Source organism: Nilaparvata lugens, chromosome 3, assembly GCF_014356525.2.
Source record: "Nilaparvata lugens isolate BPH chromosome 3, ASM1435652v1, whole genome shotgun sequence".
Classification (NCBI taxonomy): domain Eukaryota; kingdom Metazoa; phylum Arthropoda; class Insecta; order Hemiptera; family Delphacidae; genus Nilaparvata; species Nilaparvata lugens.
The window spans coordinates 2568361-2712539 of record NC_052506.1 but is presented as its reverse complement, the minus strand read 5'-3'; the positions used below and the strand labels follow the sequence as shown (position 1 = coordinate 2712539).

At 33.3% G+C, this 144179-nt stretch overlaps 3 protein-coding genes across 5 annotated transcripts in view; 2 read left to right on the top strand and 1 right to left on the bottom strand.

Annotated features, from left to right (window-relative positions):
• The window catches only part of LOC111057797 (transcriptional regulator ovo), a 107784-nt gene extending 75885 nt beyond the window's left edge, over positions 1 to 31899 (top strand). The window contains exons 2-12 of one of the 2 annotated variants that reach the window (XM_039422605.1): positions 807 to 1001; positions 4055 to 4275; positions 10212 to 10695; positions 12243 to 12628; positions 13142 to 13336; positions 14878 to 15267; positions 17496 to 17675; positions 20062 to 20431; positions 21952 to 22076; positions 25211 to 25369; positions 28407 to 31899. In XM_039422605.1, the coding sequence (XP_039278539.1) occupies positions 807 to 1001; positions 4055 to 4275; positions 10212 to 10695; positions 12243 to 12628; positions 13142 to 13336; positions 14878 to 15267; positions 17496 to 17675; positions 20062 to 20431; positions 21952 to 22076; positions 25211 to 25369; positions 28407 to 28439 (2738 nt within the window). In that variant the 3' untranslated portion in view covers positions 28440 to 31899. Of the gene's footprint in view, positions 1 to 806; positions 1002 to 4054; positions 4276 to 10211; positions 10696 to 12242; positions 12629 to 13141; positions 13337 to 14877; positions 15268 to 17495; positions 17676 to 20061; positions 20432 to 21951; positions 22077 to 25210; positions 25370 to 27305 lie in introns of both variants that reach the window. The other variant, XM_039422606.1, reaches the window with a different exon arrangement.
• A 9040-nt stretch (positions 31900 to 40939) lies between these two features.
• On the top strand, positions 40940 to 104329 carry LOC111057799 (SET domain-containing protein SmydA-8). Its single transcript, XM_039425291.1, has 11 exons — positions 40940 to 41092; positions 44104 to 44290; positions 82294 to 82322; positions 82382 to 82486; positions 84687 to 84794; positions 86872 to 87188; positions 87267 to 87786; positions 88890 to 89202; positions 100705 to 100800; positions 102802 to 102866; positions 104117 to 104329. Exons 2-11 carry the CDS (start codon positions 44122 to 44124, stop codon positions 104255 to 104257), a joined length of 1863 nt encoding a protein of 620 aa, XP_039281225.1. The 5' UTR covers positions 40940 to 41092; positions 44104 to 44121; the 3' UTR covers positions 104258 to 104329.
• Positions 104330 to 111301: 6972 nt separating this feature from the next.
• Positions 111302 to 121596, bottom strand: LOC111060438 (zinc finger protein 600-like). Of its 2 annotated transcripts, XM_039422604.1 has the most exons (5): positions 121436 to 121573; positions 116272 to 116416; positions 112517 to 112641; positions 112346 to 112414; positions 111302 to 112192 (listed from the first exon to the last, which is right to left on the bottom strand). In XM_039422604.1, the coding sequence occupies exons 1-5, from the start codon at positions 121475 to 121477 to the stop codon at positions 111317 to 111319; spliced, it is 1257 nt and encodes a 418-aa protein (XP_039278538.1). In that variant the 5' UTR covers positions 121478 to 121573; the 3' UTR covers positions 111302 to 111316. The 2 variants fall into 2 exon arrangements, with proteins under 2 accessions (XP_039278538.1, XP_039278537.1); XM_039422603.1 differs by having other exon boundaries at positions 112346 to 112641; positions 121436 to 121596.
• Positions 121597 to 144179: the final 22583 nt, after the last annotated feature.

The window sequence follows — 144179 nt, the reverse complement described above, 5'->3', positions numbered from 1 at the left end:
GAGGATGAGTGTGTGAGGGAGTACGAGTGAGTGAGATGAAAGAGGTGCTAGTTCAGTTCTGGGAACGGACGCACAAAAACTAATTCTCCGTGAAAAACATTAATTTCCGCCAAAATTAAATTGGAGATACTGTAATTGAATTAAATTAGATAATATATGAGATTCATTTCTTAAACTGCCAACATTGTTCGAATGGATAGCACTGGAGACAAATGATAATGATCATATTGACAAATGATAATGATCATATTGACAAATGATAATGATCATAATGACAAATGATCATATTAAATATCTCCAATGTATGGTAGCACCCAATGTACCTAGAATACATGTTTGTATTCTAGGTACCTTGGTAGCACATAGCATTGATATTATATGTAAGAAATTCTCACAATCCTGTTCACATTTCTTACAAGTACAGTACGTCGACGCGCAATTTAAAAAGGAACATACCTGTCAAATTTCATGAAAATCTATTACCGCGTTTCGCCGTAAATGCGCAACATATAAACATTTAAACATTAAGAGAAATGCCAAACCGTCGACTTGAGTCTTAGACCTCACTTCACTCGGTCAAATATGATTATAGTAGGCCTATTTTATACAATAAATGAAATAAATGAAAAGATGTTATCTGCTTGTTGATGTAGCATCTTTTTCATCAATCAAATATGAGTGAAGATCTCATTGAAACTGTCTTCTTGTCTCTAGAAACAATGAATTATATCAGTGAATAAATATTTTTATACAATTTTCCATTCTGTTCTATCATATTAATTAATTTCTTTCTGTTTTATTTGCAGACGACGACGCTAGAGGAAGTGGGGGAGCAAGGGGGGACAGATGCCCTCAGGCGCCACGACGCTTCATTTCGTCGATTTTGGGGGGTGATGTCCCCTATGCGGGGCACAGCCATCACATTCTCACTTCGGCCGAGAAGAAGGAGTACGTCCTTCCGAAACCACCCTCTTCACCCTCGCCCCCACCACCCGTTCCAGGTAATTTCAATTATTAAAAAAACAGGTAATTTCTATAGTGAGATCAACTTATAGTGGACTACTTTATTTGTGATTTGATGGCAGATAAATGATTGAATTTGACTTACATACAACTTCATTCCCTTTCTTCAAATTCATCCATTCAATTCAATTTCCCACCATCGATTGAATGAATAAATGAAATTCAATTGTTAATCATTGCCATTAGAAAAATCTGGTGTGGCGCACTCACACAACTTTCCTTGCCGTTATGAAAATTGATCACCTGACGCTAGTGTTCCTGCGCATCTCAAGTCTACTATTCCAAGATCTAAGTCAGCTGGTGACAGGACTATAACACTGGAGACACACGAGATCTGCTATCTCTTCATAGTGAATCATTTAATAGAATCAACAGTTGCCAACAGTTTGCATTATTGAATAAACACATTTTCTCGAATTTCGAACTCATTTCCAATTTTAGGTGAAAATGTCACTGAACATTAATTGTAGAGATTTTTATGCTCAATCTTTTCCACTCGAAATGTTTCGTTCAAATTGTATCTGAAGCCTGATAATGCGGAATCTAAAATCAAACTTTGCATAGATGAGTCAAAGCTCCTGAAATTTTTACAGATATGGGACTTGTGGCAGTTGATAGAGCTTATCAATGGCTATTCTAGGTATAAATTTGATCGAAATCTTTGGAGCCGTTTTCGAGAAAATCGCGAAAAACCCTGGTTTTTAATAATATTTTCTCCATTTTAGCCGCCATCTTGAATTTCATGTGATCGAAATTGTTCGTGTCGGATCCTTATATTGTAAGGACCTTAAGTTCCAAATTTCAATCCATTCCCTTAATTGGGAGATGAGATATCGTGTACACAGACGCACATACACTCATACACACACACATACAGACCAATACCCAAAAACCACTTTTTTGGACTCAGGGGACCTTGAAACGTATAGGAATATAGAAATTGGGGTACCTTAATTTTTTTCGGAAAGCAATACTTTCCTTACCTATGGTAATAGGGCAAGGAAAGTAAAAACCATTTTTTTGGACTCAGGGGACCTTGAAACGTATAGGAATATAGAAATTGGGGTACCTTAATTTTTTTCGGAAAGCAATATTTTCCTTACCTATGGTAATAGGGCAAGGAAAGTAAAAAGTCAGACCTAACACTAGATTTTCAGTTAAGATTAGATGCATAGAACAATATCACAAGTGTATAACAGTCCCACTATCTGGGAACTCTTGTATGCAATACATTAGTGTTTACACTAAACAGTTAAAAAGTTTCATTTTAAATTGATCTGCAGTCTCAGTTATTAAATTTTGAGGTAACTTATTGTACAGTTTCTGTCCGATAATATTGTAGCTATTCATCGACTTGGACAGCCTTTGGAATTGTATAATTGTGTGCATTATAAGATGCAATTATTGTTGTCAATATTGTTCTAAAATTTCAAACATTATCATATTCTAATTACACACACATCGATTTCTGGACGTACGAAATCATATTTATATTTATATTATTATATATATTATATTTATATATTTATATATTTATAATCATATTTTATTATTTATATTTATAAAATATTTACCGTCGATTAATCCAAAGACCTTGAAGAGATATAGACCCACAATGCCTATGCCTTCCCAATGATAGCTCTTAATTGAAATAAAACACTTATTGGCATGGGCTACTTTTAAATTGATAAAACAAAATAAATCTTATAGCACCCTTTAATCTTTAAAAAACCTTTAAGCCTTTAAGCATTGGTAATGAAAGTAATGAATTGAATGTGAAAGAAAAATTTTATAGCTATAAAACTGCAAAATTGAATAGGAATAATTTGATAAATATAATCCAATTTGTCTTAAATAATCCTATTTTTGATAAAATTGAAAGTGAATGAATAAAATTTAAAATTTTAAAATATAAATTTAAATTTAATAACTTTTACCAGAAATAATTAGTCATATTTAGTTTTATTATTCATTCTTAGTTTTAGTTGTTTTTGAGTGAAAAAGAACTAAATTTCAGAAAAGTGGAATCATAACCTCATTTCGGACTTTTAAATTATTATCTAAATTTGGGAGAGAAATAGTACAAGGAGTATCCTTAGTTTTTCTCTCCCATTCAGTGCTTCTTGTAAAAATTATAATAATAAATATTAATTTAAACTTATGTTCGTTTTATATCAATTAGTAAACAGTTATTGAATTTTATTTCATTTTAGAACCTGAAGATTATGTAAACCGAAACTAGTTGATCAACTATTTTAAATTTTTTTAAGATTAAAGGGTGCTATAAGATTTATTTTTTTTATCGCTTAATTGAAATATTGAAAGCCGCAATTGGGGTATTTTAGCACGAAATATTATATCTATATATTTGTAATATTATAGATTACAAAGGCATTGGTATGTAATAATCTTATAGGTTGCCCCCTCAATGGCCGATTTCAATTCCAAGTACGACACTAGCGCTGCATGTGAGTCTATGCATCTGTAAGGTCTTTGGATCAATCATAACTTGGCAAACAGATTTTCAGATTTTCAGATGTTCATGTGTTTGTCAAGTTCCGATAGTAGATTTCATTATATGGACGGCAAAAAATTGAACGTCCAAAAATTGATGTGTGTGTAACTGGCTTTAGTGTAATATTATTTAATTGTAGGATTTATCTCTTTTCTGTATGGGGCTACTTTTTATAGAAATAGAAAAAAAAAATAAAAATCTCAGGACCCTTTATGAATTATTTAATCAAATAGTGATTAAATAATTCATAAAGGGTACTGTACTGAGATTTTCATTTTTCTTTCTATTTCTATTAATTGTAAGATGTATGATGTGTTATTGATAGTATACATCAATAATACTATTTTATTTTATTTATCCAGTCATGTACAACTGTTACACTCATGTAAGAAGGCATAACAGGCTTATGTCCAAAACTGTCTCTTCTCAAATTTATACTACTGTACATATCAAAACGTAGGTTAATAAATAATATTATAATTGATAATTTTTAACTAAATAATTATATTTTTTTAGTGGTGCCAGTACCCGACAAACAGCTATCGCCATCCTGCGAGGGAGAGAGGGAGAACAAGAGAGAGGCGCCGCGATGCCAGCCAGTCTCTGTGATCCAGAGGACGCCCGCCCCCGGCCCCCCTGCGCCTGCACCTGCACCCCTTCTGCCTCCGCCTGCTGCCCCACCGGTCACAAAACCGCCCCCGTCTCCGAGTTCGCCACCTTCTCATTTGTTGGTGCAGGTAGGTTATGAATTAATAAATGAAATAAAATATATACTAATATTTTTATATAATAATACTAATTGGTAAATAATACCAATATTATTGAAATAATACCAAAACTATATTGGAATTCAGGTCATGAAGTTAGTGTAAATTATAGGACTACAAAATATAATTTTCAAATTAAAGTTGAATCTTCTAAGATGAAATAATTTCCATTACTCATTTGTCTATGGTGTAGCCTTGACACAGCCTTCTGTATCGGATAGCTGATACAGGTTTATCTAATGAAATATATCAACTACTGGACATTCTGGACATTTTACTCGTGAAGAAAATACATACATTTTTCATGATTAATTAATAAACTCCTATAATTAAGAACGAACATTTTGCTAATTAATTATATTCTTACATTGTTCACAAACGATCTGGCAATATTGTGGTGCTACAAAAAGCTCTGCTATCTGTTTAGTCGAATGATAAAGTTCGAGATAATGTAAAGATGACAGAGAAATTAAATGAAAGATAACATTTGAAATAAGCTTCACTATTTTCTATAGAACAATATTAGAGAAAACCTTTATTGAGATAAAAAGAGAAATGCAGAGGATAACACCAATGTTAATCAAATACTCCAATTATAACATGAATCTCATTACAGATAAAAAATATCATGAAAATTGAGAAATATGCAAAAAGGATATTGAGCAAATGTTATATTTGATTAATAATATTTTTAAACATTTTAAAGTGGATTTCACAGTCATTGACTCTATAATGTATAAACATAACATTACAAAAAAAATCTCAAAGAATTTTCCACTTATCAATTTTTTGTTTCACTGAAGAATGCTATATAAATAATTATTGGGCAACACAAATTCTATTTCAATTCACTATAATTGACACAGGTACACACTACTTATATCAACAATACTCCTCATGAATTGTGTAAAGACAATGCTGGTTATCGCTAATTATTACAAAATCATCATCAAGCTCTTCTTGAAAGCTTGGCTGTTGTCTCTGAACCAAATTATTATTTGACCCACTTGTAAAAGATTTTTCAATTTTTTTCTTCTGAATATTTTTGAATTTCCTAGCCTTATTTGACCTGCTAGAATTACATTCTAAAATTTCTTCATCGTGAATATTTTTAAATTTTTTGAAATTGTTGGACCTACTGGAATTGCATTTCCCGTTCTCTTTTCCTTGAATATTTTCCAATTTTCTGACATTATCTGGCCCACATTTTTCAATTTCTTCCTCGTGAATATTTTCCAATTTCCTGACTTTATATGAACTACATTTCCTGGTTTCTTCCTCCTGAATATTTTCAAATGTCCTGATATTTTTTGACCAACTTGTGTCACATTCTTCAATTCCTTCCTTCAACTGAGTATTTTCCAACTTGTTGACATTATTCAACCCATATTTTCCAATTTTTTCCTCGTTAATATTCTCCAATTTTCTGGAATTGTTTGACCCACATTTCCCGGTTTCTTCCTCCCGAATATTTTCAAATTTCCTGATATTTTTTGACCAACTTGTGTCACACTCTTCAATTTCTTCCTTCAACTGAGTATTTTCCAACTTATTGACATTATTCAACCCATATTTTCCAATTTTTTCCTCGTGAATATTTTCCAATTTCCTGAAATTGTTTAATCCACATTTCCCGGTTTCTTCCTCCTGAATATTTTTAAATTCCCGGATATTATTTGGCCAACTTGTGTCACACTCTTCAATTTTTTCCTTCACCTGAATATTTTTCAACATTTTGACATTATTCAACCCACATTTTTCAATTTCTTCCTCGTGAATATTTTCCAATTTCCTGAAATTGTTTGATCCACATTTTCCGGTTTCTTCCTCCTGAATATTTTCAAATTTCCTGATATTATTTGGCCAACTTGTATCGCACTCTTCAATTTCTTCCTTCAACTGAGTATTCTCCCACTTCTTGACATTATTCAACCCATATTTTCCTTTTTCATGGAAACTTTTCAGTTTCTTGTCTAGTTCTTCCTCACTCCGACCACTTTCTGAAATTAAATTTTCTTCTTCTAATTCATTGATATCCTCCAGAGATTCCAATGTTGATAGATCTGAGGTGCCACACTCACTCATACGCTTAGGATCCTCTGTCATTCTTGGATCAGACAGTATCAGCTCCTCAAGAACTCTACGTTCTTCAAGCAGAAACTTATAAAATTTTCTCATGAAATTCTGTTCCCTCACATACAGTTCCCTCATGGCATCCACATTTTTCTCCAGCTGAGTCTGTTCTGATAGCATTTTGTGGCAGAATTTTTCGATGCAGTAGAACAACAAAAATGTTGACACAAAAAATAGAGAGAAAAGTAGAAAAATGCAGATTTCCTCCTCTGAAAAGCCGAGAAACATGATGACGGTCCGGTGAATTTTGAAAACCTGTGAATTTACTGAATTTGGATAGTGTTGGCCAAAATTAAGGCATTTTTATGCAGAATATTTTTAGGTTAGAAAAATATTATTCTGAATTTAAAGTTTAATGCTTTTTTCTCGTTTGTTTGGTTGTAACCAAGCAATTTTGTAAATAACCCCGATTGAGTCATGGTTTGATAATATAAACCTGCGTTTACACCTTATAGATTCTATTAGATTGAACGGAACTTGTCAAACACATATGTTCATCATATCAGTTATGCTCAATCTAATAGAATCTATAAGGATTAACATTCTATTAATAGCTTTTGTGTAAACGTTGTTATTCCCTTGAAGATTATTTTGAAAAAGTAGAAAATTTTGTATGAATTGTTTGCATTTATTTTGATATTTTTCATAAACAGTGTATATCTTCCTCTTGTTTCTTGTATTTCAATAATATTATATCATCATTCTTATTTAAAGAGTTTGTCAAATTTACGACAGAAGTTGAGTTTGTGGCCTAGGCCCGACTTAACATTAAACACTGGTGTGCCTTTTGAATGCTTCCTACCATCGGACTCCCGATATTATATTCTTTTGATCATTTGTTTGTTTTGAGGTTGCCTACCTACTCATTATGTTTATACCAACTTTTTTCAAAATACGAGTATGTTATCTCAAACATGGTTATGTATGAAGAATAAATTTTTCTCAATATTATAGTTAAAGTTTTATCTATGTTGGTACAGACTGCAAGAGAACCTGAGGGCTACAAAAATGCAATGGGAAAACAATATAAGGTAGAACAATCACAATGAATATTAAAAGATAAAAATAAGACAAAATTGCTAGAATGATGTGTGCTGGAGAATAGAGGGAAAATACCAATGTACCTAGAATACATTGGTACATGAATTCTAGGTAGAATATGTATTCTAGGTACCTTGTAAAATACTTTGCCAACTATGATTATCCATGTAATAAGATGAGGTCGACGCTATTATGGTTGTATTAAATAGCATTGGTGTTTCTATCCTTGTCTATCATTCGATAAAGCCTTTAAGCCATTCTAAAAAGCATTTTCCACTTACCTACATTTTTATAGAAACTACAAATAAAAGTAAATTTGTGATCAAAATACTTATTTTATAGACATTCCAGTGTCACATTCCACAGGTTTATCTTTTTCAGAGTAGTTATGAAAGGTGACACTTGTATTTCCATTCAAACCTACTCTAGAACATGGTACGCCATAGTGGAGTAGGTCAATTTCCACGCAGAAAACACTAAACATGTAGAGAACACATTATAAGAAATTTTTAATGTATTTAATTATTGTATGTAATTGTTATTTATCTAATATTTTCAGTAATTGATGTAGTTGTTTTAGTTTTTTTTTTGGGGGGGGGGAAATAAACATTTATTTATTTATTTAATTTTTATCAGAGATTGACAATGGTGTAATAACCGAAACCGGTCTTTCTAAGTATCCATAAATCTGTGATTTTTGACAATTTCTTAGTCTTTTTCATTTAATTTATTTATTCATTTTATTAATTAATACAGGCTTAAGATAAACATACCTTCCAACAACATTATGGTACCTACTTGTAACAATAAAACAAACATTTATTTCTGATAATGATTGTTATAATGCTAAGCTGTTGATTATTGAAGGGTTCACATTAATCTATGTATTGAACATACAGGTTCATAGTTTATTGAATAGTTATGAAGGTGACACTAGTATTTCTGTTCAATACAGGCATAGAGTAAAGATACCTTTTATAAATGTGTAATTCGATCAATCAATCTTAATTTTATTCATATCAACACAATACAATATACATAAAAGAAATCAAAACACAAAAAAATCACAATCAAAAATAAATTTCTAATAAAGTACAAAACATGCTTCATGGCGGGGTGTGCTGAAAAGAAAGACATCAAATGAAAATTATTGCCTTGAAAAAAATGTTCACAAATAAATACAGATTAAAAAATGTAATATTTTAGAATAAGAAGTATAATTTTTAACATAATAATATACGAACATAAGAACCTAACCTAACCTAACCTAACCTAACCTTAACCTAACCTAACCTAACTTAAATTCGGTGAAACCATCAACACCCCAGTTTGAGTGCCGGTGAGAAAGGAGGAAAAATACCCAGCCAACTATGGTTTCCCATGTAATGGGCTGGTAGAGGGTATAAAAGTAAGGAATGAAGGGTGAAGAGGAGAAGAAAAGGGAAGTATTGGAGAGAAAAAAGTAGGAAGAAGAGAAAAAATGTTCAAAAATTGTACGCGAGTCCACTTTCAACTAATGTATATAAAAGAATTGGCTTTGCAAACAGTAGTTTGAGCAGAGATCCCGAGATTTTTACATCCCGAGAATTCAATCAATCGATCAATCTTAATTTTATTTAATTTAACACAAACTGCACAAAAGAAAATGGAATACAAGATATTTATATATTTTTTATATTTATTTATTTATAATTTTCACAAAGTAGCACTGATTGGGAGAGAAAAACTAAGGATACTCCTTGTACTATTTCTCTCCTAAATTTAGATAACATTTTAAAAGTTCAAAATAGGGTTATGATTTCACTTTCCTACAATTTAGTCCATTTTCACTAAAAAACAACGACAAACTAAGAATTTTGAAGGTTAAAAACAGAATAAATAACAAAAATATCACACTCAAATCACCATTAATTGGAACATTTTTGCGTAATTTGACAAAATTCAGAGCCAGAAAAAACACAACTCAGATAAATACAATCAAAATACAAATTTCTATTAATAATACATTTGTCTTTGATACAGTTTTTTTCAATTATAGAGAAGTTCCACAATTTCAATTCTAATTCAACAAATTTTATTTGATACAGGTTTTCATGAAATAGACTAACACTGCTTCCATTTTGTGTATTATTCATTTCTATGATTATGTAGGTACTGTCATAGAGAAACAATAGCATAAGTAGATATCCCATGGTATAGGGCGTTTATGTCGCAACTTTTACTGTTATCTCAAGCTGATAGTCCACGTAGTTCTTTCCTGTGAAGCTTTATGACGCTGGTAGTCTCTCATATTGAGCCATCCATACACTCTTGCCCGGTCAAAACAGTAAAAATTGACAATAATCAACAGTAATCGGATTGTGATAACAGTAAAAGTTGCGACATAAACGCACTATACCATGGGATATCTACTTACGCTATTGTTTCTCTATGGTACTGTGTATTTCAATGATTATTGTATATTAATTGGAAATAAATAAATGTTTATTTCCCAAAAAAACTAAAACTACAACATCAATTACAAAAATATTAGATAAATTACAATATTACATGCAATAGTTAGTTACAAAAGATTCTTATAATGTGTTCTCTACATGTTTTCTGTGTGGAAATTGACCTACTCCACTATGGCGTACCATGTTCTAGAGTAGGTTTTGAAAATGTTTCTAGTGATTTTGTATTTTGTATTTTGGCGAAATGAAGATTTCGATTTGATTTGATTTCTGTTTCAGGAGCCGGAACAGGAGGCACCCATCGACTACCACGTCCCGAAGAAGGAGGCGGCAGTCGCCGTTCCCGCAAGCGGTAGCGGCACCGCAGGCGGCGGCGGGAAAGCGGAAGCGGACGAACTTTTACGACAGAGACACCGCCTAGCGCTGGCGATTAGACGCCAGCATCACCTGATTTTGGCGGCGGGCAGACGACGGGAACTGACCGGTGCTTTGACCGGAACACCGGGGGTAAATCTGGAGTTGAACGGTAGACGGCGGGAGCTAACCAATGCGTTAGTTCCGGGTGTGAACCGGGGTCCATCGCGGGAGTTGCCTGGTGCGGTGCGGACAATGTCTGGTGCTCCGCATATTCTGATGGCGGCCGCGGGACACAGTCGCACCGGAGCGGGAGGCGGCGGAAGTGGCGGGAGCGGACAGGGTGGATCTTCGCAGGGCGGTTCGCGCGGGTCTGCGGGACATTCGTACGGCGGTGGTGGTGGTGGAGGTAAGCAAAAATAGTCCTATTTCATGTTGATATCAAGTAAATGAAGTAAGAGGAAATAGTCCTGTTTCATTCTAATATTTAGTGAAAAATCTGAATTCAAATCAAATCAAATTCATTTATTGACAAAAAGAAAACAAACAATAATTTAGAATTTGTATTGGTTTTTGTTGGTAGGGAGTACTTTGCGGGAAGGTCCCACCTTGCCTCAATATCATTTATACTCATTCGGCGACACCAGCAAAACCAAAGTTTGAGTGCTGGTGACGAGTATGAAAACAGAAAACGATAATAGAATATTGTCAATTTTATTTATTTTATTTATTTATTTACCAATTCACTAGAAATTTACAAAATAACACTTATCAACTAATATACATTGGTGTGGCTGGAAAAAGAAGCCTTGAGCTCCAGCCACGAGATCGAAAATATTCTTTAAATTATTGGTACATTTGCCGTGATAATATTCTAAAATACAAACCAAAAGATAGTAAACCAAAAACCAAAAATATGTATAAATAAACACACTAAATCAATTCTTGAATCAAAAATCAACAAGCCCAATAATAGCCATTCATAGGGGAACCTATTATAGTCATTCATATGTAATTCAGTCATTACATAGGGGAAACGTCTACAACTTACTATTAAGTCCCCTAATATGATACTATTAGATAGCATGATCATAACTTGCTTGTTTAAAAAAATAAAATACACATTATAAGAAATAAAAATTATAAATCTGAGTACCTTCCCTTTTAAAATATTGTTCAATAACTCAGATCTCCAATTTTTATTTCGTATAATGTGTATGTTATATTTTAAACAAGCAAGTTATGATCATGTTATCTAATAGTACTAGTAGTTCTGTGAACAGTAGACCTCACGCAGTATTCTCATCCACAAGTACCAGATTGAAACTATAGACCTTATGGAAATACAGCAATAGACTGGCTTCTCCACACATCTGTGTAATCACTTGTCAGCTGATTTATGATGAATAATTCTATAGTCTGATTTTTACTCTAATATTGGCGTATGAAGGAGGCTTCTTTTTCCTTTTATATTATCCTTGAAATGCAAAATTTCCAAAAACCTTGTACATACGTCGACGCGCAATTAAAAAAGGAACAGACCTGTCAAATTTTATGAAAACCTATTACCGCGTTACGCCGTAAATGCGCCACATATAAACATTCAAACATTAAGAGAAATGCCAAACCGTCTACTTGAATCTTAGACCTCACTTCGCTCGGTCAATTATATTAGGGGACCTAATAGTAAGTTGTAGACGGTTCCCCTATGTAATGAATGAATTTGCTTGCTTTTAAATTTTTGTTCAATCACTCAGATTTTTAATTTTTATTTATATTCCAGAGTAGCCCAAAAGAAAAAATACATTATACTAAGATTGTTCTGTATATTGTATTTCAATAGCCTAATTTATAATGTGACCTTCGTCTATGCCATCTTCTCTCTATGATTTTATTCTCTATAGTTAGCTTCATGACTATTTTTGAATTATTCTTTATTCATTTTTTTTGTTTCAGGTCTAAGCTCAGGCAGCGCCTCGGGCTCGATGGGCGGCGCTTCAGGGGGCGGCGGCGGCGGCCTGAACCCCGGAGGCGGTGGTAACGGAGGTGGCGGCAAGTCCAACTACGGCCCCAGCAGCCCGCCAACCGGCTCACTGCCCCCGTTCTACGAGAGCCTCAAGGGGGGCGGTGCCCTGCCCGCGGGCTATCCCCTGCCGCCTCCACAGGGGGGCTATCAGTACCAGTCACTGTTGTCGGCCCCCCTGCCAATGGACTGCGACACGGGGCAGACGGCCGTCGATCTGCACACCAATGGCTACAACCCGACTGCAGGCGTCGATGTGCCCCCCAAACAGTACTCGCTGCTGCAGAACGTGTGCGCTACCTATGGAATCATGATGAAGGTATCCTTATCTCTTTCTTTTTCTTCTCCTTCTTCTTCTTCTTCTTCTTCTTCTTCTTCTTCTTCTTGAAGCTGGTAAGCTTGATTACTGAACATGATTGAAATATGATTACTCAACAAAATATTCATTATCAGTCATGTCAATTTATAATATTTAATCATTGAAAAATCCATATTCTCTTGACAAATAAAATTTGATTTATTATTTTAAACAAGGATGAACAGTTGATATTGCATCAGATATACCGGTATCATCTATGCTCAATAGAAGACAAGGCAGAGGAACGGCAACACTGTTCTCCTATCTTTCTCGACAAAAATCGGAGGAATGGCATTATCCACACTCTTGCGCTTGCGCTCGTTGTCGTTTGTTCGCATTGGGCGCGATAGTGTGGTTGAGGCATTAAAAATAGATGCAAGAATCCTTTTGAAACAAATTTATTTATTTGGATTGTGAACTATGTAACTGAATTTTGTTCTCATATTGTTTATTAATTTGGAATTCGATTCGTAGGAGGAGGAAGAGGAGGAACTGAACAACTATGTGAAGGATAACGGTGGGTTCTTGCCCTATGATGACGTCATGGTGGATGCCGTGACTGGAGCAGTCGTGGACCCCCTTCAGTTCACGGCAACCCTTACGTTTTCCGGTGCCGCAGATCACAATGCCTTACTGGAGAGTTTGTCTGATGAACTGTTCCTAAGGGAGGTAAGTGACTCAACAATTATTTCTATAATATTTGTAGTTGAATAACTGGAATTTAGAGATACAATAAATTATTGATAGAATAAAAAGAAGTACTCTTACATACAGGTGTCCCACAATTGGTTTATAAGCCGATGACCATGGATTCTGCATGAAATTTGCAGCAAACAATCACCTGTAAAATTTGCTTACGTCATAGTTAAATAACTCAAAAAGTCTACCCTTGGGTCTCCCCACCATTCAAAGCCATACGCTAATAATAATAATAACTTAAAAAGTTGTTCATTCTCAGTAAATTGAATAACTTTCTCAATAATTGATATTTTCAAAACATTTTTGTTTTATTAAATCAACAATACCATGAAGAATTCATCCAAAAAATCTCATGGACTTATTTCTTACCGAATTTGAAATGTTCTGTCCCAAAAATTTGAACTTTAGGCGCTCATATCTCAAAAAGTAATGATCGAAAAAAATGTTTTTTCTGAGAAAACGTTTTTATTTTGATAGCTTGATGATATACAAATCGAAAAACTATGAAAAATATCATCAGTAGAAAATTTATTTTTAGCCTTTGCACAGCCTTAACCCTTCTACTACCAACGTTTTTCACATACACGAAATACCAAGTGGGGTAACTGGGTTACCCCAACAATATTTCTGTTTTATATAATCATTTTATATTTCTTCTTGTTAATTCATTGATCAAATGCATTACAAAAGCTATTAATATAATTAAAAATGAATTTCTTATGTTGAAAAATATGTTTTTAATAAAAAACTGACAGGACAACAAAAGTGAGCAATCTATCATATTGTTGTGGGGGAAATTTGTCAAATAATTAAATTATGGTCATAGAGAAGCAATTTTTCAAATTTGGACAATATTTCTGTTTTATATAATCATTTTATATTTCTTCTTGTTAATTCATTGATCAAATGCATTACAAAAGCTATTAATATAATTAAAAATAAATTTCTTATGTTGAAAAATATGTTTTAATCAAAAACTGACAGGACAACAAATGTGAGCATTCTATCATATTTTTGTAGGGGAAATGTTGTCAAATAATTAAATATTATGGTCATAGACAAGCAATTTTTTTAATTTGGATTCTAAGTGATCATTATGAATCAGGTTTGGCAAAAAAAAGAATTGAACATTAAATTGATATCTGATGTATTTCGATGATGCATGAAATATACCGAAAATTTTCATGACATGGAATACCAAGTGGAGTAATAGAGTTACCCCCAGGATAAATCCACTTATAATTTCAAAAATAAGAGGTATAAAATGATTTTATGATAAAAAAATAACTAAAGTGATATGTTTTAAACAAGTATTAAACGTTTCAATGAAATACGTCAACATTATCTACAAAAAATAGACAAAATGTGGGTTGGGGTAGTCCAATTACCTCGTTTGGTAGTCGAAGGGTTAAGAATAGTAGATGATTGCCAATGTTTTATCTAGATTATTGTATACTTTTGTGTTAATTTTCACTGATTTTCATAAGTTTTTCCTTGTTTTTCCTTTCCAGCAACCAGGTGAAACCATCCCACCGCCCATAGAACCCTCGGTCAACCCTTTCCCCGAACACCGCGCGGTCTGCTATGACACACCCTCATCCTCAACCACCCCCACCTCCTCCTCCTCCTCGACTATGACCTCATCAAGGGGAGGCCTCCCCTCCTCCTCGGCCTCCTCCTCCACCTCCACCTCCTCCTACCGCAGCCTGCCTCCTCCCCCCGGCTACAACGAGCTGGCCAAGGAGCGAGCTGAGTTGGCGCTGCATCTTAGCGCCGCTGCTTCGGCTGCAGCTGATGAGCCCTCGCATCAGATGCAGCAGCTGCAGATACAGGTGCAGTTGCAGCAACAACATCAGCAGCATCACAGCATGCATCAGGCGCAGCATCAGAATGATGTCAAGGTAACTGAAATAAATCTAACGATTTCCTGCAGCATCAGACTGATGTTTTCTAGGTCACAGTTAATACGGCTTCTCAATGCGATCACACCTATAATAAGCAGTCTTTAGGTAATGTCAGAGCCTCTGAAATTGATCAGTTGCGACCTGAAAACTCTGACACCAGACCTGAGCCAGCCAGGTCACTCGACATTATTGACCGAACGAAGTGAGGTCTTAGATTCAAGTCTACGGTTTGGCATTTCTCTTGATGTTTAAATGTTCATATGTTGCGCATTTACGGCGAAACGCGGTAATAGATTTTCATGAAATTTGACAGGTACGTTCCTTCATAAATTGCGCGTCGACGTATATACAAGGTTTTTGGAAATTTTGCATTTCAAGGATAATATAAAAGGAAAAAGGAGCCTCCTTCATTCGCCAATATTAGAGTAAAAATCAGACTATATAACTATTCATCATAAATCAGCTGACAAGTGATTACACAGATGTGTGGAGAAGCCAGTCTATTACTGTATTTGTATAAGGTCTATAGTTTCAATCGAAGACCTTGAAGAGGTATGCATCTTTAAGCTGGGTTTACACCAAAGTTATTAACAAAATGTTTATAACTTAATCCTTATAGATTCTATTAGATTGAACGCAAGTTGACAAACACACATGTTCATCATGTGTATGATAAGTTATGTTTAATCTAATATAATCTAAAAGGATTGAGAATTGCATTTAACTATTAAGGATTGAGCTATTAACATTTTTTTTAATAAATTTGGTCTAATCGCAGCTTTAAGGTCTTTGGTTTCAATATTTTGTTTTGCAGTCATGGTATTATTATGCGTGCCCATCAGTATCAATATTCTCACATTCGAAAAAAACTAATTTAATTGGTGAATAAAAATAAACTAAAAAATAATGCTGGAGAAATTATAATAGCCTATTTTTGATTCTAAAATCAATTCTCATCAGACAGAAAGATCAATACTGGAATGGATGAATTATATCATATGAAATACCAATTCAAACGTGAACTGAGTTTGTTAACATTTAAAACAGTTGACATCTGGTACTTGTGGATGAGAATACTGCGTGAGGTCTACTGTTCACAGAACTACTAGTTCAAAAAAGCTGATACTTTACACTATTCTCTCTTTATTTTATTTTGTGTTCAATCTTCTAGTTTTCCCAAATTTAATTCAAACGTGGAGTACGACTACGCCCCGTTTCGGAAAACCAATTTTCTGACTCCAGCTATACTCAACAATATTATTAAATATTTGAGTGATTAGAGAATTGGAAAGATTTTGAATAAATTATTACTAACAACAAAAGTTGAATTTTTTTTTTTTGAAAACTAGGCATCTTGTAAAGATATAGTTCTGAAAGTCTAGAACTTGGCTGAATCCCGAGCTCGGAGACCGGCACTTAGTATTGCACTAGCTGCCACGGGAACGCGGAATTGAAAAAATGTCCGGCACTCAGATATGTATATAACAATCTCAATTCCGCGTTCCCATGGTAGTTATAGTGGAAGATTCTATTGTCCCTGTTTGCTGTGTGATTGGAATTCTTTATAGGTGCGTTCAGATATAGGTACGCGCCGCGAACATGAGCAATTCACTTATGATCAGCTGATGCCAAGCTTTTCATATCTGTATCTTACCGTTTCTGTAAAAATACAGATATAGTCAGCTGATTAAAAGTGAATTGCTCATGTTCGCGGCGCGTATATCTGTACGCACCTTTATAGGTGATATTATTAAGCTGCGTACACATATACGTGCTTCCAACCCGCACCGAGCACGCTCCGTCCTCGTACCGCCCTCGTTCCTCCATCGTACCGCAGTCGCTCCGCCAACGCTCTGCAGTCGCACCCATCATGAACGTTACGGAAGATGTTAGATCTTCTCGCGTTCCCCGGTCGAACCACTCTTGCTCGCCGGTCGATCATCAATCGCTCTGCTGGAGTGACGTTCGTTTGCGGAGCAAAGCGAAAGTCTGTACGCACCTTTATATGACTATATCTGTATTTTTAGAGAAACAGTAAGATACAGATATAAAAAGCTTGGAATCAGCTGATTAAAAGTGAGCTCATGTTCGCGGCACCTATATCTGTACGCACCTTATTGTGAATAACTTGATTAGAACTCGATATTTTTAATTTTATTATTGTTCTCATAAAACTTCATTCGAATACCATGTCTAATATTTTTTCTTTCCTTTTCTTTCTCCAGGGAGGCTCTCTTCTCTCTCCAGGCCTATCTTCACTGGAGTTGGACTCGAGCACAAGCATGTCCCTCCCCTCCCCTGCTTCCTGCAGTCTGGACGGAACCGGCTCTCTCTCTCCCCCTCCCGGTGGAGATATTGCCTCCATTCCATCCCTCCAGGTCAGGGTTGGAGTGCTACAGCAAAGGGTGAGTTCATCAAAAATATATAATATTATACAGAATTTGCTACGAAAGGTGTAACATGTAAAGACCATAGATTCTTCAAGAAATTTGCAACAAAAACAAGGTGTCTCAACCCTGAATCACCCTGTACAGAATGAAAAATTACAATAATTTCATGAAAAGTTGAAAATATTCATGAAATTACAAAAATTCATGAAATTTGCAACAGACAGGATGTCTCAACCCTGTCTCACTCTGTACAGAATTAAAAATTACAATAATTTCATGATAAGTTGAAAATATCCATGAAATCACAGAAATTCATGAAATTTGCAACAAAAACAGGGTGTCTCAACCCTGTCTCACCCTGTACAGAATGAAAAATTACAATAATTTCATGAAAAGTTGAAAATATTCATGAAATTACAAAAAATCATGAAATTTGCTACAAAAAAGGGTGTCTCAACCCTGAATCACTCTGTACAGAATGAGAAACTACAATAAATTATTTATAATAATAATTCTTGGACAATCATAATCGTTATCATCGATTAATTTTCTCGGGTTAGTGACAAAATGAACCAATGGCAGTGCACAGCTCATATGATGAGGTCCACGCTATAATTGCAGTGAGAAAGATAGGAGAACAGTGTTGTCATTCTCTGCCTTTCCACTGCCTTCTGTAGAGGATAGCTCATACCAGTATTTCTGATGTGATATAAAATGTTTATTCTTGTTTGAAAGTGTGCGATTTGATAATTTTAAAGGCGTATTCCATACAAATGTCATACGTTGAAATGGTCAAGAAAAAAAATTTAATAACCTTCTTCAATTAATTGCAATAAAAATTCTCTTGTTGTTTCCATGCTGACAGACCTAATGGAAACTATAGGTAAGACAAGATTATAAAATTTTAGCTTTTCATTTATTTATTTAAATGATTGATGAATCACACAATTCATATGAATTATTAGGGAGTCCAAAACTGTTCCTTTTCCAATTTTTTTTTAAAATAGGTCTTAAGGCCCGCCGCAAAGTAGACTCACGCTAATCCACGGAAAGCAACCCACGCCGCGGGATGTTTTGTAAACCATTGCTACGCTTCTCCAGACATCTGTGTAATACATGCAATGAATGATCCACTTGTCAGCTGATTGATTATGAATAATTCTATAGCAATGGTTCACAATACATCCCACGGCGTGGGTTGCTTTTCGTGGATTAGCGTGGGTCTACTTTGCTGCGGGCCTAAAGCTCCCATCCACGGTCGAACAAGTTTGTGGTTGTGCAAACTATAGTTCCATAGAGAAAACATAACATAATTATGCTATCTTTTTCTGATGCTAGTAACTATCCTACGGTACCTATTTGGAAGATCATTTTATCATTTTCACCCTATTTATGAGGTATTGTTTCGTAGGATGAACTTCTGTGTCATTTTCTCACAATTTTTGGGGGTATAATTTGAGGCAGGATTGGAAGATGAACTACTCTCATCTTCACCCTATTTTTGAGGAGAGGTTTGGGTTATGATTCAAGGATGAACTGATATTTTCTCACGATTTTTGGGGGTGTGATTTGAGGTATGATTGGAAGATGAATACTCTCATCTTCACCCTATTTTTGAGGAGAGGTTTGGGGTATGATTCAAGGATGAACTGACATTTTCTCACGATTTTTGGGGGTGTGATTTGAGGTATGATTGGAAGATGAACTCTCATTTTCGCCCTATTTACGAGGAGAGGTTTGGGGTATGATTCAAGGATGAACTGTCATTTTCTCATGATTTTTGGGGGTATGATTTGAGGCAGGATTGGGAGATGAACTCTCACCTTCACCCTATTTTTGAGGAGAGGTTTGGGGTATGATTCAAGGATGAACTGTCATTTTCTCACAATTTTTAGGGGTATGATTGGAAGATGAACTACTCTCAAGTTCACCCTATTTTTAAGGAGAGGTTTGGGGTATGATTAAAGGACGAACTGTCATTATCTCACAATTTTTAAGGGTATGATTTGAGGAGAAATTTGTGTTACTTTTTTGTTACGTTTACTTTTTTACTGTTAGACTACTTTTTTTGTAATTATACTTGTAAAATTTGCTGTTTTTCTGCACTAGATAACCTCACAGAAAACTAAAATATAGTTATAATTTATTGTATATCCTTGTTTTTCATTATTTATTCATTCATACAATAAGTATATTATCAATATGATAGGGAGAGGAAACATAAGGTAACCTTGTGCTATTCCTCTCCCAAATTTAGAAAACACATAGTCCGAAATAGGTTAAGTCTTGAAGTTCTTCAATTCACAAAATTTTCAGTCCTCAAGTATTTATTTTATTTAACTAGCCTAACATGTTTTTTGTTTAAATAGATAAATGAATATGTTTGTCCTCTGTTTCACAGCTGGGTCTCCCAGGCGACGTAGCGCTGGAATTCGTGAACGGCGGTCACGGCATCAAAAACCCGCTAGCCAATCACGACCCGGTTGTGCCCGCGGGGAGCGGAGCCACGCCCTCCTCCCTGCTAGCCCCGCCTCCCGCCTCCTCGGCTGGCCCCGCCCCCGAGAAGATGGAGGCCGCCGATGTGAAGCCGCCTCGCTGTGAATCGAGCGGTCGCTTTCAGTGTCACCTGTGCAGCAAGACATTCAGCCTGCAGCGGCTGCTAAATCGGCACATGAAGTGTCACAGTGATGTCAAACGCTATCTGTGCACCTTCTGTGGAAAGGGCTTCAACGACACCTTCGACCTCAAGAGGCACACTCGCACGCATACCGGTCAGTTTTGTTTGTCTGTCTGTTTGTTTGTGAAATTTCTTATGTCTATAGTGAGGTCCACGTTATAATGGCAGTGTACGATTTAAAAAAAAATAAATAAATTTATTAACCAACCAATCATATCAAACACAATAATAATATACAATACTGCAAAATCTTGTACTAATAAACTTATAGCCTACAAATCAATGAAAAAATGATTGATTATAGTGTTGCTATCCTTGTCTTTCATGCAACAAAGCAGATAACTCTATCTCGCAACTCTAGCTTTGCAATGTTGTCAGTTTGCCAGAAATATTTCAGATGGAATTAAATAGAGAATGCATTTATTCAAATGCTAATTAATATATAATTATTATTTAACGAAAATCCTAAATAAATGCTGCAAATCACCCTGAAGACCTCTGCTACTGCAGACATTGACAACAGGGCTAACAGCTAGATGGAAATTCGATGAGAACTACTATCCAAAAATTAGTTGCCAGCCCGGGAATCGAACCCGGTACCTCCCAATTGCCAGTCAGGAATGCTTACCCTTACACCAAACTGACAATCTCTGGATAGCAGTGCTCATGTTATACAAAGCCTAAATAAATGCTGCAAATCACCCCGAAGACCTCTGCTACTGCAGACATTATATAGGATTTTCGTTAAATAATAATTATATATTAATTAACATTTGAATAAATGCATTCTCTATTTAATTCCATCTGTATCTGGTTGGCCGCTATGGCTTTGTATAACATGAGCACTGCTATCCAGAGATTGTCAGTTTGGTGTAAGGGTGAGCATTCCTGACTGGCAATTGGGAGGTACCGGGTTCGATTCCCGGGCTGGCAACTAATTTTTGGATAGTAGTTCTCATCGAATTTCCATCTAGCTGTTGGCCCTGTTGTCAATGTCTGCAGTAGCAGAGGTCTTCGGGGTGATTTGCAGCATTTATTTAGGATTTTCGTTAAATAATAATTATAGAAAAATTTCATTTTTACTTTTGACAGTGACTGTACAGATCTAAACAAACAATTCTCAGCCGCCATCTTTTTTCTTCATTCTACCAAAATCTAAAATACCCTAAAATAGAATACCCATATTTTCTGTTACAAATTTCTGTGCAAAACTCAGATGGATTTGGTGTGAGATACATTCTAATTTTTTTTAAATAGGGTATGTTATTTCCTCCTTTCAGTTACCGTAAGTGATCATTGGGTTGTAGTGAAATTTTAAACCTTGGTAAATAAATTGTCAAGTAATTGTTCTTTCACATAAGTAATGAATTATGCAGATGTAGTGAAGTTATAACTATGAACATTCTAAATTTTTTTTAAATATGTTATTTCCTCCTTTCAGTTACCGTAAGTGATCATTGGGTTGTAGTGAAATTTTAAACCTTGGTAAATTAATTGTCAAGTATGACTGTTCTTTCAAATAAGTAATGAATTATGCAGATGTAGTAAAGTTATAACTATGATAAATACGTTGTTTTTTAATCCTCTAAATAATTGAAATATTTTTGTTGACAGGCGTGAGACCCTACAAATGCAACCTTTGCGAAAAGTCATTCACTCAGAGGTGCTCTCTCGAGTCTCATTGCCTCAAGGTGCACGGCGTCCAGCACCAGTATGCCTACAAGGAACGGAGAACAAAGGTGAATTATTAGTTACATTATTTCTCTCTTAATTTGTTACTTTTTCAAGAACTTTTGTTCAATTCACGGGTAGTTATTCTACATTTTCTCCAAGTCTCAACTCAACAGATTTATAAAATAGAATATTGTAGTATTGAAATAAAAAATAATAGAATAATAATACAAATTATAACTAATAAATTAATAAAACAATATTGAAACTTGAAGTACCCTTTATTATTTAAAATATTATGACTAGTTTCGACCATAACTTCATGCGCTTTTTTAAAATCATAACTATTGATTATTATTATAATTATTTAATAATGTTGATTGATTATTATAATTATTATTGGTCATTTTTCAAATTATAACTACTAGTTTCGGTGGTTACACCATCGTCAAGTTCTATTTTATAGATGATAGAAAGTAGCCCTGCATTCATACATTTTATACAGATTTATTTGATTTCCAACGGTTACAATTAATTACACCGATTTTTACTCAAAAGTTACAATAATGTAAGAGAATACAAAATAACAAGACAATAATAAATAATAAGAGTCTAAAATTCATATAAAAGTCTATAAAGATTCAAGAGGTATTCTTGAACTATCTCCATTCTACAGTAGATTGAGTATACAAAATAGAGTAGCAGAGAATACAAAATAACAAAACAATCAAATATAAGAGTCTAAAATTAATATAAAACTCTATAAAGACTCAAGAGGTATTCTTGAACTATCTCCATTCTACAGTAGATTGAGTATACAAAATAGAGTAGCAGAGAATACAAAATAACAAAACAATCAAATATAAGAGTCTAAAATTAATATAAAACTCTATAAAGACTCAAGAGGTATTCTTGAACTATCTCCATTCTACAGTAGATTGAGTATACAAAATAGAGTAGCAGAGAATACAAAATAACAAAACAATCATAAATATAAGAGTCTAAAATTAATATAAAACTCTATAAAGACTCAAGAGGCATTCTTGAACTATCTCCATTCTACAGTAGATTGAGTATACAAAATAGAGTATAGAAAATACAAAATAACAAGATAATAATAAATATAAGAGTCTAAAATTAATATTGAAGTCCATTAAGACTTTAAGAGGCAATTCTTGAACTGTTCCCATTCTACAGTAGCTTGAGTTGAAAATCATGACACTAGACCTTATTTTATGACTGAATATTTTTTTTTTTTAGATTACGTCCTAAAGACTCCAGTCATGGAGTATAAGACAAGTCATTACATAATAATTCTAACACTAAGTAGTTCAACCTAGTAAGGTTTGAAAGGAATTCTTGTACACTATAAAAAGCTCTATCAACTAAATATTTTTTCATTTGTTTTTTGAAAATCTGCAAATCATCATTACTTTTCAAGATTTGAGGTAGCTTGTTAAAAAATTTCCTACCAATATGATCTGGTTTTTGTTCAAATAACCTACTATTGTGACCCATTATATGATAATCTGCTCTGTTTCGCGTATTATACTCATGAACATCTGAATTCTGGATCACACCACTCGTTTTCACATGCATTACAACTTCATATACATACAAAGATGGCACAGTTAATAGACCAAGCTTTTTAAATAAAGGCCTACAAGAGTCTAACCTATTCACTTTCTCTATACATCTGAGTGCCTTCTTTTGAATCTTAAACACTCTGTCCATATTTTGTTGAGATGAATTACCCCATACTAAAATAGCATACCTAATATGAGATAGTATAAGTCCATAGTAAGCAGTTAACAGTAGTTTTTTATCATTCAGCCTAGCAAGCTGCCGCAGGACAAATACCCCAGATGATATCTTATTACATATCCTCTCAATGTAAGGATGCCATGTTAATTTCCTGTCCAATAAAATTCCCAAGAATGCTACTTTCTCTTCTTGGTCTAATTCATTTTCCTCTACAAACTCATTTATTTCTCTATCCTCTACTGAATTATATTTACTTTTGAATTGTAGGAATTGACATTTCTTACTATTTATTGTTAATTGCCTTTGCTTCAAGAATTGGACAATTGACTGTACTCCAGTAAAAGCATTTATTTCTAGACTATCTAATAAATAATTGTTGAAGATAAGCGATGTGTCATCAGCAAACAACAGAGCTCTGTGATCTTTTAACTCTTTTGGTAATTGGTTCACGTACAACAGAAACAGTAATTTTAGTAATATAGTAATAACAGTAATATACCGGTATACGTAAAAGCAGAAAACTAAGTAACCGTTTAAAATTGTTCAATCATGACATGTTTCAGGAATATGTCATTATCAAGACTTGAAAGACTTGATCAAGACTTGATAATGGTATCATATAGCTGAAGCATCTTGTGAATAGACAATTTTGAAAAGGGTACTTGGTTTTCTGTTTTTATTTATATTCAGTCATTATGGTCTAGTGTCATGAGTTTGAACCCAAAAATCTACTGTAGAATCTACTGAGCCTCTTGAGTCATATAGCCGAAGCCTGTTGTGGATCCACAATTTTGAAAAGGGTACTTTCTTGGATTTCCATTTTTATTTATATTCAAGAGGAGCCCTGACGGAAAAGAAGACAATATCATGACTGAATTGAATGAAAGTAAGGCCCACTGACGGCTTGAATGATATATTCAGACGAGGTGGAACCTCCGTCAGGGTCCTCCCACCAATAAAAGCCATACAAATATTATAATTTACAATATTTCACATAATTTTTTTTGCAATTTTGGCTAATTTTGTGTGTGATTTTTGTAGTACTATATTTCACATCAATTTTATTGCAATTTAGGCTAATTTTATTTCTTTATTTATTCGTGGACAGAATCACAAATCATATAAATATGATTAAGAAGGAACAACAGGCTTTGCCCAAATCTATTCCATTCCCAAATTTTGATAAATTAATAAAATGTCCAAAAAATAGGTTATGTTTCTACTGTTAAATGTTAAGTTCAATTTTCGTCCAAAAATAATATATAAGCTAAACATTTTGAATTTAGAAAAATTAAAACACCAAACTATATTTAAATATAACACTTAATTATCACTTCATATTGAATTAATCAAAATTTTGAACCCAAAAATACACACAACTTCTCCCACTAAGCACAGCTGTTGAACTGTGATATCATTTTGTGTTTGATTTTTGTAGATGTACGTGTGTGAAGAATGTGGCCACACAACCAACGAGCCTGAGGTGCACTACATTCATCTGAAGGACAACCATCCCTACAGTCCTGCCCTTCTCAAATTCTACGATAAGCGCCACTTCAAGTTCACGAATTCAAACTTCGCCAACATGCTTCTCCAGGTATAATAAATACTTTGCAAACTAGTTAACAAAGTAGGTACAGTACTTATGATGAGGTCTACGTTATAATTGCAGCATTTGATTGACATTGGTGTTGCTATCCTTGTCTATCAATCGACAAAACAGATAGCGCTATCCTTTTCTACCTCCGCAACCTTTATAATACTTTGCAAGCTACTTGACAGAGTTCTTAGCACATGGTGAGGACCACGTTATAATGGCCGTATTTGATTAACATTGATGTTGCTATCCTTGTCTATCATTCGACGAAACAGACAGCGCTATCCTTTCCTAGCTCTGCAACGTTGCCAGATCTTTTTCATCAATGTAAAGTATAATTAATTAACAGATTATTCAATCTAATTTAATTGACTAATAACATGTAATTGATTATTTTAAACAAAACAGTTTATATTATACAAATATCAGCTATTCTTTATATAAGGCAGTGGCAAGGCAGAGAATCGGCAACGATGTTCTCCTTTCTTTCTCCATTGCCGTTATAACGTGGACCTCACGATTTCTTCCAAGATTCATGAACTGAAAAATAAAAATTGATTCTGATATCAGTTGGAATCTATTCAGGTATATCTGGGATAAGTCCAGAGTTTTTTTTATTAAATTAAATGATTTCTTCAATTTCCAACAATTACACCAATTTTCAACTCAAGTACAATGATGTGGGAGTTTACAAAATAAGGAGATAATTCGTTGAGGATGTAAGATACTCCGTGTTTTGTTCATAATACTTGCCAACTATTATTAATCCACCCATAATCAACGATTTCTGAAAATAAAGTTTGACTCTGATAATACAAACTACAAAGCCTTTGTTTACCTTTGTTATTATTGTTAATTGTAATTAATTCTTGGTGGAAGTATCTAACATTCGCCACTACAAATACCATCACTATCTACATAGTTACCATTTCTATCATAGCTATTATAACTATCATTCCTATTATGTAGCTGTTATTAATAACTTTCAAATTGATGCACTGTGAAAATAGTCAAAATACAATGGAAATTTGTCAAGTCAGACCTCTGGAATTACTAATAATGCTTGGTCCCATACTTTGTTTATAACACTGCAGACAACCACGCATTTCTCTCAAAATCAATGCACTAATAAATTGTAAACTAACTATATGAACTTTTAAACTCCTTGGTCTTGTTTTCTTGATAAAGTTTCCTCTTCACTATTTCCAGATTTAGTAAAGAGTTTAGAAATGTCAAAAGTAAACAGTATTTTTTTTGTCGATAAACATCGACAGAATTCCTCAGTAACAATCATGTTTGTCTAACACAATTCCTTGGTTTTTAAAACTATTTCTGTAAAACTCTAGGCCTACTAATAATTTATTTTTAAATTGTTTTAGAAACTGATTCCTTGGTTTTTAAAACTATTTCTGTAAAACTCTAGGCCTACTAATAATTTATTTTTAAATTGTTTTAGAAACTGATTCCTTGGTTTTTAAAACTATTTCTGTTAAACTCTAGCATAGGCCTACTGGTAATTTATTTTAAAAATGTTTTAGAAACTGATTGAATTAGTTGAAATCTTTTCCTTCACAATTTCATTTTTATCTACAGTACAGTATATATTAAACAATTATTCCAATGAATTTTAGAAATATTCCAGCATCGTTTCATCATATTCCATCATGAATCTTCTATCTCAATAATAAAAAACAATGATATTGTCAAATTTCACTAGAAATTAAGTGAGAGATTTCACAACATCATCATCAATTCTACTAATCTTCAATCTTATTTACAATTATTTTGTTTGAATTATTCTTCTCCACACACAGACGATTGGTCTTTGAGGAGACATTCCATTCAAGCGCTTGATTTCCCAAAAATGTGTAAAATTTGTCTTTCCTGCATTTGAAAGATTTGTCAATTCTAAGGTATTTCTTCTCTTTTGTTCAAGGTTTGAGTTAACGGATCTGCAAGAAAAATTCTGCTACGCCGAATTTAGCCTAAATATACCAAAATGATTTACTATCAACAGAGAATATTAATTTATGTATAGTTTTGATTAAACAGAAAAATTTATGTAAATATCGTTTATTATTGACACTGTTTAGGACAAACAGAGTGATGCATTGTGACTTTTGATTACATAGAAATTATTGACTCTTGAAATTATTTAGTTTATAAATTTCTAATGATATTATTATATATTATTGTGTAGCCTAAAAAGTAATTATACACATCACAGCTTGGAAACTACACTGATTAGCTACGTTTAAGTGCATGGTTCTTATTTATATAGAAGATGTAACAACATTTATTTAGAATATTATGGATTCTGTTGGAGGTGTTAGAGTGTTAATGTGTGAACATATTCAATTTGCTGGAGTGGAGAGCTTGCTTTGAAGGTGATGAATACAATCACAAATCATATAAATAAAATATGATTTGGAAATGACAACAGGCTTGGACCAAAACTATTTCATTCCCAAATTTTCAGAATGAATATGAATTATGATGAATCGTGTGTAATAGAATCGATGGGTGAATATGAATCCAAGCTAGAACTAGATTTATAAAAAATATTGATTGACAAATTGAATTGTGAATTCATTCATAAAAGTAAATTGTTTGGTAAATCGAATCCAATTGATCTATATTGGTTGACAAATTGAATTTTAGATTCATTCATGAAGTAAGTTGTCTGATTAATCGAATTCAAGCTGAAGATCCTCAGTATTTTACTATGAACTCTAAATTGAAACAAGAAGAAGAAGAAGAAGAAGAAGAAGAAGAAGAAGAAGAAGAAGAAGAAGAAAAAGAAGAAGAAGAAGAAGAAGAATGAAACTCGTCTGTTTGTAATAAACACTACTAGAATTTATTTTTCGTGATTTTCATAGCACATAGTTACTAACTAATAAGCTATAACCAAATCTCAGAAATAATGACAAAAATGAAATTTTGTGAGGATCTGTAAAAATTTGACCCTCATTTTCTCTCTTATTGCTTGTTTATCAGCATTATGTAACTTATTTTTTATTGTGACCTGTTCATGCAGTCTCATGGTCTCCAGTTGGGTAAAGTCCAGTAATGGTTCGGATCCCACCAGTCGACAACCTAGCAAGTAAAACGTTTTCCTATTGGCTCTTCAAGTCTCATCTCCGAAACGGCGGGAAACGTTTTTAAAGTGGTCGATAAGTAAACTCAGTTTATCTTGATGTCAAATGTGAATTTGCCAAAGAATAAATCAATGTTTTTAAAAACTTCAAAATTTTATCAAAGTTTATAACTTACCATGTTAATGTCTGACATAATTTTGCCGATTAGCATTCAATGTCAAACATGATTAGTAAAATAGGAAATCCATGTTTTTCGACATTGCAAAATGCTATAAAAGTTTATAACTTATCATGCTAATGTCGAACATAATAATTTTGCCAAATAGTATAGTCAATGTTTATTTTCTTTCAAAAATGGTATCCAAGTTATAACTGAACTCTACTAAATAAGGATCTAAATAAGAATTCAATGTTTTTCGACATTGCAAAATGCTATAAAAGTTTAAAACTTATCATGCTAATGTCGAACATAATAATTTTGCCAAATAGTAGTCAATGTGTATTTTCTTTCAAAAATGGTATCAAAGTTATAACTTAACTCTACTTTCACAAACTAGTTAAATTGATAGAAAAATGTATGATCTAGTTACTATAGTATAGGATCTAGATTGGGGAAATTATATTCTTGTAATCGTAGTACATTAATACTAAGAGACAAAACTATATTGAATTATTACAAATTTGATATCTTACTGACAAAATATGAGATATTTTTCGAAAAAATAATAATTATATAGAGACAAAATCAAGTGAAAAAACGATAAGATCTTGATTTATTACAAATTTAATCTAAACTGACAAAATATAATATATATTTTTTCATAAATGTAAACGATATACTGTAGTGAGTTCGAGAAAATTACTTTTATGTAGTGCTACTGAAATCTCAATATTAATAAACGGTTCTCAAGAACGTTCATAGCCGAGTGAGGCTCGGATGTCCAATCTGACCCAGGATCAGCTAGTTAATTATGGTTAGCGCAGCTCAGATCAATTTAATTACAATTAATTTTCCAAATAAATCCATCCGTCAAAGCAAGCTTTTCAAGCATAGTATGAAGACTGCATGTTTATTAGTGGATAAACGTTATATTTAATAAATTATGTAGTTTGTATTATTTTCGATCGGTAAGGAGGGAAAATGTAATAATATTAGTGTCAATGAAATAATGAAATGTTAAATAAAAAAATTATGACAAGATGAGAGATGGGAGTTCTTAATACAACATGTTAAATACTATAAAATATGACTTATAAAATACTATGACAGATATCAATGTATCAAAATGTTGTCAAATATAGCATCACTAGCAGGACACCTGTGCTTCGCTACGGGAATTAAAAGATAATATCATTTTTCGAAATAATTTAAACTCGGAAAGCAACAAGGATATCCATTATTTTTTCGTGCACTGATATCAAAGTTCTTCTCCAAAAATATTCATTTCTACAAGTCTCAACACATCCAAATGATTACAGCCTGATTCCCATTAATTTACTTTCATCTAGTGAAACAGATGAAATATCACATGAGAATATCACATAAAATATCACTTTCTTCATATCACATGAGAATGAATGAAGCAAAACCTTTTTTAATATAAATTGGAAAAATATTAATAGTACCAGTAGTTCATGTCGTTTAAAAACATTAAATAATGCAATAATTCTTCATTCATGATTTTTTCCTCCATGTTTCACAATATTTTTTCCAACAGATACTGTTGAGTGTGGCAAATAATTTAGTAAATTTTATTTCATTTGATATGATCATGAACTTGGTAATCATGAACTTTGCTGACAATATTTGTTTTCAAAAGATTTGACAGAGTGTGGCATAATTTTTGGAAACTTCATTTCATTTTAAAGTACCTATCATAAATTTTGTAAACATAAATTTTGCCCTCAAGATACCGTTCAATCATCCAGAGCTCTTCTTACCTAAATCCGTGGATTTTATCATGGTAACAAGACTAAATTTTCCCAACTAATAATTTTCAGTACTGGATTTGTTTTTGATAGTGTTAAATTTTGAATAAATTTTAAATAAAAAATTTGGGAGAAGACAGTTTTGGGCTATGCCTGTTGTCTTCTCCCAATCATATTATAATTATGATCTGTAATTGCCAATAGAATAAATAAATGAATAATGAATAATGTTACTAAATAGATCTGTTTTCGATTTTATCATGTAACGAGGCTAGATTTTTCCAACAACTGATAATGTTTAGTGCTGGATTATTGTATTTGAATGGTGGGCTATGAAGAAGGAAAAGTATAATATTACTAAATTATCAATATACTCATATAGAGGAGAACAAAACAAAGCTGTAAATATAATACTATTATGTAGATCGAATGTAAGGAATAAACTTAAGTTTACAATATTGTGCAATTTTAATTTAATATTTTGATATAAGGTTTCGGATTTGGGGTTTTCTGACTATAGACTGGGAAACCGAAGAATACATAACTGTAGTCAGTGGATAATCCAGTAATATGTATCACGACTGTAGGCGTTGAATACTGAAAATCACAGAGTTAATTCTTTCACTTGTATAAATTAGATAACGTTTTATAAGTATGATTGTTGTATGTTATTATATTATGTTTCTGTTTATATTGTTAAGTGTGTAGACGTAGAGTGTTGATATTTTCCGAATTACTTTCGTTCTTATTTATTTTTGTGCTTATAATATGCATTCAGAGATGTGAATTATTTTTGAACACTATTTGGTTTTGGATCTACTGCAGTATATCTATATACTGGGTTGGGAAAGACATTGAATCTCCTCATATTATAGATATAGATATATTTTTTCCCATAGTCCTTGTATCAGTGGTTTGGAAATTATATATTTATATTTATCCAGTGTGAATGACTTAAAAGGCAGTTGATATAGATTTATAGATATAACTTAATTTCTTCAAGTATCAGTTTTGTTTCTTCTTAGTTAATATCTATTTAAAAAAAACTGAGTTAACTCGAAAATTGTAGCTTGTTGTTGGTTGAAGGCTATTTCTTGAAACAATTATTTCAAATTCAACCCAAAATGATGAATTTTCTAATAAATGTTTCACATTGGAATGATCTCTGTTGTTTCATCCTTAAACGTTGTAGTGCTAATAGGATAAATAATTTCGTTTGGCTCTTTTTAATAATTTTTCACGCATAATCTAATTTTGTTTCTGTGATAGTCATTTATTTTTATTTCATAAGTATCCATTGATTTTGGTTTGGTTTTGAACAGAAAAACAATATTTTTATGTATACTGAGATGATCCTCTGTAACTTGTGTTGTAGAAAATTTGAATATTTTTTGTAAAGTGTGATTCATCGCCAACTGTCAGTGTTGAATGAATTAGATGCGGTACTGTTTTCTTATGAGAAATGCTGACAGAATTTTGTGAATCTCACCAGGAAGGAACGGGATTAATTATATTAATTAATTAATAATATTATACTACATCAGCTCTGTGACACTAGTCTTTGCTAATAAACGTATCGCATCACAAAATATTATTATTTTTTCTTCACAAGGAGAAGGCTTGAAAGTTGGGTTGTTTTCTTTTTTCTACAAGTTCTCTTGAACGTGAAAAAGTTGAGCATTTAATTTGGATTTCACAAAAAATTATTACAAACTTTGATATTGCTTGTCTAATCTATGAATTACGTACACATCTGGTTCTTGGATAAAAGCTGGAAGTAAAATTTGGGGGATGTTTGGGAGTGGTGAAATATACTGTTTCTTTTTCAAATTTTAAGATTTTCATTTTTTCAATTTATTATTAAAAACACACAAAACAAGACAAAACAAAAATACAAAGAATTACGAAACAAATAAAACACAATAAGATGTTACAAATATAAAAAACCATGGGCTTTGTGGTGAAATGAATTCACTTTTTATCTGCCTTGAGATCAATGCAAAATAAAACTGCGTTTACATCAAATTTATTAACAAAATGTTAATAACTTAATCCTTATAGATTCTATTATAGATTGAACATAACTTATCATACACATGATGAACGAACATATGTGTTTGTCAAGTTCCGTTCAATCTAATAGAATCTATAAGGATTAAGTTAACAAAATGTTAATAACTTAATCCTTATAGATTCTATTAGAATAAGCATAACTTTTCATACACATGATGAACATATGTGTTTGTCAAGTTCCGTTCAATCTAATAGAATTTGTAAGGTTCAAGTTATCAACTTTTTGTTAACAACTTTGGTGTAAACTCAGCTTAATAACGGTGTCAAGTTCTAAACAATATTTATTGTTTCAATTTAGGATTCAGTGTTGTTCTTAGGATTGATTTCATTATTTTGTCTCTTATTCAAGGTAATTATTTTAAAAATGATATATTAGAAGCATTTATCATTTTTATTTTTTATGTTGTATCAATCGAACATTGTTGAAACTTGTTGATTGAGTGAACTATATTTGAAAGTTATTATTTGAGATTTATTCAAATAATAAATTTCGATATTTTTTCATGTTATTCTTCCCAAGTCTAGTTCTTGAAAGAGCTTTCTAAGTTCAGTCACAGAGAAAAAAGATGGAGAGATCTATCTATTATGCTTACTTAAATGCAATTATTGACAATTCTCATTGAGAAGGTTATCTTGGACTTATTTATCCTGTGGCCAATTATAAAAATTAGCCCACAGAGTAAAAAACTGAGATTTTCTATCGCCTTTATCCAATTACTAGATGTATTAATAGAGAGCAAAATCTATCATTATATGCTACTGGTGTCTTGTACGTATAGTAAAGCCTTACCTCATAATATTTTACATTTCAGTATTTTTATGTCATTAATATTATATTTTGTATAATCGATTTAAGGCTACGTCATGTTATTATTTTGTACTCATCAAAGAGATCATCAATGATCGATGAAAGATATTTTCCTATTATTTGAAATTGTATTATTATTTTGACTGTAATATGCTATTCTGCAAAATGAACAGGAAAATAAATATTTTATTGCAAAAAGGGTTGCGTTTTTAATGATATCACCTCGTGAATTCTTGAAAGTAATTATCATGATTCCAAGTATACCTACTCGAAATAATCATGTTTTATTTCATTAACAATCACAAATCTTAATTATAGATATAATATTATTGAGAGAAGACAACAGGCATAGCCAAAAACTGTCTTCTCCCAAATTTTTACAAACAAAAGTTTCAAAAAATAATAAGGTTAAGATTTTTATAATTATTATCAAAAGAAAATTTAAATTAAACATTTACAACATTTAAAATTCATTAGCTTTAAATTAAACATTTACAACATTTAAAATTAATTAGCTTTTGAATAATTGCAATATTTCAGTAATTTCCATCTGTATCAAGTTTCATGTTTGAATATTGATTGATCAATATAATATTGATTGACGAATATAATATGATTATTAAACATTTTTTAACAAGAATAAACAATTAATATAGCTCCGCAACGTTGCAGATCGTTTTTAAACAATGTAGAAATATGATTTAATTGAATAAAAAGACTAAGAAATTGTCAAAAATCGCAGAATTTATAGATGGTTGGAAAGACCGGTTTCGGTTATTACACCATTGTCAATCTCTGATAAACTAAAACTAAAAGTTAGTTTTAATTAGTTAGTATTAACCGTAACCAATCTTTCTACTTATCAATAAATCCGTGGTTTTTGAAAATTTCTTAGTCTTTTTATTCAATATGAATAATTAATTACCACAATATCAAATTTTCAAATACCCAAAAAGTGAAATATGGTTAATTAACAAAATATTTTAATCTCCATTATCAAAATCCATTATTTGATCATTGAAAAATATTTTTCAACGATTAGAATATAATTGATTATTTCAAACAAGGATAAACAGTTAATATTCCATCATATATATATATATATCAGTATCAGCTATCATCTACAGAAGGCAGTGGCAAGGCAGAGTAACGGCTTCGCTGTTCTCCTATCTTTCCCCATGTCATTATAACGCAGATCTCACTGTATACTAGAAGAGTACCTACTTGAATAAACACATCCCCGCTAATTATAATTATGGAAGGATCAAATTTTTCGTGAAAGCTACTCTTATTTATCAAGAAATAGAAATCTGGTGTGGCGCACTCACACAACTTTCCTTGCCGTTATGAAAATTGATCACCTGGCGCTAGTGTTCACGCGCATCTCAAGTCTACTATTCAAAGATCCAAGCCAGCTGGTGACAGGACAATAACGCTGAAGACACACGAAGTCTGCTATCTCTTCATAGTGAATGATTCAATAGAATCAACAGTTGCCAACAGTTTGCATTAATTGAGATAAACACATTTTCTCGAATTTTGAGCTTATTTTGAATTTTAGGTGAAAATGTTACTGAACATCAATTGTAGAGATGTTCATGCTTAATCTCTACCACTTGAATTTTTTGTTTAAATTGTATCTGAAGCCTGATAATTGGGAATCTAAAATGAAACTTTGCATAGATGGGGTGGAGCTCTTGAAATTTTTACAGATTTGGGAGTTGTGGCAGTGATAGAGCTTATCAATGACTATTTTAGGTAATCGTTGAAGCCGTTTTCGAGAAAATCGCGAAAACCCCTGTTTTTGACAACATTTTCGCCAGTTTATCCGCCATCTTGAACTGCATTCGATCGAAATTGTTCGTGTCAGATCCTTATATTGTATTCAGAATACCATATTGATTTTCATCAAATTGTTATTGTCTCTGTAAGATACGAGGCAAAACATTCTCTATAGCCTACTTCTTTAATACTTTCAATCAATCTTCGCCGTTGTAGGATACAAGGCAATAGGCCTACATCATGTTAGGCTACATATCTCTTCAATACTTCCAATCCATTCGTTTGCTTTTGTAAGTTACGAAGCAACGTTGGCGAGAAAGAATCGTTGGCGAGTATCAGTGTGGGTTTCGACCAGGAAGGGGAACAACTGACCAAATTTTTGCTATACGCCAACTAATGGAAAAATGCATAGAATACAATGTTGATTTGCACATCCTTTTCGTCGATTTCAAACAGGCATTTGACTCTGTGAAGATTAAAAACCTACTAGAAGCCCTGGAACGTTTTGGTTTCCCTAGAAAACTAGTAAGACTGGCGTCCATGATCCTGTCAAATAATTATGCCAAGGTACTTGTTGGAAGAAAAACGAGCAGATCATTCCAAATAGAGCAAGGGGTTAGACAGGGTGATGCATTGTCAGCACTACTTTTCAACTTAGCTCTGCACAAAGTAGTCCAAGAACTAGAACTCACAGGAAACATCCTATTTAAATCCAAGCAAGGTTTAGCCTATGCTGATGACATTGCGTTGGTGGCTCGAAATTCAGCAGCTCTGAAGGAAGTTTTTTTGACTCTGGAAAAAGAAGGACACACTATAGGTCTTGAAGTTACAAGACCAAGTATATGAAGATGACCTCATCGCTGGCAAAACGAGCAGCACAAGATTTTGAAGTACTACCAACGGGACAATATGTCCCAGCAGAAATGACCAACCTCAGACTACAACTGGGACAATATGTCCCAATAGAAGTTCATCGAATCCCAGTGGGTGAATAGATCATCTTAACTACACAGCAATACATCCCAGCGGTAGTCTAGGGTCTATTCTGTAAAATACATCAGCTGTTTAGAACTATCTGATTGCCATAATTATTATTGTGAATTGAGGTTATATTGTGGTTATATGCTCTCATGCATGCATGTGTCAGATGCTGGTTTTGTGCTGAATGAAGCTGTTCTAATGTGATTTGCAGTGTCATTTTGAGTTGAAAGTAAGTAAATAACTTCATGTAATGTCAATAATAACATGTGAAATTGAAATTGCAAAGCTATTTACTAAATTCTATTCATTTTATCGTGTTTTTTGTATTGGGACATATTATCCCAATGGTAAAATTCGTTATTTGGTATTTGACGGGACAAGCTTCATAGACCCTATTTGGTAGTCTAAGGGTTTAATTTGAAAGTGTGGAGAGTTTTTCTTACCTTGAAACTGAACTGAATGTAAGCAATAACCTGAGTCAGGAAATTAAAAAGAGAATTGACCAGGGTAACAGAGCTTACTTTGCAAATAGAAGTTTAATGAAGTCTAGACTAATATCAAGATGCACGAAAGTGAAACTATATCAAACACTTATAAGACCTGTAGTGACATACGGCTGTGAAACTTGGGTTCTCAACTCCCAAAATATGAACGTATTGAGGATTTTCGAAAGAAAAGTAATGAGAAGAATTCATGGCCCCATATGCGAAGATGGAGAGTGGAGAATCAGAAGCAATGCGGAGATAAGTAACTTTCTGCGTGGAAATGACATAGTACGATTCATAAAGTATAGAAGAATCCGCTGGCTGGGACATGTCCAAAGATGAAGAATAATAGGTTGCAGAGGCAGATGCTTGTTGGAAGAATGGAGGAACGAGGAAAAGAGGTCGCCCGAGAACACGTTGGCTGCAGGTTGTGGAAAAAGATCTAGCGTGCCTAGGAGTGAGGAGCTGGAGGAGACTGGCTAATCAGAGAGATGAATGGAGGCGAATTGTTGAGGAGGCCAAGGTCCACGCAGGGCTGTAGCGCTTCGTAAGTAAGTAAGTAAGTAAGTAAGTAAGTTACGAAGCAATAAATTTTTTTCCTACAGTTACGTTGGAAAGTGGCCATTGCTGCACTGATTACAGAACGCAAAGAATCACTTTTCCGCTCTAGTGCGGGAAAAAGTTTTCTGCACTCCAGATTTGCAACATGGCAACGCAAAATACTTAGTAGGTTATATGGAGCAACAGTGCAGCAAAATCAAAATGAAGTTGGTAACAGTGACTGCTGTGGCTGCTATAGTGAGCAGAGGTGCAACCAAGCACAACGCGCTAATTATTATTCATTATATATTATAACCAAGGACAACGAGGACTTTAAGATTTTAGGATTAAGGTTTTTATCAGTAATAAAATTACACAGAAAAACATTTGATGCATTTCAGGCAATTTTACCCATAATTACCCACTTTTCATATTCAATGTTAACTGTAGGAAAAACTTAATGTGAAATACGTGCGCAAAGTTCCTCTGCTGCACTCAAGAAACCATTCCGCCCTCGCCTACGGCTCGGGCGTAAACGTTTCTTTCGGTGCAGCAAACTGACACTTGTTGCACAAATAACTAATATGCTTCTATAATATCTTCAAATTATTCTTGCCGTTGTAGGATACAAGGCAACAAGAATATGTGCATTCAACTATAATTTACTACTCACTTAACTCATCTAACTATAATCATTTACATAGATTGCAGAGGTTTATATCAACCTGTTTCGAGTAATCTCAGGAGTTATCAGAAATAACAACATCAATACTTGATACTATACTTTATACGATACAGAATAACTATATCAATACTACTATAACAAAACTTGATCAAATGAAATTTATCAAGATCTATCAAACAATATATGTTTTCAATTAATACATTTACTATTGTTAACCATATCTTTCATTAACTATTGTAATAAAATATTCATTTATTATCAATTTGCATTGGGCTATATTATTTAAGCAACCATATTATAATCTCTACAACGTCCTGGAGCGTCACTCCAGGTGGTCGTTTGAGCTAATCACTGTATTCTCGGACTTTGAGACCTTATTACGTTCCATGTCATTCCGATAATTGGGAGATGAGATATCGTGTATATAGACGCCACATACACTCATACACACACTCATACATACAGACCAATACAATACCCAAAAACCACTTTTTTGGACTCAGGAGACCTTGAAACCTATAGAAATTGGGGTACCTTTATTTTTTTCGGAAAGCAATACTTTCCTTACCTATGGTAATAGGGCAAGGAAAATAAAAAAAAATCATGTACCCATTTTAAAAACTCTTAATTCACAACATGTTTCAATATTATTACCATTTTCAAGTAGTAAAAATTTCCATAGCACTTGGAAATGAATGGAATGAAAATGGAATTAATGTTGAAACACGTTGTGAGTTAAAAGTTTTCAAAAAGGGTCCTTGGAAGTATTTATTAATATTACAAATAGAAAATTTTTGTTCAGTGTTTTGTTCTGAACAGAGTTTTTTGTTCAATGTGTGCAGTCTTCCAAGTATGTAAAATATTACTAACTAATGATCGCAGACTCGGGAGAGACTCACTTCTTCTAGATTCCAGTTCAACGTGCCTATAAAATTAGATGATGCTTGCACCGTAATTTATAGGATCAGAAAACGTTGATACACCTGCCTGCATCTAAAATTAACAACTAGAATTAACTCTTATTAGCTGTACTACACTCATAGAGAGAGAGTGTGTGAGTGAGAGAGAAAGTAGAGGTGTGTGTGTGTGTGAGAGAGAGAGAGAGTGATGAGCATCAAGAAAAAAGAGCAAACAAAATAAGATGAGTTATCAAGTTGTCACATTTCATACACGCCTAGTTAGCGCCAAGTAGCTGGGATGTGATTTTCTTTACATTATATATCATATAATGTACCTTCTATATTCATTTACTTTACTTCCTACAGTATATAGCCTATATTCTTACTCCCCTCCAACGTCTTCCGCCTCTATATAATACATATATTTGTATTTATTTATAAAATAGAATTATTTTCATTTCATTTCATTTTCATTTTTCATAATTTCTTTATTCATAAACTTGTACAGTGTATACAATGAATAGTGTCATAAATATATATCTTTGATTAGATACAATTAAAAATAAAATACATAACAAATGTATTATAGTACCTACACTTTTTTGAGATTAATAAAATAATAGATTAAAAATAGAAAAGGGTACTATAATTCTCAATTAAAGATAGATTTCTCTAAAAGTGCTTTTTACTCAAAGGAAGAGTAGCCTACATTCAACATTACTCCACATGAATGGTATAATGCTTTCTTTCCCTGTGTCTTGTGTATTTGATACTGTTGGCTGTGTCCTTTTTGTTCGACCATTTAGATTTTTTTGACAAGTTCCAGATACCCTGTTTGTCAAGTTTTTTCAATAATTAGACCCTCGCCAATCACGGGTTACCTGCTATAGTGAGGTCCACGTTATAATGGCAGTGGTGAGAGATTGGAAAAAACGTTGCCGATCCTCTGTCTTGTCAATGCCTTCTATAGACGGTAGCTGATACAGGTTTGTTGATGTAATATTAACAATTCATTCACGCTTAAAACAGTCAATTATATTTTATCAAGCAATAAATTATAATTATTTTTCAATAATTTCATAATACATTTTTATAACTAGTAGTTCTGTGAACAGTAGACCTGTTCAGTAAGTTACATTGACCTGTTGCTATGTTTTCTCAAAAATTAATAAATAATTTATCAATTTAAAATGTCTAGAAAAAATCCTAAATAAACATGGAGCTTTCTGTCCTATATCGTACCGTGACGTGTCGTCCCGGAATGTGAGTGTGAGCGCTGTTATCAGGTCTGGCTGCAACTGTCTACAACGTTGATGGAAAGATACTTTTTCAAGATGTTCCATGTTTTTGAACGGGTAGTATTATAGTCCACTAGGCAGCTGATTTATGATGAATAATTACATGGTCTGATTTTTACTCTTATATTGGCGTATAAAGGAGGCTACTTTTTCCTTTTATATTATCCTTGAAATGCAAAATTTCCAAAATCCTTGTATATACGTCGACGCGCAATTTAAAAAGGAACATACCTGTCAAATTTCATGAAAATCTATTACCGCGTTTCGCCGTCAATGCGCAACATAAAAGATTTAAACATTCAAACATTTTAACATTAAGAGAAATGCCGAACCGTCGACTTCAATCTTAGACCTCACTTCGCTCGGTCAATTAAGATGGAATATCCTGTTAATTGATTATTAATTCTACATTGTTAAAAGACGATCTGACAACAGAGCAAAGCGAGAAAGAAATAGCGCTATCCGCTTTGTTTAATGATAGACAAGGATAGCAATAGGTACCATTGTCAGTCATACAAATTTATTCAAGCATAACTAACTGATTGCAACTCTCATCAGCGGGCAAGGCTTAATTATTTTTGCTGGTGATGCCAAATTACACATGAAAAGTATCTAATTATGATTTTGGTATTATTTATGCTTACTTTTTATTTTATTATTTTATACTTTTGATTATAAAATTATGTATTTCCTTTTATTTGTTTTGAATACGGTATGTATTTATTGTATGGCAAATAAATTATTTGATTTGATTTGAAAACACTGCCATTATAACGTGGACCTCAAAGATCTTCTATAAAGCACAACAAATAAAATTCAATAAAAACTGAATATCAAGTTTTTTGGTTGCAACTAGAAACTACATTACTTGATAATTCGTCAAAAGTGCTCTCAGGACACGCCGTTTTTTGAGAGCGAAAATATATGCGCGCGCATCCCAAAAGTGTGATGTTTTGGCGGGTGGGGGGCCTGTTTTACCCCCAAGTAATTCTTAAACTGACGCTCCGATTAGCGGTTAGCGGTTAGTGTGTTTTTAAACACTGCGGATGAAGAATCGTTGTAACGACGCGCGTGTTTGTATCTTGAAAAAACGCTCGTAAGAGACTAGTTTTCGTCTCTGTTATACTAACGTCTGCTATAAGAAAGTAAGTGCATAAAACTAGCTAAAGATAATATAGGATGATAGTTCATATTGCATTATAAATCAAATCAAATCATCGTTTATTGTCATAAAACATACAATATGTTGAGACAATCGAAATTATTATTTAAAAAAATTACAAGTTGAAGAACTTAACTATCACAGTCAAACTCTACACCCACTACACACTACAATTTACACATAATTAAAATAACAATGGATTATGAGCAATTAATATGGTACAGTGCCGTATAGTACTCTTATATTTTATAAATCAAATTTTTTTTGAGGGAACTAACATAAATTATTGATATTCAATATAAATTTATTCTAAAGCTGCGTTTACACAGGAGTTAATAACACGAGTTAGTTATTAACTTGACTGAATCGTCAAAAATTTCTCTTGACAAAAGTTAATAACTCATGTTTCTAACAGAAAATTCCTTGTTATTAACAAGATCTTGTTATCAATATAATTGACTTATAGGAGACTATTCATCATGATATAACAGCTGGAATAAACAGCAAAAAATTGTCTTCAAATTTGAATGGAAGATGTGTGTGATAATTAAAATAATGATTTTCATCTGATCTAATGTAAATAAATTTTAATGCGTTTTCAACATAAGTTAATAACATTTTATTTTCGCTGCTAGTTTTGTTATCAACAAAAGTTAATAACTTTGTCACGTGTTTTGTCTGCAGCTGTAGTTATTAGGGAACAGCTGTAGTGGTAGGATAGGGATGCTGGGCGAGGGGGTTGCGGGGAAGATAGTAACCTTTTATTAACAAAAGTTACCGACTCTCGATGGATAACATAAATCTTGTTAATAACAAGGAATTCTCTGTTGAAAACACGCGTTATCAACTTTTTTAAAGAGAATTTTTTGTCGATTCAGTCAAGTTGACAACTTTTTATTAATAACTCATGTTATCAGCTCCGGTGTAAACGCAACTCAACATGATGTTATTAACTTTTGTTATTAACATCAGTTGATAACAAAAATGTTTAAAACTAAAACTAAAATGTGTAAACGCAGCTTAATTAAAACTAGTCGTGATGTGAACAGCAGACCCCACACAGATTTCTCATCCACAAGTATCTGATGTCACCTGTTCTAGTTGATTCAGTTGGGTCACAAATTCACAGTTGAATCATAATTTACTCTTAAAAACTGTTATATTTGTTTTCTCCAAGATCAAAAACTCACTTATGTTAATAAACTCAGTTCACGTTTGAATTTGTATCCCATATGATAATTCATCCAGTTCCGTGATAATCTTTCCATCTGATAAAAATATTTCTCAACTATTTTAAAATCAATTTTTCTCAATCAAGAATATTATAATTTCTTCAGCATTATTTAGTTTATTTATTCATTTTTTATTTTGTTTTCAATCATCTATTAAATTTGTTTTTCATATGTGAGAATAGTCTATTGATACTAATGGGCACGCATCATGAAAAATATTGAAACCCTACCTTATAGAAATAGACACGGCCAGACATCTGTGTAATGCATGCAATGAATAATCCACTTGTCAGCTGATTGATTATGAATAATTCTATAGTCTGATTAATACTACCGTATCTTCAGAGTAGATTATATATATATATATATATATAATATATATATATATATATATATATATATATATATCAGAGTATGGAGGAATTCCTTTTCTTTTCATTATTATCCTTAAAATGCAAAATTTCAAAAAACCTTGTGTATACATCGACGCGCAGTTGAAAAAGGAATATTCCTTTCAAATCTCATCGAATTCTATCAACGCGTTTGGCCGTAATCGCGTTACATACAGACAGACAAAAGAAAATCCGAGTTAAAACATAGACCTCACTACGTTTGGTCAACAATGGATTAACTGAAAGCAGTTAATATAGTACAGTACCGTATAGTACACTTATATTTATATATTTAATATTTTTTCGAGGGAACTAAAATAAATTATTGATATTCAATATAAATTTATTCTAAAAATTGAACTTTTTCAATTTTTCCTTCATATCATTCTTTACAGAACGGAACCTAGTTAGAAACTCATAAGATGTTCTACTTTATTTATTTTTTTTCAAAGAAAATTTTATGAAATTTTAATCACAACACTTCCAATGACAGAAATTTTAATAGAATAACAATACAAAATTGACATTTTGTTCTCAAACCTTCTCAAATTGCTCTCTTCCTACTTCTTCTCAGCTTCTTCCTTCTCCTCTTCAGCCTCCTTCATCTTCCTATAGATGCCAGCCAATTCCTTCATTTACAAAGGCAACTCTTATAATTATATTTATATAACTTTATATTTAAAGGCAACACAAGTATTATAAGCCCAGGTGATGATTAGGGTATGAATGATAATAGCGTACAAACGTTTCTATAATTTTATTTTTTCTATCTTTGGTTTGATCATTTTCTATTGTGATTAAACATACGAAGAAGTGCTCCACACAGAATTACCTTTGGGGCTTCATTTAGACTATAATGATAAACATGTATTGTGCATGCGTGGGTGTTTGCTACACAAATTATGTTATTTTATTTCAATTTATTTGTATTTTTTTTGGTCGAATAAATTATTCATTATTTATTTGCGATAATTTCATGAATGGATCATTAGAGAGATGATGAATGGCTGAAATGAAACTTGAGAATGAGTAACTGATATAAAATGAGAGAGAAATGAAAGCTAAATTTTTTCTTTTTTTTGTGTAGTTGAGAAGTTGATATTGTGGTAATTATTCATATTTAATGAAAGAGACTACAGGAATGTTTGCGTAGAAAAGGAACATACCTGCAAGATGTCATCTTCAAAAAATAAATGTCACGGTATTATTTATTCTAAAATGGCATTATTTTTACTATTGAATGATATGAAAAACTTTATTTGAAGATTTTTTTTCTTGAAATAATTGTTCAACTACTTTCAAAATTCCACGTTTCTCTGAAACACTCTGTATATTTTGAGATGTTAAGAAAGTATTTGATTTGATTTTAGAGCGGTGGAGGATCAGCCATGGATGTAGCCGACTTGATCCAGGATTGGCTGGCATGCCAGTTGCCTCCAACTGGCGCAAGTAAGGCTTGGCAAGTGGGCAGGTCAAAGTTTGGAGGTCGCGGACTTTTTGCCACAAGAGACATTCAGCCCAACGAAGTCATATTTGTCGACGTACCTATCATTCTTGGTGAGTTGAGACGATGATTTTTTTTTAAACTCATAACCTTTAGATGAAAATGATGAAAAACTCTAATCGATAAATAATGCCGTGCTACCAATTTTTCCTTAAACGGTTGGAATAGCATATAACACCTGTCACACTAAGGAAAGTTGTCGGCTCCAATAAAATAGATACTTGATAAACTGTGAATGGATCTATTGCCTATGAATGAGAAATCCAGTTTTCAGAGCAAATTAACTTATAATCTTCAGATGAAAATTTTGGCAAAAACACAGAATTATAAAACGAACAATAACTTATAAGCTTAATGATTTCAAGTAACTACGAACTAAAATACTTATCTAGTTTACAGTTGAAACACAGTGGCTATTGGCTTTACTACACTAATAGCGAATTTTGCACAAAAATTTATATAAACTTCAATCTAAAACATTAATAAATTCATTAAACAGACAATAACTCAGAGCACAAAATTATACAAGCAACAGCCAGCCATTTTTTCAGAAGAGAGTCCAACAGGAAAAAGACACAAGTTACCAGTCACGAAAGACAACGCCCTCTTCAATATCGATCTTTACAGACACGTCAACACAAAATTATAACTTATAAGTTTAGAATTCACATTCTACATCTGTTCTCAATAAAACTTTATTTGAAAATGTTATTTTAAATTTTTATACATATATTCTATTCAAATAAACGATTTATTTAGTAATTTGTTAACCCTACCTCGGTGACATTATGGAACAATGCAACAAACATTTACGATAATAAATTCTCCGTCAAAAAATTTGTCCGTCTATTGATAACTCTGACATTTACTATAAAGTTCCATAGATCTCGAATTGAAGATTCGATTTAAATGTGAGAAGAAAAATGTAATATTACAAATACCCCCCTCTTGACATAAAAAAATTTTACTGTTTGAAAATTTAAAGAAAAAATTTACATTGACCCTAATGAAAATTGTTGAAATTTAAATTTGAGAACAGTAACAATTTTTTCTAGAAAAACATTACATGTCATCCAAAAATATTGAAAATTATTATAAAAATTCATCAATAGCGTTTGTTATATGTTTCCAAACAATATCTCAAAATATAGAATATCAATATTACTTTTGATTTAGCTTTATAATTTAAAGAAAAATATCTCAACAGAAAGTTTAATATGTAAGAATAGTTTTTTTGAAATTGCACATAAATTTAATAGATAGAAAATTCAATTTTTATTGCATAAAAAAAAATTATTTATGTTGAATGGAATTTATTATTATTATTTTTTTTTTTTTTTAAATGAATTGATGAATTGTTACATTTAATTTTCACATAAAATTTCAATAAATCAAAAAATGTTCATTTCTTTCACTACTGATGCGGTTGATTTTATTGATGCACATTTTGGAAAACAGTCCGTTAAGGCACTCAGTATGATTTTCAGTTAAGTGTGACTCCAATGTGATGACGTTAAGTGTTGGGCTGATCTGGATGCACGAAGTGTTGGGCTGATACTTGTAGTCGACTGCTGCATACCAAACTCGATACAGGTGACATCTCAGTTAGCATTGCTTCATGTTTGTAGTAGACGGCTGCATTCCAAATTCAATACAGAGTCACATAAATTTTGTATCATATTTGTAATTATACAATGTACATTTCAGGCTTGAAATGACAATGTAATTTGTTTTTTGGAAAAGAGATAGACGCTGCATACAGGATTAATTTAGGTGAGGATTAATTTAGGTAAGGTTTGGTTTTTTGATATTTTCAGCTTTCAAGGTTTAGAGTTCTGCATACAGGAATAATTTAGGAGAGGATTTTTTGAATTAATTCTTTCATGATACTGTGACTGTTCTTCTGAATTCAAAGTTGTGAATGTGAACATGGATGGCAATTACCTCCAGGTAATGCAGTAGTGTTGAAGTTTGAGATACAGAGTCAGCAATAAGCATTGGCATTGCTATTGGCGTATGCTTTGGTGTCGGCTGTGGCATCGGCGTTGATATTGGCATTGGCGCAGGCATTGGCATTCGCATTGGCGCAGATTTTGGCATTGGCGTAGCTATTGGCATTGATTTTTTTTTTTGTTGGCATTGGCATTGGCGCAGATTTTTGGCATTGGCGTAGCTATTGGCATTTGCGCAGGCATCGGCATTGATTTTTTTTTTTTTTTTTTTTTTTGGCATCAGCATTGGCGCAGATATTGGCTTCGGCGCAGGCATCGGCGTAGATATTGGCGTTGACATCAGCACAGGCATCGGCGTTGATTTTGGTGTTGGCATCAGCATTGGCGCAGGCATTGGTGTAGCTATTGGCATTGGTGCAGCATTGGCATTGATTTTTGTTGTTGGCATCAGCATTGGCGCAGATTTTGGCATCAGCTTTGGCGCAGATATTGGCTTCGGCGCAGGCATCGGCGTAGATATTGGCGTTGACATCAGCACAGGCATCGGCGTAGATTTTGGCGTAGTTATTGGTGTTGACATTAGCGTAGTTATTGGTGTAGGCCACAGCGTAGATTTAGGCGTAGATATTGGCGTAGTTATGTCACACTAGTTTGAAAATCACCCAAATGTTCTTAACACTCTTCATGGCGTTCACTTGTTACTGATTTCGAGATTCACATGATAACTATTTCAATGTTAATGTCTGTGCTGTACCTGTTATCTTAAAATGCTTATAAACTAAGAAGAAAAACTTGATTAGGCTATCAATACAATTTAATACACATAAAAATTATTTTAAGTATCTATGAAATTGAAATTTGTTAACATCTTATTATACAGTCAGCAATACATAAATTGTAAAATATGGACATATCAATGATAAATTTAAAAAAAAATTCATTTTCATCTATTCACTGTTCAAATATCAACATTTTAATCCATTCTTCAAAATAGAAATATAATTTCATAACACCCTGTATCATTATCAAAATTGTAAAAAACAAACATCATAACAACACAACAAAAATTTAATTTCAATACATATTTCAATAATTTCAGACATTTGGTCTTCTATTCAATCATTTCATAATATATTTGCATTTCATTATTATTTAATATAACATTTCATTTATAGCATGTTCATTTCACATTTATGATTTATCATTCAGGGTTTCAAAATTATTTAGTTTTAATTTTGTTCAAAAATTGTATAAAAAGCAAATTATTTAATATTATTAATCATCGTTTGTTGGATACTATAGTTTATTTCGACTCTTCAATGTTCTAAACACAAACTACATTTCATGACAAAACTTTACTATCAAACATTAAACAAGAAACCATTCAAAACATCAATAATATTCTGCTTCAAAGGCAAACAATATTCATAAGTAATCATCATTTTGCATCTATGGCAATCAACATTATTAATCATTAATTTGCATCTATGGCAATCAACATAAGTAATCAACACAAAAATTATTATCTCATTACTGCCTCTCTAAGTCATAACCTCTGTTATTCCTTCTTTAGGCAATAATGGGTTTCCATCTCAAAAAACAATCACATACCAGCAAAATTCTAATCAACAAACCCCACTAAAAATTCTACATACACTCCAGCATCCATTTCAAACGATAATCAATCATATCAAAATTTATAGAACAAACAGTTTTAAAATTAAAAAAAAATATCAATTACAAAACACTTATTTCAATTGATAATATAACACAACGTTTTAAATTAAACCAATTATTTTTTAAAATAATTTAAAATTTAAAGACTGTATAATAAGTATAAACATTTCAAGATTATGATACAAAGATGATCAAGATGAAATACTGGGTAAATAAGTTCCCTAAAAAATACAAACAAGAGAAAAAGAAAACTGGGTAAATAAATTCCCTAAAACAATACAAAGAAGAGAAAGATTAATTAGAGCCTATCCTACATGTCAGTACTGAACTTTCATGAGGAAGTATATTTAATAAAATATACTACTATGGAATTTTGTAAATTCCAAGTATGACTCTAATTTGTTATAATTGTGAGCTATCACTCCCACAAAAACAACTGGTGAAGGAAAAAATATGTTGACTATTGTGACTGGGTGGAAAGTTCCTAGATGTCTGTAAGGCAATGTGATAGCAGACTCTAGTATCGGACCACAAAAACAAAAGTATGCAAAAGGTTTTACAAACATTTGTTGTTGCAGTCATAAGGTTTTTATATCGCAAACAAGTAGGTCAGATAATCGAGTCCAGCCATATGTGGTTCACGCCCACACCTCTAAAAAAATCACACCTACTTGTCTACCAAAAATCCAAAGTATTGGACAGCAAAGAAAAAATAAAATGCAAAATGGGTTAAAAGCCCAGAAGAAAACTATAACCTAATTACATATGGCTTATGGCACGATATGCAATGAAAGATGAGAACATGGGACATAATTGCTCTGAAAAACCTAACTACCTAATATGATACCTAAAAAAAAAATAGACATGATTAAAATATGTAATACATGATGAAAAAATATACCGCAAGCAAACAATTATTTACACAACAATGGATAGATTTTAGAAAAGTTAAGTTTTATCAACAATTAAAGATTAGGAAAATAAGCTACTATTTCAATTTCTAATATTATTTCAGAAAAAATACAAATTTAAATGACTATGGACAAGATTGGTTAAGATATGCATCATAGAAGAATTTACTGAACATTACACAAAGACAGGAAAGAATCGAAAATTGAAAAGATTAAGGGCCAAGAAAATAGGCTATAGGAAAGAAAAAAGACACAATTATGGACTCTTACCATACACTGTGTAGCGATTATGCTATTCTGAATCCCGGCATAACACAGGATTCCTAATCATTGTGTGTTGGGGAATACCCTTTCATCATGTGACTCACAGTCATCATCTTGTAAATAAGCAACTTGAAACAACCTTTGAATACTAATACATCAATGGAAACTTTGCGTTTTGTTTTCTTCAATAGCATGATATTATTCATGGGTTCATTAGTTTCAACCAAGCAGTTTTGCCTACAAAAGTTCGTCATGTTCACTTGAGAATGCATTGCATACACCTTTTCAATTTTCAGTTGAAAGTTGAACTCATCAACTTGACTCAAAGCAAGATTCATTTTGATTACATTTTTCCTAACCTCTACAGAAACCTGTCTCATGTAAACATTCATTTATACTGTTTTCCTAACTTTCGATGTAGTAATCTGATCCATAGAAACATACGATTTGTTTACTGTTTTCCTAACCTTCAATGTAGCAATAGTACTTTCTTGATAGTTGACTTTCAATGAAGACAACTCCCTACCTACTTCTTTACTCAATTCTACTTTCACTATGGTTGACTTTTTCAACAACAGTAACTAGGCCTACATTTCAGAAACTTGAATGAGTTGATCTTGTAACTTAACACTACTATCATCCTGCTTCAATTTGTTTTCATTTTCATGACTATCTTTCAATGTTTCATGTGCATCTTTCAATAGAAGGTTTATACTAACCTGCTCTAGTCTAATGCTAGTACATTCTTGCTTCATATCATCAAACCTAGCATTTTGATTTTTAAACATTTGGTCTAACTTAGCATTTTGCTTATCAAATTTAGCATTTAACTCATCAAATCTAGCATTTTGTTTTTTAAACATTTGGTCTAACCTAGCATCTTGCTTATCAAACAGTTGTGTTAAGGCAGCTATTAATCATCATCAATTTTAATATTTTTCATATTGTATGCCATTTTGCTAGTCTGCACAGATAATATATTCATTAGGACTTGATCTCTCTTGAACTGATTTCCCACTCAGCAACAAACCATTCATAACCTATCAAGATATCTATCCTACTAATAATTTTTATAACCAGGGATTTCATAGTGTACCATTTGGGACATATTTATTTTGTAATTCTGTCCCACCGGTAACATTTGGAAAAATGTGGTGATTCAGTCCCACCAGGGCGTACCATTTGCCGTGCTACCAATTTTTCCTTAAACGGTTGGAATAGCATATAACACCTGTCACACTAAGGAAAGTTGTCGGCTCCAATAAAATAGATACTTGATAAACTGTGAATGGATCTATTGCCTATGAATGAGAAATCCAGTTTTCAGAGCAAATTAACTTATAATCTTCAGATGAAAATTTTGGCAAAAACACAGAATTATAAAACGAACAATAACTTATAAGCTTAATGATTTCAAGTAACTACGAACTAAAATACTTATCTAGTTTACAGTTGAAACACAGTGGCTATTGGCTTTACTACACTAATAGCGAATTTTGCACAAAAATTTATATAAACTTCAATCTAAAACATTAATAAATTCATTTAAACAGACAATAACTCAGAGCACAAAATTATACAAGCAACAGCCAGCCATTTTTTTCAGAAGAAAGTCCAACAGGAAAAAGACACAAGTTACCAGTCACGAAAGACAACGCCCTCTTCAATATCGATCTTTACAGACACGTCAACACAAAATTATAACTTATAAGTTTAGAATTCACATTCTACATCTGTTCTCAATAAAACTTTATTTTGAAAATGTTATTTTAAATTTTTATACATATATTCTATTCAAATAAACGATTTATTTAGTAATTTGTTAACCCTACCTCGGTGACATTATGGAACAATGCAACAAACATTTACGATAATAAATTCTCCGTCAAAAAATTTGTCCGTCTATTGATAACTCTGACATTTACTATAAAGTTCCATAGATCTCGAATTGAAGATTCGATTTAAATGTGAGAAGAAAAATGTAATATTACAATAATTTCTTATTGAACGAAAATCCAAAGTTGAATGCTTCAAAGCTAAATGCACCCCGGAGACTTCTGACACTGAATAAAAAGATTCCATTTTAAATTATTAGCTTAAGATTTAGGAACAGTTAAGTCTCTACTCCTATAAAGTTTTCTATAAAGTGAGAAGTTTTTAGCTCAAAAATTTCTAGTTTCATTCAAAATTTAGACTTTTTGAATAATTATTTAGTTACTGTTCTAGATTTTTTAATTTCAGATTCTAATAGTATCTATTAGATTCAAAATTTGCTCGTTTATCTGAGTATTGAAGAGTGTAAATTGTATTTTGAAAAGTGAAAGTGACATAGCCAACATTTTGATTTGGACAGTATAGTATAAATTGGAAATGACAGTTTTGGGCATGAGCCTGTTGTGCCTTTCCTCATGTTAAGTATTTGTACACAATGTAAATAAATAACTCCTACTGGCGAACAAGTGTTTACTTATGACAGTAGTTCATCACCTCCAGCCGTATTTTACATGATAGTTAATATAGATATTTAGAGTAATAATTATTGTTTTTTTTTTTTGATTGTCACATCTTTGTACTGTTTTCTGTGTTTTGGTGAAATAAATTGAATTGAATTGAATTGAAAAATTGACTGCATATTATCTCAAAGAATCTCTTGTATCACAAATTCCAATGAAGTTAATATTATGCTCCATCGTACTATTTCATGTCTCAACATTGATTAACTACAGGGAGGTCCACGTTATAATGGCAGTGAAGAAATATAGGGGAACAGCGTTGCAAATTCATAAAATTTCCAACCACAATGTTCTCACGAAGAGTGGAAAGAGTTTTTTTTTTCAATTTGTAAACTTGTATCAGAAATTCCAATGAAGGTGAGTAATATTATGTTCCATCGTCCTATTTCATGTCTCAACATTGATTAACTACGGGTGAGGTCCACGTTATAATGGCAGTGGAGGAAGATAGGAGAACAGTGCTGCAAATTTATACATTTTCAAATGTCAATGTTCTCACGGTGACAATTTTTAAAAATTTGTAACCTTCTATCTCAAATTTCAATGGAGAAAAAGTGATTTCCCTCTATCCGATTTCATATCCAAATATTTATAGATTAATAGTTCTGTGAACAGTAGACCTCACGCAGTTTCCCATCCACAAGTATCTGATGTCACCTGTACTAGTTGATTCACAATAATTCACAGTTGAATCATAATTTAGGCCTACTCTTGTAAACTGTTATTTGTTTTCTCCAAGATAAAAACACACTCATGTTGATAAACTCAGCTCACGTTTGAATTTTTATCCCATATGATAATTTATCCAGTTTCCTGATAAATCTTCCCATCTAATAAAAATGTTTCTCAACTATTTTAAAATTATTATTTTTCCAATCAAGGATATTATAGCATTATTTAGTTGATTTAATCATTTTTTATTTTATTTTCAATCACCTATTGAATTTGTTTTTCAAATGTGAGAATATTGATACTGATGGGCACGCGTCATGAAAAATATTGGAACCATACTTTATAGAAATATACACGGCCAGACATCTGTGTAATGCATGCAATGAATAATCCACTTGTCAGCTGATTGATTATGAATAATTCTATAGTCTGATTGATCCTATCTTTAAAGTAGATTATATATAAATAGTGATATCAGAGTATGGAGGAATTTCTTTTCTTTTCATATTATATCCTTAAAATGCAAAAATTAAAAAACCTTGTGTATACATCGACGCGCAGTTGAAAATAGTTATTTGTGCAACTAGTGCGCAAAGTGACAGTTTGCTGCACCGAAAGAAACGTTTACGCCCGAGCCGTAGACGAGGGCGGAATTGTTTCTTGAGTGCAGCAAACGAACTTTACCTACAGTTACCATTGAATATGAGAAGTGGTTGATCATGGGTAAAATGATGGCTGAAATCCATCAAACGTTTGTCTGTATAAATTAATAACAACTTTAATTTATTTTAAACTTGATAATCCAATTGAAAATTAATAATTGATAATTCATTCAAATTGAAAATTAGATTAATCCAATTAATTTGAATATATATGTATTAAAATGAATATTTTATGTATTAAATATTTTTATATTGTGTATTTAAATATTTTCTTGGCAAATTATATATAATATATAATATTCGGCCCAAATATATCATGTATTCAAATAGATATTCTATGTATTAATATTTTAATATTGTGTATTTAAATATTTTCTTGACGTATTATATTATAACTAGCTGGCCCGGCGATCTTCGTACCGCCATATAGTTTAATGCATCTCATGACAAAATTTAGCTGGATGCACACCTGAGGAAGCGAGATGCGGCATTTTATTTATGTATAGATAATTTTCCAACTGCAAAATAAATAATTCACTAAAAATCAATTAATTCTGAACACCGAAGACAGCACAATTATTCGAAACAAAGCAATGTCTTTAGAGCATATAAGTCTTTAACCTGAGGCCGCACTGCTGGATGGTTACACACACAACAGTCACTTTGCTTTTAGTCGGGGCGTTTAGAACAAAATACATGGGCGGTTATGGAGCAGCACACACTCTTGAATACTATCTACCGACGGCTGTTTGATTATAACAGCTGATTTTTATTTCTGTGTGTGGCCAGCTCACAAATCTTCTCCCATAAGGATTACATGTAAACTTTGAAGGACCGTAGGAAAGAGTCCTGAAGTCGGATTATAAATTTGATAGGCCATAAACCTGGTCCTGAACATAACGAACACAACTAAAAAAATCATCAAATTCGGTGCACACATAAAAAAGTTATTGAATGTCAAAATTTGAGGCTCGATTTTTATTTATATAGATTGATTATTTTAAACGAGAATGAACTGTAATTGCATTAGATATTCCGGTATCAGCTATCAGAGACAAAAAAATCTGGTGTGGCGCACTCACACAACTTTCCTTGCCGTTATGAAAATTGATCACCTGACGCTAGTGTTCCCGCGCATCTCAAAGCTACTATTCAAAATTTGAGTCAGCTGGTGACAGGGCAATAACGCTGGAGACACACATGAGGTCTGCTATCTCTTCATAGTGAATGATTTGATAGAATCAACAATTTGCAATTGAATAATCAGATTTTCTTGAATTTAAAGCTTATTTTCAATTTTAGGTGATAATGTTACTGAACATTAATTGTAGAGATTTTCATGCTCAATCTACTCCACTTGATTTTTTTTGTTTCAATTGTATCGGAAGCCTGATAATTGGGAATCTATCTGCATTGATGGGGCGGAGCTCCTGAAATTTTTACAGATATGGGACTTGTGGAAGTTGATAGAGCTTATCGATGACTATTTTAGGTATGAATTTGATCAAAATCGTTGGAGCCGTTTCCGAGAAAATCACGAAAACCCCTGTTTTTGACATCATTTTCGCCATTTTAGCCGCCATCTTGAATTGCATTTGATCGAAATTGTTCGTGTCGGATCCTTATAGTGGAAGGACTTTAAGTTCCAAATTTCAAGTCATTCCGTTAATTGGGAGATGAGATATCGTGTACACAGACGCACATACACTCATACACACACACATACAGACCAATACCCAAAAACCAGTTTTTTGGACTCAGGGGACCTTGAAACGTAAAGAAATTTAGAAATTGGGGTACCTTAATTTTTTTCGGAAAGCAATACTTTCCTTACCTATGGTAGTAGGGGAAGGAAAGTAATATAGGCTATTGAAAAATTATAGTCAGTATTATTTTCTCTATGCAGCTTGCCTCTATAGAAAGCAACAGTGGCAAGGATGTTCTCCTATCTTTCTTCACTGCCTTCACTATCATTATATCGTGGACCTCACTTCAAGAGAATCATTGTTTCTGCTAGATTTAATCTCAATGTTGTATTGTTGTTTAATTGAAGGTATTACACATTCAATTAGCAATTAGCTTCATTGCTGTGAGTAATGTAATGGATGAAATATTTAATAGTCCATGCATCTCACAGATCCTTGGCCAAATATATATTCAAGATTTAATAAATGAAGAAGATCATAAATATTAACTTTTTGTTGTTGGTTATCCATCTTGTTTTCGCTAATATTATTACTAGTAGTTCTGTGAACAGTAGACCTCGCGCTCAGTAAGTTATATTGACCTGTTGTTATTTTTTCTCAAGAATTGATAAATAATTAATAAAATTAAAATGTCTAGAAAAAATCCTAAATAAACATAGAGTACCGTGTGACGTGTCGTCCCGGAATGTGAGTGTGAGCGCTGTTATCAGGTCTGGCTGCAACTGTCTACAACGTTGATGGAGAGATACATTTTCAAGATGTTCGATGTTTTTGAACGGGTAGTATTACAGTTCACTAAACAGCTGATTTATGATGAATAATTCTATAGTCTGATTTCTACTCTAATATTGGCATATGAAGAAATCCTTTTATAATATAATTATTATCCTTGAAATGCAACATTTCCAAAAACCTTGTATATACGTCGACGCGCAATTTGAAAAGGAACATACCTGTCAAATTTCATGAAAATCTATTACCGCGTTTCGCCGTAAATGCGCAACATATAAACATTAAGAGAAATGCCAAACCGTCGAGTTGAATATCTTAGACCTCACTTCGCTCGGTCAATTATTTTAGTAATTTTATTTTAAAAATACAAGAAAGTAGCCCTGAATTCATATATTTAAAAAACTTAGTCATGGTATGTCTGAAATTTTCATCTTGTTTATTATTCATAAAATTTTTTAACCTGGTGAATTAGATAGTAAAGTTTTCACACAGAAACTTTATAGACGCATTGTCTGGTAGTATAAAGAAAGCGGCAGGGAGATTTTCTGAGATGTGCCAAAACCGTATTTCAATCTCAAACAAGCTTTTGAAAAAAGAACAAAGATGATGTAGGTAAATGCCCAGCGGTAGCCGAATAGTATAAATAAAGAAGCTAATGTCGGAAATAGACGGCCAGTAGATTTGGCACTGTTTTTGAATTTCTTTTTGGGTCTATCATTTTAGTCGTCCAGTTGACGAGATTCAGTTTATATTAATTTATTAACTAGTTTCTATTCAACGGAAACATGTTTGGGAACTAACCTGTAACGTGGATTTCTTGGTTAATATAATATTAATCTATTAACTAGGTAGCCTACTTTTTATGACATGAGAACATATTTGGTCATCAACCGTGAATTCCTGGCTATGTCTAAAGCTGAGTTTACACCAAAGTTATTAACAAAATGTTAATAACTTAATCCTTATAGATTCTATTAGATTGAACATATCTTATCATACACATGATGAACATATATGTGTTTGTCAAGTTCCGTTCAATCTAATAGAATCTATATATAAAAATGAATGTCTGGAAATTAACCTGTAACGTGGATTTCTGGGTTTATATAATATCAATCTATTAACTAGGTACTTTTTATTATATGATAACATTTTTGGGCATCAACCGTGAATTCCTGGCTACGTCTAAAGCTGCGTTTACACCAAAGTTATTAACAAAATGTTAATAACTTAATCCTTATAGATACTATTAGATTGAACATATCTTATCATACACATGATGAACATATCTAATAGAATCTATAAGGTGTAAACGCAGCTTTACCGTACCAGTCGGGTCCCTCTATTCATAGTACGGTACGATACTTGATTTTTTCCAATTGAAAATACTCAAGGTAGTGAGTGATTAATAATTCATTAATAAGAGATGAAGTCCTATAATAACGTAGAAAAATAATTAATAGGAGGAGAAAATTGCTGTGATTTGAAAAGATCCATGTGATTTCAAAGAATGCACTAGTCATAATGAGTAGATATTTCATATTTTCAAAAATGATTGGGCTACTTTTGTCCACAAATCGTTTTTAGCATGAAAACTTGAAGAAAAATATTAAATTTAAAGAATGACACTCACAATATATATCTGATGAAAAATATAGGTTTGACAAGTTAATAATCTAAATATTATATTAGCCTAATATATTATATTTAGAATAAAACTTGGAGAGACGTTCTTCAAAGATGCTATCACGAAGCCATTTTTATTTGAGAAGGAAAAATTGAGTGTGTAGCACAGACACCAGAAATCAGATAGTTTATAAAATGCTAATAATGAAGTTTACTAGTAGTTCTGTGAACAGTAGACCTCACGCAGTATTCTCATCCACAAGAGTACCTGATTGAAACTACAAACCTTATGGAAATAAAGCAATAGACTGGCTTCTCCACTCATCTGTGTAATCACTTGTCAGCTGATCTATGATGAGACTCTATAGTCTGATTTTTACTCTAATATTTGCGTATGAAGGAGGCTCCTTTTTCCTTTTATATTATACTTGAAATTCAAAATTTCCAAAAACCTTGTATATACGTCGACGCGCAATTTAAAAAGGAACATACCTGTCAAATTTCATGAAAATCTATTACCGTGTTTCGCCGTAAATGCGCAACATATAAACATTTGAAAATTCAAACATTTAAACATTAAGAGAAATGCCAAACTGTCGACTTGAATCTTAGACCTCAACTTCGCTCGGTCAATTATAATTATATTTATTATATTAACATGTTAAAAATAGCCTTATTTAATCTATGTGAAGAGATAATTTTAAAACCTAAAGTAACGTTTCAAATCAAATAATTACACTAGAGTTGTCAAAAAATTCTTAATCACAAATAATTTTCTTCAAAAAATGTGTCAATAATATTGTTTCTGTAGAAAACAAGTCAAATGCTGCTATGATTTTTATTAAATTGGCAACAAATCTCAGTACCTAATTTCTTGAAATATTAGTCAACAACTCTGGTGTAAACGTGGCTTGATAATTACATTTTCTAATAGCCTTATCAAATTTTTGCTAATTTCTTTTCTGGATGAAGTTTTTAACTCAATTATTGTGAAGAAAAGCATTCAGTATCTTGTAATTCTTCTATTCAAGATGTCAATACTACTTGTTTTGTTGGCAATAAATGTATTTTGATTTGATTTGTATTTCTAGCGAGGTTGTGAGTCTTTTGAACACAGTTTGTAAATTTGATTTGGATGTTGAAATATTATTATTGAGAGGATCGCCAAGAACAATAAGCTCGACATATTAATAGTTTGTCTGATGGACGTCTGATATGTCTGTCAGTTTGTTTCTTCGGTTTGGCCAGTCTGTAACTTATAACCTACTTATAAGTGTTTGGTTCAGTTTTCATCAAGTGTTTTCCTCAAGTTTGTTTTGTTTTTATCAAGTTGTAAGAGCTTGGAACAGATACAGTAGATAGATAGATAGATAATACCTTTAATTTTCACTTTACAGCATCAAAAGTGATACATAGATAATATAATATTTCACCTCTGTTTATTACAGTTTAAGAGTGAATATTGATGTTCTGCAACTTTTCCATAATTGAAGAGACTTGAGATATTGTCAAAAATTATTGACCGAGCGAAGTGAGGTCTAAGATTCAAGTCGACGGTTTGGCACTTTTCTTAATGTTTAAATGTTTGAATGTTTGAATGTTTGAATGTTTGAATGTTTGAATGTTTGAATGTTTGAATGTTTGAATGTTTAAATGTTTATATGTTGCGCATTTACGGCGTAACGCGGTAATAGATTTTCATGAAATTTGACAGGTATGCTCCTTTTTTAATTGCGCGTCGACGTATATACAAGGTTTTTGGAAATTTTGAATTTCAAGGATGATATAAAAGGAAAAAGGAGCCTCCTTCATACGACAATATTAGAGTAAAAATCAGACTATAGAATTATTCATCATAAATCAGCTGACAAGTGATTACACAGATGTGTGGAGAAGCCAGTCTATTGCTGTATTTCCATAATAATTAAGGTCTATAGTTTCAATCAGGTACTTGTGGATGAGAATACTGCGTGAGGTCTACTGTTCACAGAACTCTAGTAGTCATATATATTTTTTATGAAAATAGAGTGTATTTTTTGACAATATCTCAAGTCTCTTCATTTATTACAGTTTCCAGTAGTAGCCTACTCTTTTCTGCAGGAATACAATAATACTGCTCAAATATTTCAATTTGTTCATAGATGGATTATTCTCTAAAATTCACATTTATTTCATTCGAATAAAAACACGCATCATATATATAGGGGATAGCCTAAATGGTATTACTTGTGTAGTTGCTAGGATAATATTAGGCCTATCATTTGTAGAAAAATTCAATTTCCTTGTGAAAAATTAAATAATGTGCAATGTCTTTATTAGACTATCGGTTTCATAGTCTCATTATTATTAATATTATCTGTACCCTACCGTATTCAACTGAAGATGATATTCTATGAAAATCACAGTTGAAAAGATAGTTATAATAGGTACAGTTAAGCCAATACCTCCGTAAATAAAGCCGTAGTTCATTCGTGTGACGTCAGCACAGGTAGGGATCCTACACCAATAAAATTCGATGGTTTGAGCTGATTAATATCAGCTTGAGTTTCTATTATTCTAGGAGCCCTACCTGTACTGACGTCACACTAACGCACCACGGCTTTGTTTACGGAGGTGGTAGTTAAGATGCGCTTACACCAAAGTTATTAACAACATGTCAATAACTTAATCTTTATAGATTTTATTAGATTGAACATAACTTATCAACCACATGATAAACATAGCTTATATATGTGTTTGTCAAGTTTCGTTCAATCTAATAGAATCTATTAAGGATTAACATTTTGTTAATAACTTCAGTGTAAACGCAGCTTTACTGTAATTAATAAGTGGGTATTTGAAAAAAAATATACAAGGATTGCCTCAGTATTCAATTCACTTATATTATTACATCAGTGTCATTTACACATTCTGTAACATGGATTATAAATATAATACATATAAATAATAATCACATCTCATTACAATTTTGAAACATGGATAGATAAATACGGTATGATATGCCCTACTATTACAGTATTTTAGCGGAATCCTATGAGATGGTTTAGATAAAATACTGTAGCTACATACTGTTGTTAGGTACTATGAAATTTCAGCAGAATTCATCTTTATAACTTCATTGAAGAATATACATTCTCCTGTTTCAAATTAAACTTCATAATTACACTCTATCAGGAATTGAATTTATTCACAATCAGTACAAAATGGATATTTTTAATGAAGACAAAGCGAATGTAATAATCACCTTACAAGTTATAAGTTCTAAGTTTAAAGTTTAAAGCTTATAAGTCCTAAATATAACCATTGAGTTTCTCAATGGGGCTCAATAACCATTAGGCTCTACTTGAAAAATAATGAATAAATAACCAAACACTGCTCCAAAAGAAAAAAGTATATTTGGAAGGATTTTATCCCTCGAATAAATTTCCAAATTCAAGTGGAACTATTTACAAAATGTAGTTATATATTTTTGACAGCATATTATACAGTTTTATAGGTGATACGTTACATAATATTCAATAATGGTGATATATACTTCGAGCTACCAAGTTTCAAAATCATCAGTTTACCGTAATAATATAATTTATTACAATAGTTTTGAATTCAGAAATGAATGTATTTATATATTTTTGACAGCTTATTATACAGTTTTATAGGTGATACATTATATTCAATATTGGTGATAGATAATTCGTGCTTCCAAGTTTTAAAATCATCAGTTTACTGTGATAATATAATTTACAATAATTTTGAGTTTAAATAGAACATTTACTAGTTTGTTATGATCATCGATCCCCCTAGAAGACAATCATATCTGAACCCCATCTCTGGCAGACAATTTTTCATAACAATTCGATCAAAAGTGACAAAAGAAAATTGCGTTGTCAGCAAATGTCTTATAATAACAGGTCAGTAGAAATTAAATCATTTCTCATTATTATGAAATTTAAATTGAATTCCTCTATTTGTATGTAATGTGATCAATACTGTATAATGTGTATATCATATAGAGATAGACGATACCACAGTATACATACAGTACGGAAACTTGGCTATATCCTGACGCCAAAATCCGCCATCTTGTTAGGAAGCGCCGCATTGAAATAGTATTAATGGTAGGTTCGGATCACTTCAATGATCCGGATCAATTGATCTCGTTCACTGCCACGAGCCAGTCAGAAGACCAGGATTGGAACTTCCCAAGGTCACGTGACGTGTTTAGTATTGGCGTCATGTAAAAAGCATTGGTTAGATAGGCGATTGATTACAAGTTTCCATTCTGTATATTCTGTGACGATACTCTCCAGTTTTTCTCCAGCTGCAATTTCAATCAATAACCGTCAGCTTTGAAGATTTCTATTCAATTTTATATTTTTCATGAAGCCTTAAATTTTCTTCAGAATTTTAAAGAGTGAATAATGAATTTTGATAATTAAGATTGAATAATTTGTTAGTTAATTATTTATTTTCAAAAAACCATCCAGCAACGATGCGGAGTTAGAAAGGGATAGCGGTATCTACTTTGTCGAATGATAGACAAGGATAGCAACACCAATGTTAATCAAATACTGCCATTATAATGTGGACCCCACTGTAGCACCATCGCGGAGCTAGAAATTGAACGCTGTTTGCTTTGTCGAATGATAGACAAGGATAGCAACACCAATGTTAATCAAATACTACTGCCATAATAATGAAGACCATACTTTGGTGTGATTCTACAAAATGATACAAAAATGATATAAAGATGATGCAGAAATTAGGTATATAAAGATGATGCTTCATCTCACTATATAGATGACTCACTATAGTCATTTATCGATGATTATTGATTTAATCTGTTATAAAACGATCTGGCAACGTTGCGGAGCTGGAGAAGGATAGTGCTATCTGCTTTGTCGTTTGATAGACAAGGATAGCAACACCAATGTTAATAAGATGCTGTCATTATAACGTGGACCTCACTATAGGAAGATGATACAAAAATGATATAAACATGATACAGAAATTTAATGAAGATGATACAAGGATGATAGACAAGGATAGCAACACCAATGTTAATCAAATATTGCCATTATAACGTGGACCTCACTATAGGAAGATGATACAAAAATTATATAAACATTATACAGAAAATAAATGAAGATGATACAAGGATGATAGACAAGGATAGCAACACCAATGTTAATCAAATACTACCATTATAACGTGGGTTTTACTATAGGAAGATGATATAAAAATGATATGAACATGATACAGAAATTATATGAAGATGATACAAGGATGATAGACAAGGATAGCAACACCAATGTTAATCAAATACTACCATTATAATGTGGGTTTTACTGTAGGAAGATGATACAAAAATGATATAAACATGATACAGAAATTAAATGAAGATGATACAAGGATGATAGAGAAGGATAGCAACACCAATGTTAATCAAATACTGCCATTATAACGTGGACCTCACTATAGGAAGATGATACAATAATGATATAAACATGTTACAGAAATTATATGAAGATTATACAAGGATGATAGACAAGGATAGCAACACTAATGTTAATCAAATACTGCCATTATAACGTGGACCTCACTATAGGAAGATGATACAAAAATGATATAAACATGAAACAGAAATTATATGAAGATGATACAAGGATGATAGACAAGGATGGCAACACTAATGTTAATCAAATACTGCCATAATAAGGAAGACCATACTCTGGTGTAACTCTACAAAATTATACAAAAATGATATAAAGATTATGCAGAAATTAGGTATATGAAGATGATAATGAAGATGATACAAGGATGATAGACAAGGATAGCAACACCAATGTTAATCAAATACTGCCTTAACAACGTGGACCTCACTAAACCGAAATAACAATGCCTTCATGATTGTAGCATCGGCTCTAGTTGAAATGTCATTCGTGCTATTCTTAGTGTACCATTCGTTTTCATTTGCTTTAAAAATAGACAATGGATGAGGCTCGTCTTAAAAATACAATTCACACCTTCACGCCGTCGCCATTAACATGTCAATTCAAACTGTCACCAGATCAGGCTAGGTACCTATAAATATAACATTGCAATGCATCCTGCCATTTGAACAATACTAAAAGCTGCAAGTTAATCTTAGCAATAGAGAAATCATCATAATATATGTGTTTAAAATATTTTAACAGAGGAACACTTCATTCACTAATTGAGTACATAATATATGTGTTTAAAATATTTTAAGAGAGGAACACTTCATTCATTTATTGAGAATTTCAAGATTGGTAAGGGAATAGACACTTATATCATTTCTAGATATGTAGGCCTATGGGAACCCTTCAATAGATTGGAGACTGTTGTAGATATAATACTGTAACTTTCAGGATAAGTTATTGGTCAAATACTCTACCTTTTGACGTACAACTGAATTTCAACCCCTCATAAGTATGGGATAAGTATAAGTGTAATTACAATACAAACAAGTTGGAGACTTTGAAATTGGAGACTGTTGTAGATATAATACTGTAACTTTCAGGATAAGTTATTCGTCAAATACTGCACCTTTTGACGTACCATACCGTACAACTGAATTTCATCCCCTCATAAGTATGGGATAAGTATAAGTCATATGTATGGGAACCCTTCAATAAATAGGAGACTGTTGTAGATATAATACTGTAACTTCAGGATAAGTTATTGGTCAAATAGGTAGGCTACTCTTTTTTTTTGATGTACAACTGAATTTTAACCCCTTATAAGTATGGGATAAGTATAAGTGTAATTACAATACAAACAATGAAAGTTTATTTACAATAATGCAGAGACATACAGAGTGAGTCATATGTATGGGAACCCTTCAACAAGTTGAAGACTGTTGTAGGTATAATACTGTAACTTTCAGGATAAGTTATTGCTCAAATACTCTACCGGTACCTTTTGACGTACAACTAAATTCCATCCCCTCATAAGGGGGTGACTTAGGGGTTCTAACTCAAGTATTTTAAAAGTAAACACCCATTGTGTGGTACATCATTTTCAAGGCCTTTCTAATACCAAGAAATATAACATCAATAAAAATATTCTATGATACTTTTATCGAAAATAGAGGCTGATTGAAGGTTTAGTTTTCAAGGAAATGAGAGGTTGTATTGCAACTCAAATATTTTAAATGTAAACACCCATTGTGTGGTACATCATTTTCAAGGCCTTCTTAATACAAGAAAGATAACATCAATAAAAATGTTCTATGATACTTTTATCCAAAATGGCTGATTGAAAGTTCATCAATTATTTTTTAAAAAACTCAAACTTCAATCAGCCGCCATTTTGGATAAAAGTATCATAGAGCATTTTCGTTAATAAATTTAACACTTTTATCAGAGATATTGTGGAACTTCTCCATATTAAGATAAAGAAAGGAAAAAAGAAAAAAGATGTTGTCTAATTCCACTATAACATTTTTATTCACCAAAACTAGTTTTCGTTGCCTATGGCAACATCTTCAGTGGCAACTGAAGCTGATATTTACAGGAAGCAGATGGGAAACATTACAGGTGTGGCAATATTTACAAAGGTTGGCTATTTGATAAAAATATAAACTAAGTACTATTACAGTATTAAAACATACAAACAAATAGTGAAAATATTTAATGGAATACATATGATTAATTAATATAAGGATGAGATATAATTTGTGTAATAACAATTTCCAAATGAAATGTTAGACATGGGAGGGGGGGAGGGTGTTGTGATTTGGAGTTGGGTAATCTAAAAGAAAAGTAGCAGAAATAAATGTAATATGTCTATATGAAAAAACAATTGATAAATGGCTATCTGATGTAATAAGGACAAGGATTATAATACTGACTATGTAATGAGATGACTCAGAAATAGAAACAAAAAATTAAAAACAAAGGGTTCAAGAGAAATAGGCAAGTTATTGTGAAATAAGAGCTAATAGGATTATAAGAAAAAACTGGATACTTTTAGAGACTCAAAGTTTGTGTGATCATTTAGACTAATTAAAGAAGAGTCATTTTCAAGGATTCTGATCTCCATGGCTTCAAGGGTGTTCAGTAGTTTACCTTTGTTGGTGATGTGTAAAAATTCTATTGTGAAGTTTTCTGTCAAGTTGTGGTTTTGTTCTATCAAATGATTGGCGAAGTTAGAGTCAGTTTTCCCTTTCTTTAATGAATTAATGTGTTCTTTAATTCTGTCTTTGAATTTTCTCCCAGTTTGGCCTATATACTGTGCATTGCAGTCTCTGCATTTTAGTTTGTAGACTCCACTCTTTTCTTCCGGATTGATTTTGTCTTTGGAACTATTAAGAATGTTGTTAAGTAAAGGTTTGGTGGAGTAGGCAACCTTAAAGCCTTCTTTTTTGAGGATCTGACCAACTTTTTCTGAAACTTTACCTATGTAAGGTAGAGTAAGCCAGGTCTCATTGTCAGTTTTGTGTTTGGGGTTAGGAAATACTGATTTGATTACTTTTCTATTTAATATGGTTTTTAAAATGTTGTTGACTACTTCTTTATTGTATCCATTAGTGATTGTCAACTGTTTGATTATGTTTAGTTCTGTTTGAAAACTAACCTTGTCCATTGGGATGGAAACTAACCTATTCAAAAGACTATTGAATGCAGCTAATTTGTGGCTCAAGGGGTGTGATGAATTGTTGGGAATGAGGGTGTTGCAAACAGTAGGTTTTCTGTAGATATGGAATGTATGTGAGTCATTTTTCCTTTCTATGGAAAGGTCAAGGAAATTTATTTTTCCATTGTTCTCTCTTTCCATAGAAAATTGTATGTTTTTGTGAATTTTGTTAGGGTAGTTATGGAATTTTTCAAGCTGTCTGTCAGTGCCCCTCCACAGGCATAGAACATCATCTACATATCTGTACCAGTAACCCAGCTTGTCTGCCAGTGGGTTCTTCTCTTTGTCCATGATATCCTTTTCAAAATTGTTCATAAAAATTTCTGCCAGTAATGGGGAAAGGGGAGAACCCATTGCCAGACCTTCAGTTTGTTTGTAGAAATTATTGTTAAACCTGAAAAAATTTTGATTGGTACATAGTTTTAGGCATTCCATGAATTCATGAACTTGACTTTCACCAATGTCTGTTTGATTGAGGATGTCTTTTGTTAATTCCAAGGTTTCAGCAACTGGGACACTAGTGAATAGATTTTTGACATCAAATGATACTAATCTGTTTGTGTTTTGTAATTTAAAGTTTTCCAGTTTTTTGACAAGATCATTTGAGTTTTTCACTGAATATGTGGATTTGAAAGAAGTGAAGTTTCTGAAAAGGCTATTGAGTTTATATGCTAGTTTAGAGGTAGGAGAGTTTATTCCTGATACTACAGGTCGAATGGGTATACCTGGTTTGTGAGTTTTGGGTAGTCCAAAGAATCGTGGTGTCTGAGGGTTCATGGCTGTGATTTTCTTTATGTCCCATTGATTGTTGAAGAGGTTTGAACAGTTGTTGAGGGTCTTCTTGACTAGTCTATTGTAGTTTGTGGTAGGGTCCTGAGGAATTGGAGTAAAGCTGTTTTCTTCCATGAAGTCATTCACTTTTTTAATGTAGGAGTCCTTGTTGAGGATGACTGTTGAGTTTCCTTTATCTGCCTTTGTTATTATGAGGTCATCACTTGAAACTTTTTGTTGTATTGATCTGAGGGTCTGTTTGTTTTGGGTCTTGGATGAAATAGTTCTATGATCAATTGTTGATGTCTTCATCACATTGGCACATTTGGCACCCAGAAGTTTGTTTTTGGATATTTCCCCATACTTGTCAATGTTGGCTGCCAAGAGTTGTATGTTCCTGCTTGTGGTCTGGTCAATACAAAATTTCTTTCCTTTTTCCAAAAGGTTCATTTCTGCAGAGTTGAAAACTGTATTGGAGAGGTTTATTACACTGTCTGCAAATTTGAAGGTATCATTTGGTTGAGAATTAGAACTGGGTCTCATAACCTTACCCTGTTGAAGTAGTAAATTCCTGATTTTCCTCTTTTGTATTTCTGACTTCTGTCTTAATTTCATAGAGTTCCTCTCTCTTGTGATATAATCAAAGGTATCAAATTCCCAAGAATACAGCTTGTTCACTAATTGTGTGTGGACAACAAACAGGTAAAAACTGTAACTGTCCCTTCTTCTGTACCAGAAGCTAACTTCATTTTTTAACCAAATGTTCTTAGCCTTATTTAGAGTTTTTGTAGCTGACTCACATTTACTGTTGCACTTCAAGGATACATATTTCGGTGTTAGAGAGTTCTTTAAACATTCTTTGTTGAACCAAATGTTTCTTTCTGCAATACCAAACTTGAGCTTCAGGTTAGAATAGAGTTTTTTTTCTGTTGCACTAGACTAGCACTTTTAATAAATTTAACACTTTTATCAGAGATATTGTGGAACTTCTCCATATTAAGATAAAGAAAGGAAAAAAGAAAAAAGATGTTGTCTAATTCCACTATAACATTTTTATTCACCAAAACTAGTTTTCGTTGCCTATGGCAACATCTTCAGTGGCAACTGAAGCTGATATTTACAGGAAGCAGATGGGAAACATTACAGGTGTGGCAATATTTACAAAGGTTGGCTATTTGATAAAAATATAAACTAAATACTATTACAGTATTAAAACATACAAACAAATAGTGAAAATATTTAATGGAATACATATGATTAATTAATATAAGGATGAGATATAATTTGTGTAATAACAATTTCCAAATGAAATGTTAGACATGGGAGGGGGGGAGGGTGTTGTGATTTGGAGTTGGGTAATCTAAAAGAAAAGTAGCAGAAATAAATGTAATATGTCTATATGAAAAAGCAATTAATAAATGGCTATCTGATGTAATAAGGACAAGGATTATAATACTGACTATTTAATGAGATGACTCAGAGATAGAAACAAAAATTAAAAACAAAGGTTATTTTTCACATTACAGGTGTGGCAATATTTACAAAGGTTGGCTATTTGATAAAAATATAAACTAAGTACTATTACAGTATTAAAACATACAAACAAATAGTGAAAATATTTAATGGAATACATATGATTAATTAATATAAGGATGAGATGTAATTTGTGTAATAACAATTTCCAAATGAAATGTTTGACATGGGAGGGGGGAGGGTGTTGTGATTTGGAGTTGGGTAACCTAAAAGAAAAGTAGCAGAAATAAATGTAATATGAAAAAACAATTGATAAATGGCTATCTGATGTAATAAGGACAAGGATTATAATACTGACTATGTAATGAGATGACTCAGAAATAGAAACAAAAATTAAAAACAAAGGGTTCAAGAGAAATAGGCAAGTTATTGTGAAATAAGAGCTAATAGGATTATAAGAAAAAACTGGATACTTTTAGAGACTCAAAGTTTGTGTGATCATTTAGACTAATTAAAGAAGAGTCATTTTCAAGGATTCTGATCTCCATGGCTTCAAGGGTGTTCAGTAGTTTACCTTTGTTGGTGATGTGTAAAAATTCTATTGTGAAGTTTTCTGTCAAGTTGTGGTTTTGTTCTATCAAATGATTGGCAAAGTTAGAGTCAGTTTTCCCTTTCTTTAATGAATTAATGTGTTCTTTAATTCTGTCTTTGAATTTTCTCCCAGTTTGGCCTACATACTGTGCATTGCAGTCTCTGCATTTTAGTTTGTAGACTCCACTCTTTTCTTCCGGATTGATTTTGTCTTTGGAGCTATTAAGAATGTTGTTAAGTAAAGGTTTGGTGGAGTAGGCAACCTTAAAGCCTTCTTTTTTGAGGATCTGACCAACTTTTTCTGAAACTTTACCTATGTAAGGTAGAGTAAGCCAGGTCTCATTGTCAGTTTTGTGTTTGGGGTTAGGAAATACTGATTTGATTACTTTTCTATTTAATATGGTTTTTAAAATGTTGTTGACTACTTCTTTATTGTATCCATTAGTGATTGCCAACTGTTTGATTATGTTTAGTTCTGTTTGAAAACTAACCTTGTCCATTGGGATGGAAACTAACCTATTCAAAAGACTATTGAATGCAGCTAATTTGTGGCTCAAGGGGTGTGATGAATTGTTGGGAATGAGGGTGTTGCAAACAGTAGGTTTTCTGTAGATATGGAATGTATGTGAGTCATTTTTCCTTTCTATGGAAAGGTCAAGGAAGTTTATTTTTCCATTGTTCTCTCTTTCCATAGAAAATTGTATGTTTTTGTGAATTTTGTTAAGGTAGTTATGGAATTTTTCAAGCTGTCTGTCAGTGCCCCTCCACAGGCATAGAACATCATCTACATATCTGTACCAGTAACCCAGCTTGTCTGCCAGTGGGTTCTTCTCCTTGTCCATGATATCCTTTTCAAAATTGTTCATAAAAATTTCTGCCAGTAATGGGGAAAGGGGAGAACCCATTGCCAGACCTTCAGTTTGTTTGTAGAAATTATTGTTAAACCTGAAAAAATTTTGATTGGTACATAGTTTTAGGCATTCCATGAATTCATGAACTTGACTTTCACCAATGTCTGTTTGATTGAGGATGTCTTTTGTTAATTCCAAGGTTTCAGCAACTGGGACACTAGTGAATAGATTTTTGACATCAAATGATACTAATCTGTTTGTGTTTTGTAATTTAAAGTTTTCCAGTTTTTTGACAAGATCATTTGAGTTTTTCACTGAATATGTGGATTTGAAAGAAGTGAAGTTTCTGAAAAGGCTATTGAGTTTATATGCTAGTTTAGAGGTAGGAGAGTTTATTCCTGATACTACAGGTCGAATGGGTATACCTGGTTTGTGAGTTTTGGGTAGTCCAAAGAATCGTGGTGTCTGAGGGTTCATGGCTGTGATTTTCTTTATGTCCCATTGATTGTTGAAGAGGTTTGAACAGTTGTTGAGGGTCTTCTTGACTAGTCTATTGTAGTTTGTGGTAGGGTCCTGAGGAATTGGAGTAAAGCTGTTTTCTTCCATGAAGTCATTCACTTTTTTAATGTAGGAGTCCTTGTTGAGGATGACTGTTGAGTTTCCTTTATCTGCCTTTGTTATTATGAGGTCATCACTTGAAACTTTTTGTTGTATTGATCTGAGGGTCTGTTTGTTTTGGGTCTTGGATGAAATAGTTCTATGATCAATTGTTGATGTCTTCATCACATTGGCACATTTGGCACCCAGAAGTTTGTTTTTGGATATTTCCCCATACTTGTCAATGTTGGCTGCCAAGAGTTGTATGTTCCTGCTTGTGGTCTGGTCAATACAAAATTTCTTTCCTTTTTCCAAAAGGTTCATTTCTGCAGAGTTGAAAACTGTATTGGAGAGGTTTATTACACTGTCTGCAAATTTGAAGGTATCATTTGGTTGAGCATTAGAACTGGGTCTCATAACCTTACCCTGTTGAAGTAGTAAATTCCTGATTTTCCTCTTTTGTATTTCTGACTTCTGTCTTTATTTCATAGAGTTCCTCTCTCTTGTGATATAATCAAAGGTATCAAATTCCCAAGAATACAGCTTGTTCACTAATTGTGTGTGGACAACAAACAGGTAAAAACTGTAACTGTCCCTTCTTCTGTACCAGAAGCTAACTTCATTTTTTAACCAAATGTTCTTAGCCTTATTTAGAGTTTTTGTAGTTGACTCACATTTACTGTTGCACTTCAAGGATACATATTTCGGTGTTAGAGAGTTCTTTAAACATTCTTTGTTGAACCAAATGTTTCTTTCTGCAATACCAAACTTGAGCTTCAGGTTAGAATAGAGTTTTTTTTCTGTTGCACTAGACTAGCACTTTTAATAAATTTAACACTTTTATCAGAGATATTGTGGAACTTCTCCATATTAAGATAAAGAAAGGAAAAAAGAAAAAAGATGTTGTCTAATTCCACTATAACATTTTTATTCACCAAAACTAGTTTTCGTTGCCTATGGCAACATCTTCAGTGGCAACTGAAGCTGATATTTACAGGAAGCAGATGGGAAACATTACAGGTGTGGCAATATTTACAAAGGTTGGCTACCGTATTTGATAAAAATATAAACTAAGTACTATTACAGTATTAAAACATACAAACAAATAGTGAAAATATTTAATGGAATACATATGATTAATTAATATAAGGATGAGATGTAATTTGTGTAATAACAATTTCCAAATGAAATGTTTGACATGGGAGGGGGGAGGGTGTTGTGATTTGGAGTTGGGTAACCTAAAAGAAAAGTAGCAGAAATAAATGTAATCTGAAAAAACAATTGATAAATGGCTATCTGATGTAATAAGGACAAGGATTATAATACTGACTATGTAATGAGATGACTCAGAAATAGAAACAAAAAATTTAAAAATAAAGGGTTCAAGAGAAATAGGCAAGTTATTGTGAAATAAGAGCTAATAGGATTATAAGAAAAAACTGGATACTTTTAGAGACTCAAAGTTTGTGTGATCATTTAGACTAATTAAAGAAGAGTCATTTTCAAGGATTCTGATCTCCATAGCTTCAAGGGTGTTCAGTAGTTTACCTTTGTTGGTGATGTGTAAAAATTCTATTGTGAAGTTTTCTGTCAATACCAAACTTCAGCTTCAGGTTAGAATAGAGTTTTTTTTCTGTTGCACTAGACTAGCACTTTTAATAAATTTAACACTTTTATCAGAGATATTGTGGAACTTCTCCATATTAAGATAAAGAAAGGAAATTTGTTTGTATGTTTTAATACTGTAATAGTACTTAGTTTATATTTTCATCAAATAGCCAACCTTTGTAAATATTGCCACACCTGTAATGTGAAAAATAACCTTTGTTTTTAATTTTTGTTTCTATCTCTGAGTCATCTCATTAAATAGTCAGTATTATAATCCTTGTCCTTATTACATCAGATAGCCATTTATTAATTGCTTTTTCATATAGACATATTACATTTATTTCTGCTACTTTTCTTTTAGATTACCCAACTCCAAATCACAACACCCTCGCCCCCTCCCATGTCTAACATTTCATTTGGAAATTGTTATTACACAAATTATATCTCATCCTTATATTAATTAATCATATGTATTCCATTAAATATTTTCACTATTTGTTTGTATGTTTTAATACTGTAATAGTACTTAGTTCATATTTTTATCAAATAGCCAACCTTTGTAAATATTGCCACACCTGTAATGTTTCCCATCTGCTTCCTGTAAATATCAGCTTCAGTTGCCACTGAAGATGTTGCCATAGGCAACGAAAACTAGTTTTGGTGAATAAAAATGTTATAGTGGAATTAGACAACATCTTTTTTCTTTTTTCCTTTCTTTATCTTAATTTTCATTAATGTCATCTTTCCTGTATTAGAAAGGCCTTGAATGTATCACACAATGGGTGTATACGTTCATAATATTTGAACTCTGTTGTAGTTCATACACCGTGTTACTTGTAAATATTTGAAAAAACACTTACTTTTGTTGGAGTATTGAGGAATGCATTTCACCCCTGAAGAGGAGCTTCATCAGCCTCTAGGAGTGAAATGCATTCCTCAACACTCCAAGGAAAGTAAGTGTTTTTTCAAATATTTATTAGTAACACAGTGTATGAACTACAACAGAGTTATTATATAGTGTTTCGTCATGGAAAGCAACATCAAAATATTTGAGTTACAACCCCTCATTTCTTCAAAAACTAAAACTTCAATCAGCCGTCATTTTGGATAAAAGTATCATAGAACATTTTTATCGCTGTCATCTTTAATCACAATGGGTGTTTACATTTAAAATATTCGAGTTTCAACCCCTAAGTCACCCCCTTATGAAAGGTTGAAATTCAGTTGTATGTCAAAAGGTAGAGTATTTGACCAATAACTTATCCTGAAAGTTACAGTATTATATCTACAACAGTCTCCAATTTATTGAAGGGTTCCCATAAGCCTACATATCTAGAAATGATATAAGTGTCTATTCCCTCACCAATCTTAAAATTCTCAATTAGTGAATGAAGTGTTTCTCTGTTAAAATATTTTAAACACATATATGATAATTTCTCTTACATGAATTGCTAAGATTACATACATATGACTTATACTTACGGTATCACATTCTTATGAGGGGTTGAAATTCAGTTGTACATCAAAAGGTAGAGTATTTGACCAATAACTTATCCTGAAAGTTACAGTATTATATATCTACAACAGTCTCCAATTTATTGAAGGGTTCCCATACATATGACTTATACTTACGGTATCACATTCTTATTAGGGGTTGAAATTCATTTGTACGTCAAAAGGTAGAGTATTTGACCAATAACTTATTATCCTGAAAGTTACAGTATTATATCTACAACAGTATTCAATTTATTGAAGGGTTCCCATACATATGACTTATACTTACGGTATCATATTCTTATGAGGGGTTGAAATTCAGTTGTACGTCAAAAGGTAGAGTATTTGACCAATAACTTATCCTGAAAGTTACAGTATTATATCTACAACAGTATTCAATTTATTGAAGGGTTCTCATACATATGACACATACTTATTACATACTTATGAGGGGTTGAAATTCAGTTGTACATCAAAAGGTAGAGTATTTGACCAATAACTTATCCTGAAAGTAACAGTATTATATCTACGACAGTCTCCAACTTATTGAAGGGTTCTCATACATATGACATACTTTTTACATACTTATGAGGGGTTGAAATTCAGTTGTACATCAAAAGGTAGAGTATTTGACCAATAACTTATCCTGAAAGTTACAGTATTATATCTACAACAGTATTCAATTTATTGAAGGGTTCCCATACATATGACATACTTATTACATACTTATGAGGGGTTGAAATTCAGTTGTACATCAAAAGGTAGAGTATTTGACCAATAACTTATCCTGAAAGTTACAGTATTATATCTACAACAGTCTTCAATTTATTGAAGGGTTCCCATACATATGACTTATACTTATGGTATCACATTCTTATGAGGGGTTGAAATTCAGTTGTACGTCAAAAGGTAGAGTATTTGACCAATAACTTATCCTGAAAGTTACAGTATTATATCTACGACAGTCTCCAATTTATTGAAGGGTTCCCATACATATGACTTATACTTATGGTATCACATTCTTATGAGGGGTTGAAATTCAGTTGTACATCAAAAGGTAGAGTATTTGACCAATAACTTATCCTGAAAGTTACAGTATTATATCTACGACAGTCTCCAATTTATTGAAGGGTTCCCATACATATGACTCACTCTGTATAATATTCAAACGTCTCCTTTAAAAACAAGTTCAATAATCAATATGATAAAGATTTATAAATATATTGGATTATACATATGACTCACTCTGTATATTTCAATAATGATGCACTGGGATGTTGTCAAGGAATATCGCAAATCTATTGAAAAATAACATTGATGTTCCAACACCAATAATTGTGTCTTCAGTGTGAGAATTTGAAACTTTAAAATTTTTGAGTTCAAAATTTAAAGTTTTAATTTCATAGAGTTGAAAATTCAAAATTTTTCAGTTTGGAATTCTCACACTGAAGATAACAACTTTGGTGTTGAAAAATGTATGTATTTTTTCAATAAATTGATGATATTTCTAGATATTATCTCAGTGTTTCATTAAGAATAAATATCACCTCATCTCACCAACATCAGTATCTGAAGACATTATATTTTATAGATATTTTTTCTCGGGCTGACAAATAATTTTTGAATAGTAGCCTATCGCTGATCGAAATTTATCTATTATTATTATTTATTATTTTACAAAGGCGACTTTCTAGAAGTATTTTAAGCCTAGATGATGATGATGATGATGTAATGAATGATAATACAATGTAGTTAGAGTTATAAATGAATAAAAATCATGTTTTTGGACTCAGGGGACCTTGAAACGTATAGAAAACTTGAAATTGGGGTACCTTAATTTTTTTTGGAAAGCAATACTTTCCTTACCTATGGTAGTAGGGCAAGGAAAGTAAAAATGATAGGTTATGCTATCCACTTGAATTGATTTGAGTTCACTTTTCAGTCCAGAAATATAGCTGTTTACCCTGGTCTATATTTGCTGTAGCAGAAGTCTTCCGGGTGAATTACAGCATTTAATTTGGATTTTCGTTTCATAATAATAATAATATATTTTATATTTGCTATTGACCGTAGACCTAAGAGCAAAATTTTTATTACCTATTTGTGAATAGAGTTTTGTAATTGACATTTTATTGTGATTAGTTTAGGTCTTAATTTGATTTAGATTGATGTTTCCAATTGTATATTATGAATAGGCTACCGTACTCAAAGGAATAAAACTTCATTCTATCCTTTTCAATATAGATGATTGAAGAATCAATTAGTTTCAGAATATAGTTTTATGATCAATATAGTTTTCGTAAAACTTTGGAAATCATACATTTTTGATTTAGGCTAGGAACACACTAATTATAGTCAAGACAAGACAAGACATGATCAGACACAATACTTTACATAGTTGCTTATGACGCATCACACACTGATTAGTCATTGCAATTAGACATGTCTTCATAAGCAACTATGTGAAGTATTGTGACTAAACGTGTCTGATCATGTCTTGTCTTGACTAAGGCTAGGCACACACCAGTTAGTCGAGACAAGACAAGACATGATCAGACACAATACTTTACATAGTTGCTTATGACGCAACACACACTGATTAGTCATTGCAATTAGACATGTCTTCATGAGCAGCTATGTGGAGTATTGTGTCTGATCATGTCTTGTCTTGTCTTGACTAACTGGTGTGTGCCTAGCCTAAGTGGGTCTACTTATAGAAAAAAATAGTGGATCTACTTATAGGTGCGAGTTTTCAGTACACCTAGGATCAGTTTTTTATTCTCAAACTGGAATTTTTTTCAAAAATTTGTGGTTGTGAGATATGAATATATTTCATCAATATAGAAATTACTACATTTCAATCTTATTGATGTCATGCATTGTCCAATAATACAATATTGACACAAGTCGAATCATAGTCACATTGGTAAATTACAAATTATTGATATTAAAATGATGAAAAATAAATCAATTCGATGACAAGATGATAAGAATCACATCATCTTAACATTGTACCATTTTTTAAACTTTTTTTTATTGACCGAACGAAGTGAGGTCTAAGATTCAAGTCGACAGTTTGGCATTTCTCTTAATGTTTAAATGTTTATATATATTTATCTGTATCAATATTCTCACATTCGAGAAAACTAATTTAATAGGTGAATAAAAATAAACAAATGAACTAAATAATGCTGGAGAAATTATAATATTTTTGATTCTAAAAAGTTTATTTTCATCAGATAGAAAGATCATCACGGAACTGGATGAATTATATCATTATGAAATACAAATTCAAACGTGAACTGAGTTTGTTAACATTTAAAACAGTTGACATCTGGTACTTGTGGATGAGAATACTGCGTGAGGTCTACTGTTCACAGAACTACTAGTATTAACACTACCATTTAACATTGAAATGCATCCTGCCTTTCAAACAATACCGTACTGAAAATTGGAGGCAAACGTAGTTTCTTGAAAAATGACACACCTTGAGGCGAGGATATCTCAAAAATATGAGTGATTTGGAAAAAGTTGGGAGATAAATTTTGTAATCTTCAATTTTGCTCAGAATAGTCATATCCGAAAGACGCAGTTTTCGAGCTACATGGGAAAACCTGATATGAAATTGTCTTTTTCCGTTAGGGGTAGGCCTACTCTATTTATGTAAAAGCGAAATAGCACTCACTCACTGACTGACTGACTGACTGACTCACTCACTCACTCACTCACTCGCATAATTAAAAATCTACCGGACCAAAAACGTTCAAATTTGGTAGGTATGTTCAGTTGGCCCTTTAGAGGCGCACTAAGAAATCTTTTGGCAATATTTCAACTCTAAGGGTTGTTTTTAAGGGTTTAAAGTTCGTCTTTTAGCATGTATATTCTTCTTCTCCCAATCTCTTAATTATAATTGAAATTTCCATATCATATGTTACTATAGAACTATAATCTAGATAGAGTACCTCTTCGAAACAGTTGTTAACTGGCAACTAAATTAATAATATTGTCAGGTTGGCATTAAGTTGAGTTGACTTTGTTAGGTTGGCACCAAATTGAAGATTTAGATTCATTTATCGCGGAAAAATTGATTGGTCACTGCTACTTCAATCCTGGGAATATAATATTACTAGCAGTCAGGCTCGCTTCGCTCGCCATATCCGTTTAGCCAGCCGTTTAGTCTGGACCCCCGACTGGATTGTCCTAACATATGATAAAAATGCCCAAATGGAAAATGCAGGCGAGCGAAGCGAGCCTGCTTATCTCATTTTTGGACGATTCAGTCGGGGGTCCAGGGGGCGGAGCCCCCTGGCTAGACGGATATGGCGAGCGAAGCGAGCCTGACGGCTAGTCTTGAATATAAATGAAAAAATCTGGTGTGGTACACTCAAACAACTTTTCTTGCTCATTGATCTATAAGCCTCATTCTTAAACGAGGATAATTTCGGGGAATAACCTTATGCCGATTGGCGGCTAAATAATTAAAACTATGATTATACTATTGTTATTGTTTTCAGAGTACATTTTCCTTTGTTCGAATTATGAAATTTGAGGATTCTTTAAAAGTTGTCAAAACAGCTGTTCTACAAATAAAATATCGACATGTGTTCTTTTGAATAAACTGCTCTACCTACCTACCTCACGCACGAGAAGGAGGTTACAAAGTAAATTTCTCAGGGATGGGGTAGACCCCCTGTTAGTTTCCCAGGGAGGAGACTCATGCCAGTTAATGGAGCTGATAAGTAACTATTTTTGAGAAAATCGTGATAGAAATTTAACAAAATTCATTCTTCTCAGGAATATTACGGAGCTCCTGCAATTTTCCCAGAAATGAGACTCATGTCAGTTGATAGAGCTTATAAATAGCTATCTAGAGTATAAATTTGAAGGAAATCGTTAGAGCCGTTTTCGAGAAAACCGTGAAAAATATGGTTTTTTAGCCATTATCCGCCATTTTGAATTGAATTTCTTATTGTCGGATCCTCATGGTATAAGGAAACACACACACACAGACCAACACCCAAAAATCATGTTTTTGGACTCAGGGGACCTTCAAACGTATAGAAAACATGAAGTTAGGGTACCTTAAATTTTTTTGGAAAGCAATTCTTTCCTTACCTATGGTAATAGGGCAAGGAAAGTAAAAATCTAAGTAAACTCTAACCTTTAAAAAAGGGTAGACCTACTTTTGAAAGCCTAGAATGGAATTGTCTTTTCTCGTTAGGAATACTCTTGAATCGGAATAAAAAAAGTAGTCCTACCCATTAAAGGTTGAAGTGCACTTGGGTTTTCATTTCTATTCCCAAATTGGACCTTTGAACCACTCTCACCCCTTCAGCATAGGGGTAGGGGTGGTGACTTCTGATATGTTTACCTCCTTACTACACCATAAACAAAACTGCGGGGTCAAAATAAGTCTTCTAAACTTTTCCCTCCAGGCCTATAACCAATCATGACAACTTATAACAAAACTGATCTATTCTTAGGTGGTGACAGAAAATTGGCAAATCTGCCGTCCTATAATTTTCACTGACTTTCTAACATGAATTCCAATATATGGTCGAGTTGGAGACATGGAGAGTAATGTCTATACCAAAGTAAATATATTGTTATAATACATTACATTTATTGTTATATTATACAAATAAATCTTCAGTTGAGCAATAAGATAATTGAGTTGATATAAATATAATGGCTGTAGTTGGAGAGTACTAGAATGAAGATTTATTGCTAAAAAATAAATACAAATAAACCTTTAGTTGACCAGTGAGATAATTTGGATTGACCTCTCTCAACTTGTTCATTTTACAACTATGCAATTATGTAGGCTAAATGTTTGAAACACTGCCTGCATTTTCACTCTCTCTCTCTCTCTTCCTCTCTCTTCCACTCTCTCTCTCTGAGAGTGACTGCGCCCTAACTTCGCCCTCCTAGGTCAAAAATAAAGGCAGTCATTCTATTCTATTCTTTTCTCTATCTTTCTCTCTTACCCTCATGTCCCATATTTAGTTAATAAAAATAATACTGCATTTGTAGAGTACTAGAATGGAGTTTTATTGCTATAAAATAAATACAAATAAACCTTTAGTTGATCAGTGAGATAATTTGGATTGACCTCTCTTAACTTGTTCATTTTACAACTATCCAATTATGTAGGCTAAATGTTTGAAACAGTGCCTGCATTTTTTTCTCTCTCTCTTCCACTCTCTCTCTCTCTCTCTCTCTCTCTCTCTCTCTGAGAACGACTGCTTCACCCTCATAGGTCAAAAATAAAAGCAGTCATTCTATTCTATTCTTTTCTCTATCTTTCTCTCTTACCCTTTTTGGTAGAGAGTTAGAGGGAAGGATACAGTACTTCGAATATTCTTTCCGGAGAATGGACATTGATATGTCCAAAGCTCCGCCAATTTATGTAGATGCATAGCAATATTATCTATTTTATCCATAGTTATTACAAATTGCTTTTTTCATATCATATACAGCTCAATAATTATTTTCTCAATTTATACTTTGTAAATTCATCTATAATTTTGCTGTATTGTAAGCTATTGTATATAAGTGTATAAGCCAGTGTAATATTGTAATCTACATAAATAAAGTACTCAATCAATCAAACCCTCATGTCCCATATTTAGATAATAAAATAGTATTTGTAGAGTACTAGAATTGATATTTATTGTTATAAAATAATTACAAATAAACCACCAGTTGACCAGTACGATAATTTGGATTGACCTCTCTTAACTTGTTCATTTTACAACTATCCAATTATGTAGGCTAAATGTTTGAAACAGTGCCTGCAATAACTTTCGAACGAATCCTCTTTCTATCACTCTATCTCTCTGTCTGTCTCTCTCTCTCTCTCTCTCGGTTAGATAACATTAAGATGATTTGAATTATTATCTCTGAATTTGTTCACTGTACAACTACCCAATTATGTAGGCTAAATATTTGATATGATGCCTGAAATTTCTCTCTCTCTCTCTCTCTTTCTCTCTCTCTCTCTCGGCTCAATTCCCTCTCTCTCTCTCTCAGCCTACTTAATTTTATTAATCAATTATTTGATCTTATCTACCCATATAATTATTTTACTTTATCAATTTTCTGTTTTTTTTCTCTTAAATATTCATATTGATTAAAACTTTCACAATATTTCCATTAATAGATAAATCCTTAGTTTAAATAATGAAATTAACGTTTTGGTAGAGAGTTAGTGGGGAGGATATTTTTAATATTCTTCCCGAAGAATGGACATTGATATGTCCAAAGCTCCGCCAATTTATGTAGATGCATAAGAATATAATTATCGATAGTTATTATATTACAAATTACTTTTCCATATCATATACAGTTCAATAATTATTTTCTTAGTCTATATCATGTAAATTCATCTATAATTTTGCTGTATTGTAAGCTATTGTATATAAGTGTATAAGACAGTATATATTGTAATCTACATAAATAAAGTACTCAATCAATCAATCAATCTCTCTCGGTTAGATAACATTAAGATAATTTGAATTATTATCTCTGAATTTGTTCACTTTACAACTACGGTACCCAATTATGTAGGCTAAATGTTTGAAACAGTGCCTGAAATTTCTCTCTCTCTCTCTCACTCTCTCTCTCTCTCTCTCTCTCTCTCTCTCTCTCTCTCTCTCTCTCTCTCTCTCTCTCTCTCTCACGGTTGTGCGGTAATGGGGAGGATATTTTATATCCTTCTTAGAGAATCGACAATTATTTGTTGAAACACCGCCGATTTATGAAGTTACATCACATTATTATATTATCGTTATTCTAATTGCATTCAATCCTTATTCTCATTGATTAATTGTTTACACTTTGTAAAATTCGTTGAATAATTAGCATTACCGTCATTTGATGTAAATTAGTGTATAAGCCAGTAATTATTGTAACATACATAAATAAAGGAATCTAGTCTAATCTAATCTCTCTCAGTAAGATAATTTGAATTATTCTCTCTGAATCTGTTCACTTTACAACTACGATACCCAATTATGTAGGCTAAATGTTTGAAACAGTGCCTGCAATTCCCTGTCTCTCTCACTCACTCTCCAATCTAATCTTATCACTCTCTCTTTTCTCCATCACTATCTCTCTCTCATACCCCATATAGGCCTTCCTACTTCTCTTAAATAGCATTCTAATCCAATTGAATAGACGACATGCCAGGTCTACTTGTTCTACATACCCAACAAGTGTTAAACGCTTTGATTAATAGCCGTGTGCTAGAAAGAGACAAATTCAGTTAAGTTGCCAAATCCGATCCAATTGGGTTGAGGCTTTTGGCCTGCACTTCTATTACAAGCAAAAAATGTTGGAGCATTGTCTAAACTTTGTTTTTTGTTTCAAATAAGCTCTATATAGTACAACAAATCTACTTTATTTTGTTGAATTCTGACAGCAAAATATCCTGTTAGGTTTTTGTTGAGATATAGGCCTAGCGCCACCAAATTGATTGATTAATTCATTCAAGTACATCATCAAAAATGATAGGGAGAGAAAAAATAAGGTAACCTTGTGCTATTCCTCTCCCAAATCTAGATAAGGTTGCACATAGTCCGAATTAGGTTAAGTCTTGTAGTTGTTCAATTCACAAAATATTCAGTTCTTAATTATTTTCACAAAGTAGATTTTTGAATTTAGATGCTTCAAAAGCAAACTAAATCCACTTTTTATAACTTCCGACACTAAAATTAACTGTTATTTTTTGTTCTACATGAATTTTTTATAGGCCTAGGTGCAACAAACCTACTTTTTTATGAGATCCAACATTGATATATCCTGTTGGTTTTTTTCAAAAAATGAATTCTATATGGACCTGGGTCCAATAATTCAAATTTTTATAACTTGTAACAGTGGAATATGATGTTTAGTATTGGTTTCAATTGAATTTTAAATTGGAATATCCGGTTTGCTTTTTGCTTTGCTCTGCCTGTTAGTTTGAGATAAAAAATTAAAAATTGAATGAAAAAGACTGAGAAATTGTCAAAAAACCACAGATTTATTGATACGTAGAAAGACCGGTTTCGGTTATTACAACATTGTCAATCTCTGTTAAACTCAGAGATTGTTTATCAGAGATTACAAAAACTCTGATTATCAGAGATTGACAATGGTGTAATAACCGAAACCGGTCTTTCTGAGTATCAATAAATCTGTGGTTTTTTGACAATTTCTCAGTCTTTTTCATTCAATATGAATAATTACCACAATATCAACTTCTCAACTACACAAAAAGGGAAAAAATTAAATGTTAATTTTGCAATTCTGTTGACAGGTCCACGACGCAGCGGAGGCCCCCTATGCGTGGGCTGTCACCTAGGCCCCTTCGAGGGCGGGTCCGAGGGGGTGTCAGCCCCCCTTAGGGGCTGCCCGGGGGATGTCGCCTCCCTGTCTGCAGCGACCAGTGTGCGAAATCACCGCGACATCTCCCAGAGTGTCGTCTGCTAGCGTCTGCCGACAATAATCAAGTAGGCCCACATTCTAAATCAAATTCATTGGCTGAAATATTAAAAATAGGTAGCCTACTCATTTCTATTTATTCTATACTCAAAAACTCTTTGTCTTTAAAAAAAAAAACTCATCTGTACCTATCAATGTTGATTATGTTTGTGACGAAGCCTATTGCGATATTATTGTTTAATGGTAAATAAAGTAGCTTATTCTTATACAGTCGGTAGATTTAGGTCTATGTGAATCATGAGCGCTTGTCCTTCTATAATGAGGTTCACGTTGTAATGTTTACTGTGGAGAAGAATAGGAGAAAAACGTTGCCGATTCTCTGGCTTGCCACTGCCTTTAATAGAGGATAGCTGTTACCGATATATATTTAATGTAGCCTAATATTAACAGTTAATATTTGTTTAAAATTATCAATTATGTTTCAATTGTCAAGAAATAGTTATTTGTGCAACTAGTGCGCAAGGTGACAGTTTGCTGCACCGAAAGAAACGTTTACGCCCGAGCCGTAGGCGAGTAAGGAATGGTTTCTTGAGTGCAACAGAGGAACTTTGTGCACGTATTTCATATTAAATTTTTCCTACAGTTACCATTGAATATGAAAAGAGGGTAATTATGGGTAAAATTGCCTGAAATGCATGGAATGCTTGTGTGTGTGATGCTGTTATTAATAAAAACCTTAATTTATTGTCAAATTGAATAATGTAGTAGTGTTTGAATGAAGGGGCGGCTGTGTGCTGTGTGGGTGGTGACTGTCGCTGTCCTCGTTGTCCATCGTTATTATTATAACTTGCACCACAACACTATACCACAGTCACTGTTACCAACTTCATTTTGATTTTGCTGCACTGGTGCTCCATATAACCTACTAACAATTTTGCGTTGCCATGTTGCAAATCTGGAGTACAGAAAAAAAATTTCCCGAACTAGAGCGGAAAAGTGATTCTTTGCGTTCTGTAATCAGTGCAGCAATGGCCACTTTTCAAGGTAACTGTAGGAGAGTATATTTCTAAAGATTGAAAATAATGTCTCTTTCTCTCCAATGGCGCTACAGCACAAATCGGGGGCTTTGGCCTCAACCAAACAACGCCTCCATCAATCCCTATCCATTTCCGGTCTCTTCTATCCCAAATTTCACTAGAGTGAGGTCCACGTTATATTGGCAGTGGAGAAAGATAGGAGAACAACGTTGTCGAACCTCTGTCTTGTCAATGCCTCCTATAGACAGCAGTAGCTGATACAGGTTTGTTGATGTAATTTCAAATGTTCATTCTCGTTTAAAATGATCAATTATATTTTATAAAGCAAAAAATTATATTTTCCAATAATTTCATAATTAATTTTCATAATTTTCGATGAAATATTTTGTTGATTAATTATTAATTCTACATTGTTAAAAGACGATCTGGCAATAGAGCAAAGTGAGAAAGAGATAGCGCTATCCGCTTTGTTGAATGATAGACAAGGATAGCTAATCAAATCCTGCCATTATAACGTGGACCTCACAATAGCAACATCGCGGAGCTAGAAAAGGAAAGCGGTATCTGCTTTGTCGAATGATAGACAAGGATAGCAACACCAAGGCTCAACTCACACACACGCGACTCAAGTCGAGAAGAGACTCGACTCTAGTCGAAAGCATGTGTCTTCAAATGGTGACAGTCGCGGAGACTAGAATCGACTAGTCTGAGTGTCACCATTTGGAAACACATGCTCACAACTAGAGTCGAGTCTCTTCTCGACTTGAGTCGCCTAAGTGTGAGTTGAGTCTAATGCTAATCGAATACTGCCATAATAAGGAAGACTAGATTCTAGGGATTCCAGTTATAAAGTCAGTATCTGATGAAAATTGGGTTACTTTATCATTGGGCAAATCAGATTGTTATGAAATTGAAGATTTTTTTCACGATGGTTAGTCCATGCTTCCAATCAATTTTTTGTGAAAATTGAAAATAGCTCAAACTTTGTGACCTTATGGTCTTTGATGCGAGAAACACGAATCTGGAATCATATTTGCAAAATTCCTTACCGTTTAGGAGATATGACCAAATTTCAGCCAAATCTGAGATACTTCTTGTCTCAGTGTGGTTCACGATGGTTAGTCCATGCTTCCAATCAATTTTTTGTGAAAATTGAAAATAGCTCAAACTTTGTGACCTTATGGTCTTTGATTGTATTCTATTCATTCTATTGTATTATATATTGTTTTAGGCACAAGTCTCAGCCGATGGAGGGTGGAGTATGCAGCTGTTTCATGCGCTAGCAGCACTGCGCAGTCTCACTTTAGACGATCAGCAGCGAGCCATTGTTAAAAGGACTGCAGGCTAACAATATCACGGGACAGAAGTGTTGGGAGGTAACTGAACTAATAATCAATAAAATCATTCAAAGACCCATAACCATCCTCTGACCAATCTGATGTAACCATTGATTATGACCAAGATGTGCAAAAAAGGTATCAAAATATTCAACCTAGTATGCGATGCAACCAATCGATCCCTCAAAGGTAGAGCCAGAAAGAACACCTTGCTCAAATTTCACAGAGTCTTGGCGGTACCCACTTTGACTTATGGAAGTGAAGCATGGGTGCTGCTGACAAGAAAGCATGAATTGAGAATACAGTTAGTAGAAATGCGATTCCTAATTCGAGTCAAAGGATGCACAAGAGAGAATATACTAAGAATGTACTAAGAGAATATTTTCGGTACACCGGTCGGGTTGGTCTAGTGGTAAGGAATGTTACAAACTTCCACTTTTTGTGTAGTTGAGAAGTTGATATTGTGGTAATTATTCATATTGAATGAAAAGGACTAAGAAATTGTCGAAAACTACAGATTTATGGATACTTGGAAAGACCGGTTTCGGTTATTACACCATTGTCAATCTCTGATAAAATGTCTGATTTATCAGAGATTGACAATGGTGTAATAACCGAAACCGGTCTTTCTAATTATCAATAAATCAGTGGTTTTTTGACAATTTCTTAGTCTTTTTCATTCAATATGAATAATTACCACAATATCAACTTCTCAACTACACAAAATTGAGGGTTTGTAACTCAAATATTTTGTAAACACCCATTGTGCGGTAGATCATTTTGAAGGCATCTTAGGAACAAGAAAGATGACATCAATTTGAATGTTCTATGATACCTGTATTTAAAATGGCGGCTTATTGAATAGTTTTAGTTTTTAGAGAAATGATTGGTAAAACTTCAATCAGCCGTCACTTTGGATCACTTACTCTCACTTACTCTTATTTCATGTTTATCAGAGATTGTCAATAACCTGAAAAAGACTAAGAAATTGTCAAAAATCAATAACCGAAACCGGTCTTTCTAAGTATCAATAAATCTGTGGTTTTTGACAATTTCTTAGTCTTTTTCATTCAATATTTAAAAACTTCGGTCTGCTAGCACCGCCTGGTTCATGGGTTCGAATCCCTCCGATGACATGGACGTTTGATCATCTCATCAAAATTCACCAACGCACTTTCAATTACCCATGTACAAGCATAAATCTCATTGTAGGTATCATCCGCCATAATAATAAAAAAAGAGAATACTGTAAATAGAGGGACTGTAAAAATAGAGGAATATGGAGAGCAGAGAAATGGAGGGGGAACAGCCAATTACAGTGATGAATAGTCATAGAAAGAAGCGCAGTTGCCAATTTGTCGATTACACTCAGTTGACTCAGTGCTTTCAGAGAGGGAACTATGTAAGCTTATCGTAAAGCAGTTGAACATTCACCTAGAGACTTCAGAATACTGTCATAGTCACCTCTAACACAAGGCCCTGGCCTACGATATTGCAACGTCACAGCTTAGGCCTAGAATCTAATACATGATTGGTGAAGAAGATCAGCTGGTATTTTTTAAAATCATTCTCACCAATCATGTATTAGATTCTAGGCCTACACTGCGACACTGCAATACCGTAGGCCTTGTGTATTAGAGGTGGCTATGACACTGTCCGTTTTTTTTAACACTGCAACATCACCGCCGCTGAATCCCAACTTTTCTCTGCTCCGCATATCCCTCCAAATCGGAACTAATTTTGTATGGACTATAACATCTCTGTGAATGTATTTTATATTATTGTAAACTGGTCACTGTCGATGTTGTAGAACCGTTCCATCATGAAACAAAAACACACATATATCGTCAAATTCCAATTCATTTAAAGTTTGGAAATTCTACAGTTTTAGAACTGTTTTTATTTCATATTTTAGTAGCTTAAATAAGAAATTGTTTCAATTTGAATTGATGTATCTTTTCAGGTATTTTAGTAGCTCAAATGAGAAATTGTTTCAATTTCTTTGATGTATCTTTTCAGGAAGTATTTTAGTAACATAAATAAAAAATTGTTTTAATTTGAATTGATATATGTTTTCAGGCAGAAACACTCCGCCAAGTTCTAGGCCCTAGACTGTCACACCCTCAAGAGGAGTGGATAGTTCAGTCCTGTAGAGCAATGGATACTAACGCCTTTGAGACAGTACAAGTTCCCCACCAGGATATGGGTCACGGAAATGGGTTACTGGGCCATGAAAATGGGTCATTAGGTCATGAGAATGAGCCAGAGAGTCATGTAAATGGGTCTGTGGGTCACAAAAATGGGTTGGGTCACGAGAATGGGTCATTGGATCGCGAGAATGGGTTAGAGATTCATGTAAATGGTCACAAAAATGGGTTATCAAGTGGTACAAATGGGTTGGCCGATAATGAGTCACTAGGTCATGTAAATGGGTCGATGGGTAATGGAAATGGGTCCATGGGTCAGGAAAACGGGTTGGTACATGAAAATGGATCAGATAATGAGTCATTAGGTCACGTAAATGGGTCGGTGGGTAATGAAAATGGGTCAATGAGTCAGGAAAACGGGTCAGATGGGTTGGTGGGTCATGAAAATGGGGGATTGGGTCCCAAAAATGGGTCGAGTCATAGAAATGGGTCACTGAGTCAGGAAAACGGATCAGTGAGTCTCAAAAATGGGTCACCGACCCACGAAACCGGGTCAGATGACGAGAATGAGTCACAGTGTGACAAAATTGGGTCTCAGAGGTCACGTGGGTCACTGCGAGGCCTGTACCCGTTGGGTGCTCTGATGAACCACAGCTGCTGGCCCAACACGACCCACTCGTATGACACACAGTGTCACATGCAGATGATGGCTGCCACGCTGATCAAACAGGGTGATGAGTTGAGCACATCGTATGTGTCCCAGTTGTGGGACACGGCGTCGCGACGTCACATGCTCGCCAAGACTAAACAGTTTGCGTGTCGGTGTGATCGATGCAAGGATCCAGAAGTGAGTATATTGAATAAACTATTTTCCTATATATTTACTCCTTAAAATTAGGTACTATGAAAAATACGATAAATTTGTACCAGAGATTGATAATGGTGTAACAACCGAAACCTGTAAAATAGATCTGTAGTTCAACTCTTTTTATTCAAATCATCATAGAGGAAAGATATCATAAGAAAATGGTGTTGTATATCAAGTTGAGATGATACTGTATCATATTGTGTTGATACTGTATCATGTGTAGTGATACCATAGAGAGAAGATAATATAGAATAGGAAAATATCCCATGGTATAGGGGCGTTTATGTTCCAAATTTCACTGTTAATTACTCAAGCCGATAGTCCTAGTAGTTCTTTTTTGTGGAGCTATGTGACGCTGGTAGTCTCTCATACTGTGCCGTTCTTACACTTTCACCCGGCCAAAACAGTAATAATAGACAGTAGTCGACAGTAATCGCCCAGAGTAAAAAAAGCCATAGTGCATTCTGGTAATATCAGCACAGGCAGGGCGGCTCCTACACCAATAAAAATTTGTTGATTTCATCTGATATCAGCTAGTGTTCTTATTGGTGTAGGATCCCTACCTGTGCTGACGTTACCATCAACTACCTGTCTTGCACTATATGGCTTTGTTTATGGAGGTAGTACCTACCTAATTTGGAGCATGAACGAGCAGTAGCCTACTATGGAATATCTTCTTAAGCTATATTCTCTCTATTAATTAATTTATTTGTTCCATTTATACAATATGATAATTCCCACTGAGTCCAACGAGACCCATAGTGGTGCAAAACATAATAGCACTGTACACTAAAAATGTGGATTACCGTAGCCTACTTAAAAAACAAGAAAGAAAGATAGACATAGAGGGAAATGAAAGAAGAAGAAGAAGAAGAAGAAGAAGAAGAAGAAGAAGAAGAAGAAGAAGAATAAGGCTTGATTTTGTCAGGCCTTCCTTGTAGTTAATCTCTTGCTTTCTTCGAAATTGAAATGAATGGTAAACTATGTTGTGTATGATTGTCTGCATTGTATTATATAGGCTACTCATGAATTGATCGATTTAAAAGTGACGACAATCCAAAGTGCACGATTTCTGTCAACAGGAGTTCGGCTCGATGCTATCCGGCCTGCCGTGTCCCGAATGCACAGATGGCCTTCTGCTGTGTTCACGGCCACTGGACCCGCGTACACCTGATTGGCGTTGTATGTCATGCGAACAGCTGATCGCAACCGCACGCGTTCAGGAGATACAGCGCGGTCAAGGTCGTCTGTTAGCTGCCATAGATACGTCCGATCCTGACCACGTGATCACGTTCCTCGGGGAGGGGAGGGTGCCTGATGGCGGACTGGTGGCGGTGCAACTCAAGGCTGGACTCAATACGTTCTTGGGCCATGTGCAGGGATACAAACTTCATGGTCAGTTGAGATGGTCAGGGACCCAGGCAATTTTTGTTACTTTCCTTGCCCTATAACCATAGGTAATAGAAAGTATAGGTAATAGAATAGGTTCGGAAAGTATTGCTTTCCGAAAAAATTAAGGTACCACAATTTCTAAATTTATATACATTTCAAGGTCCACTGAGTCCAAAAAAGTGGTTTTTGGGTACCGTATTGGTCTGTATGTGTATGTGTGTGTGTGTGTGGGGGTGTGTGTGTGTGTGTGTGTGTGTGTGTGTGTGTGTGTGTGTGTGTGGTGTGTGTGTGTGTGTGTGTGTGTGTGTGTGTGTGTGTGTGTGGTGTGTGTGTGTGTGTGTGTGTGTTCCTGTGTGTGTATGAGTGTGTGTGCGTCTGTGTACACGAAATCTCATCTCCCAATTAACGGAATGACTTGAATTTGGAACGTAAGGTCCTTACAATATAAGGATCCGACACGAACAATGACAATCAAATGCGATTCAAGATGGCGGCTAAGATGGCGAAAATGTTGTCAAAAACAGGGTTTTTCGCGATGTTCTCGAAAACGGCTCCAACGATTTTAATCAAATTCATACCTGAAATAGTCAGGTATTGAAAAATTTCAAGTGGAAAAGATTGAGCATAAAAATCTCTACAATTAATGTTAGTAACATTTTCACCTAAAATTAAAAATAAGCTCGGAATTCGAGAAAATGTGATTATCCAATTGCAAACTGTTGGCTACTGTTGATTCTATTAAATGATTCACTATGAAGAGATAGCAGACCTCGTGTGTCTCCAGCATTATTGCCTTGTCACCAGCTGGCTCAAATCTTTGAATAGTAGACTTGAGATGCGCGGGAACACTAGCGTCAGGTGATCAATTTTCATAACGGCAAGGAAAGTTGTGTGAGTGCGCCACATCAGATTTCTTTAGTTATAATTTTGCTTCAGTTTGCTTTACTGTCTATTGTGATCCATGTAAATTCATGTCAGGTATAATTTCAAGTGGAAAAGATTGAGCATAAAAATCTCTACAATTAATGTTAAGTAACATTTTCACCTAAAATTAAAAATAAGCTCGAAATTCGAGAAAATGTGATTATCCAATTGCAAACTGTTGGCTACTGTTGATTCTATTAAATGATTCACTATGAAGAGATAGCAGACCTCGTGTGTCTCCAGCATTATTGCCTTGTCACCAACTGGCTCAAATCTTTGAATAGTAGACTTGAGATGCGCGGGAACACTAGCGTCAGGTGATCAATTTTCATAACGGCAAGGAAAGTTGTGTGAGTGCGCCACATCAAATTTTTTTAGTTATAATTTTGCTTCAGTTTGCTTTACTGTCTATTGTGATCCATGTAAATTCATGTCAGTAGACACTTAAACTTGATGTAGAGTGTTAGTTCTCTGTGACTTGTTTTCGTGAAATGACGTTTCTGGGTCCCAGGGACCCAAGGGTCACGACTAACGTAACTTTTTTCATTTTTTTCAAATGCACATTTTTATGCAATAGTGATTGGATTCAAGCAGTCAATATGTTTATTTTGAACAGAGACTTCAAAGAATGTACAAATTGACTTCAAGATCTCTATTTCAATGACATTAGTGATGCTAAAAATAATGATACTAAGTGGGATGATAGTCAAACCAATGAGCTTCAAGTGATCCCAGGAATTCTAAACCTCCCCTAAAAGTGAACTTTATGAGACCTTATATATTTTTAATGCTTCTAGTAGTGTTTCATGTAGGTTTTAGTATTTATAAAAGTATCCATCACTATAATTTCATAAGTTTTGCAAAGATTGTGTAACATGAAGTTGAGGGTAGGGTAAAAACTACCCTAAGAGTGAACTATGACCTTCCAATTTTTTTCCTATCTTTCTAGTAGTGATGCATGTAAGATCCATCATAGTATTCATCACTATAATTATTTCTTGATCACTTTATACAAAATAATGACCAAATGTTACATTTCACTACCTACCCTAAAAATGCAAGGTGTCACAAATTTATTTTCATAATATTATAATAAAGATCGATTTCTGCTACACATAAGTGCTCAATGCGTTCATCAATTGACATATATTAGAATCATAGAATAACATTATATCTTGAAATATATTGAAATATTCAATATAAAAGAAGTGGGTCCCTGGGACCCAGGGTCACGACTAGAAGGTTAAGGACATCTATAGATTAAGAGAGAGTATGTGTAACCTTATCTAAATTTGGGATAGGAATAGCACAAGGTTACCTTATTTTTTCTCTCTCTATCATTTTGATGATGTATACTTATTGTATGAATCAATAAATAAAGAGAGTAGGGTTGTGTTTGTTCGTTTGCTCGCATCAAAACATGCCAACTTCTGGATTGCATACCGGAAAAACGGGATTGATTTAGATCTCAAAATTTTGCACATAGACTCTAAAAATATCAATCTAGTGCACCTCGAGGCCCAAATTTCAATTTTCAAATTTATTATTATTTTTCAATTCATTTCAATTTTACTAAACCTATCCTGTCAAATCTTCATGGAAGACCATGATATGGTTAGTGGACGACAAAGTGGTTTCACAAATGAAGAAAATACACAGTATTGAAGCAGTATAATCTTTCTAAATATATTCTTAAAAATTCAATTATATAACCAAATTTATTTATTCTCTCAATTAGGCTATATTTTCATGTTTATTTTGGACTAAAATTCTATAAAAAATTGTACACGTGAAATTCTAACCTTATCTTGTACTTTGTCACCTTTAAATTTGGAAGAAACAAAGCACAAGGACTACCTTATTATTTTATCTACCAATGTTATTACATTAGTGTCATTTGCATTGTAAATAGAAATAAATATATAAAAATAAATGTAGACCAAACTTTTTTGTCAAATTTTTCAAGAAGACTATAGTTAGTAGAGAACCAAAAATATAGCCTCCATCTCACTTAATCTAATAATTTTTTTTGCAACGATATATTAATTTGTTCTTAATAACCACCATTTAACCTCGAACTATACAGGGTGTCCCACGAAAGGTGTAACAGCCGAAGATCGTAGATTCTACATTGAATTTGCAACAAAAAATGTCCAGTAAAGTTTTATTATATCTTCCTTAGTTCTTGAGATATTTCGTTTTCCGATATTTTTGAAAAACGTCAATAACTAGAAAACAATCAGTCAAACACTAATTCCAATGACATGGTTGGGAAGAGGAAAAAATTTCCAATAAGATTCATATAATTTATATCTTTGTTTGAAGTTTTTGAACTTTTTATGAGCGTTCAAAGTTGAAAAAATCTGGTGTGGCGCACTCACACAACTTTCCTTGCCGTTATGAAAATTGATCACCTGATGCTAGTGTTCCCGCGCATCTCAAGTCTACTATTCAAAGATATGAGCCAGCTGGTGACAGGGCAATAGCGCTGGAGACACACGAGGTCTGCTATCTCTTCATAGTCATATCATATCTCTTCAGGTCATGTCAGAGGCCCTGAAATTGATCAGTTGCGACCTGAAAACTCTGACACCAGACCTGGGCCAGCCAGGTCACTCGATATTATTATTATTATTATTATTATATTATTATTATTATTATTATTATTATTATTATTATTATTATAGTGAATGATTTAATAGAATCAACAGTTTGCAATTGAATAATCACATTTTCTCGAATTTCAAGCTTATTCTCAATTTTAGGTGAAAATGTTACTGAACAATTATTGTAGAGATTTCCATGCTCAATCTTTTCCACTCGAATTTTTTTGTTTAAATTGTATCTGAAGCCTGATAATTGGGAACCTAAAATCAAACTTTGCATAGATGGGGCGGAGCTCCTGAAATTTTTACAGATATGGGACCTATGGCAGTTAATAGAGCTTATCAATGACTTTTTTAGGTATAAATTTTATCAAAATCGTTGGAGCCGTTTTCGCGAAAAACCCTGTTATTGACAACATTTTCTCCATTTTAGCCGCCATCTTGAATTGCATTTGATCGAAAATGTTCGTGTCGGATCCTTATAGTGGAAGGACCTCAAGTTCCAAATTTCAAGTCATTCCGTTAATTGGGAGATGAGATATCGTGTACACACACACACACACACAACACACACACACACACACACACACACACACACCACACACACACACACAACACACACACACACAACACACACACACACACACACCACACACACACACACACACAACACACACACACACCACACACACACACACACACACACACACACAGACCAACACCCAAAAATCATGTTTTTGGACTCAGGGGACCTTGAAACGTATAGAAAACATGAAATTAGGGTACCTCAAATTTTTTTGGAAAGCAATACTTTCCTTACCTATGGTAATAGGGCAAGGAAAGTAAAAACTACATTCGTCTAGTTCAAAGCCAACTTTCAAACAGTTTGAACACTCATAAAAAGTTCAAAAACTTGACTGTAATGAAGTGACAAATTATATGAATCTTATTGGAAATTTCTTTCTCTTTCCAACCATTTCTTTGGTTTGTTTTATAGTTTTCTAGTTATTGATGTTTTTAAAAAATATCGAAATATCGAAATACCTATCTCGAAACCTAAGGTCGATATAAGAAAATTTTACTAGACATTTTTGTTGCCAATTTTATGTAGAATCCATGGTCTTCGACTGTTACACCTTCCGTGGGACACTGTGTAGGCCTATATAAACTTCGTTTAATAGTTTTCTAGTTATTGATGTTTTTCAAAAATATCGAAATATCGAAATACCTATCTCGAAAACTAAGGTCGATATAAGTAAATTTTACTGGACATGTTTTGTTGCAAATCTTATGTGGAATCCATGGTCTTCGACTGTTACACCTTCCGTGGGACACTGTGTAGGCCTATATAAACTTCGTTTAATAGTTTTCTAGTTATTGATGTTTTTCAAAAATATCGAAATATCGAAATACCTATCTCGAAAACTAAGGTCGATATAAGAAAATTTTACTAGACATTTTTGTTGCCAATTTTATGTAGATTCCATGGTCTTCGGCTGTTACACCTTTCGTGAGACACTATGTATATAATCTTTGTTTGATAGTTTTCTAGCTATTGATGTTTTTAAAAAATATCGAAATATCGAAATACCTATCTCGAAAACTAAGGTCGATATAAGAAAATTTTCTTCTTCTTCTCTTCTTCTTCTTCTCTTCTTCTTCTTCTCTTCTTCTTCTTCTCTTCTTCTTCTTCTCTTCTTCTTCTTCTCTTCTTCTTCTTCTCTTCTTCTTCTTCTCTTCTTCTTCTTCTCTTCTTCTTCTTCTCTTCTTCTTCTTCTCTTCTTCTTCTTCTCTTCTTCTTCTTCTCTTCTTCTTCTTCTTCTCTTCTTCTTCTTCTTCTTCTCTTCTTCTTCTTCTTCTTCTTCTCTTCTTCTTCTTCTTCTTCTTCTTCTCTTCTTCTTCTTCTTCTCTTCTTCTTCTTCTTCTTCTCTTCTTCTTCTTCTCTTCTTCTTCTTCTTCTTCTTCTTCTTCTTCTCTTCTTCTTCTTCTTCTTCTTCTCTTCTTCTTCTTCTCTTCTTCTTCTTCTCTTCTTCTTCTTCTTCTCTTCTTCTTCTTCTTCTTCTTCTTCTTCTCTTCTTCTTCTTCTCTTCTTCTTCTTCTCTTCTTCTTCTTCTTCTTCTTCTTCTTCTTCTTCTCTTCTTCTTCTTCTCTTCTTCTTCTTCTCTTCTTCTTCTTCTTCTCTTCTTCTTCTTCTCTTCTTCTTCTTCTTCTTCTTCTTCTTCTTCTCTTCTTCTTCTTCTTCTCTTCTTCTTCTTCTTCTCTTCTTCTTCTTCTCTTCTTCTTCTTCTTCTTCTTCTTCTTCTTCTTCTTCTTCTTCTCTTCTTCTTCTTCTCTTCTTCTTCTTCTCTTCTTCTTCTTCTCTTCTTCTTCTTCTTCTTCTCTTCTTCTTCTTCTCTTCTTCTTCTTCTCTTCTTCTTCTTCTTCTCTTCTTCTTCTTCTTCTTCTCTTCTTCTTCTTCTCTTCTTCTTCTTCTTCTTCTTCTTCTTCTTCTTCTTCTTCTCTTCTTCTTCTTCTCTTCTTCTTCTTCTCTTCTTCTTCTTCTCTTCTTCTTCTTCTTCTCTTCTTCTTCTTCTTCTTCTTCTTCTTCTCTTCTTCTTCTTCTTCTTCTCTTCTTCTTCTTCTTCTTCTCTTCTTCTTCTTCTTCTTCTTCTTCTTCTTCTCTTCTTCTTCTTCTTCTTCTTCTTCTCTTCTTCTTCTTCTTCTTCTTCTCTTCTTCTTCTTCTTCTCTTCTTCTTCTTCTTCTCTTCTTCTTCTTCTCTTCTTCTTCTTCTCTTCTTCTTCTTCTTCTCTTCTTCTTCTTCTTCTTCTCTTCTTCTTCTTCTCTTCTTCTTCTTCTTCTTCTTCTTCTTCTTCTTCTTCTCTTCTTCTTCTTCTCTTCTTCTTCTTCTCTTCTTCTTCTTCTCTTCTTCTTCTTCTTCTCTTCTTCTTCTTCTTCTTCTTCTTCTTCTCTTCTTCTTCTTCTTCTTCTCTTCTTCTTCTTCTTCTTCTCTTCTTCTTCTTCTTCTTCTTCTTCTTCTTCTTCTCTTCTTCTTCTTCTCTTCTTCTTCTTCTCTTCTTCTTCTTCTCTTCTTCTTCTTCTTCTTCTTCTTCTCTTCTTCTTCTTCTTCTCTTCTTCTTCTTCTTCTTCTCTTCTTCTTCTTCTTCTTCTTCTTCTCTTCTTCTTCTTCTTCTTCTTCTTCTTCTTCTTCTTCTTCTTCTTCTTCTTCTTCTCTTCTTCTTCTTCTTCTTCTTCTCTTCTTCTTCTTCTCTTCTTCTTCTTCTTCTTCTCTTCTTCTTCTTCTTCTTCTTCTTCTTCTCTTCTTCTTCTTCTTCTTCTCTTCTTCTTCTTCTTCTTCTCTTCTTCTTCTTCTCTTCTTCTTCTTCTTCTTCTCTTCTTCTTCTTCTTCTTCTCTTCTTCTTCTTCTTCTCTTCTTCTTCTTCTTCTTCTTCTCTTCTTCTTCTTCTTCTTCTTCTTCTCTTCTTCTTCTTCTTCTTCTCTTCTTCTTCTTCTTCTTCTTCTTCTCTTCTTCTTCTTCTTCTTCTTCTTCTTCTTCTTCTTCTTCTTCTTCTTCTTCTTCTTCTCTTCTTCTTCTTCTTCTTCTTCTCTTCTTCTTCTTCTCTTCTTCTTCTTCTTCTTCTCTTCTTCTTCTTCTTCTTCTTCTTCTTCTTCTCTTCTTCTTCTTCTTCTCTTCTTCTTCTTCTTCTTCTCTTCTTCTTCTTCTCTTCTTCTTCTTCTTCTTCTTCTTCTTCTTCTTCTCTTCTTCTTCTTCTCTTCTTCTTCTTCTTCTCTTCTTCTTCTTCTCTTCTTCTTCTTCTCTTCTTCTTCTTCTTCTTCTTCTTCTTCTTCTTCTCTTCTTCTTCTTCTCTTCTTCTTCTTCTTCTTCTCTTCTTCTTCTTCTTCTTCTTCTTCTTCTTCTTCTTCTTCTTCTTCTTCTTCTTCTCTTCTTCTTCTTCTCTTCTTCTTCTTCTTCTCTTCTTCTTCTTCTCTTCTTCTTCTTCTTCTTCTTCTTCTTCTCTTCTTCTTCTTCTTCTTCTCTTCTTCTTCTTCTCTTCTTCTTCTTCTCTTCTTCTTCTTCTTCTTCTTCTTCTCTTCTTCTTCTTCTTCTCTTCTTCTTCTTCTCTTCTTCTTCTTCTTCTCTTCTTCTTCTTCTTCTTCTTCTCTTCTTCTTCTTCTCTTCTTCTTCTTCTTCTCTTCTTCTTCTTCTTCTTCTTCTTCTTCTTCTTCTTCTCTTCTTCTTCTTCTCTTCTTCTTCTTCTTCTCTTCTTCTTCTTCTCTTCTTCTTCTTCTTCTTCTTCTTCTTCTTCTTCTCTTCTTCTTCTTCTTCTCTTCTTCTTCTTCTTCTCTTCTTCTTCTTCTTCTTCTTCTTCTTCTTCTTCTTCTCTTCTTCTTCTTCTTCTTCTTCTCTTCTTCTTCTTCTTCTCTTCTTCTTCTTCTCTTCTTCTTCTTCTTCTTCTTCTTCTTCTTCTTCTCTTCTTCTTCTTCTTCTCTTCTTCTTCTTCTCTTCTTCTTCTTCTCTTCTTCTTCTTCTCTTCTTCTTCTTCTTCTCTTCTTCTTCTTCTCTTCTTCTTCTTCTCTTCTTCTTCTTCTTCTCTTCTTCTTCTTCTTCTTCTTCTTCTTCTTCTCTTCTTCTTCTTCTCTTCTTCTTCTTCTTCTTCTTCTTCTTCTTCTTCTTCTTCTTCTTCTCTTCTTCTTCGTTTGATATTTTTCTAGTTATTGATGTTTTTAAAAAATATCGAAATATCGAAATACCTATCTCGAAAACTAAGGTCGATATAAGAAAATTTTACTAGACATTTTTGTTGCCAATTTTATGTAGATTCCATGGTCTTCGGCTGTTATACCTTTCGTGAGACACTATGTATATAATCTTTGTTTGATAGTTTTCTAGCTATTGATGTTTTTAAAAAATATCGAAATATCTCGAAAACTAAGGTCGATATAAGAAATATTTACTGGACATTTTTTGTTGCAAATCTAATGTGGAATCCATGGTCTTCGACTGTTACACCTTTCGTGAGACACTATGTATATAATCTTTGTTTGAGAGTTTTCTAGTTATTGATGTTTTTAAAAAATATCGAAATATTGAAATACCTATCTCGAAAACTAAGGTCAATATAAGAACATTTTACTAGACATTTTTGTTGCCAATTTTATGTAGAATCCATGGTCTTCGGCTGTTACACCTTTCGTGAGACACTATGTTTATAATCTTTGTTTGATAGTTTTCTAGTTATTGATGTTTTTAAAAAATATCGAAATATCGAAATACCTATCTTGAAAACTAAGGTCGATATAAGAAAATTTTACTAGACATTTTTGTTGCAAATTTAATGAAGAATCCATGGTCTTCGGCTGTTACACTTTTCGTGGGACACTATGTATATAATCTTTGTTTGATAGTTTTCTACTTAATGAAGTTTTTCAAAAATATCGAAAAATCAATATATCTCAAAAACTAAGGTTGATTTAAGGAAATTTTTCTGGACATTTTTTGTTGCAATTTTAATGTGGAATCTAGGGTCTTTGACTGTTACACCTTTCGTGAGACACTATGTATATAATCTTTGTTTGGTAGTTTTCTAGTTATTGATGTTTTTCAAAAATATCGAAATATCGAAATACCTATCTCAAAAACTAAGGTCGATATAAGAAAATTTTACTAGACACTTTTGTTGCCAATTTTATGTATAATCCATGGTCTTCGGCTGTTACACCTTTCGTGAGACACTATGTATATAATCTTTGTTTGGTAGTTTTCTAGTTATTGATGTTTTTAAAAAATATCGAAATATCAAAATACCTATCTCAAAAACTAAGGTCGATATAAGAAAATTTTACTAGACATTTTTGTTGCCAATTTTATGTAGAATCCATTGTCTTCGACTGTTACACTTTTCGTGAAACACTCTGTATATTAACAGATTTGAGATTATTTTAAACGAGATTTGCTTTCATGGAACATTCAGGGTACCTAACTAACGCTCTAAGGGCCCTGTCTGCGTTAGATGTTAGACAGACATTAGATGTTTGTTAGACACACGTTAGATGAGGCTGTTGATAGCTGCTGATGTCAGAACAAGAGATAGAAGATATTTGGCCAGACTCTATTTGTCTTTGTTTGTCACTCTGCCAAATTCTCTGTCTCGGCTGTCAACTAGAATAATTCTCCTTATGCACTATCCACACTACTAATAACTCACACTGCATGTTTGCTCCTTCTTCTTCTACTGCTTTTTTATGTTACTGTTCTTCTTCTTCTTCTTCTTCCCCTCTTCTCCTCTGAATGTAGAATTCTTCTTTTTTCTTTCTACTTTTCTCCTTCCTCTTCTCCTTCTTCTCCTTTTTTCTCCTATTCTCCCCTTCTCCATTTTCTTCTCCTTTTCGTCCTTCTTCTTCATCATCATCTCCTTATTCTTCTCATGGCTCCTCCTTCTTCTTCTTCTTCTTCTTCAACTTTTTCTCCTTCCTTTCCTGTCTTCTCTATTTTATTGATCTTCTTCTTCACCTTTTTCTCCTTCTTCTCCTGTCTTCTCTATTTTATTGATCTTCTCCTTCTTCCTCCTCTTCTTCTTCTTTATTTTTTTTCTTTGAGCCCTTAACCGCCACCATACAAAACGTACGGTACAAGATGAAGTTTGGATAAGATATAATTTTCTGTGGTCTATAAATGTACTAGAATTTAGGCGATGTCTTCATACAGGCCTACCTTTAAAGCTGATTGAATCATACAATATTTCTACTCTACCATCGATCTCAGTATAGTAATTATTATTGCTGTTCAGTTTTATAAAATAGTTCTTCGAATCTAAATATAAAGAAAAATAAAAACCTCAGTACCCTTTTTTAAATATTTTATCACAACATTTTTCGAACATTTATGCCATTTTCAAGTGATATGCCATCTTCGAACCTATATACAAAGTGAGTCATATATGTATGAGAACCCATAAATAAGTTGTAGATATAATACTGTAACTTTCAGGATGAGTCGTATACTCTACCTTTTGACGTACAACTGGATTTCAACCCCTCATAAGGGCCTGACTTCGGGGTTGTAACTCGAATATTTTTAACACCCATTGTGTGGTACCCCTACATCATTTTAAAGGCCTTTCTGAAACAAGGAAGATGACATCAATAAAAATGTTCTATGATACTTGTATCCAAAATGGTTGCTATCCAAAAAGGTTTAGTTTTTAAAGAAATGAGGGTTTGAATGAAAAAGACTAAGAAATTGTCAAAAAACCACTGATTTATTGATAATTAGAAAGACCGGTTCCGGTTATTACACCATTGTCAATCTCTGATAAATCAGACATTTTATCAGAGATTGACAATGGTGTAATAACCGAAACCGGTCTTTCTAATTATCAATAAATCAGTGGTTTTTTGACAATTTTTTAGTCTTTTTCATTCAATATGAATAATTACCACAATATCAACTTCTCAACTACACAAAAATGAGGGTTTGTAACTCAAATATTTTGTAAACACCCATTGTGCGGTAGATCATTTTGAAGGCATCTTAGAACAAGAAAGATGACATCAATTTGAATGTTCTATGATACTTGTATTTAAAATGGCGGCTTATTGAATAGTTTTAGTTTTTAGAGAAATGACTGGTAAAACTTCAATCAGCCGCCACTTTGGATACAAGTACCTATCATAGAACATTTTTATTGATGTCAACTTTCTTGTTCTAGGAAGGCCTCCAAAATGATGTACCACACAATGGGCGTTTACATTTAAAATATTCGAGTTACAACCCCTAAGTCACTCATCCCTTATGAGGGGTTGAAATCCAGTTGTACGTCAAAAGGTAGAGTATCTGACCAATAATTGTCCTGGAAGTTACAGTATTATATCTACAACAGTCTCCAACTTATTGAAGGGTTCCCATATTATATGACTCACTCTGTATAGATGGCCTGATTTATTTATTCTAATTTTTCGATAATAAACTCAAGTACAATAATTTTCTTTGCTCAACAGAACTGAGCGACGAGCATCTGAAAGTGAAAGAGAAAATATGTCGAGATTTGCTCAGCGTAATGGATAAACTGAAAATTGGGAATACAAGACTAAAAGGTAAGTTAAGTTGAATGATAGAGTAATATGGCATGAGAAGATAGCCCATGGTGTGTATCAAGTTGAGATGATACTGTATCAAGTTAAGATGATACTGTATCAAGTTGAGATGATACTGTATCATAAGATAATTTTAGCATTGTCAGTTCCTTACATTATTAACCAATGTAAACGAACTGACAACGCTAAAATCAAATGAAAAATTCTACACTTCAAATTGAACGTTTCTTTAATAAAACTTGATCATACTGTGCTGTATTTGAGGTAAAGAAAGAATGAGAGACTACATTCTACCATAGAGAAACAATAGCGTAACTTATGCTACCTATCGGTTCTCTATGATTTTACCATAGAGAAACAATAGCGTAAGTAGATATCCCATGGTATAGGGAATTTATGTCGCAACTTTTACTGTTATCTCAAGCCGATTACTGTCGATTATTGTCAATTTTTACTGTTTTGTTGGGGTGATAGTGTATGAACGGCACAATTTGAGAGACTACCAGCGTCACACAGCTGCATAAGAAAGAAATACGTGAACTATCGGCTTGGGATAACAGTAAAAGTTGCGACATAAACGCCCTATACCATGGGATATCTACTTATGTTATCGTTTCTCTATGATTTTACACTCTTGTCCCTTGTTTTATTGAATGAGGGAAAATATTTTGTTCGCATGATTTTTGAAACATTATTACATCTTGTAGGATATCATCATGCTCGACAGTCGCTATCTCAAATATTAAAAATAATATAGATATTGGTTAATTCCTTTTTCGCCCCACTTGGATGTAATGAGCTGGTTTTCGTGCGTCATATGGAGGCCGAAAATGATTGTTTTCTAACCAGGCCGGTAAAAGTTTTACGGCCCTAGGGCTGTAAAATAACCTTGAAGTAAGCTGATTCTGATTTGATGTGAACGTGTTTACAAAATGGTTTATGAAACGGAATCAGTTTATGCTTCTAGAATTGAATACCTAAGTATTCTGCAATAAGATACTATCATTTTATTTGGATGAATAAAATACAGATAAGATATAATATTATAAACTACTCAAATTCGATTTTCAGAGTAGGATAGAACTTCTAACCTAAACTTCCGAAGTCAATGACAACAAGCATTGTTGACGTTTACATTCAGATTGGCAAAATTTCAAGTGTGCTAAAGCAGCTGATCAAAAAACTTTTCACTATTTGTGTTTATCATTCAAGAATCAAAACATTCATAATAATATCATCTTATTGTCATTTTGAAGAATAAAAAGTATAAACTCAACCTTTTACATAATTGAACATAATCTTTTAGGTTATTTAGACAAATCAGAATAAAAAATAAAAATAACTTACTTGGACAATTTCCTGATATTCAGATTACCTCAGATTTGCTAGAGCTATGACCTTCCTGTTTTGCTATCGGAAGTGCCTAATAAACAATTATTCTCATATTTACATTGTTTATTTTTCTGTGTGGCGAAAAATAACGTTCTCACCATGGGCAAAAATGTTTTTCCGGCACTCAATCTTTTCTAGTCCTCGGCCTACGGCCTCGGACTTGAAAACCGATTTCGAGCCGGAAGTCTCATTTTCGGCCCTAGGTGCGAAATATACTATTACAACACTCTCATTCGATAAACTGTCATTTTTGACAAAATAAAAATGATTTATTACAAATTCCGATGTTATATAGAAAATAGAACATGAAGTATAAATCGATATGAAATTGACCACACTCACTTCTGTGAAAATAGACAAATATTGTGAGCTTTATCTATTTGATACAAACATAGCTTTCTAGCGAATAGAACATGGCAAAGATGAAGATGTCAATATTATTTTCATTACAGATTTTTTTCTAAATTTCAATACCTGTGTTCCCCCAGATGGATTTCATCTATGGGGTGAATGCCAAAAATGTGATATTAGAAAAAATAATTGTTGTATATTTTTAATCAATGAAAGCAAGTATTTATTGTTTACTGTACCCGTGTTCCTCACTTTCAGGTTTGAACGTATTCGATCTGCACCTGACGTTGGGTGAGAAAATGCGACGTATAAAACTAGAAGAGGTAAGGTACCACTTTCAAATATTCAAAAAATTTCATCACCTAATTTTTCATCTAGTTATCATGCCTTTCATGGTATATTTTGAGCTGCGTACACATATTCGTGCTTCCAACCCGCACCGAGCACGCTCCTCCTTCGTACCGCCCTCGTACCACCATCGAACCACAGTCGCACCGCCCACGCACCCATCATGAACGTTACGGAAGATGTTAGATCTTCTCGCGTTCCCCGGTCGAACCACTGTTGCTCGCCGGTCGATCATCAATCGCTCTGCTGGAGTGACGTTCGGTTGCGGAGCAGAGCGACAGTCTGTACGCACCTTAAAATGGCACAATTTATACAGGGTGTTAACGAACTCCCTATCAATACTCTGGGTCATTTTTCCTACGTAAAAAACATATCTAAATATCATATTTAAACTGTCAGGAAGTCTTCAGTTACTCACACAGCGGCCATTTTGCTTTTTTCACTTATTATTTTTTTCGAAATAATGGTTGAATATACAAAATTGAAACTTTGCACAACCATTTATAACAACTAGACAGAAGCTACAAAAAAATTATGATAATTTTTCAAATTCATAAAACAAAATGGCGGCCATTTGAAATTTTGCTTCCTAAATAACTCAGAAACCGATGGTTGTACAGTAACTTTTTTTTAGTAAATCGATTGGTACCATGTTTTTTAAGATTTAAAAAATTATAATAAATTTTCATAACCCTCTAAAGGTGGATCACCAACCACTAAAGTCATATATCTCAGTTAATATTGGCCCAATCTTGAAAAATCACTCACTTCCATCATCAACAGACGACGAAATAATTATTATCAGATGTTATTCCAAGGATGAATAATAATTATCCTTTTAATGCCCTTCAGCGAGTTTTCTCAGGGATGAGACCTAGTGCAATCGAATTTTTATATTATAAATCTACTATGTTCTAAATTTCGTGAGAATCATTGGAGCCGTTTTCGAGATCCGGTGAAATACAAACATGTAAACAGAAATTGCTCGTTTAATAGTGAAGGATGAGGAGAAAAATACTACCACACCCCAGTGATAAATGTTAGAGTATCATTTTTATAACATATGTAAACCAATTTTCAGGACTAGTTATAGTTTATGAATCGAGATTCGGTGAAGGAACAGTTTTGAGCTGTGTCTGTTGGTCCTTCCCAAATCATTTTAATGATTTATGTTTTGTGTATCATTGAATAAATAAATAAATTCCGAAATAAATAACTGTTTCAGGACAACGAAGACGATGCAAACGACAGTTTGAAGTTGGAAATGATGAAAACTTGGGAGTTGGCAAAGAAAATACTGTCCAATGATGCGACTGCGCCCACCGATTTCCACAAAAAACTCAGATCTTCAACAAATATTGATTGACTCAATTAGAATATCATATTTTTAGAAAAATGTAAATAAAGTTACTGTATTCATAACAGTTTCATCATGTAATTTTATCCGTATTTTGTCCAAACCTTACAAAAAATCTTATGGGGAACTAATTCCACTTAGGCCTGGTTTCTGGGACACTAATTGACCGAGCGAAGTCTAAAATTCAAGTTGACGGTTTGGCATTTCTCTCAATGTTGAAATATTCAAATGTTTATATGTTGCGCATTTACGGAGAAACGCGGTAATAGATTTTCATGAAATTTGACGACAGGTATGTAAAATGCGCGTCGACGTAGGTCTATATACAAGGTTTTTGAAAATTTTGCATTTCAAGGATAATATAAAAGGAATAAGGAGCCTCCTTCATACGCCATTATTAGAGTAAAAATCAGACTATAGAATTATTCATCATAAATCAGCTGACAAGTGATTACACAGATGTGTGGAGAAGCCAATCTATTGCTGTATTTCCATAAGGTCTATAGTTTCAATCAGGTACTTGTGGATGAGAATAATACTGCGTGAGGTCTACTGTTCACAGAATTACTAGTTAAATCTGAATGCACCATTAATCTATAGGTTTAATGTTTCATTAGATTTAATAAGTTTGCTGGAAACTGGGCCTGATAACATAGAGAAATGATAGCGTAAGTAGATATCCCATGGTATAGGGCGTTTATGTCGCAACTTTTACTGTTATCTCAAGTCAATTACTATCGATTATTGTAGATTTTTACTGTTTTGTTGAGGTGAGATTGTATGAACGGCACAATATGAGAGACTAACAGAGTCACACAGCTTCACGGGAAAGAACTACCTCGACTATCAACTTGAGATAACAGTAAAAGTTGCGACATAAACGTCCTATACCATGGGATATCTACTTACGCTATTGTTTCTCTATGCTAATACTTACTACTTGAAACACTGCCGATAATTGAACGAGCGTGAGCGAAGTTCTCACTTTTGACTTAATGAAGGCCAGGGTCGTTTTCTGTCTGTTTGTATGTTCGACAAGAACTCTGGAGAGAATTGATCAATCAGCTTCAAATTTTGAACACGAATTCTTCGAACCTTTCTAAAAGTCAAGTTTGTTGGACAACAAAATTGACTCAGTACTTCGTCCTTTTTCAGGATATGAAAATAACATTGGAAGTGCATAAAAAGAAAATGTTTTGGTTATTATTTAGTCAGCTGAAAATTATTGCCTGATATTTCTTTAATTTTTAATTCATTTAAAAAAGCTGATTCTATTTAGGATATATCACACAGACTTTGTGCGCCGACACATGATTTAAGCTGAATGATGAAAACTTGGGAGTTGGCAAAGAAAATACTGTCCAATGATGCGACTGCGCCCACCGATTTCCACAAAAAACTCAGATCTTCAACAAATATTGATTGACTCAATTAGAATATTATTTTTAGAAAAATGTAAATAAAGTTACTGTATTCATAACAGTTTCATCGTGTAATTTTATCCATATTTTGTCTAAACCTCACAAACAATCTTATGAGTAACTAATTCCACTTAAGCCTGGTTTCTGGGACACTAATTGACCGAGCGAAGTCTAAAATTCAAGTCGACGGTTTGGCATTTCTCTTAAGGCCATTCCACACAGCACGTGGCGTGCGTGGCTGGACGCACGCCACGCCGGCCACGCTAGCCACATGCCAATTCACACCGCCACGACTGTTGCGATGCTATACCGGCCACGTTTCCCGTCAGTATGCAGGAAGATGTCAACTGCGACGGTCCCGTGGTGTGAATCTGGATTTTCTTGTGGCTTACCTTGGTTTCATGACTCCAACAGCAGCAGTAGTAATGATAATGAGCTGGTTTTATTGTATTCGGTGACAGCACGGGACCAGTGGGTACATCCAATCAATAAAAAAAGGAAGACCTATGGCGAATTCCATCATTTAATGCGCGACCTTGAGGCTGACAATGATAGTATACGTTCTATACGATAGTATACGTCTAGTATACGTTCTGCGCATGCTCGGACCAAAACGTGGCCGGACACGTTTGAAAAGATCGCTCAGAGAGCGAACGGTAGCCACGCGTGGCTAGTATAGCAAGCGTTGCCGCGTGGCCGTGGCTGCTATGTGAATTGCTTCATTTGATTAGCTGGGAAGCGATGTTTTGGAAAGTAGCTAGCGTGCGTCCAGCCACGCACGCCACGTGCTGTGTGGAATGGCCTTTAATGTTGAAATATTCAAATGTTTATATGTTGCGCATTTACGGAGAAACGCGGTAATAGATTTTCATGAAATTTGGCAGGTATGTTCCTTTTTTAAATGCGCGTCGACGTATATACAAGGTTTTTGGAAATTTTGCATTTCAAGGATAAAATAAAAGGAAAAAGGAGACTCCTTCATGCGCCATTATTAGAGTAAAAATCAGACTACTGTATAGAATTATTCATCATAAATCAGCTGACAAGTGATTACACAGATGTGTGGAGAAGCCAATCTATTGCTGTATTTCCATAAGGTCTATAGTTTCAATCAGGTACTTGTGGATGAGAATACTGCGTGAGGTCTACTGTTCACAGAATTACTAGTAAATCGAATGCAAATTAATTAGGAAAGTAGTGTGAGTGTGCCACACCATATTTAAATTTGTGATAGGCTACTATTTGTATTCACTTCTTGCATTTAAAAACTAGAGCATCATATGAAGGTGCGCACAGTCTTCAACGCCACGAACACGCACATTTCACTTCAACAACTGGACCAATGCTTACTATATCTTCATCTTACTGTTTCTGTACAAATACAGATACAATAAGCATAGCATCAGCTGATGGAAAGTGAAATGCGCGTCTTCGAGGTGCTCAAGTCTGCATGCAGCTTAGCAGGCACTTGCTTATAACTTAGTGAGGCCCACGTTATAATGGCAGTATTTGATAACATTAGTATTGCTTTCCTTGTCTATCATTCGACAAAGCAAATAACGCTATCCTTTTCTAGCTCCGCAAAGTTGCCAAACAATGAAGAAATGTAATTAATAAACAAAAATACTCAATCTCAATATTATTGAAATGTATTACTTAATCTTGAATGAAAAAGACTAAGAAATTGTCAAAAACCACAGATTTATTGATAGCCTACTTAGAAAGACCGGTTTCGGTTATTACACCATTGGTCAATCTCTGATAAAACTAAATACAAGAGCAGCAGAATTTATACTAGTAGGCGAGTACTGCTATTGGACAAGGGCATGCTAGTATAAATTCTGCTGCTCTTTATTTAGTTTTAGTTTATCAGAGATTGACAATTGTGTAATAACCGAAACTGGTCTTTCTAAGTATCAATAAATCTGTGGTTTTTTGACAATTTCTCAGTCTTTTTCTTACAATATGAATAATTACCACAATATCAACTTCTCAACTACACAAAAAGTATTATTTAATATTTTTTTTTTGTCAAATAAACGTCAGTTTATCAGAGATTGACAATGGTGTAATAACCGAAACCGGTCTTTCTAATTATCAATAAATCAGTGGTATTTTGACAATTTCTTAGTCTTTTTCATTCAATATTATTTAATCATTGAAAAATATATTTTCTAGCCGAATAAAATGAGATTGATTATTTTAAACAGTTGATATTTCATCAAATATACCGGTATCAGTTATCTTCTAGTTGTAGAGAAGACAGTGGCAAGGCAGAGAATCGGCAACGCTTTTCTCCACTGCCATTATAACATGGACCTCACTAAAGAAATTTATAGGATCTAATCAACGATAAGAAAATGTTAATCAATGTTTCATATTAAATAAGATTTTTATTTCCATACAACAATAATAATTCCTCTATTATTGTATTCAGTATGTAATATCCACCCAGGACAAAAGAAACTCATAACATTTCAAAACAAAATGGAGAAAATAAATGACACATTTTATAAAACTTTGGAAGATGAAAAGATACAATTAATAAAATAAATGTAAACTCATGTAAATAGATGAAGATGTACAGTAGGCTATAACCATAGCCACCTCTAATACAAGGCCGCGGCCTACGATGTTGCAACATCGCAGTGTAGGCCTAGAATCTAATACATGATTGGTGAAAAAGATCAGCTGGTATGTTTTTAAACCTTTTTCACCAATTTATGTAGATTCTAGGCCTACACTGCGACGTTGCCGCGGTCTTGTATTAGAGGTTTCTATGCTGTAACTATTAGAACAATATTTTGAGAATTTATTCGACGTTGAAGGCTGCACAAGATAGAGAGATGTATCAGTATAATATAGAAGAGAGATAGTATATAGTATCAACAGTCTTATGTAGTATTCTATAGTCTATATGAACAGTATAAAAAGGATATTATACCGCGATTCAAAAAGAATACCACAACTTTGAAAATTGATAACTCTGCAAAGAATAAACGGAGAGTAAAGCACTATCTGTCATCGATTTGAGGAAGCTCTGAAGTTTTTTTTAGTTGCTTATTTAGTCGCATTGGCACTCATCTGTCCGTGCCTATTTGAATGAAAACTATCCGAGGCAATGGATCGGCTGCTAAGCAGCTCGAGACAGTGTACTTCATCACTGACCTCCAAGAAGCCCTGACCTCACCCCCTGAGATTTTTTCTGTGGAGGTACGTTAAAGATAAGGTGTATCGACCGCCTCTACCAGCTAACATTGAGGAGCTCAAACAAGAAATAACAGCAGCTATACAAACTGTTACGCCCGATATGCTACTGAGAGTGTGCAACGAGTTCGAGTATCGTATTGATATCACTCGAGTGTCTGGAGGGGGTCACATTGAACATTTGTGAACTTGTTTTCTAGTGGGGAAAATCTTAATTTAATACTCTTCATTTTGATTTACAACCCAAGTTTCTATTATGTTTCCTTGATTAAATACAGATTTTCAAAATTGTGGTATTCTTTTTGAATCACTCTGTATAGTTACAAATAGTTCTATCACGATATTTCTATAATATGGAAAGAACAGCTGACTTATATACACGTACGGGATAAGAAATTCACGAATGACGCATCATCACGTCTCAACTACTCAACTGATCAACTTGAAATTTCGCATATAGATTCTCAATTTACCGAGGATAGTTTTAGGCCTGAATTAAATTCTTCAAGATTTCAGTAGGTCAAGTTTTCAGTTTGTCAAGTTTTTTATTAGTCCCTTGCGGAGCACGGGTTACCTGCTAGTAGCCTATATAACTAGTAGTTCTGTGAACAGTAGACCTCACGCAGTATTCTCATCCACAAGTACCTGATTGAAACCCAAGTTCAATAAGTTACCAATTTTGGACCTATGTTAATTGGAAAAACAGCTGTTTTTCTTCTTTTGATGTGAGGAATCACGCCCTGACTTATGGGCACCTTTTTTCAGAACACTCTGTATACGTAATATATTGAGCATTATTGACCGAGCGAAGTGAGGTCTAAGATTCAAGTCGACGATTTGGCATTTCTTTTAATGTTTAAATGTTTATATGTTGCGCATTTACGGCGAAACGCGTTAATAGATTTTCATGAAATTTGACAGGTATGTTCCTTCTTAAATTGCGCGTCGACGTATATACAAGATTTTTGGAAATTTTGCATTTCAAGGATAATATATAAGGAGAAAGGAGCCTCCTTCATACGCCAATATTAGAGTAAACATCAGACTATAGAATTATTCATCATAAATCAGCTGACAAGTGATTACACAGATGTGTGGAGAAGCCAGTCTATTACTGTATTTGTATAAGGTCTATAGTTTCAATCAAAGACCTTGAAGAGGTATGCATCTTCAAGCTGGGTTTACACCAAAATTATCAACAAAATGTTGATAACTTAATCCTTATAGATTCTATTAGATTGAGCACAAGTTGACAAACACACATGTTCATCATGAGTGTATGATAAGTTATGTTCAATCTAATATAGTCTATAAGGATGAGTTATTAACATTTTGTTAATAAATTTGGTCTAATCGCAGCTTTAAGACCTTAATCATAGGATTAATCAGACTATAGAATTATTCATAATCAATCAGCTGTCAAGTGAATAATACCTGATGTCTCGAGAAGCTGTGTCTATTTCTATAAGGTTAATAGGTTCAATCAAACACCTAAAGAGGTTTGCATCTTCAAGTTCTTTGATTGAACCTATAAACCTTATAAAAATAGACACAGCATACCTCATGAAAGAGGTATGCATCTTTAAGGTCTTTGGTTTCAATATTTTGTTTTGCAGTCATGGTATTATTATACGTGTCCATCAGTATCAATATTCTCACATTCGAAGAAACTAATTTAATAGGTGATTAAAAATAATCAAATGAACTAAATAATGCTGAAGAAATTATAATATTTTTATCTCTTTCCTGTATAGGGCTACTTGTAATATAAATATAAAGAAATAAGAATCTCAGTACCCTTTTTTTGAAATATTTTATCACTACCCTTTTTTTGATATCACTTGAAAATGGCATAAATGTCCGAAACATGTAGTGATAAAATATTTCAAAAAAAGGGTACTGAGATTCTTATTTCTTTATATTTATAATATTTTTGATTGAAAAGAATCAATTTTCATTAGATGGAAAAATTATTCTTTATCTTTATCTTGCATGTGCTTAATGAGATCAATGATTCTACAAGAATAACCATACTCATTATCATACCAAGTTATCAGCTTGAAAAATTTAGGATTTAGGGACAACATACTAGCTTTAGCGTCAAATATGGAAGACCTTGTATCGCCGTTGAAGTCGGCGTATCACGGAACTGGATGAATATTATAGACTATAAATTCTGGAATAGAAATATATTCTATTCATTGTTTAAATTAACATAAATATTAATAAATTATGGAATACAAATTCAAACGTGAACTGATTTTGTTAACATTTAAAACAGCTGACATTAGGTACTTGTGGATGAGAATACTGCGAGAGGTCTACTGTTCACAGAACTACTAGTTATATAGGCTACTAGCAGGTAACCCGTGCTCTGCAGGGTTTAATAAGAAACTTGACAAACTTTAATAAATTATATTTATAAGAATGAATAATTAATTCAAATTTTATTTGAAGAATGCTTGCTCCGAGTATGCCTTCTCAATGCACTTGATTGAGAAAAAATCGATTGACAAAATCGACAAGTGTAAATCTTTCCACCAAGATGTATCCCCAAATGGGATTTCAAGGGAGCCCATGTATTACTTTCAAAGTCACATAACTCACATTTGTACAGTTTTCCACGGCAATTACCCGCATTATGTATCAGCAGATCAGACTTCGAGCTACACCCAAAATTGCACCGTTGACAATTGAAGATCCTTTCTCCCACGTGCTTGCGTCTGTGCGCACCCATTCGACGCAAATCCTCAGCTCTATATCCGCAGAACTCACAAACGCTACTAATTTCATGGCGTCTCATGTGAGTTATAAGCCCTTCCATTGTGGCATGTCGAGAATCACAGATCTTACAAATGAGCCTCTTAACTGTGTGTTCATTTTCACTGTGTGGTTTCGACCCTTTGTCACCTTCATGATTTTTAGTATGATGTCTTAGAAGAGCCGCATCAAAACATGTATACTCACAAACATCACAGCTGATCTGTTCCACGTCAGGATGATGTGTTGTGATATGTGTATTCAATGCACATGGGGAGGTGCAACTGATCCAACAGTGATCACAGTTAAACTGGGAATGTTGGGCTTTGATGTGCGTTTTAAGTTCACCTAAGGAATTGTAGTTATTCTCACAGTGTTGACAGCTGAAATCCTTTACGCCTATCTGTCTTTCTACGGTAGAATACCTGAACATGTACGGCTTGGATACATTCTTTTTCGATCTAGAACCACTGGGTTGATGGTCCTGGGGTTTTTGAGTGGCAGATGAACTTGAACCAATATTAAGTTGGTCTCGAGTTACAGATAAACTTGAATCAATACTAAATCTATGATCCTGTTCGTCTCGAGTTGCAGATAAACTTGAACCTCTACTAAGTTTATGATTTTGTTTTTCTCGAGTTACAGATAAACTTGAACCAATATTAAGTTTATGATCCTGTTCAGCACGAGTTACAGATAAAGTAGAACTTCTACTAAGTTTATGATCCTGTTCGTCTCGAGTTACAGATAAACTTGAACCTCTACTAAGTTTATGATCCTGTTTGTCTCCAGTTGCAGATAAACTTGAGCCAATACTAAGTTTATGATCCTGTTCGTCTCCAGTTGCAGATAAACTTGAAACAATAATATTTTTATGATCCTGTTCGTCTCCAGTTGCAGATAAACCCGACTCTTCATTCTTGATCATTACAGTTCCAATAGAGTTGGAGATTGTCGGAGCTCCGATTCCCTCTCTTTCTCCTTCTTCAGATGCCACATGAGTTTCTGGAAAGAGAGAAGAACATCTTTATAGAACGATACGATGAAACGTTTGACAAAGTATAGGGTGAAATGGACAGAATATTTGGAGAATGATATAGGGTGGTTGAAACAAGGAAAGACTATGGACGGAAGATACATTGATAGGTAATTTGAAGATCTTCAAAAAACATTTGGAAAAAAATACTTAGTTGATACAGTATGTTATAGTGTACAAGAGTTCCTTTCAAACCAAGAATATGTTTGATTTATTTAGTGTTGTGTTGAATTATGTAAACTTGGAGTTGATTATGTAATAGTATCTTACGTCACATGGACGGGAAGGGGCCTTTTCAGGCGAGAATGATGTTTGTAGTCGAGGCGTTAGCCGAGACTAGAATTTCATTCGAGCACTGCAAAAGACATCCACGTCCAAGTAACGTACACTATTTTTTGTCATAATAATCTAAAGAAGAATAATTGAGAAATAGAAAACATTACCTTTATTATTATTACTGAATTTACTACATGCATTCTATGAACAAAACCTAGTTTACAAATTCCGAATCAGGTATTTTGTGGAAGTTGACAAACACCTGGAGCACTGAAGGTGGTTTTTTGTAGCAGTTTTGCTGTTCCTATTTCAGAAAATTAGGCAACATACTCGAATGTGAAGAAAACATATGGATCATTACAGTAGAGTATGCTGTAATGAGAATCATATGTTTATTTGTTCTGCAAACAGCTGTTTACCGGCTTGATTTCATGCATGGAAAACAGCTGAGATTGAATGATTATGACAAAATATTATTGACGTGACTAGTTATACTCCATAAATCAAGGTCTATAAATACAGGTCATGACACTCGTGTTCCTTATGGTGCGGCCATTATGTGGGGTCTTTATGGCGGTACATTTGAAATATTCCAATCTGCTCATAACAAAATCATGCATTATGATTTTAAAAACAATATTCTGGTTCAGATAATATGTAAATTCAGGTTTTCGATTTTTTAATAATGAAATTTCAATAATAAATGGCTCAATAATTCATTTTCTCATTATTAAAAATTGTTCTTATTCGTGTAACTTTTTATAATTTATAAGGCATTGGGACAAAAGGCAAACCTCAAAAAGACAAGTAGAATTATTGAATTTCCCAATCTAAAAATCATTTATTCAGTTCCTAGTTGGAATCTAAAGCTGCGTTTACACCAAAAGTTAATAACAAAATGTTGATACTAACTTAATCCTTTTAGATTCTATTAGATTGAACATAACTTATCATACACATGATGAACATATGTGTTTGTCAATTTCCATTCAATCTAATAGAATCCATAAGGAGTAAGTTATTAACATTTTGTTAATAACTTTGGTGTAAACCCAGCTTTAATATTATTATTCTGAGAAGAATTTATTTTACAATTCAATGCCAAGCAATATTCCTTGAACAATATAACAAAATAACATTTAATGTTGTTCAATCTATAATGATAACAGCTGATAAATTTGAAAATTGGTGATCTAGAACCCCATAAAATGGCGATTTTGCAATACATCACGGGATTGTGTCATGACCTTGCATAAATGGAGTCCGTAGGACGTAATCTTAAAAAATGTTCTTTATTTTTCACACTTTCAAATATTACGCTGGCCAAATTCACAGTCAACTTACATTTTTGTGTCATCAGAGCGAAACGCTTTGTGCATAGTTATTTGAGTTTAGGTTTTTGTATCTCTAATTTTTGTTGTCCTTCACTGGTATATTTGAGGTTTAATAATTTTTCTATCATTATAATTTTTAATTTTCCAGTGGTTTATTTGTTCAATCACGGAGTAAAGAACATTTACATTATGGTTTCCTTGGTTTTCCTTATGGTTTCCTTATTCCGTGGTTCAATGTAAGTCGACTGTGTATGTGCATGCATGTTCTACCTTTGGTGGCCAGCTTTACGGGCAAAGTTGAGGTAGAAGAGAGAGAAGAAAAAATTGATAATTTTGTTGTAGTTGAGACACTGTGTATCTTTTCACAAAGATAAACAGTGTCTAAAATACAACAAAGTTACTATAAAGAGTGAGTCATATGTATGGTAACCCTTCAATAAGTTGGAGACTGTTGTAGATATAATACTGTTACTTTCAGGATAAGTTATTGGTCAAATACTCTACCTTTTGACATACAACCTCTCATAAGGGGGTGACTTGGGAGTTGTAACTCAAATATTTTAAATAATAATAATATCGAGTGACCTGGCTGGCTCAGGTCTGGTGTCAGAGGTTTCAGGTCGCAGCTGATCAATTTCAGGGCCTCTGACATGACCTAACGACTGCTTTTTAGGCAGCCGGGACCGACGGCTTAACGTGTCCATCCGAAACACGGGAGTGGCCCGAGATAAATATCTTGCCCGGGCCGGGATTTGAACCCGGGCCTCTGAATCATAAAGCCAGCATCTGATCCACTCGACTACGGCCACTCCAATATTTTAAATGTTAACACCCATTGTGTGGTACATCATTTTAAAGCCTTTTTTAAAACAAGAAAGATGGCATCAAAAAAATGTTCTATGATACTTGTATTCAAAATGGCGGCTGATTGTAGTTTTAGTTTTTAAAGAAATAAGGGGTAGTTACTCAAATATTTTGAATGTAAAGACCCATTGTGCAATACATAATTTTTAAGGCCTTTTCGAAACGAGAAAGATGACATCGATAAAAATGTTCCATGATATTTTTATCCAAAATAGCGGCTGATTGAAGTTTATCAATTATATCTTTAAAAACTAAAACTTCAATCAGCAGCCATTTTGGATATAAGTATCATAGAACATTTTTATTGATGTTCTATTCCTTGTATTAAAAAATCTTGTATCATTGTATCATTGAGAATGATATTGTATCTATTAATGTATAAATAAATAAAAAATCCTTGAAAAAGATGTATTACACAATGGGTGTATACATTCAAAATATTTGAGTTACAACCCCTCATTTCTTTAAATGCTGGAACTTCAATCAGCCGCCATTTCGGATACAAGTATCATAGAACATTTTTATCGATGTCATCTTTCCTGTTTTAAAAAGGCATTTAAAATGATGTATCACACAATGGGTGTTTACATTCAAAGTATTTCAGTTACAACCCCTAAGTCACCCCCTCATGAGGGGTTGAAATTTAGTTGTAGGTCAAAAGGTAGAGTATTTGACCAATAACTTATCCTGAAAGTTACAGTATTACATCAACAACAGTCTCCAACTTATTGAAGGGTTCCCATACATATGACTCACTCTGTGTAGTGTTTCGTAAGCCAGTCAATCGTACTATAGATGAATAGCTTTATAACTTGATTGTTGTGACTAACAATAGGTTTCTATTTAATTTTTATTTTTTGACGTGACCTTGTGGTTTTCATGAATAAATAAATAAATAAATAAATAAATAATAGATTTTATTGTCGTAGACCAATATAGGTAATTGACAAAGTCATAGTAATACAATATTACAAAATAATAGAGTCAAAGCAATAGTTTAAAGTCACAAAGTATAATAAATTACATCAAGTAGAATCGAAGAACTCTGTCAAACAATAGAAAGGTCTTAAAACCAGCCACAACATGATCACATTATTGACATAGAATACTAAATACGAAGCTTACCTTTCTTTACTTCAATCAATTCCTCTTTGACGGTTATCCTGTCTGGAGGCTTCATGATTATTTTTGGAGAAGGCTTGATGATCGATTGACTAGCATTACTCTTCCTGGTTGGAATGTTTTTTGCCACCGGTTCCAGCTGCTTTCTCTGTAATTGCACAATTGAACTTATTAAATGACATAGCAAAGAATAAGGAAACCCAACAAAAAGCCACCCTTACAATATGTGAAACAAGATTAAAGACCGGGACACTTATAACTGCACAGAGCCCGTGCCGAGGTACGGCCGAGCTACACCTGCGACACAGTGATGATGGTAGGAGAACACACATATCCGTGCGACAGCCGAGCGGCAGCAGTGTCTCAGTTCTCTAGTGCTACTGTGGTCTGTATGTATGTGTGTATGTGTGTGTGTTGTGTGTGTGTGTGTGGTGTGTGTGTGTGTGTGTGTGTGGTGTGTGTGTGTGTGTTGTGTGTGTGTGTGTGTGTGGTGTGTGTGTGTGTATGAGTGTATGTGCGTCTGTGTACACGGTATCTCATCTCCCAATCAACGGAATGACTTGAATTTGGAACTTAAGGTCCTTACACTGTAAGGATCCGACACGAACAATTTCGATCAAATTGCTTTGCGATTTAAGATGGCGGCTAAAACGGCGAAAATGTTGGAAAAAACAGGGTTTTTAGCGATTTTCTCGAGAACGGCTCCAACGATTTTGATTAAAGTTATACCTAGAATAGTCATCGATAAGCTCTATCAACTGCCACAAGTCCCATATCTGTAAAAATTTCAGGAGCTCCGCCCCATCTATGCAAAGTTTGATTTTAGATTCACGATTATCAGGCTTCACATACAATTGAAACAAGAAATTTCAAGAGGAGAAGATTGAGCATGAAAATCTCTAGAATTAATGTTCAGTAACATTTTCACCTAAAATTGAAAATAAGCTCAAAATTCAAGAAAATGTGATTATCCAATTGCAAACTGTTGATTCTATTAAATCATTCACTATGAAGAGATAGCATACTTCGTGTGTCTCCAGCGTTATTGTCCTGTCAACAGCTGGTTAAGATCTTTGAATAGTAGACTTGAGATGTGCGGGAACACTAGCGTCAGGTGATATTTTTTCATAACGGCAAGGAAAGTTGTGTGAGTACGCCACACCAGATTTTTTATTTTAAAACTAATTACCTGTAGACACAGAAGATGAGAATCATAGTGCTGGTATATATTTAGTTTTTTCTCTTTCAGATTATGATTTTGTAGATCATTGTAATTGTATTGATAAATAAATGATTGATTGATATTTCGGTGCATAACAATACCACAATCAGTCATGTATCGGAAATATATATATCAGCAATAAAATTGTAATCTTCTGCCTTATGTAACTAACGTAATTAGTTTTCTCACACTGGCACACAAGGAATCTTCCTTTGCCGGTGTTTTTGCCTCACCTACTGTACTTATGCATGTGATCATAAATTGAATCTTCATTTTAAAACTATTATTTATGATATGAAGGATATCATTTCGTTATTATATCTAATTAAATAAATGTATGTATCTTGGTTTAAGTGCAGTAGCACATACTTATATTTATTTTTTGTAAAGCTTTTTTGTATTTTGTTTTTGGCAAATAAAATTCATTCATTCATTCATTCAGTTTCAAATCTAAACTTAAAGACACAATCACGGGTTCCTTCTTATATATTTTTTGTTGTTTATTTTATTATTTATCATATCATGTCTATTATACCTTTCGCATTTGTATTGAATGAAAAAGACTAAGAAATTGTCAAAAACCACAGATTTATTGATATTCAGAAAGACCGGTTTCTGTTATTACAACATTGTCAATCTCTGATAAACCAGAGAGAGTGGTCAAAAATCACAGATTTATTGATACTCAGAAAGACCGGTTTCTGTTATTACAACATTGTCAATCTCTGATAAACCAGAGAGAATGGTTTATCAGAGATTGACAATGTTGTAATAACAGAAACCGGCCTTTCTGAGTATCAATAAATCTGTGGTTTTTGACAATAATTTCTTAGTCTTTTTCATTCAATATGAATAATTACCACAATATCAACTTCTCAACTACACAAAAAGTGTTATTATTTGTAATTATAATTTTACTTTTGGTTTCACTTATTTTTCGCGTTCAACCATATTTCTCATCACTTTGATCGTACAAACCTGGAAAATTCGGAATCAAAAAGTGTTATTATTTGTAATTATAATTTTACTTTTGGTTTAACTTATTTTCCCGTTATTTCTCATCACTTTGATCGTACAAAACTGGAAAATTCAGTATCTCTTCAATAAGTTTTTCGCTCTCTATGTTGAACGAGCCCGCACCGTCAAAAGGTAAACTGAACTAGTCGGTGACGGCGCGGGCACGGCTCGGGCAACAAACACGGTGACGGAGCTTACGCGGTGCGGTAGTATGTGTCCCTACACGTTTGAAAGCATTTGTTTTCTCACTGGCCGTAGTACGTCCGTCACTCAGCCGTGCCGCGGCGGGGCTCGGTGCGGTTATGTGTGTCCCGGCCATTAGGGTGCGTTTTGACAGGGAATACAGAGCTGGCACGTTACATGTGGATCACACTAAGCTCAATAAAACTGGATGTAACAATTAATTATTGAGGCAGTGATAGCATAGATGAAGGATAAGTAACTATATTATTCTTGTCTCTGGTGATAGTGAGGTCCACGTTATAATGGCAGTGAAGAAAGATAGGAGAACAACGTTGCTGATCTTATCCTGTCAATGCCTTCTATAAACGGTAGCTGATACAGGTTTATCGAAGTAATATTAACTGTCCATTCTCGTTTGAAATAATCAATTATATTATATTAAGCGGAGAATAATATTTTTCAATGATTTCATAATTAAGAATATTTTGTTAATTGATTATTAATTCTACATTGTTGAAAGACATGTAATTCTACATTATTTTATCAAGCAAGAAATAATATTATTTCTCAATAACTTCATAATCAATTTTCACAATTAAGAAGATATATTTTGTTAATCAATTATCAATTCTACATTGTTGAAAGACGATCTGGCAACAGAGCAAAGTGAGCGCTATCCACTTTGTTGAATGATAGACAAGGATAACAATACAATTGCCAATCAAACACTGCCATTATAACATGGACCTCACTATATCTTTACTTGAAGGGAGAAAGAAAACGGTATTTTTCGCTGCTTCATCATTTCAAATCTATCAGTAGTTGAAATAAAATTAAAATATCATCCAGTACAGTAACTACTTTTTTATATTTTTATGGAGCAGCACAGGTTGCTTCGAATGGAAACAAGTGACCACAATGGATTTGATAGAAATTGTAAAAGGATACAAAAACTCAAATAGTCCTAATTTGTATGGCATATCAACAGCTGTATTAAAGTCTGCAATAGCATCAATGGCTTCTCCTGTGAGTGGTCTGATTAACAGCTGCCTGAAACAGGGTGTTTTCCTGATTTCTCGGAGATCTCCAGGACTGTTCCAGTTTTCAAAAAGGGTAACCCAGAAGAACTGTCAAACTACTGACCCATATCTATAATACCAGCATTCTCTAAGATCTATGAGTCAGTAATGTTTATCCAGCTTTCTACCTATTTTGAGGAGAATCTGCTTTTCACAAGAGATCAATTTGGATTTCGCAAAGAAAGATCTACCACAGGCGCCGTTCAGTCCCTGATTGAGTCTATACTCAGGGCAATGGAGAACAAGCATTCAGTTGCCATGACCCTTTGCGACCTAACCAAAGCATTTGATTGTGTCTCACATGATATATTGCTTGGAAAACTTGTGAGATATGGTGTTGGTGGAGCCGTCCTGAGAACAATGCAGGATTACCTTTCTGAACGTACCCAGATGGTTACTCTGGATGGAATCAAATCTGATGGTCCACTACAAGTGAACAATGGAGTTCCTCAAGGATCTATTCTGGGCCCTCTTCTTTTCCTAATTTTCATGAACGATCTCAGCATGAATGGAAAAGCATTATTGTTTGCGGATGACACCACTTTTGTTGCCCAGGATGAGGATTCCCAGTTGACCATCCTCAGGTCCACCCGGCTGCTTGTAGAGGCCAGTTCTTGGTTTGGAGCAAATGAAAGTTCTTGGAGCCAGTTCTTGGTCTGGTGCATGAACCAGACTAAGACGCAGAACATGTTATGCACTCTTGAGACGCAGACTGCCTTCCTTTGGTGAGCCAGAAGTTAAGCTGCTTGGTTTTATGATAGATGCCTCACTGTCATGGGACCAACACATCAACTTGGTCTGTTGGCTCTCCAAGGTGACTTACCTGATGCGCAAGTTGAGGAACATCATGCCAAGAAGCTACCTGGTGACTGCGTACCATGCTTTGTTCTACAGTCATATTAATAACTATGGGATTGTGCTGTGGGGACATGTGGGTTGTTGTGAGAGGATTCTGCTTCTTCAAAAAAAAGGTGATCCGCATTATTACATTCTCGCCATATGTACCTGCAACATTGCCGGCCACTGATCAAAGACCTGCGGATCCTCACAGTCTTCAGTACCTACTTGCCTCGTTAGTGCTTCTAAAAAACAGCTACATAAATTTCAAGTGAGAGGCCAGGTTCATGATTATTTTACTAGAACACGTGATTATGTAGACGTGCCACAATTGCAATTGGCAAGATCACACACCAGTTTCCTAATTCGAACTCTGAAAATATTCAACAGGCTCCCATTGTGTGTCCGTGAATTGGAAGATAAACAATTTAAAAATGTACCTTGAGATAAACTCCTCAAACTTCCACTCTATTCCTCAAGTGAAGAGGAGATTACTCGTTTTATTTGACTCTTTGGCATGCCATCTCGATAGTGTAAATTTCATGAACTTTTGTGTTTTTTAATTTCTTATGAAGAATCTATCGAGTGTAAAGACTGGTCATGGGTCGTGGATAAAAAGAAAATTGAATTGAATTGAACAGTCTGAGACACTACCAGTGAAAAGATTTACGGAAAAGATCTACGTGACAGTTGGCTTCAACAAAGAAATTTAAGAGATCAAAATTCTATAAATAAAAGAATAAGTAAGGCTACCTAGGCAGTTGAAAAATATAATTTAATAGTAATATTATTATTTTTCAACATAGCCTACCGTAGGCACTGTACTTACATCTGTAATGAGCTGACTAGTAAATACCCCTGATGGAGACATGGAAAAGCAATATAAACTTGGCCATATTCCTATGTTATGTAGTCAACACAACTTGAAATAAGAATGTATAAAGTTTGAAAAATATCAATTAGAAAAATTATCCGAAAAATACTTTAAAAAGCAGCTTCTCTTTGTCTCAGAAACAGAGTAACGGCCAGCAACAGTCACAGTTATAACATAGTTATTCAAAAGTATTCTTTGAGTATCTATAGTGAAGTCCACGTTATAATGGTAGTGTACGATTTGCAATGGTGTTGCTATCCTTGTCTATCGTTCAACAAATGTGAAAGAGTTAGGGGTTAGTTTTTATTAAGGTTATATTTAATAAAGTTTTATTAGGAAAGGTTAGGTTTTTGCTTTAAAATTGCAATATGCTAGAAGGGGCTAGGGTCTAGGTGGAGTTATGTTTTTTGATGTTTCAAAGGTAAAAGGATAGGTTAGGGGGTTAGGATTTTGCTTTGAACCACATGTTTGTGAACATGTTCATGAAATGTTTAAACCACATGTTTATGTTTTGTTCTAAAGATGACGAATAAATCTGAAGTATTAAATGTGAAAGGGTTGGAGGTTAGGTTTTATTTAGGCTATATTTGATAATGTGTTATTAGGATAGGTTAGGTTTTTGCTTTGAAATTGCAATATGCTAGAAGGGGCTAGGGTGCAGTTAGAGTTATGTTTTTTGATGTTTCAAATGTGAAAGGATAGGTTAGGGGGTTAGGATTTTGCTTTGAAATCTAAATTAATAAATGTGAAGGGGTTAGTGGTTAGGTTTTTTTGGATTATATTTAATAATGTTCCATAAGGTTAGGTTAGGTTTTTGCTTAAAAATTGCAATATGCTATAAAGGGCTTGGGTCCAGGTAGAATTATGCTTTTTGATATTTCAAAGGTGGGAAGATAGGTTAGGATTTTGCTTTGAAATTGCAATATGCTGGAAGGGATTGGAGGTTTTCCAAATAGTTATGTTTATTAATGTTTTTAATGTAAAAGAGGACGTTGAGGGTTTGGTTTTTGTTTTAAAATGACAATATGCTGACTTAGTTATAGTGTTTTTTAACATCAGTTAAATAACAACAACTGTTATATTTTATTAATTATATTTTTCAAAAGTACTCTTTCTTTTATTAAATAAAATAATAATATATTGATCATTATATTGAATTTAATGATAAATCATCATTGGATAATAATAGCCTAATCAAATAGAATGACGATTGGCTCCAGTTACAGTGCTCGGTAACCATCATCACAAAGAACGTTACATTCAAAGATCTGACTGAATGGAACGGGAAAACCCCGTTGCTAACGCATGCGCGATACGGTGCTGTCTGAGACAGAGAGTGGTTTGTCTTTAAAATCCATAGGTTATGTTTACGTTTGGCCATCTATAGTTCTCTACAGTTACACTATAGATGGCCATGGCCACATTAAGACAGTGCTTTAGCTCACCCCATACAGATTCAAACGTCCTGATCGACTCATAGAATTATACGTTAGAGAGGTTGACAGAGAGCATTTACCCGAAGGCTACATTCAGAGCTACAAGTGAGCATTTTGTCAACTTGTCATAAGAGATAAATAAATTGTAACTTGACCTATTCCATATAACATGGGAGTTGATATTATGTTTAACAATCAAGAAATGGAAAAATAAACAATTCAAATACCCTTTTTGAAAATGTTCAACTTTAAAATATTTTTCAAAGGGGTACCTACTTGTATTTTTTTCAATATTTGATAAGAGTATTCCCAACCTAAAAGATGATATTGGACGATTTATATGCTATATATCGCTTAGGCTTAACTCAAACTTATGCGACTCAGGTCGAGAAGAGACTTGACTCTAGTCGAGAGCAAGTGTTTCCAAATGGTGACACTCAGACCAGTCGATTCTAGTCCCCACGACTGTCACCATTTGAAAGCACATGCTCTCGACTAGGGTCGAGTTTCTTCTCGACCTGAGTCCCGTAAGTGTGAGTTGACCCTTATTTGAATAATATTAATTTGAAGCTCTATAGTAAGGTTCACGTTATAATGACAGTAGAGAAAGATAGGAAAGGAACGTTGCTGACCCTCACTGTCTTGTCAATGCCTTCATAGACGCGGTAGCTGATACAGTTTTATCAATGTAACATTAATTGTTCATTCTCATTTGAAATAATCAATTGTAATTGAATGAGCAAGGAATCATATTTCTCAACAATTTCATACTAGTTGATTTTCATAATAATTAAGATGAAATATTTTGTTATATAATTATTAATTCTATATTGTTAAAAGCTGATCTGGCAACAGAGCTCAGCGAGAAAGAGATAGCGCTATCCGCTTTGTTGAATGATGGACAAGGATAGCAATACCATTGCTAATCAAACACTGCCATTATAACGTGGACCTCATTATAGTTTAAGATTTCTGTAATCTATGAGCTAAAAGAACTTGTAGGTCTATGATCCCTATGAGTAAATGACAAAGTTTGGTATGAATATGGAAGCCTACTTGCTAAATTTACTTACCTTGGTTACTATATTATAAAGTTCAGCAGTTTAAGCCTTCACTGTCCCTCTCCTACATAAAAATGGAAATTGGATTCACACATGGAGAATGGACAGTCGAATTCAAGCTGCAGAAATGAGGTTTCTAAGGAGTGTATTTGTCTGCACTAGAATTGATAGAATCAGAGATTTATAATTTCCAGATAAATAAGATTTGCTATCTTATTTATCTCTTTTCTGTATAGGGCTACTTGTATATTTATAAGATTTGCTCTCTGGCCTCTCCAAGAAGCCAAACATATTGTATAATCTAATACAGCCTATACTTGTCATCATACATTCTAAAATAAGTTAGTTGAAGAGATTCATTACTTATTCTCTCACTCTCAGGGTAGGCCTATTCCTATAATTGAATATTAATAGTTGGTACTTGAAGATATTTAGTTTCTAGTATTAAGTAGCCAGCCTGAAACCCAATATATTGGACTCCAATATTTGGATGTATGACAATTTTAGTATAGCCTACATTGGCACAAAAGTCTGTTAAATTTTAATCATGATTAAATCTCATAAGAACCAATCAGAGAATCCTTCTTTTTAAAAAGTATTCAGATTGATTGATTGATTGAGTACCTTCTTCATTTATGTAGATTACAATATATACTGGCTTTTACACTTATATACAATAGCTTACAATACAGCAAAATTATAGATGAATTTACATAATATAGACTAATAATTTATCAATAAGAAGATCAGAGAAGACTTTTTGTAAATGCTTCACAGATTGGTTCTCGCAGTTTTTGATTACAGTTAAAATTTAACAGGCGTTTGATGTGTAGCCGAGCATCATATTGTTTGACTTTTCTTTCTATCATCATATTATGTCTTGATAGTTGAAGACATTTATTGAAGCATGTACCTGAGTATCTTATTAATTATTGAAGTGCTAAAACATATTGATTTTTTTATACAAGTAGTCAGCCCGAAAATAAATGTAGGCTCCAAACCACAAAAAAACAAAAATTAGATAAATCTAGAAGAAAAATAAATGGCAGATCAATGAGTATCAAGGTACCTAATTGGATCCTAAAATATCTGAAAAGAAACTAAAAAGAATGAACACGGGACAAAAATACTACAACATATTATTTTTATTACCATTTTATTCTCAATTTATTTTAAATTAGCTATACACAGTCCATTCTAGTTGATAAATATTTAATATAAAATAACATACAACAGATAACAAAGACGTCTCATTACTATATGTTCATAATATATTTATTATATTTTTAAGAAAACACTTAACAGTTTTATAATATTAATTAAAACAGGAAACACATGACATAGATAGATTAAAAACACTTAGAAACTTACATTATATTTGGAAATTTTCGATAGCTGTGCTATCTTCGTCGACCGTGCAGAGAGTGTTTTTTCGAAAATTTCCAATACCGTATTAATGTATGTTTCTAGAGTTTCATTTACACCAAAGTTATTAACAAAATGTTGATAACTTAATCCTTATAGATTCTATTAGATTGAACATATCTTATGATATACATGATGAACATAGGTGTTTGTCAAATTCCGTTTAAAGTAATAGAATCTATAAGGATTAAGTTATCAATATTTTGTTTAAAACTTTGGTGTAAACGCAGCTTTAGTGTTTTTAATCTATCTATGTCGTTTGTTTCCTGTTTCAAATATTATTTTTAAGAAACATTTATATAAACACTCAGCTGAAAATCAATAACATATTTCCAATAATATTTCGACGTATTACTATATTAAGAGAGATCTTTCATTTACAAATACAATATTATTTATACTAAGACTATAGTTTTAATAATAAAAGTTATATATTATGTAATATTGGGTCCGGCATATAAATGGGGAAACTAATTTTTTTTCAAGTAGGTACCTATTGAAGTCAACTATCCAAGGTGCTTTTATACATAATTATTTACATAATACATTATACAAGATAAATTATTTACTATACATGCTTTCCTATAAAGCTTGTTGGTGTATGGGTACACATTATTTGACTTCAAAATTATATGATAAGAGAAGTTTCATAAAAAATTTGACAGCACAATAATTCCAGCCACATAATACCTAATCTACCATAGTTTATTCGAATTTTGGAAAAATTACGAACAATCAATAGCAAGATGGAATTGATGCATCACTTTAAGGGGCTCAGAAATCGATGCAAGACTCCCATCATGATCCTGAATTTCCTCAAAATAATCAATAATCAATTATGAGATTCTCAATAATTATAAAAACATACATATTCTATAGTTTGAATGTACAACATACCCAAGTCTCGGGCAAAGTTAGTGAGCAGAATTCTTTACAATTTCAATAAATATTTTTTATATCATATAATACACCTAACAACCATGTAAGAATATAAATAGACAGTAAGTTATCTACAAATATCTATATTTACAAGTCACTCACCATTTGTACAAAAATGTTGTCACTAAACTTGTACAATATTGTGAGCTGTAATTATTAGAAATAATTATGTTAAATTCTATTACAGTATCATAGGTTAGTTGTCTAGTAAAAGTTTACAGTAAAACTATTACTAACTAGCACAAATGGTTACTACTACATTAGTTAATAGATACAATATTATTACAAGTCTTTGTAGATAGAGATCACTACCGTACTATATAGCAAAGTTCAAAATAGGCCTTCTTATCACTTAAAATTCTACACCCACTTTTCGCTACAAAAATTATCCTTTCTTTCAAATATTTGAACTCGTGATACAATATACGATCAATTCCCATTTACACACTATATATAATTTCATATTATATAGAGACAAAACACAACAAAAGTAATAAATTATCACATTGATAAATAGTTTGATATGAGCACATTTATATATTTATATTTGAAGAGCTAGTTATAAAAATATAATCACAACGATAAGATGACCAGACAGCTTCAGATTTCCATATTTATATATTTTTTTATAAGTGAAATTTACACATTTCTCAAATTCATTTCAAGGTACACTATGAATGATTTTAAAAATTGTGAAGGGACAGTGACAGTTTTCACACAAATTAGCACAGAATATTGACAAATTTTTCACGAAAATCTATTAGGACAACTTTTTATGTTTACAACTCAAGCTATCACCATATTTCAACCTACTTTTAATATAGAGAAAAGGTAGCATAATTATGAGATAACATGAGTAGCCAAGATATCATACCTTTTGCTAACTTTTTGCTATAGATGCTACCTATCATACTCATTTGGAAGAGCCAAAAATAGAATTATAAAATTGTAAAATTTACATTAAATGAGTGTGGAACGAGTAGAGTCACTACCTCCGTAAAGAAAGCCATAGTGCATTCGTGTGACGTCAGCACAGGTAGGGCGGCTCCTACACAAATAAAAATGAAAAAATTGTTCACGAGCCGGGATATAAATATAGAATTGAAAATCTGGTGTGGCGCACTCACACAACTTTCCTTGCCGTTATGAAAATTGATCACCTGACGCTAGTGTTCCCGCGCATCTCAAGTCTACTATTCAAAGATTTGAGCCAGCTGGTGACAGGGCTATAACGCTGGAGACACACATGAGGTCTGCTATCTCTTCATAGTGAATGATTTAATAGAATCAACAATAATTTGCAATTGAATAATCACATTTTCTCGAATTTAAAGCTTATTTTCAATTTTAGGTGAAAATGTTACTGAACATTAATTAATTGTAGAGATTTTCATGCTCAATCTACTCCACTTGATTTTTTTTTGTTTCAATTGTATCTGAAGCCTGATAATTGGGAATCTATCTGCATTGATGGGGCGGAGCTCCTGAAATTTTTACAGATATGAGACTTGTGGCAGTTGATAGAGCTTATTGATGACTATTTTAGGTATGAATTTGATCAAAATCGTTGGAGCCGTTTCTGAGAAAATCACGAAAAACCCTGTTTTTGACAACATTTTCGCCGCCATCTTGAATTGCATTTGATCGAAATTGTTCGTGTCGGATTCTTATAGTGAAAGGACCTCAAGTTCCAAATTTCAAGTCATTCCGTTAATTGGGAGTTGAGATATCGTGTACACAGACGCACATACACTCATACACACACACACACACACACACACACACACACACACACACACACACACACACACACACACACACACACACACACACATACAGACCAATACCCAAAAACCAGTTTTTTGGACTCAGGGGACCTTGAAACGTATAGAAATTTAGAAATTAGGGTACCTTAATTTTTTTCGGAAAGCAATACTTTCCTTACCTATGGTAATAGGGCAAGGAAAGTGAAAACACTAGCTGATATAGATCAGCTGAAATAAACGAAATCTTTTTGTGAATTTTAATTCACACGAATGCACTACGGCTTTGTTTACAGAGGTAGTGGTAGAGTTCTTGATTCAAACCTCAATATTGAATTATAAATAATTACATATATGAGTCAAATATCTTTCCCAGAATAAATAAAAATAGAAAGTACCCTTTTAAAATAGTTTATTCACAACATGTTTCGGCTATATGATGCCATTATCAAATTGAAACATGCTGTGAGTAAGCAGGTTACTATTATAAATTACTTTGAAAAGAGTACTTAAATTTATATTTTTATTTATTTTGAAGAGTAGCCCTAATGTAAAGAAGACAATGTTACCCATTTTACGTTGAGTGAATGAGAATTTATAATGAATACGTCAAAGCACCAACATGAATAAAATTAAATAGGCTATACATTTTTAAAATTTGTTGGAGATATAGTTTAAAGGATTTGTACTCAATACCGTACACACTCATGATCTTTGATCATTGATGACATTGAGTTTACTTCCTTACTTATCCTGGCGCTACAGCCCTATGTGGGCTTTGGCCTCCTCCACAATCCGCCTCCAAGCTTCTCTATCTCCTGCCTTTCTTTCCATCCTCTCACTCCAATAATTTCTCTCAAGTCTCTTTCCACATCCTGCATTCATCGTGCCCTAGGTCTCCCTCTTCTTCTCACAGCCTCCAACTTCTCATAGAGCATCGTTCTTGGCATTCTTTTCTTCGGCATTCTTTGATGACATTGACTATTTTATCCAAATAATATGATTACATCAATGATTGACACCATAACTAGAAATTAATAAGAACAATAAAAAACTTGTAGTGCCCTTTATTATTGAAAACTTTAAAAGAATAAAGGTATCTAAATGATACAATAACTAGAAAGTAATAAGAACAATAAAAAACTTGTAGTGCCCTCTATTATTAAAAACTTTAAAATAATAAAGCGTACTACAAATTTTTATATTGTTTTTATTAATTTGTACAAAAGTAGCCCAGATAAGTAGAGTGTTTTTAATAATTAGAAATTATTCTACCCACCATAAGTTTGAACAGAAACTATGAAACAGAAAAATGATTATCATATTCAACTATCAAATTATAAATAATTTAATTTTGAAGATATAGCTCAGAGGATTTGTACTCAATACCGTACACACTCATGATCTTTGATCATTGATGACATTGACTATTTTATCCAAATAATATGATTACATCAAAAATTGATACAATAACTAGAAATTAATAAGAACAATAAAAACTTGTAGTGCCCTCTATCATTAAAAACTTTAAAAGAATAAAGGGTACTACAAGTTTTTATATTGTTTTTATTAATTTGTACAAAAGTAGCCCAGATAAGTGGAGTGTTTTTAATAATTGGAAATTATTCCACCCAACATAAGTTTGAACAGAAACTATGAAACAGAAAAATTATTATCATATTCAACTATCAAATTATAAATAATTTAATTTTGAAGATATAGCTCAGAGGATTTGTACTCAATACCGTACACACTCATGATCTTTGATCATTGATGACATTGACTATTTTATCCAAATAATATGATTACATCAATGATTGACACCATAACTAGAAATTAATAAGAACAATAAAAACTTGAAGTGCCCTCTATTATTAAAAACTTTAAAATAATAAAGGGTACTACAAGTTTTAATATTGTTTTTATTAATTTGTACAAAAGTAGCCCAGATAAGTGGAGTGTTTTCAATAATTAGAAATTATTCTAGCCACCATAAGTTTAAACAGAAACTATGAAACAGAAAAATTATTATCATTTCATTTGCAATACAATACAAATGAGACTAATGCTATAACATTGGTAGATAAAATAATAAGGTAGTCCTTGTGCTATTTTTCTTCCAAATTTGTAGGTGACACAGTCCAAGATGAGGTTAGAATTTCACGTGTACAATTTTCACAAAATTCTAGTCCAAAATAAGCATGAAAACTATAAATTTTGAATTTAGAAGGCTTGAATTAATAAATTGATTAGAAATATTCCACTCAATTACCACTTGTAACGAATAATATTGAACTATCATATTGAATAATATCATATTCAACTATCAAATTCAACTATAAATAATTCAATTTTATTAACTCAAGAATTTGGTTTAAACATAGAGTATTGTCACTACATAGAGTAATTATTGGTTCACTTGAATGTATTTATTCTTATATGTTGTAATATTTCCAACTTATTGTTTGATTCAAAATTAATTTCACTCTGAAGAAAGATATTACTTTGTACTTTTACTCATGTATACTTGGAATACTGTGAGAAAGTTTGAGATATAATTCTCATATCACTGTGAATTCTCCACAGGAAATATCTTGTCAAATTAAAGTAGTCTATTTGAATCTTTGAACATTGAATTTATCTGATTTTTCTTAGAACGTTCTTCTTATGCTCTGCATTACAGTATTGGTGAGTTATCAAAATTTTAGAGTTCAAATTTAATAGTAATTCTAATTTACTTCAATTTCTAATTTAAATTTTCTTAAATTAAATTATTCGAATTCATTTGAATTTAGTTAGTTTAATCTGAAAGTTATTATAATATTCAAGTTCAAATTTTATCAATAATCCTTCACCAATTTCAATAGAGCTATTGTTTGATTGTCTCCAAAGTGGTCTACTTTCATTGTACCTTGTAACAATAATGTGAGATTTAATTGAAATTTATCTCCAAGATTTAGACTTATAGGATTTATTTTCAAAAGATAAAATGAAAAGAAAGACTACATCATAATTTATCCGTTTATTGAACTATTTTTAACGACATACTACAGTAATTTTTTTGAATATCAGTTATTAAACTACACTCACTGAGGAGAGCTTTCAGATTATTCAAATCCATTTTCAACACTCGTTTTAGACTGTAGTGTCGTTAGAAATAGTTCAAAAAACGGATTATTACTTGAAGTTTGTCATGGATAGTAAAATAGATGAGTATCATAATTCATTTTGTTACTGTATCCTAATCACTTTCAATCCGCTCTACTCTGAGGTAATATAGTCGATAGCTTATGTAGTTTATGGTCTCTGTTTTATCGTTTGAAAGAGTTGTTTGAATTTCTGTGTAATTTTAGTTATTAGCAATTGACTAGATGTTTTTTGTCGTCTCTTCCACTGCTGTTACTGCAAATCCTGTGAACAAGGAAAGAAAATACACTCTTTAGTGGAGAAAATTAAATATTTGAAGACAGCAAATCTATATATATATAAAAGCGAAATGGCACTCACTCACTGACTGACTCGCTGACTCACTCACTCGCAGAACTAAAAATCTACTGGACCAAAAACGTTCAAATTTGGAAGGTATGTTCAGTTGGCTCTTTAGAGGCGCACTAAGAACGGATTTGAAAAATTTCCAAAGATACGCCGAAAATCTGTGTTTTTCAAGCGTTTTTTAGCGTTTTCTCAGCTTTATCGAGAACAAATGAACAGAAAATGTTCAAATTTAGTACAGATGATCAGCTGGGGTGTAATGATGTTGTTTTAGAAGGAATTTGAAATAACGCCAAAGATACGCCCAAAATTAGCATTTTTCCAGAGTTTTTTTGCTTTTTCTCAGATTTACCGAGAAAAAATGAACAGAAATTGTTCAAATTTAGTACAGAAGATCAGCTAGGGTGTAATAATGTTGTGTTAGAAGGAATTTGAAATAACGTCAAAGATACGCCCATAACTAGCGTTTTTCTGCTTTTTCTCAGATTTACCGAGAACAAATGAACAGAAAATGTTCTCAGTTGGGGTGTAATAATGTTGTTTTAGAAGGAATTTGAAACAACGCCAAAGATACACCCAAAATTGGCGTTTTTTTTGCGTTTTCTCAATTATTTCATCAAGTAATAGACAGAAAATTTTCAAATTTGTTACAGAGGCTTAGCTAGGGTCTAAAAATTTTGTGATGAGGTGACTTTAATATTTCATCAAAGATACGCCCAAAATTAATGTTTTTCCAACTTTTTTCTCAGCTTTTCTGCATTTTCTCAGGACTTTGACTTTCTGATTGAATGAAGCATGCTGAAATGAAAAATGCAGGCGAGCGAAGCCAGCCCGCTGATCTCATTTTTGGACGATCCAGTCGGGAGTCCAGGGGGCGGAGCCCCCTTGCTAGACAGATATGGCGAGCGAAGCGAGCCTGACGGCTAGTACCCTATATTTTACAAAATATACCTTATTTGTTGCCTTCTCTTCCAGGAGCTGAGTGATTCAGTTTATTGAAAGACAACACTTATCTTTTGAGACCTTTATTCCTCAATATTGAACTCTCATATTTATCACATTCTATTGTAACTTTGATTCGTTTTCTTAAAACTATCTCTGTATCTTTAGCATTCTGTATTTGTATTTTTTGACTAGCTGGCCCGGCGAACTTCGTACCGCCAAATAGTTGATGCATCTCATGACAAACTTTAGCTAGATGCATACCTGAGGAGGCGCGATGCGGCATTTTGCATCCAGGTGCTTCTTGCTTATTGGTTTGAATGGAAGAACTCACACACACTGAATCGGACAAGGCGTGGAACGGTGTGGTAAGGCAATCTCCATAGGATCAACACTTTGTATCACCAAGCCGCGCCTCCTCAGATGTGCTTAGCCTTAGCTTAATCTGATGCACTATATTTTTATGAAAATTATCCAACAATCAGTATTTACATTTATATCTCAATAATGGACTTCCTTTGTGCAGCAGTTTGTATTTTTAGATATAGTTGAATGCAACTTGCTGGGAAATTGAATAGTATGTCTCCTTGTATTTTCCTGTGCATATCCAAAATTCACAGCATTTCAAGTTCTACGACCCATGTTTGGACGTCGTTTGTACCGCGGCATTATTATTTTTGTGTGAGGTCAGCTCACAAATATTCTCTCATAAGGATTACATGTAAACTTTGAAGGACCGTAGGGAAGAGTCCTGGAGTTGTATCATACATTTGATAGGCCATAAACCTGCTCCTGAACATAACAAACACAACTAAACAAAAATCATCAAATTCGGTGCACACATTATAAAAAGTTATTGAATGTCAAAATTTGAGGCTCGATTTTTATTTATATTATAGATAACGACGTGATTAGAATAATGATATAAAGAAGTCATTACTGTCCATACTCCACCACGTCATAAAATAAATTAAAACGTCTTATTTCATTATAATATAATTATTATTTTCTATTATAGCTTGTAAATTTGTACAAGAGTCAAGTAAACCCACGTAAGGTGTGTGATGAGTTTTAACACTAAATTAAAAACATGGCCTAATAAATTAAGGCTGTTTGGTACATTTTTTAAAATTAAAATTGAATAATCATTTCCAATATAATTGTTAAGATAAGAGTGAGAAAAAGTGGCAACTGAAATTTTCAAGTGGTCTAATAAGCGAGTTATGGGTTGTTGAAGTGCTAACTCCGTTTTCTTTCCAGATCATAAACGGTTTAGAATTTTCAATTGTATTTTTTTTAGTACATTCAGTATATCATTGGCTTTGTTCTAATTATGCGTTTTTCGCTATTTATGACAAAATAAACAAGTAATCGAATTTACAGAAAATGTTACTTCTCTATTTATGAACGATATGGGGAATAAAATGTTTTTGTTTGGAAAGATTCATTTTTTGAATTTTTTAAAGATGTTCTGTTAATATAGTCGAAACTATTTATGATCTGGAAAACGGAGTTAGCACTTCAACGACCCATAACTCGCTTATTAGACTACTTAAAAGTTTCAGTTGCCACTTTTTCTCACTCTTATAATGACATCTTAACAATAATATTGAAAAAGATTATCCAATTTGAATAAAAAAAGTGTAGCGAACAGCCTTAAGAATGATGTATAATATCAGTACGGTATGAAAGAATGAGGTAATGAAATCCATCTAAGCTCGTTCATTGACTATAATTACTTTGATCTTGGAGATTGTGAATTAGGGCTATATCTCATCTATTCAATCACACAAATTTTTCATTGACTACTCTATCTTGAAGATTATGTAGTAAAATTATTGATCTTTTATCTCTACTTGATTTTGTCTAGGTACCTTTTTTCTCTATATCTCATCTATTCAATCACACAAATTTTTCATTGACTATTCTATCTTGAAGATTATGTAGTAAAATTATTGATCTTTTATCTCTACTTGATTCTGTGTGATTGACACATCTTTTTTCTCTATGTCTCATCTATTCAATCACACAAATTTTCCATTGACTATTCTATCTTCAAGATTATGTAGTAAAATTATTGATCTTTTATCTCTACTTGATTTTGTCTAGGTACCTCTTTTTTTCTCTATATCTCATTTATTCAATCACACAAATTTTTCATTGACTATTCTATCTTGAATATTATGTAGTAAAATTATTAATCTTCTATCTCTACTTGATTTTGTCTAGGTACCTCTTTTTTTCTCTATATCTCATCTATTCAATCACCCAAATTTTTCATTGACTATTCTATCTTGAAGATTATGTAGTAAAATTATTGATCTATTATCTCTACTTGATTTTGTCTAGGTACATCTTTTTCCTCTATATCTCATCTGGTCAATCACACAAATTTTTCATTGACTACTCTATCTTGAAGATTATGTAGTAAAATTATTGATCCTTTATCTCTACTTGATTTTTTCTAGGTGTAACTTACCTCTTTTTTCTCTATACGGTATCTCATCTATTCAATCACACAAATTTTTCATTGACTACTCTATCTTGAAGATTATGTATAGTAAAATTATTGATCTTTTATCTCTACTTCATTTTGTCTAGGTAAGTTACCTCTTTTTTTCTCTATATCTCATCTATTCAATCACACAAATTTTTCATTGACTATTCTATCTTGACGATTATGTAGTAAAGTTATTGATCTATTAACTGTACTTGATTTTGTCTAGGTACATCTTTTTTCTCTATATCTCATCTATTCAATCACACAAATTTTTATCGACTATTCTATCTTGAAGATTATGTAGCAAAATTATTGATCTTTCATCTCTACTTGATTTTGTCTAGGTGCCTCTTTTTTCTCTAATTTTTAATTGATTTTTAATATTTTTAAACAAAATATTTGTTTCAATTTTTGGAAACGAACTATAGCTGGATAAATCAGTAAACCATTTGACCAGTCGATGTAGAATAAGGCGTCTAAAAACTTGATGATAAATATCAAGGAAGAATAAAGAGGAAAACAAAATGGAAGAGAAAAAACTGTCAGATTTTGTCAAGAGCCAAGTTCAACTCAGTAACCCTCACTTGAGCTACCATTGAAGTCAAAGCGATCGTCTCATTGCTCGACCATTCCATTGGTCGACAATTTTATTGCTCGAAATTCGCGCTGGCACCAGGCCAAAATAGTTTGCGTCCAGCCTAACCTAACTCAACCCAACCTAACCCAACCCAACCTATTTGTGAAAGCTATCACGACACTGGATTCTAGCAGCCAATCTCGAAATGATAATAATCGTAAAAAAAACTGATGTGTAAAAAAGGCCGGGAACAAAATAATGGTTCCCTTGTCTGAGGGTGCTACAGGAGTATATATTTCTTCATATATATGCTTGTTCGAGAGCTGCACGAGTCTTATATATAGGTCTATATATATATGATACCCTTGTCTATATACCCCGGTAAGTATATAGCCTATGAGAAGATATCTTTCCACTGGAAATCAATAGGTCTAAAGCCTACAACCTCCAAATGTCATCATAAAAATGAATAGTTCTTAGTTCCCAACCTCCTTTAATGGACGGCATTTGAATACTTTTCTCTTTCTCTTAATTTTATTCTTTCTTTCCTTCAAATAAGGCACACTTTCTGTTTCACTCCTATAGTGAGGTCCACGTTATAATGGCAGTGGAGATCAACGTTGCCGATCCCCTGTCTTGTCAATGCCTTCAATAGACGGTTACTGATACAGGTTTATTGATGTAATATTAACTGTCAATTTTGGAATAAACATTATATTTCATGAAGCAAGAAATTATATATATATATATATATAATATATATATATATATATATATATATTATATATATATATATATAAGCGAAATGGCACTCACTTACTCACTGACTCACTCACTCACTTGCAGAACTAAAAATCTACCAGACCAAAAACGTTCAAATTTGGTAGGTATGTTCAGTTGGCCCTTCAGAGGCGCACTAAGAAATCATTTGGCAATATTTTAACTCTAAGGGTGGTTTTTAAGGGTTTAAAGTTCGTTTTTTAGCATGCATATTCTTCTTATTATCTTAATTATAATTGAAAAAAAGCCATACCATATGTTAATATAGAACTATAATCTAGAGAGAGTACCTCTTCGAAACAGTTGTTAACTGGTAACTAAATTAATAATTTAGTCAGGTTGGCATTAAGTTGAGTTGACTTTGTTAGGTTGGCACCAAGTTGAAGATTGAAATGCATTTATCGCGGGAAAATTGATTGGGCACTGCTACTTCAATCAGAGCTATTCCTGGGAATATTATATTAATAGCCGTCAGGCTCGCTTAGCTCGCCATATCCGTTTAGCCAGACGTTTAGTCTGGACCCCTGACTGGATCGTCCTAACATAAAATGCTCAAATGAAAAATGCAGGCGAGCGAAGCGAGCCTGCTGATTTCACACTTGGACGATCCAGTCGGGGGTCCAGGGGGCGGAGCCCCCTGGCTTGACGGATATGGCAAGCGAAGCGAGTGATTTTCATCATAATTTCATAATGAATTTTCATAATTAAGATGAAATGTTTTGTAAATTAATTATTAATTCTATGTTGTTGAAAGACGATCTGGTAACAGAGCAAAGCGAGAAAGAGATAGCGCATCCGATTTGTTGAATGATAGACAAGGATAGCAATACCATTGCCGATCAAACACTGCGATTATAACGTGGATCTGAAGGAAGAAGTGCAGATTGTGGGGTCGATTGATTAAAAGCTTTGGAGAATTTATATTTTACATGGATACAAATTAATTCAATATTGAACTCACAGCATAGAGAAAAGAAAACACTAGAAGATACCCCTTGGTATTGTGTATCAAGGTGAGATGATACTGTATCATATTGTGTTGATACTGTATCATGTGTGGTGATACTGTATCATATTGTGTTGATACTGTATCATTTATGGTGATACTGTATCATGTATGATGATACCATAGAGAAAAGATAGCATAAGAAGATATCCCATGGTGTTGTGTATCAAGTTAAGATGATACTGTATCATATTGTGTTAACAATGTATCATATTGTGTTATAATGTATCATATGTGGTGATACCATGGAAAAAAAATATCATAAGAAGATATCCCATGGTGTTGTGTATCAAGTTGAGATGTATATCTGATGTAATATCAACTGTTAACTCTCATTTAAAATAATAAATCATACTTTAGTCATCAAGAATGGATATTGTTCAATGATTTTCATAATTCAGATGAAATTCTTTGTTAATTAATTATACTTCTACAATATTACAAAATGATCTAGCAACGTTGCAGAGCTAGAGAAGGATAGTGCTATCTGCTTTGTCGTTTGATAGACAAGGATAGCAAGACCAATATTAATCAAATACCTGCGATTATAACGGGTGCTCAATATAGTCATTTTTCGATGATTATTGAAGTAATCTGTTATAAAACGATCTGGCAACGTTGCGGAGCTGGAGGAGGATAGCACTATCTGCTTTGTTGTTTGATAGACAAGGATAGCAACACCAATGTTAATAAGATACTGACATTATAACGGTAACCTCACTATAGTCATTATTAGATGATTCTTGATATCTGTAACCTATTATAAAACGATCTGGCAACGTTGCGGATCTAGAAGAGGATAGCGCTATCTGCTTTGCTGAATGCTAGACAAGGATAGCAACACCAATGTGAAATCAAATACTGCCATTATAAAGTGAACCTCAATATTCTATGATTTTCCTCAATAATTTTTTGATGATTCTTGATGTAATCTGTTATAAAACGATCTGGCAACGTTGCGGATCTAGAAGAGGATAGCGCTATCTGCTTTGCTGAATGCTAGACAAGGATAGCAACACCAATGTGAAATCAAATACTGCCGTTATAAAGTGAACCTCAAAATTTTATGATTTTCCTCAATAATTTGTTGATGATTCTTGATGTAATCTGTTATAAAACGATCTGGCAACGTTGCAGAGCTAGAAGAGGATAACGCTATCCGCTTTGTAGTTTGATAGACAAGGATAGCAACATCAATGTTAATAAAATACTGCCATTATAACGTGGACCTCACTATCTCACTATATAGTGAGGTCCACGTTATAATGACAGTATTTGATCAACTTTGGTTTTGCTATCCTTGTCTATCATTCGACAAAGCCGGTGGTACTATCCTTTTCTAGGTCCACAACAATGACAATTATGTCTTTGACAGTATAGAAATATAATTAATTAATGCAGAGAATCGGCATCGCTATTCTTCTATCTTTATCCACTGCCATTATAACGTGGACCACACTATAGTCATTTTTTGATGTAATCTAGCAACTGGGAGACATAGAGGATCTGAGATAATGGAGCAACGGAGTATAATAGCGTTAAGTTGAACTTTGTCAAAAATGAGTGTTGGGCTACTGTTGTATTGTGGGAACCACTTAGCACATAAACGACGAAAATAACCGTTTCAAGGGAAAACGTTAAATTCATTAGGGGAGGGCGGAGTTAAGCCTTAGCTTAGTGGCGGTGCCTTTTGCATTGCCTTTGTAATTCCAAGGTCACCATTGTTCTCAATATTCTCCTTTTCTCTTCTGTTTCTACTCCTCTACTCTTTTTACATCCCCCTTTCTATTTCTCCTCTCTTTTTACTTATTTTATCTTTCTACTTCTGTTCTGTTTTTAATTCTCTTTTTCCATTTCTGGTCCTTCTCTTCTTCTGCTCTTTTTCACTTCTTCTCTTTTCCTCTTCTTCTCTGCTCTTTTTCTTCTCTTCTTCTCTCCCCATCCCCCTCTTCATCTACTTATCTTTATTCTCTTCTTTTACTCTCTTCTTTTCTTCTCTTTTCCTCAGCTCCTATAGTGAGGTCCACGTTATAATGGCAGTGAAGAAAGATAGGAGAAAAACGTTGCCAAGTCTCTCCATTCTGTCACTGATTGTACACAGCTGTTACTCAATTCATCACATTAAATTTAATCTAATAATAATTATCATTTCCTTGATAAAATAATCAATTTAATGTCAAATTAATAAAAAAAATATATTTTTTCATAATTTGATTCAAAAATTTACTTCCATAACTAAGATCAGATTTTTATTTTTAAACAAACCTGAAGTGGCGGGTAATTTGAAAAGCTGTGATACACCAATCTGAATTTCAAAACAACAGAAATTAAGTTATTTGGTAGGTATTCTATTCCAATTTCTTTTAAAAATGATAGAAAAATAGAAATCCTTTTTAAAATAAGTAATTTCGATGGAAATAATTCTAAAATAACCTTTCAATATTATCTATACCGATACGAGTAGGTCTAACCTAAACGTGTTGGCTAACGTGTTGACTGAAGCATGGAATAAGTCTAGGATGGTTAGTTATCAACTTTTAAAATGTCATTTCAGGTATTTTAATTTTTGTTCCTCATACGGTAATGTCTAAAAAGCATTTGATTGTTTCAAAAATACATTTTAAATCAATTATACGACTTGTGTACTGAAGTATTTTGATTGAATGAATTTTTTGAAAAAAATGGCGGCTGAGTTACTTTTGTACAGTCACTGTCAAAAGTAAAAGTAAAATATTCTGGCAAACTGACAACATTGCAAAGCTAGAGACAGATAGCGCTATCTGTTTTTTTGTATGATAGAAAAGGACAGCAACAGTATTGTCAATCGTACACTGCCATTATAACGTGGACCTCACTATAGTCTTTTTCCTCAACATCTAATCTTCTTATTCTACCTCCTCTTCTTATTTCATTCCATACTGGCTGGTAACCTGGGCTCCGTAAGGGTCTAATTGAAAACTTGACAAACTGAAATCTTGAAGAATATAAAATAGGCCTATAACCATCCTCGGTAAGTTAAGAAACGATATGCAAAATTTAAAGTCAATCAGTTGAGTATTTCAGACTAAAGTAACTATATAACTATATGTTTATATAGTTACTGTAGTTGAGACGTGATGATACGTCATTCGTAAATTTCCCATAAGCCGATTCTCTCCTTTATTGACCGAACGTAGTGAGGTCTATGTTTTAAATCGGATTTTCTTTTGTCTGTCTGTATGTAACGCATTTACAGCCAAACGCGTTGATAGAATACCATGAGATTTGGCAGGAATTTCCCTTTTTCAACTGCGCGTCGATGTATACACAAGGTTTTTTTGAAATTTTGCATTTTAAGGATAGTAGGCCCATGAAAGGAAAATGAATTTTCCCATACTCCGATGTCACTATATATATAATCTACTCTAAAGATAGGATTGATCAGACTATAGAATTGTTCATAATCAATCAGCTGACAAGTGGATTACACAGATGTCTAGAAAAGCCGTGTCTATTTATACTAGTAGTTCTGTGAACAGTAGACCTCACGCAGTATTCTCATCCACAAGTACCTGATTGAAACTATAGACATTATGGAAATACAGTAATAGACTGGCTTCACAACTGTATAATCACTACTTGTCAGCTGATTTATGATGAATAATTCTATAGTCTGATTTTTACGGTAATATTGGCGTATGAAGGAGGCTCCTTTTTCCTTTAATATTATCCTTGACATGCAAAATTCTTAAAAACCTTGTATATACGTCGACGCGCAATTTGAAAAGGAACATACCTGTCAATTTTATGAAAATCTATTACCGCGTTTTGCCGTAAATGCGCAACATAAAAACATATAAACATATAAACATTTAAACATTCAAACATTCAAACATTTAAACATTAAGAGAAATGCCAAACCGTCGACTTGAAACTTAGACCTGACTTCGCTCAGTCAATAAGGTCTATAGTTTCAATATTTTGTTTTGCAGTCATTGTATCATCATGCGTGCTCAACCGTATCAATATTCTCACATTTGAAAAAACAAATTTAATAGGTGATTGAAAATAATTAAATGAACTAAATAATGCTGAAGAAATTATAATACTTTGATTGAAAGAAATTAATTTTCAAATATTTGAGTAATATTTACATCAGATGGAAAGATTATCACGGAGCTGGATGGATTGTATCATATGGAATACAAATTCAAACGTGAACTGAGTTTGTTAACATTGAAAACAGGTGACATCAGATACTTGTGGATGAGAAAACTGTGTGAGGTCTACTGTTCACAGAACTAATAGTAGATTCGTGTATAAACCAGGTATTGTAACTTAAATTAATATATAACATAACTCTAATCCAATCTCTCTCACCAATTTTCCTCCTCTCACACACTCTTCCTCTCTTTCTCTCTAACTCACTCTTTAACTCTATCTCTGTCTCTCCTTCTTCCTCTCCATCATCCCCTCTTCCACTGTCCAACTCAAATCCTCTCTCCCCTCATGTTCAATAATTCAGTGACCCTCAAATTCAGCTCGCTCCCTGTTAATAGGAAAAGAGACGAATTGAAAATTTCCCCTGTCAGTCCCCTCCCCCCCCCCACAGGACTGTAGTCTATTCATTCAGAATGGCAATTCATTTGCAATTCGCCTATATTATGGGGGTGACAAGGAGAATTAGAGCAAGAGAGAGAGAGAGTGACAGAGTAAATTGCTTTTTCAAATAACTGAAACCGTTGTCGAATCGTCAGTGAATAGAGTAGTTTTTCCTTTCCCCCCCCCACAGTACACCTTCCGTGAATTGAGTAGTTCCCCCCCACTCCACCCACTAATAGCTTGCTATCAAACCTCTTTGTCCACATGATGACACTATTTTTCCCCAAGTTTTTTTTCCTTCGTATTTCCATTCCATTCCAGAATTCCCCAATTTTTTTCTTTTTATTTTCCATTCTTTTTCCCTAGTTTTTCTTTCCTATTTTTTGTGTCATTGGAAAGCCAATGAAACGACATGAATCGAACAATGCGCAAGCGCTAATTTGTCTCTCACTCAATAGACAACTGAAAAACACTCTCCACTTCCGTTCTTTTTCACTTGAAAAAAATTCTCCACTTCCGTTTTTTTACTTGAAAAACACTTTCCGATATTTTTCACCCAGGTTACAATATTATTATCGTGAGAAAAAAACCTCGAATTGTCACTTCTCTATATTCTCCCCAGGTGACAATTTTATTGTGGCTAGAGGAAAACTCAAATTATCACTGTTCCATTTTGATTCCGTGTCTGAATTTGACAAAAAAATATCTCTCTCATCTGAATTTAACAGCTAGGATCTCTTTAGTGACCGTTCATTTTAATTTCGTGTCTGAATTTGACAAGAAATTTAACCTGAATTTTATCTGACAGCTATGATCCATTTAGAAGACAAGAATCAAGTGGAAGATAGACATCCACTAAAAAAAAGAGATCTTGACATTTGAAAGCGATCAATTAATTATGATTACAATTAGCTGATCTTTCCTTGGATAGTGATTCTACAAATTGTTTCCTGTAGTAGTGTCATGGGATATTTTTAAAGTTCAGAATCCTTCAAGCTTAAAGAGACGCCAAACAAGTGGAGTTGAATGAGAATAAGAATGATTCTCTATTGATTCATATACACCGTGTCTCACGAAGAGGTTTCCACGTTTAATTTTTTCAGATTCTACACAGTTTACAAACTAGGTTCTAATAATATTCTGGGGAAATTTCAACTCCCTAGACTTCGTAGAAACGAAATGGCGGCATATTGAAAAACAATACTTTAAGAACATTAAAATGGTGTTTTTGTTTTATAGAATATTTTTATTGTTGAACTTTAGGGCAATATGACTTATTAATAACAAATCTAGAACACAGCCTAATGATGAAAAACCTCAAGGTTCAAAATTATTCAAATTGAAACCCATCCACAGCAACACACTGATAACAGCGCTTAAGAGATGATTCGTAAGCTCTTACAAAGAAACTCCGCGGTATCCGGAGAAGTTTGTCTTCTAATGATCGTTTTAGTTCCTCATTATTATTGAAGCTGTGGGTATAAACTTTTTCCTTCAAGTAAAAATTGATTATAATTTTGATTATAGTAATAATTATGATTATTATACTAAAATGATAATTAAAAATTAATCATTAATTAATTAAATTAGTTACTTAAATTAATCAATTATTAAAAATTAATTAATAACATTAATTACAAATAATTGACCGAGCGAAGTGAGGTCTAAGATTCAAGTCGACGGTTTGAAATTTCTCTTAATGTTTATATGTTGCGCATTTACGGCGAAACGCGGTAATAGATTTCCATGAAATTCGACATGTACGTTCCTTTTTTAATTGCGCGTCGACGTATATACAGGATTTTTGGAAATTTTGCATTTCAAGGATAATATAAAGGGAAAAAGGAGCCTCCTTCATACGCCAATATTAGAGTAAAATCAGACTATAGAATTATTCATCATAAATCAGCTGACAAGTGATTACACAGATATTGTGGAGAAGCCAGTCTATTGCTGGATTTCCATAAGGTCTATAGTTTCAATCAGGTACTTGTGGATGAGAATACTGCGTGAGGTCTACTGTTCACAGAACTACTAGTATAATGTGATTAATACATAATAATTTATTATTATAACCATTTTATACAATTAATAATATTCCTTCAACAGTAGTCACAAACAGTTAAATCTGTTGATCAGGTGGCCAATCTAAAAAATCGATTCCCCGACCAATCCAACGGCCATGAAGCTTGTCATT

Excerpts from the sequence above, each read along its gene's own strand:
- LOC111057799 (XM_039425291.1), top strand. The coding sequence starts at position 44,122 with ATGGATGTAGCCGACTTGATCCAGGATTGGCTGGCATGCCAGTTGCCT. Across the intron at positions 82,323-82,381 it reads GCAGCGGAGGCCCCCTATGC|GGGCTGCCCGGGGGATGTCG; the intron begins GTGGGCTGTCAC and ends AGCCCCCCTTAG. Across the intron at positions 82,487-84,686 it reads CGTCTGCCGACAATAATCAA|GCACAAGTCTCAGCCGATGG; the intron begins GTAGGCCCACAT and ends ATATTGTTTTAG.
- LOC111060438 (XM_039422603.1), bottom strand. The coding sequence starts at position 121,477 with ATGTCTCCATCAGGGGTATTTACTAGTCAGCTCATTACAGAT. Across the intron at positions 116,417-121,435 it reads CTAGTCAGCTCATTACAGAT|AGAAAGCAGCTGGAACCGGT; the intron begins GTAAGTACAGTG and ends GTGCAATTACAG. Across the intron at positions 112,642-116,271 it reads ATTGATTGAAGTAAAGAAAG|AAACTCATGTGGCATCTGAA; the intron begins GTAAGCTTCGTA and ends CTCTCTTTCCAG.